Source organism: Mixophyes fleayi, chromosome 8, assembly GCF_038048845.1.
Source record: "Mixophyes fleayi isolate aMixFle1 chromosome 8, aMixFle1.hap1, whole genome shotgun sequence".
Taxonomy (NCBI): Eukaryota; Metazoa; Chordata; class Amphibia; order Anura; family Limnodynastidae; genus Mixophyes; species Mixophyes fleayi.
The window spans coordinates 39645722-39789900 of record NC_134409.1 but is presented as its reverse complement, the minus strand read 5'-3'; the positions used below and the strand labels follow the sequence as shown (position 1 = coordinate 39789900).

General features: G+C 40.3%; 2 protein-coding genes across 2 annotated transcripts; both read left to right on the top strand.

Moving 5' to 3' along the window:
- The first annotated feature begins 28630 nt into the window (after positions 1–28630).
- Positions 28631–77922, top strand: LRRC8D (leucine rich repeat containing 8 VRAC subunit D). The gene is made up of 2 exons (XM_075182403.1): positions 28631–28921; positions 71650–77922. The coding sequence occupies exon 2, from the start codon at positions 71652–71654 to the stop codon at positions 74220–74222; it is 2571 nt and encodes an 856-aa protein (XP_075038504.1). The 5' UTR covers positions 28631–28921; positions 71650–71651; the 3' UTR covers positions 74223–77922.
- Positions 77923–93626: 15704 nt separating this feature from the next.
- Positions 93627–103143, top strand: ZNF326 (zinc finger protein 326). The gene is made up of 11 exons (XM_075182402.1): positions 93627–93795; positions 94493–94561; positions 95085–95160; positions 96788–97193; positions 98451–98637; positions 98941–99040; positions 99601–99748; positions 100265–100361; positions 100578–100708; positions 101028–101123; positions 102497–103143. The coding sequence occupies exons 2-11, from the start codon at positions 94519–94521 to the stop codon at positions 102680–102682; spliced, it is 1470 nt and encodes a 489-aa protein (XP_075038503.1). The 5' UTR covers positions 93627–93795; positions 94493–94518; the 3' UTR covers positions 102683–103143.
- Positions 103144–144179: the final 41036 nt, after the last annotated feature.

The window sequence follows — 144179 nt, the reverse complement described above, 5'->3', positions numbered from 1 at the left end:
TTTTCTTTTTTCTTAGCACTTTCTGTCCTTGTTTCATGCATTATGTCAATGAGTGCCATTTGTTGCAAAATAATGTGCAAACCAACATGTATACAACTCACTGATAAAATCACTAGTGCTCAGTGATAAATTATTCTAGTCACTTAATTAAGCAACTTAAGGAGACACTGTCATCAAAATTGTATAAATTCAACACAAAACTTAATAGGGTATAGTTGATATTTTTGACAAGAAAGGCCTCTAAGCCGAACACAATTAAACACAATGGGCCTGATTCATCAAGGCATGTATTTTGAGTGCAACCCGCTTTTCACAGCCTCCACAGCCAGCCTCTTCCCTCACTATTTGGGCATTGGCCATGAGTTTCACTCAGATGGCAGGTGAGTTGCCCGCCCGCTATCTCAACCGGCGCAGTTGTGTGCACGTTTAGCCGTCAGTCTCGCTCCATGGAGCCAACAGTTGTACTGTTTAGCTCTCTGGGCTGAGTAAGGGCTCCACACAACATACGAGCAAAAGAGGGATCCCCATTGCCTCACACCGCTTGTGCTTCCTCTTCCTCCTTCCGATCAATGGCACACACAGTGAACCCCTTGCATATGCCCCACAGCACCTACTCACAGCCTCTTGGCACTCACCCCCACTGCAAGTAAGCCCCCAGGCAGGGTGGACATCACCCCCTCCCACAGCCTTCTAACCACAGGTCAACAGTTTCCCAGTCCCTCGTGGGAGTGACTCCCACCCCCAAGTCTCTTCTTATCATCAGCCCAAATGTCTCTTTAAATTCTTCTTTTAATTGTTTAAATTTGCGTACATGTCCAGCAATTAAATCAGTGCAGGCAGGGCCTACTATATGATGTAAACCCCCTTGTGCTGCTGTTAGGTCGTTTAATACAAAATTATGCTGCTTTCACAATTTAGTTTTATGTGACACTCCGCAATTTCATGCTAGAGATGTTAGGGCTCGTTTTTTCAAAAACCGAGCCCATCCAAACATTGAAGATCTGAGTACTGAGCCGAGCCAGCTCGGTACTTCCGCTCGCATATTTTAGCAATTTTTCTAAAAAATAAAGATCCAAAACTAAAAGACGTGAGGGCGGTTTTGCCAAAATCAAAACATGAACTTAATACAGATCCAAAACTCAAACACCCGGGTCAGTAAACATCTCTACTTAAAACCTGTGAGATGTTCAACATCTTATCAGTAACATTATCAAATAATTAGGCAATAGCTTCTAAATGATGCATATTTTTTATGAAACCCCCAACTTCATACCTCCCAAATGTCCTGATTTCAGTGGACTGTCCCGCTGCCCCGCCCGACTTACAGTTTGAGTGAGGAGAGGGGTTTTTTGTGTTCATCCATTACAGAGCTGAGGGATTGCTGTGTACCCGGATTGCATCTGCCCAGGTCGGGTGTGTACAGGGAAGATCCGGTCCTGATCATTAGTCTGGGACTGATCGCAGGTGTGTTGGGTAGGGAGGAGGCAATGACAGGCAGGGAAAGGAGTAGACTACTGCATGGGCACAATAGGGAATAGAGCGCAGCCAGGAGGATCAGGGGTATAATACAGAGGGGGGGGGGGGGGGGATCGGTGGATAGATCAGTGGGCAATAAAAACCATAAATATAAAAATAGTGCACAGCGTTGCTAAACTTTTTATATTTTTTCCTGTAAACAGGTGGAGTGGGGTGCCCAGGGGGGATATGTGTAATCCACCTCTACAGGAGAGAGAATTTATTATATTAGTGCACCATTATAGCATACTTCCCAATGGATTTTAGAGGAACATTCCGATTTGCAAGCCACAAAAGGGGCGGGACTTAATAGGATAGTGGGTGGCATTTTTAAATTGCTCATTTGTGGGTGGAGATTGGAATGAACGAGGGTGTGGCTTATTTTGTCCTGCTTTAGGGATATATAGGGGCGTATTCAATTGTTAGCGTTAACGCTAACAAACGAGCGCTCGAAAAATCTTAGCGTTAATACGGTAATTACTCGCGGAATTTCAGCTCGCAGCTAACTGCGAGCTGAAATTCCGCGAGTAAACTACCGTATTAACGCTTTTCGCGCGCAATATTACCGTATAAACGGTAATATTTTTTGAGCGCTCGTTTTTCAGCGTTAACGCTCACAATTGAATACGTAAATGTTGGAAAGTATGCAACTTGCCATACCGAGGCTGAGTGTGTTGTCTGTTAATTGCTCTTCTATGCATCATATGGCGCGGCACAGCTCTTAAATCGATGGAGTCCTGTAACCAAGTAGCAGTGGACAGTTGAGCTAAAGTACAAGTGTATGTACCTCCTATAGGTGAACATTTGTATGGCTGATAACCACACTCATAATAAAACCCTTTAGGTAGTTTATGTTGTCCACCACATTCTATATCGTGTGCATATGATAATAACCTTGAGACATTCCTGGCTGGACACCAATTGTACACTGAAGCTTTTGCTTTTTATACATTATGACCACACCAGATGCCATTACAACAGTAATTATTTCTTTAACCAATTGCTGCCAGTATGATTGTGTAGTATTATATGTTAAATCCCACACTAAATCATTACAAGTACATTGATATGAAGTACAGTTAACAGATTCCCATATTGTACCCAAATCCTTATCCATAACATTTGCTCTTATGCACTTAGTGACTGAAGATGCTGTACTGCATATCTGTACTGCTAGTCTTTCATTACCACCCTTTTTGCTTTCCACCACATGGGAGCTGTCCAGCCAACTACATATAAAGACGCTATGGCAGGGTTTCCCAAACCCAGTCCTCAGGGCTCCCCAACAGTGCAGGTTTTCTGGATCACATGTGACATAATTAGGACCACCTGTGGATCTGTTACAATGTGTCAGTCAGTAATGAATACACCTGTGCTCCAGCAAGGAGATATGGAAAACCTGCACTGTTGGGGAGCACTGAGGACTGGGTTTGGGAAACCCTGCACTATGGTATTATTAAAGTAATTTGATATCAAATTCATTGGAAATGTCCAATTCTCATATTCAGGCAATTACAATTCATCCGAAGTTACAGGTGTAGCTATGTAAGGTAAAGTTCCTGCAAATATTGGTGAATTGTTATTGCATTTTTATTTATAAAGCACCAACACATTATGCAGCGCTGTACATTGTGGGATCATAACACAAATTACATACAATAACATGATACAGAAGTAAAGATGGCCCTGTCCAAATGAGCTTACATTATTGGAGGTTGTGTGGAGAACATGATACAGAAGGTAGTGGAATAACAAATGGCTAGGTTGGTGTCTTCCATCAGCCGATGATGCATGCGGATAAATGGATTATCCCACTTTAGATCTAATGGACTCAGTTTTCTTGTTCCTCTTATCAAAGTATAATTCTTGGTATTAATCATGGAAGTATCTGAAGTCAGTTAAATAATGAAAAATATTAAAGCAATTAGGACAGGAAAGAGCCCATAGCTTCTCGTCAGGTTTGGGCCTGAACAAGACACTGTGAAGATTCATCTTCTGCATTCTATCATTCTCTGGGATGCAACTTAGAGGCAGGAAGATATACAGGGTAATTTCACCATCACTCAAAACATAATTGTCAACAGCAATGTCCTTAGAGAATACTTTGTACAGATCTTTTTTTCATGATTAGTGTGCATTGGAAAAAGGAGATAAGGTGGGAACAGTGGTTATCACACCACATACTACATAAATAATCACACAACAGGATTATGAGATACGAGGTGCAAAAGTTTAGACATTACTGTTGACAAGGTTTTTTAGGTGTTGACAAGGTTCGCAGTTTTGGACAATGTCTTTGGCCATGATCTGGGTCAATGGGATCCATTTGGCTTTGGCGCAATGATAGGTTCCATCCTCTCCTCTATACCCTGATTGGGCATGGCGCACTCTCTAAGATTTTATAATTCAGTCTCATCCACTGGGGATAGTTCTACAGTTTTCACTTGCATCAGATCGTTTGCGATATCATTGTGCTCAAGATCTGTATGATCATTTACATGTATGCTGACTGATCGTTTATCTCATTGATTTCATATATTAGTACATAAATCAGTCCCTCCTGATTGGCTTGCCATTGACTCTACAGTCATCTGGCTTCCAGGTAGGCATCCATGTACTTAGTCCCTTGAACACTGCCCAATTGTAGGTGTAGATGACAATAGAACGAGTTGTTTCTTCAAGGCACATGTTGACTGCTTTCAGTTCTGCATACTGACTGTATCCAGCTTCTCCACTCTCATGTAGTATCTGTAGTATCATTTGTTGTATAGGTTAATATGCTGCAACTGTCCAACTTCAACCATTTTTTGTCAAGATCGTTGAACCCTCAGAAAACCATACTAAATGCCTCTGTTCTTCAATCAAAGAAGAGTATGGCTCGGCTACTGTTACAGGTCCACCTCCAATCTGCAAAGGTGGTAACTCCTGCTCTGTAGCTTCAAATGTAATCATGCAAATCAGGTGTGTTCTGATTGTAGTGGGCTCTTATGAGGATACTCCACCTGTTTCTGCTTAACACACTTTAGCACAGCAGATTCTGTTGGGACAGGAAGAATTTCAGGTGACCAGCAGAGCTTGACAGTGGACCAAGTGGCAACACTTTTTAACACGACGTACAGGAGCTGGGGGAACCTCTGGAAGTGGGATTGATGGGATATACCTCCGGTGAGTATGGCGCACTCACTGCATATTCTTAAAACAACGCAAGTTATGCCATAATTAGCACTAGTGAAAACTCTTCAGACTCTGATTAGGATCCTCAAAAACTCATGAAGATATTACACACTCATCTGTTAGGTGGGAAAATGGCAAATCAAGCACGCAGCTGGACGACGATACCAGCAAATGTGCCAACACCCTTTTTGTAGCTCAAGCTCAATTCGCAACCATCGAGCAGTCCATAGACTATGACAAAATGGAGGGTACTTCCTCTTGCTTGCCAATTCTAGTTACTGAAAGAAATACATCAGTAGGTTGTTGCCTTTTGCCTTTAGATAAAGTCAAGAAGCCGAGGGCATTAATTTTAACTTTGAGACAGGCAACTAAAGTATCCCTTAGGCAAGTTCAGTCCCTAATGGGTTCACTGAATTTTGCGTACCATATCATCCCTATGGGCAAGTTTTTTTGCCGGAAACTCCAGAGAGCTACGGCATGTATCACTCAGACATACGTTCATCTGGTCTTATCTCAAGAAATTAAGGACAACATAGCAATCTGGTTGAAATTCCTGGAGGAATTCAACGGGGACCGCATTTGGCCAAGTCTGACAGTATCCAACTCTCAGCTACAGCTATAAACCAATGCAGCAGGATCCAAAGGTTTTGGTGCCTATCTCAACAGAGAATGGTTCACTGCACCTTGGCCAGAGGTATGTCACCAATGCGGATTGGTTTCCAACTTGCTAGTCTTAAAACTCTTTCCCACCATACTAGCAATCGAGTTGTGGGCTAACTATTTGAGGGGCAGGGATATCTTATTTTGGAGCGATAACTTGGGGGTGGTGCAGTCCATCAACAAGCAGAGTGCATCATCCTTGCCAGCCATTAATCTAATTAGGCATCTAGTCCTGCACTTCCTGAAATAAAATATTAATTTCGGAGCTAAACACGTTTCAGGTATTGATATTGGGTTATCTGACGCGCTTTCTTACTTGAACTGCTGGCAGAAATTCAGGTAACTAGCACCCTATGCTAACCTCATAGGCACCCCCTGTTCTTCTCATGTTTGGCATTTTATCAAGCCGGCATAGAAGGAGGGCAGACCATGCAGCTTGGCACCAGTGTGTCTCATTCTTGGGGTCTAATGGTTATCAGACTATAGGTCAGATACAGGATATGCTAGAATTCATCCGGTCCAGGTATAAGACAGGAACGTACAAAACGGCTATGTCTGCCGTCTTGGTGAGCATTTGCTATATTAAAAGGTGAGGCAGACATGACTAAAAGTTTTCTCATTACAAAAATCCTGAGAGGATGGTCAAAAGGACAGCCAATTGGGGAGGATATTAGGAGGCCCATCGACCTCTGTATTTTTGACAGTAAGTAGACACCCTCAAGATAATCACTAATCACAATTTTGAGGCATTATTATTTAGCACTGCGTTCTCACTGACCTTTTTCACAGCCTATACAGTAAGCAAACTTGTAGCACAGTCTAAGCATGCAGTAAGGTCTGGGTTGCTCGCAAAACACAAGTTAATTGGCAACACACACACATTACATGTATAATGGAGAGGTCCAAAACTGACCAATGAGGTAAAGGATATTGGACCTCCATTACTTCACAGGCAGACCAGGCCATATGTCTGGTCACCTTAGGAAAAAGATATGTAGGCTGTCTGCCGAGGTGACTGGACCTGATATAGTGGAGCTCCATCCATTACTGCCTATTCAGGCACGACCACCTCTCATTTTGTACTGAAGGAGGATTTGTCCCCCTACCACCTGGGGACTCAGGGACTTGTTTCCTCTCAGCCTCCCCTGTTTGTTACAGGGACCTTGCCGGCGATCAAGCCCCAACCCGGGCGCCATTTTGGCCGGCACCAAGCTGTAAGTGGGCCTCTCCTGCTGCTTCCTAGACGTTGGGACTAGACCTTGCAGTGGCCGCTTCTCCATTTATTGCTATCTGGGTCCGTTTGCTCCCATCAGAGCCACCCACTGCCCTACCTGGTGTGGCTGTGTAATTGTATACTTGCCTGGATGCTGGACTTGCCCCCGCAGTTGTGGGGCCCATCCCACCCAGCTGTGCACCCAGCTGCTCCTTGGAGCGTGTGCTCCAATCTCCTGCCCTGTGGCATGCTAGTGAATTTGTTGCCTGGCCCCCACAGAGGAGGCTTCCGATATTCATTATTCCTACCTCAGCTGTCCTCAGGTCCCCGTTGGAGCTGTGCAGGATCCTCTGCTTAGCAGCCATCTTGGCCCTTTAGACCCCTGGCTCTGTCCCGTGGTGAGCCTGTGAAAACCCGGACTATGGTGGAGGTGAGCAGTCTGCTGGCTGTTTCTTTGATTTATTTTTCCCGCCATAGTTGTAACTGCAGACTCCTTAAATTCTGCTTGATGTACCTATTTCTATGCAAAACTATACTTGAGGCTCACTGTACCAGTAAATCATTTCTTCTACTCTGCTACCATCTAGTGGCCATTTTCCAATTATTGCAAACCCAACTTATCTTTGTGCTACTAAAGGTTTTACACACCATCTGACTGGCATGTGATTTTACCTTACATTTTGAGGCTCATCAACTTTAACCATTGGTTGTTATTATGACACACTGAGACTCACTCCGTCCCCCTAACTAATCATCTCATGTCTTCACTGCTTTAACTCTCAAGCTGCATCATTTAATGTTTAGCGAGAAAATACCTTTATGACATTTACAATGCCCAGACTTAAGAAATTTGAGGACTCTCAGGATATTTCAAATTGCTTCTCAAAAGTGAGAAAAAGTCCAGCCTTACGGACGACGTTGCAGCTCCCTCCTCACCAGCTAGATTGGACTCAGAATTCGAGGAGAACTCTACAGAACACTCTAGCAAAAGCGCCATTGCCCGAATTCTCCATGAGATGAGGGCGATGAAACATTTTCTGCAGTCTGATCTCTAGCGAGCAGTTGCAGATCTGCGCTCTGAGATAGCTGACATTGGTTAGAGGACTGATATTTTGGAGACTAAGTTTGACAACATGGCTGATGTCCAGCAGGAGCTGGGGGACTCTGTGCAAACTCTCCACTCCAAGGTCCACTTTCTCAAAGAGCGGCAGGAAGACCTGGACAACAAGGCTTGCAGAAACAACTTGCGCATAAAAATATCCTTAATTCTGTTGACTTCAAAGCTTGAACCATTCCTGCTCCACTTCTTCCACCATTTAGCTCCTGAGGCCTAATCTGAACAGCTCCATCTAGATTGGGCTCATAGAAGCCTGAGACCGAACCCTCAACCCTCTGCTCAGCCTCGGGATGTAGTCTTGAGGATGCAGTGCTATAAATTCAGGAAACTGATCCTTTCTGCTTCAAGACGCCTTTTTGAAGACCAACAACTTGTGTCTTTTCGGGACAGCTCCTACTACTCTTTGGAAACTCCATGAACTGAGAGACTTCACTAACATTTTGCGAGATCAGGACATTAAATACCATTGGGGTTTCCCCTTTAATCTTATGGTCTTCCATAATAGTAAATTTCTTTCAGCTAAATCTCTAGAGGACATGCTGGACATTTTTGGCAATTTGAATATTACCCCTCCACTCCAAGGTTTTCTTCCTCACTCTCCGTCTCCTCACCATGCTACGTCTGCAGAACCTTTGTCCCAGCGGGCTCCTAGATGGATCTGGTTGGTGGCATTTGAAAATATGCACCGAGGTTGCTTCCTCCACCTCTTTCTCCTTGAAATTGTCTACTGGGTTCCTTTCTGTTGAAGTTTTATGTTTGACACACATTCTCATGCATTTGTCGTTTTGGAGCCCTGGTAGGTTATGTTGGTCTACGGACCCATCCTGCTTTTACTCATATGTGTTTATGTGCCGTCGTCTCTGGTTCCTGTTGACGACATAAATATGCATATTTCTCTCATTGTTTCTTTGTACTTTTGTCACTTCTGTCTTCTTCTCATTTGTGCCCTCTTTTATATCTGTGGTTAAATAGGTTTATTCCATTTTCCTTTTTGTTTTAATATGTTGATCTGTTGTTTCACTTTACTTTAGTTAGGTTGTAACTTCTTGAAACCTACTCAGTCCCTTGGAGCACAGGCCCTGACCCCCCCATTGTGCGCTTGCGTGACTTCCGCATTCACTTGGAGTAACCCTAGCCTTTCCTATTTCTTTTTGCTTGGCAGTTAGGGTTTATGACTTGGCTTCCAAGACTGGATCCATTACAGATGAAGACAACAGATGATATATTTGGGGTTTTATTATTTTTAATAAAATTATGTGGTTTCAATGAGGTGTGTGATTTATTTACATTTTTGTTTAGTTTTTTTTTTTTATTATTTTTATAAAATTAATGTGCTTTCAAAGAGTGTGTGGTTTATTTAAATTGTACTTTGTGGTACTACACGGCTCAGTGGATCCTGAGTGTCAGGGCACTGTGGCACTAGTGGATCTCCAAGTACCAGCAGGCCCTGGCTGTGATGGGTATGTTGGTGCTTGTAATTCTACCAGCATGCCCAGACTGTTAATTGCAGCCTGGGCTGTCTGTTTCACAAGTCAAAATAACAATACATACAGATAAATTAAACAACATTTAAGAAATTTACTAGCACCAGTAAATAAATGAGACTTTATTAAAAATATGTATTTGTGGCCACGTCACAATGGAGGATTGGCCATGCAGCCCTGTGCTCCTAACATTACCACCTGCGGGAAAACCATGTCCCTGGGTGGGAAGAGCCCTAAAATCGTGACTGTCAGGCTGAAATCGTGACATTTGGGCTGTATGCTGAAGTGTTCTTAAAATGTTATCAAATCTCAAAGAAAGGCTAGAAAGAAGAATTATATAATAAAAGATCAATAGAAGATAGGACAAGAGCTAACCATTTACCTCACAACAGATTTGAGGGCAATGTAAGTGCACTGCATACAAAGGAGCACAGCAAGTCCAGGAAATCTGCTGGTAAATTGCAGCTAGGTGTCTGAACAAAGGCAACTGCAGCACATCCATTAAGGTGGCTAATTAAGTTGTTAGATGAAGTCATTCGCTGTTAAAATAGTTTTTCCTCCTCTTATCAGACATATACAAGTATTATTTATTTTCATCCAAATCAACCAGTTATTAAAAATTTAAGTTGACCTGACACATCTTTAATACATGCTCTTTAATAAAAACTATCACTGAAGACTCGTTTGAATCTGTGTATAGTACATAACCCTTGCAAGTGCAAATTTTAATGGGAAATATACCCTTTTAATAAGCATAATTCCACTTATTATGCACGAAAAACTTTATGTCTGCACATATTTCTATATATTAATAAGAAAGGTAAATTCCATATGACTTTTTCTATGGAGTTGCCAAATAATATTAAAAATATTGTAATGCTTACACTAGTTGGTTTGTGAGAGATGGATTTGAGACAACTGTAACTACTGTACTGATAATCATTGGAATACACTCAGGGCTATTTTATGGAATTTATTGCTCCCTTACTGCCACCAGAATAGGTTATTTCCACTCATTGACTGTTATTACCGGTATATAACAATGTACCTATATTAACAAGTTCTTGATATAATGATGTGACTAGCTGCAAAAAAAGGACAATATTTACTAGAAATTACAGTTCATGACAACAAAGCGTCTCACACACATTGCAATACAGTTATTTTACTTAAAGGGCTAAAAAAATAATAAATCCTGTTCTCTATGATACTGAATGTCCTCTATGAAACTGAGTCCTTAAAACCTTCCCCATCCCAATCACCTACATCCTAACCAGTGATTGGGATTTATTGCAAGGGGAATATAGCTGGGCTGGGCCGTTAATCTTTTCCCTCCTCCTTGACAAAACTCCAAGGGGTATATTAACTTAACTGCGGGTTTGAAAAAGTGGAGATGTTGCCTATAGCAACCAATCTAGTTATCGTTTTTTTAGTACATTCTACAAAATGACAGCTAGAATCTGATTGGTTGCTATAGGCAACATCTCCACTTTTTCAAACCTGCAGTTTTTTAAATATACCCGCAAATCTCTTGCCACTACTTTGACCTCGTCTATGTGCTCACTGACAGCCTAAGCACTCCCGGTGGGTCACAAACTTGATACCGGCTTATTGGCTGAGTACAGCTGTGTATTCTCTCCTCCCCTGAACTCTGGCAACAGACACTTAGTGCAGAACAGGAAACGAAACCATATCTTCAGTTTTAAAATACAATAAAACAAGACGATTCTTTGTCACTTGTTCAGTATGTAGATTATAGGATATTTTCCTATCAATTATCCTGTAGCATAATAAGATCTATGTTTTTAAACCTTCTACAATATTATGAATATTTAATGTGATTATTTCATGCTTTAGTATCATATGTACAACTAGAGTGAGTATTCTTGTCACTAAAGGGTACATTTTCTGTATTTAATCACTGGAAATATTACCACTTTGTCTATCTGTGAATAGCCAGTCCTGTTTTGTTACTGTGTTAGTCCTCAATTGTAAAGTGCTACAGAGTATGAAGGCGCTATATGAATAAAGGTTAATATTATTATTAATATTAATAATGATAATAATAATATTTTGCGAATCAATGTCTTATTTTAATGTAACACCCCCTTCGGTATTATGCCTTGTGAGGGTGTATATACATTGAGTGATGTAGGTGCTTCTCACCTCTGTACATGGTTTTCAGTGCCTCCCACCGAACCACTGCTTTCTTCTTCTGGGGGTGTTCTTGAAACACACCAGGGGGAGAATGGGGAAACCCCCTGCCCAGTACTAACACACTGTGACACACTGTGTGCTGCAGAAGCCAATTCGGCGCATTTACTGAACTGGAACCACTAAATGCAGCTTTTGTGATTTTATAGAAATATAGACTTTGGTAGAATTTTGAATAATAGTGTGAACAATACAATAGAATACAGTGTGGATGAAAGTAGAGCACCGACTCATATTATAAACAGCAGGTTAACACAATAACTCTCAGTAAATCAATAATATCAATAGTACAAGGCATAAACATTAATACACCGGACCAATATATCATATGTTAACCTTACATGCTCCTGATACTGGAATTGTCTCAAAGGGTGAATGTGTAATATAATATATATATATATATATATATATATATATATATATATATATATATATATATATATATATATATATTAGGGATGTGCACCGGCGACTTTTGAGGTCTCGTGTTTTGTGTTTTGGATCCGGATTTTCGTTATTTTTGGGGTTCGGATTTGTCTCGCAAAACACTTGACGAAAGGTCTCGGTTCGGATTTAAGGTTTTGGATTCGGATTTTTTTTGAAAAAAACATAAAAAGTTTAAAAATCAAGTTTTTGGGCTTATTTTCACTCCTAGGCTATTATTAACCTCAATAACATTCAATAACAAGCATTTCCACTAATTTACAGTGTATTCTGAACACCTCATAATATAGTTATTAGTCCAAAACGTTGCAACAAGGTATCTTTCTGGACTGCGTAGAGGAGTGGGTCACCACAATATATATTAAAAACCCTGAACTTTTATGATTCGCACCAATAAATGTACCTGGACTGCGTAGAGGAGTGGGTCACCACAATATATATTAAAAACCCTGAACTTTTATGAATCGCACCAATAAATGTACCTGGACTGCGTAGAGGAGTGGGTCACCACAATATATATTAAAAACCCTGAACTTTTATGATTCGCACCAATAAATGTACCTGGACTGCGTAGAGGAGTGGGTCACCACAATATATATAATAAGAAAACCATCAACTTGTTTGATTCGCACCAATAAATGTACCTGGACTGCGTAGAGGAGTGGGTCACCACAATATATTAAAAACCCTGAACTTTTGTGAATCGCACCAATAAATGTACCTGGACTGCGTAGAGGAGTGGGTCACCACAATATATATTAAAAACCCTGAACTTTTATGATTCGCACCAATAAATGTACCTGGACTGCGTAGAGGAGTGGGTCACCACAATATATATAATAAGAAAACCATCAACTTGTTTGATTCGCACCAATAAATGTACCTGGACTGCGTAGAGGAGTGGGTCACCACAATATATTAAAAACCCTGAACTTTTATGAATCGCACCAATAAATGTACCTGGACTGCGTAGAGGAGTGGGTCACCACAATATATTAAAAACCCTGAACTTTTATGAATCGCACCAATAAATGTACCTGGACTGCGTAGAGGAGTGGGTCACCACAATATATATAATAAGAAAACCATCAACTTGTTTGATTCGCACCAATAAATGTACCTGGACTGCGTAGAGGAGTGGGTCACCACAATATATTAAAAACCCTGAACTTTTATGAATCGCACCAATAAATGTACCTGGACTGCGTAGAGGAGTGGGTCACCACAATATATATAATAAGAAAACCATCAACTTGTTTGATTCACACCAATAAATGTACCTGGACTGCGTAGAGGAGTGGGTCACCACAATATATTAAAAATCCTGAACTTTTATGAATCGCACCAATAAATGTACCTGGACTGCGTAGAGGAGTGGGTCACCACAATATATATAATAAGAAAACCATCAACTTGTTTGATTCGCACCAATAAATGTACCTGGACTGCGTAGAGGAGTGGGTCACCACGATATATTAAAAACCCTGAACTTTTATGAATCGCACCAATAAATGTACCTGGACTGCCTAGAGGAGTGGGCACTGGGCACCACAATAAAATATATAAAAAACCTTCAACAGGTCTGCATTACACTACACATACGGCTGCTCCTCCATCCTCTCCATCATATACATGTTGGAGTTTTAGCGTGTGACAACCTCTTGTTTTTGATAATGTCAGTGCATTTTGAATATTTTTCAATTTGCCCCACACCACTGAATGTACTTTATCTATGATACGCATCTATCTATCTTGACTGCGTAGTGTGGTGGCCCCGGTACACAATTTGGTACCGAGGCCACAATATAATTAAAAAACCCTCCACGTGTCAGAATTCCACCAAACAAGTATCTGGACTGCGTAGTGGGGTGGCCCCGGTACCCAATTTGATACCGGGGCCACAATACCTCCTCCAAACATGGTACAGACAATTCGTCATTGAGATCCCATCAAGTATGTTAAAGACAGACAGGGTCCAAGTGTTATTGGTTGACTTTGTAAACCAAAAAACTGTCCCTGTTGCACATAGTCGTGCAATGAAGACTGACTTTTTCATTTAAAGGCACCATCTTTCAAGTGTAGTGTTTGTAAGTCTAAGTCATATTATACTTTTGGTAAAATTGGTTTATTTTGTTCCTCTTTATGGTAACTACTAATAGAATTAAAGTATTAAATAGAAGCGGCAGTTCCTCTTTATGGTAATTAGTAATAGAATTAAAGTATTAAATAGAATTAAAGTATGAAATTGAATTAAAGTATTAAATAGAATTAAAGTATGAAATAGAATTAAAGTAATAAATAGAATTAAAGTATGAAATAGAGTGGTATAGAGTTGTAGTGTGGTATAGATAGAGTGGTCCCCACAATATAATAATAAAACCCTCAACTGGTCTGAATTCCACCAAACAAGTATCTGGACTGCGTAGTGTGGTGGCCCCGGTACACAATTTGGTACCGAGGCCACAATATAATTAAAAAATTGGGCATCAACTGTCACCGTTGTTTAATATCTGATACACCTAAATATGGACTGCACAGTGGAGTGGCCCCGGTAGTAAATTTGGTGCCGGGGCCACAATACCTCCTCCAACTTCCAAGTGTAGTGTTTATAAAGACAGACAGCGTCGAAGTGTTATTAGTTGACTTTCTTAACCCTAAAATTGTCCCTGTTGCAAATATTCGTGCAATGGACAGTTACTTTTTTATTGAAAGACTCAAGCTTTCAAGTGTAGTGTTTATAAAATATAAACAACAATACAGTAGTTTTAGAGCACGTCAATACCTCTTGTTTTAAATTATGACACGGCATTTTACTTTTGGTTTAATTTCTTGATTTTTTTAAAATTTGGTTTTACTTTTTGAACATGGCAAACGACTGTTGATTGGTCATATAATGCAAAAAAAAAAGTTCCAAGATGGAATTGTCCTTGGGCCCTCACACCCACCCTTATGTTGTTGAAATAGGACATGCACACTTTAACAAACCAATCATTTCAGCGACAGGGCCTACCAAACAACTTTGGCTGAAATGATTGGTTTGTTTGGGCCCCCACACCAAAAAAGCTATTCATCTCTCCCTGTACAGACTAAACAGGCTCTACTGAGGCAAGATGTCGTCCTCATCCTCAACCTCTGATTCCTCTCCCCCTACAGTGTGTACTTCCTCCTCATCACACATTATCAATTCGTCCCCGCTGGACTCCACAACCACAGGTCCCTCTGTAGTATCTGGAGGGCAGTGCTGTACTTCATTGAGGAATTGATTATTCATTTTTATAAACATCATTTTTTCAACGTTGTGAGGAAGCAACCTCCTTCGCCGCTCACTGACCAGGTTCCCCGCTGCACTAAAAACTCTTTCCGAGTACACACTGGAGGGGGGACAACTCAGGTAAAATAGAGCCAGTTTGTACAGGGGCTTCCAAACTGCCTTTTTTTCCTGCCAGTAACAATATGGACTGTCTGACATGTCTACTTGGATGGTGTCAGCAAAGTAATCATCCACAATTTTTTCTATTGTGACAGCATCCAATGCAGCGAGAGTAGACATGTCTGCAATGGTTGGCAGGTCCTTCAATCCGAACCAGATGTTATCAGCATCCCCGCCAGTGCCTCTTTTGGGAAAACTGAGCTTTTTCCTCGCAGCCATAGATGTGGAAGAAAATGAGGGTGGAGCTGTTGGCATGTCACGGTCCTCTTCAGAGGACAATCTCCTGACCAGCAGGTCTTTGCACCGCTGTAGACTTGTGTCCGCCGGAAACAGAGACACAACATACGCTTTAAACCGAGGATCGAGCACGGTGGCCAGAATGTATTCCTCTGACTTTAAAAGAGTGACCACCCTCGGATCCTGGCAAAGCGTACGAAGGGCTACATCCACAAGAGCTACATGCTTGGTGTAATCGCAATGGCTTACCAGCTCCTCCCTCACTTTCTCCAGCTGCTTCTGCAACAGCCTGATCAGGGGAATGACCTGACTCAAGCTGGCAGTGTCGGAACTGACTTCTCGTGTGGCAAGTTCAAATGGCTGCAGAAAATTGCACAACACGGAAATCAGTCTCCACTGCGCTTGACTGAGGCGCATCCCCACTCCTTTGCCTATGTCGTAGGTGGCTGTGTAGGCCTGAATGGCCTTTTGCTGCTCCTCCATCCTCTGCAGCATATAGAGGGTGGAGTTCCAGCGCGTCACAACCTCTTGTTTGAGGTGATGGCAGGGCAGGTTCATGCTTTTTTGATGTGCCTCTAGTCTGCGGTAGGCACTGGCTGAATGCCGAAAGTGTCCAGCAATTTTGCGCGCCACCGCAAGCATCTCCTGCACACCCCCGTCACTCTTGAGGTAATGCTGCACCACCAAATTAATGGTGTGGGCAAAACATGGGACGTGCTGGAAATTGCCCATATTTAATGCCCGCACAATGTTACTGGCATTGTCTGACACCACAAATCCCCATGAGAGTCTAAGTGGGGTAAGCCACTGGGAGATAATTTCCCTCATTTTCTCTAATATGTTGTCAGCGTTGTGCCTCTTATTAAAGCCTGTAATACACAATGTTGCCTGCCTTTGCATGAGCAGCCATTTTGTAGATGCTGCTACTGATGCAGCTGTTGCTGTTGCTGCGGAAGGGGATGCATCTACCCAGTGGGCTGTGACAGTCATATAGTCCTTCGTTTGCCCAGAACCACTTGTCCACATGTCCGTGGTTAAGTGGACAGTGGGTACAACCGCATTTTTAAGAGCACTGAGGACACTTGATCGTACTTCTCTGTACATTTTTGGTATCGCCTGCCTAGTGAAGTGGAATCTCGAGGGGATTTGGTACCGGGGACACAATACCTCCATCAACCCTCTAAATCCCACTCCACTGATGGCGGACACCGGGCGCACGTCTAACACCAACATTGCAGTTACAGCCGCAGTTATACGCTTTGCAATAGGGTGACTACTATCGTATTTTGTGGTCATGGCAAACGACTGTTGGACGGTCAATTGTTTTGTGAAAGACTTAGCGGTCTTACGACTTCCCCTCTGGGAAGATGACCGACTAACAGCAGCAACAGCAGCAGTGGCAGTAGTAGGCGTACCGCTGCAGGATTCCTCGGATGAATCCCGTATTGAGGAGGACTCAGTCTGGCTGCTGACTTGGGCTGCAGGACTGAATCTGATGGAGATTGTGGAGGAAGTTGACGAGGAGGGTGTTGCTGGTGTGTATCCAACTGCACCACGGGATTTAGGTGTCCCTGTACCGATGAGGGTCCTAGCCCCAGTTCCTGAACTAACCACTGAACTATGAAGGTTATTCAGGTGACGTATAAGGGAGGATGTTCCTAGGTGGGCAAGATCCTTACCCCTGCTTATTTGAGCTTTACATAAGCTACATATGGCCATACATTGGTTGTCTGGATTTGGATAAAAATAACTCCAGACCGAAGAGGTGCATTTTTTGGTCTTCTGACCAGGCATGACGATGGGCTTTTTCATCCCATGGACATCAGCTGTTTCCCCCCCTGGTGCCTCATTTACAATAACCACATCACCATCCTCATCATCAAGTTCCTCCACAGCGCCAGCTACATCATCAATAGCCTCCTCCCGAGCCACCTCTTCCCGTACAGTGATGGGAAGGTCAGGCTTGACAACCACCAACATCCTTGGACTCGCCTTGTGGATTTGTGATAATTTCTCTTTAGAAGGCAGAGTTGTTTGCTGTTTTGTTGCTGACAGCATAACTCTCTTCAATTTTTTGTAGGGGGGGGGGAGGAGGAGGAGGGCTAAGATCCGTGGGTGAAGCTGAACCACTAGTCATGAACACGGGCCAGGGCCTAAGCCGTTCCTTGCCACTCTGTGTCGTAAATGGCATATTGGCAACTTTACGTTTCTCCTCAGATGATTTTAAGTTTCTCTTTTTGCTACTTTTTCTTAACTTGGGCTTTTTGGATTTTACATGCCCGGTACTACGAGATTGGGCATCGGGCTTGGAAGACGACGTTGATGGCATTTCATCGTCTATGTCATGACTAGTGGCAGCAGCTTCAGCATTAGGAGGAAGTGGGTCTTGATCTTTCCCTACTTTATCCTCCAAATTTTTGGTCTCCATTATATGTAGCACAAGATACTGCAGAATGTGTGAACTTGGTAATATTGCAGTACCAATGGACTTATACTGCTGTATTGGTTTTGCAAATTTGGTTATAATTATTATATTTTTTTTTTTTTTTTAATTTTTTATTTTTTTTTACTTTTTTTTTATTTTTAAAAAACTTGGGAATAGTGGGGAAATAACTATGCCCTTAGAAGCACAGAGCACAGGACACAGCACCACTGGACTGAACAGGACACGGCACAGGACCCAGCAGCACTACGGAACTCAGCAGGACAGAGCACAGGACACAGCACCACTGGACTGATACTGCAGAATGTGTGAACTTTGTAATATTGCAGTACCAATGGACTTATACTGCTGGATTGGTTTTGCAAATTTGGTTATAATTATTATATATTTTTATTTTTTTTTTTACTTTTTTTTATTTTTTAAAAACTTGGGAATAATGGGGAAATAACTATGCCCTTAGAAGCACAGAGCACAGGACACAGCACCACTGGACTGAACAGGACACGGCACAGGACCCAGCAGCACTACGGAACTCAGCAGGACAGAGCACAGGACACAGCACCACTGGACTGATACTGCAGAATGTGTGAACTTTGTAATATTGCAGTACCAATGGACTTATACTGCTGGATTGGTTTTGCAAATTTGGTTATAATTCTTATAATTTATTTTTTTTTTTTTTATTTTTTTTTTTTTTTTACTTTTTTTTTTTTTTTTAAAAACTTGGGAATAACGGGGAAATAACTATGCCCTTAGAAGCACAGAGCACAGGACACAGCACCACTGGACTGAACAGGACACGGCACAGGACCCAGCAGCACTACGGACCTCAGCAGGACAGAGCACAGGACACAGCACCACTGGACTGATACTGCAGAATGTGTGAACTTTGTAATATTGCAGTACCAATGGACTTATACTGCTGGATTGGTTTTGCAAATTTGGTTATAATTCTTATATTTTTTTATTTTTTTTTTAATTTTTTATTTTTTTTTACTTTTTTTTTTTTTTTTAAAAACTTGGGAATAATGGGGAAATAACTATGCCCTTAGAAGCACAGAGCACAGGACACAGCACCACTGGACTGAACAGGACACGGCACAGGACCCAGCAGCACTACGGAACTCAGCAGGACAGAGCACAGGACACAGCACCACTGGACTGATACTGCAGAATGTGTAAACTTTGTAATATTGCAGTACCACTGGACTTTTACTGCTGAATGTGTGAACTTGGTAATATTGCAGTACCAATGGGCTTATACTGCAGGATTGGTTGTGCAAATTTTGTGGTAATTAAAAAAAATTAAAGTAGTTTTTGGTATTTTTTTAAAAAACTTTTTTTTATTTTTTTAAACACAGGGGAATATTGGGGAAATAACTATGCCCTTAGAAGCACAGAGCACAGGACACAGCACCACTGGACTGAACAGGACACAGCACAGGACCCAGCAGCACCACTGACCTCAGAAGGACAGAGCACAGCACACAGCACCACTGGACTGATACTGCAGAACACAGCACAGCACAGCACAGCACAGCACAGCACAGAACTAAACAGCACAGCACAGAACTAAACAGCACAGCACGAGATCTACCAGGACAGAGGACCACCTAACACACCCTCCCTCTACCCTGATCAATGCCCGAGTGAAGATGGCGGCGACTAGCGGGGAATTTATAGGATCCGAGTATCGCGAGATCCGACAACGGGATTATGAGTCAGAGCCTCAGTTTCACATTTGAATTTGGCGCCAATACCCGGATCTGTCTCGGATCCGACTCGGATCCGCAACGTTCGGGTGGGCTCGGATTTCATAAATCCGAGTGCGCTCATCCCTAATATATATACACACACACACAGCACTCAAACGCACCACACAGATGGAGCAGTGCAGTGAAAGTTGGGGCTTTTCTGTATGGATGCCAGCATGGCATGGATGCAGCATGGGTCCAGTTTGCAGCTTTTAGGGGTCTTTAAATCCCTTACAGTAAGATCCAACAGTCACAGTATACCATACTTGCCAACTCTACCAGAATGTCCGGGAGACTCCCGAAATACGGGTCGTCCTCACGGACTCCCGGGAGAGCTGGTAAGTCTCCCACATCCGGGGATTACCTTCCCGAAACAACGCGATTTGAGGTAAATCGCGTCATTTTTGCCCCCCCCCCCGCGACAAAGCAGCATTTCCCATTGCGGGGGGTGGGGCCAAAATGAAGCGTTTGCCGTGCCCCGCACCCTCCCGTCCTTCAGTCACGCCCATCTCCTGGAAAACACTTGCCAAAAGTTGGTAAGTATGCAGTGTACACACCTTCCTATAGCAACATCTGTAAATCCTCCATGTAGGTCTTGTTCCGACAACCTTTAATATGATTTCATCACACATTAACTCCTTCACTGCCAAAGCTCTTTTCACTCCTGTACCGAGACGTTTTTGACACTTTTGCGCTGCTCACTTTTCTATATCAATGTTAGTAATTTCTCTGTGCAGAACACACATAAATCAGGGCAGGCAGTGACACTTAAGAAAAGGGGAAATGTTCCTCCCATTGTGACATGACAGATTTCATAGCACATTGTATTAGTTTATCCACTATAATATGTTATATATCACCAAACCTATTAAATACATTACCGGATAGGCGGGTAGCAGACAGTTCTGCATAGTCTATATAATGATCAATGCTGGAAATGGCAGCTGAGTAAACAAAGTTAGACAGTGTTTATTGTAGGAGGGGAGTCATTGATCATTGAAAAACCCTGTTAACAAAATATGTCCAGCATGCTGTATAGCATAGTTGCCTACTCTCCCGAAATGTCCGGGAACTCCCGAATTTCTGGCAGTCCTCCTGGACTCCCAGGAGAGCAGTGTAACCTTCTGGGTTCCTCGCCAGTTCATTAAGTTAACTAGTGGGGGTGGGGCTAAGTGACGCGATTCACGTGTCATCATGGCCCCGACCCGCTCTGTAGTAGGGTAAAATGGGTCAGACAGCTTAGGGGCGGAGCCACATGACACGTCCCGCTTGGCCACACCCCCCAAAAATCACCAGTGAAATCTCCCTTCCGGAAAGGGGAGATCTCAAAAGTTGGCCTGTATGCTGTATAGGTTACTTCTAATGGCACCCTTCTAAACCATTAGTCTGACAAACACGTTTATATAGGAGTTGTCTGCACTTTAAATAACAAACATTGTAAACTAGATTGTCAGATCTACAAGTAATTAATTGAGACTTCAGCATTTTTTAAATTAGATTCCCATACCGTCCAACTATCTGATTTCAGCAGGACAGTCCCGATCTTAGGGCTCTGTCCTGTCTGGAGACATGTTTCAACCCAGCTGGGAATGTTGCAAGGAGGGGAGATATCTAATGGCAGCCTAGCGCTGCAGTCCTCTGGGGCTATGGCCATACCCTCATTGTGACGCAGTCACGCTCCTCCTGCCTCTCTGTCCTGGACTGACACGTTGGGAATTATGGATTCCTTATTTTCCAAAATGTGCTGCCTAAGGCAGTACAATGATAAGCTGCGGATTGCAGATCAACATCAAGAGACCAAAGGAATCCCAAAAAAGGGATCATTATAGACAGATAGGTTGGGAATTTATCCAGAAAGACACAATGATGGGGAAGAACCTGTCACAGCATGCTCTGGTGCCAATAGCAGTCACCTTTACCTATGGACTGTCTTCAGGTACATGGATGCCCCCAGGACTTGATATCACACAAGGAATTCCAGGACCATGCTGGACATAAGGACAAAACACAAAATGAAACAACTAGGTCCGGTGTTAGAGCAGTCCTCATATAGTATCAGAGATTGCTGAGCATTCATTGCTGCTGGGTGTAATGAATTGTGCAGCTTACTTGTGCAGTTAGTATGTTTGGTAATGGACCCCAGTGACTGGTGGCCACACAAAGGTAAAGACGGGTCTTAAATAAGTCCAACTTTATACAGTATATAGGAATATTCCCAATATTTGGTCTACAGGGTTCTGGAAGATATAAGTAATTGTAGCCCACACTTTATATAATGAGGTCAGAAGACAAAATCGGGATCACATGTTCAGAATCTGGTGATCACTAGAAACTGGCAAGGAGCTATAGTTGGCACAGGTGTCCAGGGATTACTAGTAGCCATGGTCAGAGGCGAAGTCATAGGTCTGGTACACAGAACAGCACAAGAATTGTTAACAGGGATAGTAAGAGTCAAAGCCAGTGATCCGGTACACATGAGCAGCCAACATATGTTAATCGGTACAGCAGGGGTTATCACCCAGTATTCGGTACATGTAGACACTAACAGGCAATGAAAATTATGGTCAGGGACTAGCCAAAGTTTTTATACACAGTAGGACATCAGAAGCGACACAATTATCTGTGATCGCCAATGATGACGCAATACCTGAGTCAATGAAAGTTCCTTTTTTATTATACACACCTCAGCTGTAACACAGCCTGTGAGAACAGCTGCTAGTTTCCAAGGTAACTGTACTGAGCTGCACAAGCTGGTGGATTCATACAGAATAGTCTGCCTGTTACAAGATAACTGATGTGATCTGCTTTGCAGTTTAATCTTTATGTCCAAGATCAGATCTATAGTAAATATAGCAGTAGCCTTTGTTTAAATCCCCTAATGTAGTTGCTGGTTCTCTTGAACACACGACTTCTTCCTATGCCGTTCACACTAAATCAGATTCCTTCTTTGTCTTAGGCCACACACCACAAGACCACAGATAACATTTTATATGCTCATCTGAGCTATTGTATTGTACTTTGATTATAACACTGTTTCTGGAGGTTCCGTCCCCTTCTTCAGGTGCAGAACATTTAGGGATTATTCTATGGTCTTGTGGTGTGTGGCCTTGTACAAGGAAGGAATAAGATCAGATGCACTCAGGGCAGTATCCCAAATATTTGAAATATAGGTGTATATTTATCAATCAGTGGTTCTGATAAACTGCTGATTCTCAGTAGTTTGCAGTCATTTTGTAAAACGACAAAACCCGATGGACTTTGTGTTTAATAAAATTGCAGGTTTAAAAAGTGATGGCAAACCCCTGAGAATAAGCAGTATTCAGAACCAGGGCCATCTCTTCCATAGGGCACGATGGGCAGGTGCCCGGGGGCCCTGCAGCCCAAGGGGCCCCTCAGAGGCAGCTAAAAAAAAAAAGTTCCTGAAAAAAAGAAGAAGAAAATACTTACCTTGCGGTCAGCTGGTGATCCGGCTCCCTCCCTGGTCTCCTCCTCCGTACGGTGCTTGCAGTGCATGTCGGGCGTGACGTCATCACACCCGCCCGACATCTATTGCGGAGCGCAGCACGGAGGAGGAGACCAGGGAGGGAGCCGGATCACCAGCTGAGAGCAAGGTAAGTATTTTCTTCTTATTAATTTTAGGAACTTTTTTCTCTCGCTGCCTCTGATGGGCCCCCTGGGCTGCAGGGCCCATATATATAATAATTTTTTTATTTTTTTTTATATATATAGGGGCCCCGGTGCACTGCTTTGCCGGGGGGCCCCAAATGTTGTTAAGAGGGCCCTGTTCAGAACCACCGTTTAATAGTGGTTTAATAGTGTTTTGGACACTGTGAGATCTCAATGCTCAAGCAGCGTCCAAAAGCACTATAAAAATGCCCTAAATTGCATTGAAATGCATATGTGTGTAATTGTTTTATGGCACATTAGGTTTCAGCATTGAGAATGCTTTTTACATGATCCTACACATATAGTAAAATTGTAAAACGTGTGCAAAATGTGCACAATCACTACCAGATTTTTATTTTCTATGTATTCTTATGGGAAGATTGTTAGGTTTTGAAATACAGTCCTCTGCAGTGAGAATCATCAGCGAGCTTAATTCTAGGTTCAATATCTGTATTATTGCAACTAGTTGCAATCCAGGAACAATTGCTTTTAGTATTTCCAGACAATTTTGCTTGGTGAACACCGGAGTCTGAAGGGTTTGGTTAGTTTATGCTAAAGAATGCTCTTCAGAAGCAGCTCAAACCCCAGCGGTATAGAATGCCTGGGGGACAGATTATTCTGTAACAAACTGAAGCACTGAGATATAGACCCTGGTGTCTGGTCGCCTTTACTACAGCATACAGAACTAGCAAGACGATGCCACTCACTAGTGGTAGTGATACAATATTAAAAAAAATGTAAAAGCAGACTTGTACAAAAGGACTGATTCTACAATAGAGTGGTCTGCAGCAGCGGAGATCATACAGGTAACACAGTGCTGTACAGAGAACTCACTTACATCAGTCCCTGCCCCATTGGAGCTTACAGTCTAAATTCCCTGGAAAAGCACCATCACTTTTTAATCCGCAGATGAATAACAAAAACGGAAATATTTTTAAAACATCACCCGTGAAATCATAGATTTAAAACTGATCATTTATGATACAATTTCCTTGGTTTAAGGATAAAATTGATATTTACTATATTATAGTGTTTGCACGATGAATTCACAGTTTTATTATGGCGAATGATGACAATTGTGAGCGAAACAAAACTGCTGGACAAAATGGAGTTGTACTACATTCCCCCTAAGTTTTCTCATAACAATAATCTTGCTCTTCTATGTGGCAGTTTAGTCTGTATATGAGTATGTGTAAATAGAGCCATATTCTGACATGATAACTTTTTGATAGCTCCATAATAAATACATTGCTGTTGTACTTTGCTCTATATAGAATAGAAGGAAAAAATATATATAATTAATATAACATCTAAAGATGTATTTCCACGACATATGGATATAGCCTAAGCTAAATTATTTCACTAAACATTAAAATAACTTTAAATACAGTATATAACAGATAGCATTATATTTATGTCTTGTATGAAGTAGTACAAATGTGCACCTGCCTTCTATCTTGATGTGTATATTAGTAAAAATTCAAATTATCCCTATGATATATATATATATATATATATATATATATATATATAAAAACAAAAACAGACATAGGTCCTCTGCACTTATCATGTACAGACTGGGGTGCAAGAGGGGGTTGCCCACATTGTATAGACAAGAAAACAGGGATACTCTGCACTCTCCAAACACATAATTAATGCTATATCAAGTACTGTTCTATATTAAAAACAGGGAATGTTAGTTCCACATATTGCAATATATGTTTAAGCTGACCAACTGCTGCCAAAGTCTTCCCATTTTGGTCATTTTTTAATATAGAACAGTACTTGATATAGCATTAATTATGTGTTTGGAGAGTGCAGAGTATCCCTGTTTTCTTATATATATATATATATATATATATATATATATATATATATATATATATATATTTATATATTTATACACACACACACACTCATGGTCTTTTCAATCTTTAATGCTTTTCAATGGTCCCTTGTCCCTAATTCTACTGTATCCCTCATTATTTAACTCCTCAGAAATAACCCAGATGTTTTTTATTGTCGTATTGCTGCACTGTAAGTTTTTTCCTGTTCAGTAAGGTAAAACATATTTTAGTAATGCAGCTGTTACACACTAGTGTACATGCCATCTACAAGACTGGATGTGTTTGCTTAGATAAGTGATTTTTTTTCATATGTTAACATCATAATTTGCTGTGCAGATGTCCACAATGTGTATATATTTTACTTTCTGGAGAAAACAATAATAAAACAATGTGGTAATATCAAATCTGGCACAAGTTTTTCCTGGTCCCTTGAAAAAATTAAAAAGGGAGGTTGTCCTTATTGCAAACAAGTATTGTTTAAACATTATTTAATATTTGTCTAGTCTGAACTGAGTAGTATTGTGGTTTACCATTCCATCATTCCATTCATTTAAAAACTAAGGGGGGTATTCAATTGTTAGCGAGATCCCCGGAAAAACGAGCGCTCAAAATATATTAGCGTTAATACGGTAATATGCGCGTAAATACCGTTAATACGGTAGTTTACTCGCTGAATAGCGAGTAATTACCGTATTAACGCTAATATTAACGCTCGTTTTCCGGGGATCTCGCTAACAATTGAATACCCCTAAGGGGTCTATTTAACAAATGGTGAAGAGCCAAAATGCCAGTGTAAATGTTCTTTCACCACTTTCTTTCTTATTTAGCAAAGGGTTAAACAATGGAGAAATCATAGATTTCTCCGCCATAAATCTACTTACCGGCACTTACCGTTGTCCCTATAGATCTCTATGGGGACAGCAGCATTAGTTAATGTATTTAAGCAAAGCCTCTGGATGGCATTACTGGTCTATTGCAAAGGGATGCAGCTGAAGCCTCTCCGCTCTCCCCTCACCCACTTGGGGGAAACCGCTATGCGCATTCACCGGCAGCATCAGCATTATAATGATATAGTTATCAGAAGTATTGTGATTTAGCCGCTACTGGAAAGTTTAAAGTATAATACACACTAGGGACCACTGCTGGCATAGTGTATTGGGGGACACAGCTGGCATGATATCTAGGAGGCATCTATTGGTGTTGGTATAACTGATTTAATATCCTGGAGATCGATACTGGTGTAATCTATAGGATCACTGCTGGCTACACTGTGTTGGTGCACTAATGGCTTGAATGTGTTAGGTATTGGTGGGTATGGGTGAAAACCGGAATTGCCGGAATGCCAGAACCCTGGAATGATTTGGCTCCCTGCTACACCCTCTGATGCTTGGTGTCTTGAGTGAAGATATATATATATATATATATATGTATATATGCACACACAAACACACACACATAAAATATTTATATATATTTATATGTATCATAGCTGTATATTGTAGATATCCATTCTACCTTCCTGAATGTATGTCGAAATGGAGCGCTGTGTGCATTACCCATCCATTCCGGCTCCTGGAATGGAGCTCCGAGGATCTTAACCATCCATTCCGGCTGCCGGAATAGAGCTCCGAGGACTTTAGCCACACATTCCGGCTGCCGGAATGGAGCTCCAAGGTCCTTAGCCATCCATTCCGGCTGCCGGAATGGGGCTCTCAGTATCTTAGACAATTATTCCAGGTGCTGGAATGGGGCTCTGAGTACCTTAGCCATCCATTCCGGCTATGTCTTGATAGCTTAGCCATTCGTTCCAGATGCCGGTGTGGATGTCTCAATATCTCAGCCATTCATTCCGGGTGTCGGAATGGATGTCTCGATACCTTAGCCATTCATTTTAGGTGCCGGAATGGATGTCTCGATATCCTAGCCATTCATTCCGGGTGCCGGAATGGATGTCTCAATATTTTAGCCATCCATTCCGGGTGCCGGAATGGATGTCTGAGTACTTTAACCATTCATTCCAGGTGCCAGAATGGATGCCTGAGTACCTTAATCATGCATCCCGGCTACCAGAATTGGGCTCTAAGTATCTTAGACAACTATTCCAAGTGCTGGAATGGGGCTCAGAGTACCTTAACCATCCATTCTGGGTGCGGAATAGATGTCTTAGTATCTTAGTGATCCATTTTGGGTGTCGTAAAAAGGTTTTGTTTATATTAATCATCCAGGGTTCTCTTACCTCTCTGTCTGTATGTATTACCCAGTATTTTTTTATTAATGTTTGTTCTCAATTGTAAAGCGATACGGAATTTGCTGGAGCTATATAAATAAATGTTGATGATGATGATCCATTCCGGCAGCCAGAATGGATGGGTAATGTACTGGCAGACCCATTTCGGCACCTGGACTAGATCGTTTTGGAACACTGAGACCCATTCCAACACCCAGAATAGATATCTGTGGTACTGGCAGACCCATTCTGGCACCCGGAATGGATGGCTAAGGTCCTCAGAACTCCATTCCGACAGTCAGAATGGATGATTAATGTACTCAGAGCAGCATTCCGGCACCCAAAATGGATGGCTAAGGTACTGGGAGATCCATTCTGGCAGCTGGAATGGATGGCTAAGGTGATCAGAACCCCATTCCAGCAGCGGGAATGGATGGTTAAGGTCCTCGGAGCTTAATTCCGACACCCGGAATGAATGGCTGAGATATTGAGACATCCATTCCGGAATGGATAGCTGAGGTACTCAGAGCCCCATTCCGGCACCTGGAATAAATGTCTAAGATACTGAGAGCCTCATTCCGGCAGCCGGAATGGATGGTTAAGGTCCTCGGAGCTCCATTCTGGCAGCCAAAATGGATGGATATGGCACAAAGCGTTCCTTCCATTCCGACATACATTCAGGAAGGTAGAATGGATATCTAGAATATACAGCTATGATACCCAGAAATATATATAAATATATTACGTGTATGTATGTGTGCTTGTATGTGTGTATATATATATATATATATATATATATATATATATATATACACACAATGTATATGCAATACAATATGTGTAACAGTTGTTCCACATATTACAGAGAACATGTTGGGTATAGGTTAACTCGGGCGAGTAATGTTTTTATTGTTGGGTGATTTAATTGTATGTTCTGTGGTAAATATTTGGCACTTTGCAAGCTGAGCCTCAGTTTACTTGTTTATAGTGGTGTACTATAAAGATGTTGGGGGTGGGGGTACTGTACACCATTTATTCTGCCAGCTCATTAATCATTTGCTGCATGTCAGTATTAATACTATGGATTATTTAGATACACATGGCAGTAAATAGATCTATTTCTAAGAGGTGTGCACACAATACAGCTACCACAGTAAGACAGGTCAGCATAAAGGATGTGGTCCAGTCAACCAGGCTGCTGACAAACACCTGACAGGGTTGGAAGGTTACAGGGCGGAAGGCCTCCGAGATGCAGATGACAAATGGCAAGGAGGCTGTTATGCAATCTCTCTCCGCCTCCTCCCGTCCTGTGCATGCAGCCCTGGCCGGGAGCTCATCTCACTCAGTCTCCAGGAAGCAGCACGCAGCCGGCCGTGTCTATGTCTGAGCAGCTCTCCTGCTTCTGCACACAGCGTCCGGGTGATGCCTCCCTGTGCTCTGGGGCTGTGACGGAGAGGAGACACCTGCCCAGTGCGGGGGAAGAAGGCTCTGCTCAGGTGAGGCGTGTGCAGGGACTTGTGGTGCAGATGACTGATATATACTGCTGTCTTCACTGAGAGGCCAAATTGTTTCTTCTACAGTGTACATGGTTGCAGCATTTGTTTTATGTTCTGCAGGACGTACAATGTGGCTGGGTGACTGTACAACATCTATTCTTTCTGTACAAGTAGACAGACATGCCACCATGTGGCACAATACATACCAGTACAATGTTACTAGGGATTAAGGAACACTCTTAATTGCAGTGCAACACTGACAGCATATGGTAACGCTTAAATAATGATCTCTGCTTGCATACAGGTCGTGGTGTGCTGGTAAAGACTGGATTTATATATCTAATTTAGGGCTGACTGCCAAGGGTGTCTGTTTAAAAAAACAAACCCCCAGCAACTATAGATTAACATGCATTGTTATGTAGTGAGTTGTGGGTTTTGAGCAGGTATATATTTTGCTGTGCATGAGTGATGTATTAAATTATATGATTACTACCAGATTAGATGTTCATATAATCTATTTAGGAGTTGAATTATTGATGGTTTACCTTTATTATGGTGGCACAAGTTAGTTGCATAGTTTGCACTCTAACTGTTCTGAAATGTATATACCGATCAGCCACAACATTAAAACCATCTGCCTAATGTTGTGTAGGTCCTTCTCGTGTCGACAAAATGGCTCTGACACATCGAGGCATAGACTACACAAGACCTCTGAAGCTGTCCTGTGGTATCTGGCACCTAGACGTTAGCAGTACATCCTTTAAGTCCTGTAAGTTGGGAGGTGGTGCCTCCATGGCTTGGACTCTGTTTCCCAGAACATTCCACAGATGCTTGATTGGACTGAGATCTGGGGAATTTGGAGGCCAAGTCAACACCTTGAACTCTTTGTCATGTTCCTTAAACAATTCCTGAAAGAGTTTTGCAGTGTGGCAGGGCGCATTATCTTTCTGAAAGAGGCCACTGCAACAGGGAATATAGTTTCCATGAAGGGGTGTACTTGGTCTGGAACAATGTTTAGGTGGTATGTGTCAAAGTATCATCCACATGAATGTCAGGACCCAAGGTTTACCAGTAGAACATTGCCCAGAACATCTCACTGCCTCCATCGGCTTGTATTCTTCCCATAGTACATCCTGGTGCCATCTCTTCCCCAGGTGAATGACACACACACGCACCCGACCATCCACATAATGAAAACGTGATTCATCAGACCAGGCCACCTTCTTCCATTGCAAGCTGCAATGCGCTGTGTGTTTTGACACCTTTCTGTCATAATCGGCATTAACTTTTTCAGCAATTTGTGCTATAGCGGCTCTTCTGTGGGATTGGATCAGGTGGGCTTTGCTCCCCATGCGCATCAATGAGTCTTGGGTGCAAATGACCCTGTCACCGGTTCACTGGTTGTCCTTCCTTGGACCACTTTTGGTAGGTACTAACCACTGCATACTGGGAATGCCCCACAAGACCTGTCACTTTGGAGATGCTCTGACCCAGTTGTTTAGCCTTTGTCAAAGTCCTTCAGATCCTTACGCTTGCCTATGTTTCCTGCTCATCATATTCAAGAACTGTCTGTTCACTTGCTGCCTAATATACCCCACCCCTTGACAGGTGTAATTGTAACGAGATAATCAATGTTATTCACTTCACTTCCCAGTGGTTTTAATGTTGTGGCTGATTGGTGTGTGTGTGTGTGTGTATGTATATATATATATATATATATATATATATATATATATATATATATATATATATATATATATGCATGTGTGTGTCTAGCATTTAGACTAGAATCTTGTTTACCGAGAGGGAAAAATGGCAGTAAATGTTTGCCTTTTTACTTTTTTTGTGTACTTTTGACTTGAATTATCTTAGTAGACATTTGCATGTCTGTTGTTCATGATCATATTGCACATGCACCTGTCTTTCTAGGCTGCCAAAGATTAAACCTTAAAGATTAAAGCATAGAAATCAATTTTTTGCTTTTGAGAAAACACTGCTGCAACTATGCAAATAATATGTTCCAAAAAATGTAACTGAGTATGAACCAGTTGCTTTGCCTTTAATCACTTTGCAGTCAGGTGGATCTGTGGTGAGTTTCCTGACACTTATGGGCTTTCTTGTGTCTATTCATTTTTGTCTCTTACAAAAACCTCCATAAAAGAATAGTTATATGTATGTTTCATTAAATACATATTTTTGTAAGGCTGGCCTATATAGCACGTGGTCTTTCTGGCAATGATTTTTACATTGCATTATCATTCTTCAATAGTTATAAATACTATGGAACACTATCAATGAAATAAACAGACCGTTTGTAGAAAAACACGATCATGTGAAAATAAGGTGTTAGTCCCGAGTCATATTTGCCTTCTACACACTGGTGTTTGATTTGCATTTAAACACGCAAGTGAAACTGCATGCTACATGCAAATGTAGTCATTACCTAGTACTTTTATTGCAATCGGAAGGTCATTAGAAGACATTGAAAGGCAACCAAACAAATGCTCTGTAATGTGTCTGAACAAAAGTAAAAATACAACTGGGTATGCTGACATTGTTAACAGTTGGTTCTATAAGACCCTTTTACATGTGGTGTACTAGCATTCACAAACTCTAGTAAATGCATGCATTTTAATTCCAGCAAGTATAAACCAATGCCTCATACCAACAGTATATAGTACATATTGCAGGTTATTTTTAGAAGTAAATTATTAAATTCAAGTTAACTGCTCTATGCCATACTTGCCAACTCTCCCGGAAAGTCCGGGAGACTCCTGAAATTCGGGTCAGTCTCCCGGGCTCCAGTGAGAGCTGGCATTTCTCCTGCATCCCGGAATTCCCTTGTTAAAATGATGCAATTCACTGAGAATGGCGTCATTTTGGCCCCGCCCCCCGCGACAAAACAGCATTTTACTCATGGCAAATGGGTGCCTCGAATAGCGTCATTTTGACCCCGCCCCTCTCCCGACATCGCCTACTGAAAGTAGGCAAGTATGCTCAACGCCATTTATATTTGTCTGATTTATAAAAAAAGCCATACAATAATTTCGTTTGTTTCGGTTAGGAATATTCCCCTTTTCAATACATTTCATACCTAATTAGTTTATTACAAAAAACTGTGAGTTCTTGCTAATCCACTTATCTGTTAGACATCTACACAGAATCCCACGATTTAGATCTTATAGGTCATCTATGATATGAAAAGACTGGAATTTTACATAAAAATAAAAACATTATAGCTTGAGTTCTGTTGTCATCATGGGCTGTATTCCCAAAAATGGATTATATACTTACCATAATACTTCCTACTAGGAACAGCACTATGTGAAACTCCAGCCAACATTATTGGCAAATATGCCATTGAGTATGATATTCCACAGCTTTATATTTCTTTATACATTAATCAGTGGTGAGCAACAGGTGGCTCGGCAATAATTCACCTGTGGCCTCAAGCTCTGTACCCTGATCTGACTTATTATCTGATTAGATGCAAAGGATAAGACTTGGAAGGGTCACCCGGATTCTTAGTCACATGACCTCTTCTACACACTGTATGGAGGTAATGCAGCATATTCCTTCGGAGGAGGGAGTGTAGTTCATCCTGCTCCGGGCTCAACATTGGTGTTTTTACTAGTGTACACTAGATTAGCTAGTGAGTGGGAGGTCTAGGTGGCATGTGGGGGGCTTGTGTGGAAATCTGAGTAATGTGTGGTAGTCTGAGGGGCCATTAGGACTGTGGGGGGATGTAGAGAGGTCTGAGTCATATGTGGGAGAGTTTTAGAGTACATGTGGGATCTGAGGGCTTCCCCGGGGGCATTTTATGGCACGTGTAGGTCTGAGTGCGGTGGAATTTTGGAGCAAGTGAGGAACCTGTTAGATACATATTAGGAAGAGTGATTTGGGGGTGCTCAGGTCATTTTGGGGCCCTTGAAGTATGTCAGGTTTCCCATCATGATTATGAGAAATGTATAAACATTTTCACCAATATCCTTGAATGCAGATTTTTTTGTTTACATTAAAGAACAATTTTTTTTTTTGGCACACAGTGCAATCAACCTTGGTGATTGGCTGGTTACTGGGTGGGTGATTGGCTGGTTAGTGGGTGAGAAATCCCAATTAACTCATGTACCCTGATGTGTTGGGTGTACCTTCCAATGGAACTTGGACTTTATAATCGCTATGTAGAAAGCTTACAAGAGTAGTCTCTCTTCTCAAGAGTGCTACAGAGGACAATTAACCAGGTCACATCTGGGCTTCCTGTTACCAAGGGGATTTTTATTTAGAGGAGTGATTTCCAGATGTTTGATTTTAGAGCAAAACAAAAAAGATACCCTACCCCTATAATATTGCAAACAACACTTTTTGTTTTTAATAGTCAAATTGTTTTACGTAAGTAACAAATACTGTTAAGTCATAAAGTGCTGCTTACACATACACAACTTGGTAACAGTACATTTGTTCCTGTTTACTTTAGGCCTGAGTCACCTCTCTAATAGAGCACTTTATAAGTAATCTCTTTGTTCCCCAGCTCTCTCTCTCCTTTTTTTTTTTTTTTACTGTTTTTACAAACTAGCATTAATAGCATGAGGTAGCGGAGGACTCAGCTGAAGACATGACAACAAGGCCGAGCAAGGAGACGGACATGGGGACTCCCCCTGCCTGCGAGAGTTTACAATCTCTTTTCTCTCCTACCTCATTTTTCTCACAGATCTTCTATTTTAACCTTCCCCCCGCTTCTTCTTTTCTTTATAGTGCTCTTTTTATTTTTTATTTTTTTTACCACCATTTACTGGTCTTCCTGCATCATTCTTATTATTAATTAACCATAGTTGCCCACTCTCCCGGAATGTACGGGAGACGCCTGAATTTCTGGGAGAGCGGGAGAGCAGAGCAACCTCCCGGATCCCAGCCAGTTTAGTAAGTTAAATGGAGGGGCCAGGGCTTAATGACATGATTCTTCTGTCCCTCCGGAATCCCGAAAAATAAATTGCCATGGTTGGCAAGTATGTAATTAACCCATCTTTCTTTTGGCTGTCTTTTCCCATCCTGGTGCTGTCCTCAGATAGGCATGGGCAGTAGTTCCTGACTGACTTGGGTGCACTGGCCATGGCTGCCATAGGCAGTAGAAGCTCCCCAAAAAATGTGGCACCGCAGTAGATCTGCCTTTGGCCGTTGGATAATGTGATTTGAGTACATGGGGGTATTCTGGAAATGGGGTTTCACACAACTATCCTTGTTATACTTGTGTAAAAAAAAAAAATAGTTGTAAAAATTAAATAAATCCTGTTAACTTGTGACTCTACTTGTGAAATAGTTATGCAAGGGATTTGTGGTCACATGACCATTGGGATTTTCTAAATATGTATCTCAAGTTGCTAAATGATGAATGCTAATAACCTCATCTGGTAATAGAGCAGTAGCCTGTTGAAAAGAGTTTCTGAAATCAATAAGTACAGCTGACTGCCTTAATACTGATATTCACATAAAAAAAAATTATGTTTAGTAAATGATTACACAAGAACAAAACATTATATTCAATGCATTTTTTTGTTTTGACCTTCTTACATTGTGTGGCATTTAGAATGTGATAAACCACAATATTTTTGGTCACATTTTATATTGAAAACTGATTTATAAATGTCACTAGTAACGTACAAGAAACTGCAACAAAGCAATTATTAATCCATAACAGCAGCTTGTCCTAGTATTTGTTATGTCTTTTTCAGCTGATTTGTACAGCCGTCTATGTGAAGATTCAGGGACGGAGCTTTGAATTATGTGCAGTTAAAATATGTGACCTTTCTGCATGGTTAAAAGTGAAAAGGTTTTATCTTCTGTCCCCTTTTCCCTGTACACTGGTTCACTGATTAAGCCGTATTCAGCTTTTTATAACTAAGCTCACTGTTTTTCTTTTAATGGCTTAGTATGGGGTTTAGTTAAGTGTTAATGATTACTTGGCTACACACTGCATTCCTTAAAATTACATTTTAGTGTAAGAAAATGAATATTTTAAATTTCCTCATTTATGTTCTATTTTTTTTTTGTCTCTGTCTAGTGAGTTTTGTTGACAGATTTATCAAAGTGCGATTTGCTATATAAGGCATTTGTTTGCATTGACCTATACGACAAAGACTTTGCATGAATATAACTGTTCTGTTATTGCCATCGCAGGATGGTGATAACTGATGACAAAATATACTTTTTTCTTTGAATGGAGCATTTTTTTTAAAATGTTTTAGTGGAATGGAAAACCTAAGTTGGTGCTTTCAGTTCTCCTTCCTATACACATAACTGCACACAGACTAGCTCGGCAGAGCAGTAAGTTAACCCCTGTCATTCTGGGTCAGTATCGCCAGCTGCCAGTGATATTGTTACCTGTTGTTTTTATATGATATGCTAGAAGAACAATAATATTACAATATAATATTAGAGCATGTGTCTTATAATGAGCCAATATGTAGAAGCCCAATTATATGCTGAAAGTGAGTAAATAATCCTTTTCTGTACACATGATTGATCTATCTTGGTTCAGTCATTCACTTCAGGTAACAGGATGTGTGTCCATATATTTTGTGGTTGGATGGCTGTCCTTATGTTTAAAATGGTTGTTTACTGGATTATTGAAACGGTATGTACAATCTGCATTGAGGCACACAGTTCATGGGTGTAGTGCAGCTATCTGACGCAGTAGCACTGTAGTCCTTGAAGAGCTCACATGAAGCCCTTACGGCTAAAGTCACTTTCCATCTCATTACTAGGAACTCGGTTGCACATAACACACAGTACACTCACTGTGTAGCATGTTAGTCTATGATTGGATGGTGATGTCCTCCTACCAACTAGACTAGCCAGTCATATGTTATCTTGCTGTTCTGATCTCACAATATGATGTGATGCTTCTCCACTTAGTAATATGCCTCCCACTGGGGGTCCAAGGGCCATAAGTAAGGGCCCACTACCAGGCTGGCAAATCTTAGCCCGGGGGGCGCACAGGCAGCCGCATTACATGAAACGCGATGCGGCCGCGTCATTGATGACGCGGCCGCATTGCCTGTCATGAGATGGTGCTCTGACGCGGCCGCATCGCATGTTTTGTGATGCGGCCGCAGGTGGTAATAAGGTAAATGTGCATCCATGGGGGGGGGGGGGGGGGCGGCCCGAACAGGGGTCAGCCTGAGCAGCCCGGGGGACCGATGCCCCCCGGCCCAGCCTGCCCCTGCCCACTACTACGAGTAAGCACCTTTGATTGTGTAGACCAGTGTTTCTCAACTCCAGTCCTCAGGACCCCCTAGCAGTACATGTTTTCCATATCTCCTTGCTGGGGCACAGGTGTATTCATTACTGACTGACACAGTGTAGCAGGTGGTATAGTTATTTCACTGGTCACCTGGCAATCCTGTACTGTTAGTGGGTCCTGAGGACTGGAGTTGAGAAACACTGGTGTAGACAATCTATTACATGGAAGTTGAGCATTTCCATAGAATAAATAGAATGTGGAGTAATCATGTTTTACTAAAGCTTACCCCAGATAGTGTCTCAATCTTCAAAATACTCTACGTAAGTTCCCCGTCCATTGTATAAAAAAGTTATAAGAATGGCCCAGCTCCACCTCTGCTATCAGCTGATGTACAGTGTCTTACTGATTTACTGCCAGCTAACCACTTACTTATTTTGCCTGACGTGGCATTTAAGTGGAGTCCGTTGGCAGGAAAGAGCATTTTATTTCTTTGTGACTGTTACTTTGACCGTGACCACTAAGGCTGTTGGTTTCAGAAATAAGTTGTTTATGCCCTGATCACTCGGTCTAATGCATTCCATGGCTTAATTTGCAGGATCTAGTGTTGCCTCCAAAGAATTCACAGCTTATGATGCCCTCCCCATTGTAATGGTGCACTTCAGGCTGTATTTCCCTTATTGTAAGGGAATTGATTATTGAATAATTTATCATTTAGCTGTATTGTATTTCTATCAGAAGTTGTGCTGCCTGCAATCTCCATAGCAGTCAGTGCTTGTGTTGTTGTTCAGTGTTTTTCCTTTTAAATAGCTTTCAAGGACATTGATCCAGAATTATTTCTAAAGTACCCGAGGCTTCGATGTTGCAAAAGTAAACATGGGTCACAGTTTTGCAATGCAAGTTGGCCAGCACTGAAAAGAATTGTTGCAATACACTAGTGTTTAAGGATGGAACAATATACCTTAAATAAGCCATTAACATGCATGTTACGTTTTTTTTTGTCCTGGCTGGTTTGCCTACCAAATATCTTACTAATGATCCCCATTCATTTGTCAGTTCTGTCCTAGTTGTTGCTTTAGTAAAAGACCATGCATTGAAAACCATTTACAAGAACATATTTTTTTTGCATAACTCTTGGTTAAAAGGATTGTGCCATCCTGCTGTCTATACATACAGATGTTTCCCATTAATATTGCACAGTTAAATGTATATTGTGGTTTGTAGTATTCATATTGGAAATGCCCCATAGCTCCTTCCACCTGTTCTTCCCTCTGTTCTCTATACTTTTAATAGATTAAATTGTCCATAGGGTTGTGATTTCTTTGTTTTCTCTGGCCGAGTACCTGGCTTCCTATTGCTGTTCAGTCTCTTCGTATTAATAACATCCGCACGAGTTCCATTTGATGTTTATTTTTGTGTCAGTGTAGATCATTGTATCAGTGGCTCTCATAGTGCTGCTGCTGCTGTGCTGTATACACTTATACCCTGCTGTGTTGCTACTGAAAGTGCTATTTTATGTAAATTCATTTATGGAACTGTATTGCACTTATATCTACATTTAAAAGACAAACAACTTATGACAACCTCACATACTGCAAGATGTGTTTGTTGGGCTTTAAATATATATGTATGCCAAAATATCTTTGGTCTACCGCAACTGTAGGGGAGATCTCACCATAAATGGTAAAAGAGCCAACAACCTGTCACCCCCTAAAGCAGAGAGCAAAGCACTCATATTGTATTGATGAGTTGCAGCATGAAATTGTGCTGTATTTTGTTGTAACACAAATGGAGGACGTGGACATTCTAATTTTTACAAACTGTTCTTCAGGTAACTGTAGATGAGAGAGTGTTGCCCGTAGAAGCCAATCAGTCGTTTGATTCCATTCTCTAAACTGTACAAGAAAAAGTTAGAATTTATTTGTCATGGACAACAGCACCTGTGCTACACTTTTCATAAATATACCACACTGAGTTATATGTTTGTGATCTGGGGGTCTTTTTCACAACTGAAACTATATGGCTTCAGTACTAAAGTTGGCTAAGCTGTAGATCATAATGAAAAAGGTATACACTGCCTATAATGGGGCAATGATGCTGCTGACCTTAATGGAAAACTGATCTCTAAACAGAGCATGCTGGACAGGTTAAGTTAGATACCTTAGTTATTTCATGTATAATATCTATCGAATTAGCAAAAATCTATGTTAATGTAACAAAAATCCACATTTCATAGTAGAGCATGTTGTTTTGAAGGTATTGTCCACCTTCAGATTACTTTAATTGTTTAACTTCAACGTGCCGTACTGCAAGTTTTACTAAATAAATTGCTTTATCATTGTGGGCTCCTTTAACCATGCATTTATATGATCAGGCAGAAACGGTCTCTCGTGCAACACATTCATCTGTGCTCTCTACATGGATATAGTTGTGTACAGAAAGCAGATTTGTGTTACAGCTAAGGACACTGAAGATAAACACCATCTGATAAAGGATGCAAAACACAGAAAAAGTTAGAAAGCTGAAGACTTGTATTTACTAATTGTTGCAGGAAAGTAGGAAGTAGTTTGAAGACTGAGGAAACCTTATAAGTTTAGCTGCCCTTTCAAACATTACACCAAATTGTCAATGATTGTATTCAATCCTGGGTGTGTGTGTTTTCCATTTATGACATGTTTATTTTCCATTTATGGTTTCACATATTAACTGTTTCTATTATTGATCTAGCTGTAGAACTGTGTGTTTACACATTACTTCAATGTGGTCAAATTTACTTTGCTCTCCAATAGCAGATATTTAAACGTCGCTTTACAATTGAATTACTTCACAAAGTCAATGTTGTATATTTACTATGATTATATAATAATCATTCGCCTATAATATGCTGTTATTTTATCCCCTTTTCAAAATAAGCCTGTGAGACTTAAAAGTCCCCCAACAAATATTTACTTAACCCCCAGTTTGATGTTTTTGTGGATGGGGACATTATTGTTTTGTTAATAGGCTATGATGTACAAGCATAGTGTGTTCCAAAATATGCCCTTTTAATAAGAAAAATTTGTCCTTAACATAAGCTAATCAGCACAGATGACCTTAATGCTATCGCGTATGTCTGACTATCCTTTATTTACTCTATAAACATGACTATAGGACATTCAATTCTAGAGAAAGTATTTGTAATGTAATCATATTGTAGGGTGTTCTTAACCCCTTATTGCAATGTTTTCTAACCTGCTATGGGTATGTTACTGTAGTATCAGAAACAATGCTCTCTAGATTTAAATTTGACCACAAAGGTTTGGAATGCAATATACAAGGTGATTATAACCATAAACAATAGAGCCACAAAACCTTGCTGTCTTTAATTTCCCCATTGCAGCTGCTTAATTGATATAAGAAGTGATTTTGTAGTCTTCATTTTTTTCAGGTCTTCATTTTACTTTTTTAGAATTTAAGGGGTCTCTATAACAACTTAGGGGTATATTTACTAAACTGCGGGTTTGATAAAGTGGAGATGTTGCCTATAGCAACCAATCAGATTTTAGCTGTCATTTTGTAGAAATGATAACTATAATCTGATTGGTTGCTATAGGCAACATCTCCACTTTTTTAAACCCGCAGTTTGGTAAACATACCCCTTAGTCTGCCCTGCACTGATGAGGCCAATGAGGGCTGAAACAGTTTTGCAGAGGCGGCCTGTGTCCGCAGAAGCCTTTTGTCATGCTCTAAAAACCCAGTGGGTTGCCAGTTAAATGGTATTTTCCAGAACTAACTTTTGGAGAGGTTTATTGAACTGTTTGAAAGTAAATATCACACTAAGTAAAGGGTTAATTCTTAATTGTTACTACAGTGAAGAACCAAGGAAGTAGAGAAAAATATCATTTGTAATGAGCTGGGTGAGCAAGATCTGAACCTTTGCATGTCTACAATTGGCTGCTGGCGTATCAGAAAGCACGCACAGACTAAATGGAACTGAGCTGTGCCAAAAAGTCAAACATTGCCCATAATATTGTCTATTTTAGAAAACTGTTAATTGGAGTATCAAACAGAGAACCATCAGAGTGATGATATGTTGATCTGCTGATAAATTATGGTCAACCAGCCATCATGGTTGTTTAAGCCCCTTTAGGATGTATATATTTCTGGCACAAGCCCTAAGTCTTGTTTTCTCATACCTAAAATACTATGAATCCTTATTATCTAGTACAATGTTGCCATATTAATTTAGATGGTTTTATTCAATAACTGGTTTATATCATTGCTGTGCTCTGCGAGAGATGAGGAGCACTGCTTTTTGTAAACAAACATTACTTATTTTTTGCTTTGAGCCTTGTTGTAAAGTCTTCCTTTCTGTACCGTCGAAATGGAGTGGGTAGTGTTTTGTTATAATGCAGATCATTCAGTAAATGATGTTGTACTGTCTACACCAGCAGAGATTAATTGTATTATAAGCATTAGTAATGTATTGAAGCAGACACAGATTCTTCTACATATATTATGTGTTCATAAGATGTGAGAACGTTGACTGGACTCTTCAGTTGTTATCTTTATGAAAGTTTTGTTTTTTAGTGTTCACAGAATGTGGGCAAGCAATCCTGTATCTCCTCCCTGTATCTTTAAAGCCTTTTTTTTATTTTCATGATTTTTTTCTAAGATACTGTTACAAACTTAATTTAACCCTGCAAATATACACTCCATTTATTCTGCGATGTCCAACGTTATCGGTGATACCAAGTGTGTGTGTTTTTTATGGAAACGCGCTGTGATGCTAAGCTTGATGTGGCAGAGATGTCCTGGGTCTTACAGGAATTACTGTTCTGTTAATGTTACTGGTGTGTTCTACCAATCACTGTGGATCCCTGATGCGATTGCTTTTTCCATCTAACTAATAATCAAGCATACTGGAGTTTTGATCTGCAGTCAGTGGCTGTAGGAAGTTTGCCAGGTTCAGTACATTGGCTCCATGTGATCATGAGATTTGTGCTATAGGACTGTTAGCCCACTGGACAGCACATACCGGCATCTAATCTGAATACCTACAGCAGGGGTGGCCAACCAGTCAGAGCCTAAGAGACAAAAAATATCCATAGATACGGCAAAAAGCCAACTTTACCTTTTATATATGTGAGCACGGTGGCTAAGTGGTTAGCACTTCTGCCTCACAGCGCTGGGGTCATGAGTTCAATTCCCAACCATGGCCTTATCTGTGTGGAGTTTGTATGTTCTTCTCGTATTTGTGTGTGTTTCCTCCGGGTTCTCCGGTTTCCTCCCACACTCCAAAAACATACTAGTAGGTTGAGTGGCTGCTATCAAAATTCCCCCTAGGCTCTCTGTGTGTGTGTGTGTGTGTGTTAAGGAATTTAGACTGTAAGCTCCAATGGGGCAGGGACTGATGTGAATGAGTTCTCTGTACAGTGCTGTGGAATCAGTGGCGCTATATAAACAAATGGTGATAATGATATACATAGTATAAACAAGCGCATACATTGAAAATAAAACATAATTTACTAATATCTTGCTGAGTGAAAAAGAAGATATCCAACATTGCCAAAATGTTCAGAATAATAATCAACTTGGCTCTTACCTTGCTGCTGCCTCCAGTGGAGGAGGGTTTAAAGGGTACTTGCAGTCTCTCCACAGTAGCTCACAGTAATTATCAATCCACAATTGCTGTGGAGGGAACTGTTGAAGTGGGGATTAAAAAAAAGTAATAAATAGCCAACATGCCCCTCAGACCTCTTTATACTTCCACCAGACCTCACCACGTGCCCCTTAGATACACATCAGCCTCTCCACATGCCATGAGATCTACACACATTCACCATACAGGCCAATCAGAATCCCCACATGTCCCAAACAGGCTAATCAAGCCCCCTCACATGCCCTATACAGACCAATCGGACTACACACTCTCTCTCCTTCCCTGATAACGGTGATAATGTGACCTCCCTGCGTTATGCAGAAAAGGTCACATGACGCAAGCTGCTGTCCGATGCGCTGAGGCTCCTGGCCGCCTGGGTGATTCTCTGTGGCTGTCAGCAGTGCTCCGGGTGCCGACAACCACAGAGAATCACCCAGTCAGCCAGGAGCCCCAATTCAAAGTCGAAGAACCGCATGCGGCTCAAGAGCTGCGGGTTGACCACCCCTGACCTACAGCTTCACAGCCGGAAGAAGAAAGTCTAGTGAGGGAGGTGTACGGACTTTCTAAAGAATGGTGTGTCCATTAATAACTAAGCAGCGGGACCAATATGCAGCAATGCTGTCCAGAAGTTATTTTCACTTTTTGCTCCTCTTCCTAGTACAGAGAATTCCATCGTAATTCACTAACACAGTCAATCTGTGTAGTAGCCTTGGGTGTGACTGGATGTTTTCTCACCAGCTTGACTAGTTAGCCCTAGGTCAAGAATTCGCTTTAATGATCTGATCTCAGAAATTCCCATGGTCTGAAGCTATAATAATATAAAACTTGCACTTTTCAAAGTATGGTGGTTTATGAGCCTAAACATTCCACATAGGATTGCTATTTTGTATACAGCTATAAATGCATCTGCATGTTATGTGGGTCGTTCTGTTGGTAATGTGAGTTGAACTTTATACATTTTCCCAGGAGTTTTGTTTGAGGTTTTGGTGATTAATTGAACTATACATTTCTAAATTTTTAAATGATCAACTTTTGTATAGTCTACAGCCATCAGAGAGGATGGAAAGTCTTGCAGGTATTCAGCAGTTGATATATCGACTGTTTTCAGACCTAGATCTATGTCTCCATTCAACATTTGAAACTTTAATTCAGCCAGTTCCAAAGCTCATCAGGGGAAACTCAATAGGAGACCCCCAATACTAGCTGGGATTAATCCTGGACACCTGACATGCAACTTACCATACCCACTATTTACTTTATCTGATCTTTACTAAATAGGTAAAAGACATTGAAGAGCGCAAGAGACATGTTTATTTATAAAAAAGGGCATATTCTTCAGATCTTTGTAGAAACTTTTTTTTTTTCATTAAAAAGCAATGAAAAAAATAAAATATTAATATTAGACAGGCGGTAAAAACAAGAAGAAGTTGCATTTAAATGCTGACATGTTCGGTTCATTCCTGCAGTGTTCCATCTGCTGTGTGGGTGGTTCCCATAAACACTCACAGGTTTTACCCAATGCCAGCTATCCAGAGGATCTAGACGCTTATCAAGATGTGCATGCATATGGGGAGTGTATTGTGTGGAATCACTAGTGACCCACGGAGATCTCTGTTGCCTCAGATCACAGGCAGACACAATTCTCTCTGGGTGGTTTTATAGCATAATCTGCACATCTGATGTGAAGAGAAAGAATTGTCTTCATTTGATTGGACACTAGTTTAAAGAAATATCCACCTACATCATCCTGTTTCCTGCAGTGACAGTGACAAGTCTCCAGAGCACACTGCAGCTTGTATTTCCTGTAGTCATTTTATCTGGGGCTGTTTTGTTTAAACTATTTTGCTGTTAGATTTGGCATGTATTTATTGTTTTCACAGCTACTCCCATATTTCATTTTCTAGTTTTGCCACTGACAACGGTGCAGAATATGTATAATATTTGACAGCATATCATCATCATCATCATCATTTATTTATATAGCGCCACTAATTCCGCAGCGCTGTACAGAGAACTCATTCACATCAGTCCCTGCCCCATTGGAGCTTACAGTCTAAATTTCCTACTATAGACACACACTCACACACATACAGACAGAGAGGGAGAGACTAGGGTCAATTTTTTGATTGCAGCCAATTAACCTACCAGTATATTTTTTGGAGTGTGGGAGAAAACCGGAGCACCCGGAGGAAACCCTCGCAAACACAGGGAGAACATACAAACTCCACACAGATAAGGCCATGGTCGGGAATCGAACTCATGACCCCAGTGCTGTGAGGCAGACGTGCTAACCACTACGCCACTGTGCTGCCCATATGACTGTATTTGTGGCAGATTGTGACCTGACCGTGGTGTCATTATTATACAATCTACTCATGTTGCATGAAAAGCATACTTGCCAACTCTCCCGGAATGTCCGGGAGACTCCCGCATTTTGCGTGAGTCTCACGGACTCCGGGGAGAGTGTGGCAATCTCCCGGATCTGCCCACTTCCTACTGAAGTGGGCAGAATTGGGTCCAAAACGCAGCGATTCACGCGAATAGCAGTGCTTGGCCCTGCCCCCGCTGTAAATTGACGCGTTTTGCGTCATTACATCACTGGGCGGGGCCAAAATGATGCGCTTTATGGAGCCCCGCCCCCTGCACGCCCACCTTCCCCGGCAGGCTCCCGGATCATACTTGCCATAAGTTGGCAAGTATGATGAAAAGTATAGTAAATTGTGAGTGTGTGAAGGGTGCCCCTGATGGCCTAAGATGAATACAAAGGCAGTTCTTGTTGCAGGGTACAGGCAAATTGTGCCAGTGGACTACATCGCCCTCCCTAAACACAAGGGTGTTTAACACAGTCATGATGTTAAGTTCAAAAGAAATGTACAGTGACTTATCTGAGGTGCTGATAGTCCTCCTATTTGGTGGAGACTGGGTTACTGGATCGCTACAGCACCCGTGAGCTAAACTTTAGACTTTTATTATAACTTGAACTCAAATTTGTGTTATTTAATGCCACTTTGCCACCAATGCATTAGCCCAGGTAAGATGGGGATGTGTAAACAGACCTGTATGAGCCATGCACAGTGGAACTGAAAGCACACCCTTGAAAACATTGTATAAAACAGACTAAAAATATAAAGAAATAGAAATATATATTTAAAACTATTGCCAAATGAAAAAATGCTTTGCTCAACAAGATAAAGCACTTTTTCATTAACTTTCTCCTGTTATCGCCATCCTGAGATGATGATAAAAGAAGGATTTCAGCAGTACCTGCGCCATTGCTAATCCTTGGCAGTGACTCTTACTGTCGGTGATAGCACTGCTAGCTCACCAGCCATGACTCCTTAATGTTATAGGTCTTTTCTCCTTTTAATAAATAGACCCCTTAGTGTGGAATACATTTAGTGCTAAAGAATGGAACTTCTCTAAAACTGCTGTTCAGAATGTACAGCACAAAGTGGTTTCCATTTCCTTTACATTATTTTTAAACTCTGGCTATACGGCAGGAAGTCCTGGCTCGTGTAAAGCTGACTGTTGCATTTTTAATTAAAAGAAAAGCTTGCTGTTTTTATTTGAACTTGCACCATTGGGAGAAAGCATTATAAATTCAATAAACACTCTTCCATCTGGCGTATTTTTCTTCTTTGTATAGTTAGTCATACATCAGGTTGTAAGAATAATCTATTCTTTAATAAATCACATTGAGTTTTTTTGTTCTTAACTTATTCCTAATGCACAGTAAAACTTATGCAAGTGGAGAGATACCAAGTTTGCCTGTCATCAAAATATTAATATTCTGTGTATAAATATACTAAGCTCTGGAAAAACCTACAAATGTCACAGCCTTGCAAAGAGGAGTATGTTTTGGGGGTATGAGACAGCATGAGTCTCAGTATTTCAATGTATATCTTCTGTACAGGGAGGGATCTGTGGCACCTATATGGTTATAATATATATATATATATATATATATATATATATATATATAGGGGGGAAATCAAATTTCCCCTGAATTATCGTCGCATAAAAACTATTACCGTTATTACAGTAATATTAACCCGGCTCAGGCAGCTGCGAGCAAAAAAACGGTGTTAAAACTACCGTATTTACGTTAGCCAGCGTTACTTGAAAAAAATAACGCGGGCCAATTGAATCCCCCCCCCCCCATAAAATATAACACCTATTTACTTATTTTTTTAAAAACATTTTTTTTTTTTTATGGCTAATTTAATAAAGGGTTGACAAAATAAAGTAGCATCCAGGAGGAAGTTGATGAAATCTCACAGCTAGCTGGATTTTTATCAAAGAGTCAGGGAAGATGTGCGTTCATTGACATTAATGTACATGACCCCAACAGTTACATGCGTTGGCCTCCGTGCTTCTGGGTGTTGTCCTGCTGCACTTAATCTCCTTGAAATGACCCAGAGCTCGGTATAGATTTTTAAATCTGCACCCAACTGTATACAGATATACACATCTTACACTCATGTTGTCATGGCAATGCTGATGGGAGCAGGGTGAGCACCTAACAACCATAACTAATAAATGCTTGCTCAATTTGTTAAAATAGAGGTGTGGAGGTTTTGTGCTGAACAACACTCATAGGCCTCTATTCGCCTTCATTATCTGAACCCACCTAAACTATTTCAGACATATCCATGGATCACTACCTTGCATCATTTTACTAAATAAGCCCCATTATATGCAGAATTTGAAAAAATGTACTGACAGAATCCATTTTGGATGTAGGGTAAGGTGTGAAAGGTGTGCACCTCTCTGAATGTACTTCACTGCATTGGTGGCGGTATTTCAAATGTCCAAAATGGATAAATTCAGCGTTAGATTGCTCTGCCCTCTGCTTTATGTTGCAGTCAGGTAACTTTTCCAGGGCTGTGGTAGAGAATCCCCCTCTACCAGGGTTTGGGAGGAGCCGTCACAGATCGGAGAGGAACATACTGGGGAATGTTTCGGGACAGGTATGGGAGGCAGGTCTTGTAACTTAAAGTTATTACACACCTATCTTGCTGTATAGGCATGGTGGCAACATCCTCAGCAGGGAGGGGAGGGCTACATAAAAGGCAATAAACATATATTTGAGTATATTCGCTATTTATACATATGAAATGAATGAATCCAATGCAGTTAAGAGGTAAATCGGGGGTTTGATTTTAGAATAGAAGAAAGATCCACTTTAGCAATGAAGTCAGCCTGAATTGCTGTGTTCTCTATCATGACTGTGATTAATGAATGGCACATTTACATAACTTTGTATGGGAAAGTGCTGGCAATGACATACTGCCTGTGGGCATGACTTCTTTACTGAGTACATATGGGGAGACAAGCAGATCAGAGAACCATAAGTGATGGGTGTTTTGTCTTTCATGAGAAGCACAAAATAAGGTAATCATTTTATAGAATACCCTGACCCCCCCCCCCCCCTCCTGTATATTCTACAGACATCTGTCCAGCACAGGAGAACACTCCCCGCTTACATTAGTCTCACTTACATTGGACTGGACGGATGGAGCTGTTATGTTACAGCGGATTCTTCCACATAACCTCTGCAGTCTGGCTCCTAGATAACAGGATAGGGATGAACCTCCACCCATCAGCGACATGGTTGGGACAGGACAAAAGTGCAACGTTGCCAAATGTGTACAACACCCTCATTTAAATATTTCTGCCTCTAAACCTATTTTATAGTGTCCTAGTTTATGAAGCCAGATCAGATGTGGTTAATACAATTACTCAACGATAATTGTATTTGGCTTGGACATTTTAAGTGCATATAAAAGTACTATAAAATTATTTCAGTTTTATTACACCTTATTTCATACTGAAAGTGCCAAGCCTGTGATTGCTTGTACAGTTTTGAATCCATGTAATTGCAAAGAGCAATTCATTTTTTTGTAATGGCTGTGAGAAATAATAAATCAATCTTTTCCCAACTAAAAAAACTATTTGTAGAATTTGTAAACATTGTAAAGCAATTACTTATTCAAAGAATTGTTTTTATCTATTATTAAATGATTTGCCCTGTGGCGGAAATGTTATAAGAAATGTTTTTATGCTCCGTCCAAGGGACCCTTGTGCTTCTCATTTACAGTAATTACTTTTTAATTGCAGTACAAGTACTCTGGTTATTACATGGCATTGGTCACATATTTCAAGACTAATACTGACTATTAATGTCTACGTCTTTATCCCCCTTACCCTACAGTTTATTTTGACTTCCTGCTGTGCTTGTGATCCTACCCCCCAGCTGATTCCCTTCATGGTTGCATTATCAAGACCTCACAAATATTGATTCTGTCAATGGAATTGAAAAGCATGGCCAGTTGGAGACAAAACGGTCAAATTGCTTCAAATTTCTCAGTATTTCTGAACATTGTAATTTGTATATATTAAAGTGTGCATTCTATTTTGTGGTGTTGATGGTCTACAGCAGAGGTGCCCAAACTCAGTCCTCAAGAGCTACCAACAGTTCATGTTTTTAGGATTTCTTTAATCATTTAACTCCCACTCCCACTTAACTCCTTACCAGATCTTCTGCCTCTTCCCCTTCACTCCCCTTCCCTTATCCTCCTTCTCTCCCTCCCTCGTGTCTCTCTGTCTGTCTACCCCACCCCGTAGATTGTACGCTCCTTTGAGCAGGGTCATCTCTCCTCCTGTCTTCACCACTTTTAACTCTGCTCTCCAGCTACCTTGCCCTCCTCCCCGTTCCCTCTTGCTCCCTCCTCTCCACTCTGGGGGTTTCCCTGCCTTCCGTGCCCTCTTGGGCTCCGCCGTATACGGGACCTTCCCCTCTCCCCTCCCCCGCCCCTCTAGCTGTGCTTTGAGATCTTGGAGTTACTGTGCATTTTGTTTACTGTATCGTGCTCTCTCACCTTTGTATTGTAACTTTGTTTGTCCCTGTACGGCGCTACGGATACCTAGTGGCGCCCTATAAATAAAAATTAATAATAATAATAATAATAATAATCATGCACAGGTGAGTTAATCTATGTACCGGGGACAGTACATATTCCACCTGTTTCTACAAACAAAAATCCTGAAAACATGACCTGCTGGTAGCTGTTGAGGACTAAGTTTACACACCTCTGGTCTAAAGCCTCCCTATATAACTACTGGTGAAACATCCAGTGAGTGAGGAGTGTGATTAATGATTGGCACAGATGAATGTTGGTAGTCCCCCTTCCCCCCCCCCCCCCCTCCTTGTTTTATTCTCAGTTTGTGCTCCCGCAGGAGGTATATCTTCTTGGTACTAATTCCTCCAATCCTCTATAGATGCCCGTAAACTATCTACCCAACTTCAATGGGAGTCTCATCTCCAGCTGTCTTTGTCGGATGATGATTCAGTTTTCAAAATGTTTTTAAACTGTCTAAATGCATCAATCACTCTGAAATGTTGGTTGGACTTATCCACAGAATGTATTTGACACCTGAGAGGTTGCATAGATTCATACCTACTGTTTTGAAATTTTGCTGGAGGGACTGTGGTGAGGTCGGGAGCCCTCTTCACATTTTCTGGTGTTTCCCACAGATTCAGCCTTTGTGGTGCGAGATTTTTGTATTGATAAATTGGGTTGTAAATACTGTATTAACTCCCTCACATGAGGTAGTTTTTTTACATCATTACCCCCACAAATCCAGTCATAACCGTTATGTAGTGGTTCATATTGTTGCTGCTACTAGAGCTGCATTTGTCCAACACTGGAAATATCCCTTCCCCGCCCTATTTATTTCAGCCTTCCCCTCGTCTCCCCTAATCCAATGGCATTACTACACTGAGCACTTGGCCTCGCCACCTTCCTCCGCCTCTCTGTGATTGGAACTGTTGTACTATTGTATAACCAATGCATATTTTCTCCATTTTTCTGATGTGCCTCTACAGAAACGTGTTACTCATTCCTCTCTGCTGTTCTCTTCCCTCCCCCCCCCCCCCTACCTGTTTGATTTTTGCTTTCGTTTTTACCCTTTAAAAACTTTTTTTTTTCAAATGACTGCATAGAAACTAAGGTCATTTTGCAGTGTTCTCCCAGAAACTTTACCAGCCGGGTGGCATTAAGAAGCAGCCGGGCGGGAGCAGTCGTAATACTTTGCAATACTATTGAAAAATGTGGGAGGTTATTGCCCACACCTGCCAGGACTGGTGGTCAGTGGTCTAACACACACTGCTGGCTGTAGTGCTCACACTGTGCCTGTTCTAATGGGAGAAACAATGGTTTATTCTATTATAATAGGACTCTGCTGGACGTCAAGAGCCGGGGGCCAAGTAAGATCAGCCGGGTGGAGCACCCCGGAAATAGGTGTTGGGGAGAACACTGATTTTAGATAGATGAGCCACTGAGACATACAAGCATGCAAATAACTTTGGTTATCTAGGGCAGAATGAATAAAAGATATTTTCTGGGGGGTTTGGTAATACTTTTTCAAGGGGAAAACACAAATATAAAAGTACTGCTTTTGAAGTAGTGCTGCCCTAAAAACATGCATTGTAATTGTTTGTGTTCCATTACCCTAATTGTGAGGGAATATACTTTAAGTTTGGAATGTTTTTAGTCTGAAAATAGGCAGTTTCATTACTTTGTACACTGGGATGTGCCAAGTTATTCTGCTGTTTGATGTGACAGCTGATATGGTACCTCTCTCATCCTATCATCATACTACTATAAATACTTTTATGAGCAGTGTACACTATAATGGCCCCCCTTAGATATTACTGCCCCCACACAAAAGAGTTTCTCTTGTTCTAGGAACACTCCTGCTTCTGTATTTGATACATTTCATAACTGGTATATTTGATATATCCATACATATGTGTCTATCCACTTATTTTAAATATTAGGACATCACATGGGTCATGTGGTTTTCAGCTGTGGTTTGAAAGAAAAAGAAGGTAAACCCAAGGGTACACTGATATGTTATAGTAAATGGGGATGCATCCCATATCTTTCACTTGAATGAGGAGGAGAGATGCAGACACAATAGGGCTCTTTGATCCTTATAAGAAAAGCACACTACCACAACTGGTGCTTAATAAGAACACACTGCCAATTATCAGTACAGAAAATCAGCACCCAAATGAGGGGAGCTGGGCCCCAGGATATCAACAAAAATAAATATAAGGAGAGCTAGACCAGCTACTGATTATAGATTAAAATGATTTATTACAACAGAAAAAGTAGTAATATTCTCAATTAAACAATGAAATCATCATTAACACTGGTCAATACCTGTTGTAATGCTGATATGTGCTCATCTCCCGTAGATATCATTTCTTTCGTAAGCCTAGAGTCACAGTACATGAATGTCCATAGGATATATTAGTAGTTTCCCAATCAGGGTAAAATAAAGGCCAAGGCAGTGGTAGTAACCGTGTAGAAACATCCCTTTCTCAGTTACCTTGTATGGGTATATAGTCTCCAATTAACATGACATGTATCTCCCTTATTTTTACCTCCCAATTCCTCAATAGCTGGCCGACTTAAAACTATGAAGTCCGCAGGGAGGAACTAAATATGCAATGATGTTAATTCTGCAGTTTTTAGAATAATATAAGGAATATCCTGATTGACACAAGTATCCACCAAGGACCTGACCATCTGATTAACAAAACAACAGCTTGTTTCACAGCTAAATTAATAGCAGCTTGCATATTCAAATACCTTTATAGCTCTGTGCGGTGCTACAGCAAAGGCATCTCGCTGTGCAGTCGCTTGTGAATATTCCTTAAGAGCAAGTGTAATCACCAGGGTTTACCGGATAAGCAGCAACACATTCAGCTCTTTTACATAAGAGTACATATGAATTTCTATCAATCACTGCCTCCTTGTGTAACATTAATGTGCTCAATAGCCATAATTGTGAGGGGGTGATGGATATACTTGCCAACTTTTAAAACCTGTCCAGGTCATATCACAAGTGTAGGAGGGGGGGGGGGGTGGTCACACAGTCGCATCACTATAGCCCCCCCCCTTTCATAAAAACCCCTGAAATGCACGGCATTGAATGGGGTGGGAGGGCAGGACTTAAGCCTCGCCTCCACAAGTGTCCGGGAGTTTACCTACTCTTCCAGGAGTCCCGGAAGACTCACTGAAATTCGGGAGCCTCCTGGAAATATACGGGAGAGTAAGCAAGTATGATATAACCTTTTATGTACAGTTGGGTATGAAAGCTTCAAGTTGTCAAATCACATCAATGGTGGTGAAAAAAAATTGTACAAGATCCGTACTCTATAAGGCAGTAATTAATAGCTGAATAACCCAGAGCTGGTGAGCTAAATGTCAATTTTGTTATGACAGTATGTTTATGACACTACACACCATACATTATGTTTTGTAATTATAGGATATACAAATTGGAAACAACTTAATAGTAAAAGAATAGAATACAATAGACATATAGGCCTGTTCTTAGAGCATTTTATCCAGCGTATGGCAAGCCTGCTATAACCAAATTCCTGAACACATCATTATTATTATTATTATCATTTATTTATATAGCGCCACTAATTCCGCAGCGCTGTACAGAGAACTCATTCACATCAGTCCCTGCCCCATTGGGGCTTACAGTCTAAATCCCCTAACACACAGACAAAGACAGACACACACACAGACTAGGGTTAATTTGTTAGCAGCCAATTAACCTTGCAGTATGTTTTTGGAGTTGGGGTTGGTAGTTTAGTTGCAGTGTCTGTAGTTCTATACTGTACTCTGTTTACTAAGTTTGTTAGGAGCAATGGTTTGCTATGCATTGCAGTTGAATATGCTGTATTAAGGCTCTACATGGCAGTGTCTGGACAGCATCCAAGAACAAGAAGCTCTGACTAAGTAGCAAAGTTTTAAAAGGTTGAAGAGTCCTCTTCCCACAAGAGATTTATCCAGCAGACTGTCTCAGCGGGCTATTGTATTTTATGCAGGGTTCCAACTCTCTTCTTCCTCTACGAAATCGAAACAGAAGAAAACAGAGGCTATTCCTTTAGTTTGTTTATCTCCTGAACACCTTTAAGTCTTGCAGGTCTTAAATTTTGTCTTTTACTATGTCATATTTTTAAACAATAGTGTCAATTTTCCAGTATTGATGCAGGTGTCCATTAATTATTTAAGAGGAAATTCCTATTTTAAAAAATAATAATAAAAAAATAATAATATATAAATACATATATGTTATGTAGTTGTGTGTGTGGTTGTGTGTATATATGTGTGTGTATGTATATATATATATATATATATATATATATATATATATATATATATATATATATATATATATATATATATATATATATATATATATATATATATATATATATATAGGCAGCACGGTGGCGTAGTGGTTAGCACATCTGCCTTACAGCACTGGGTTCATGAGTTCAATTCCCGACCATGGCCTTATCTGTGAGGAGTTTGTATGTTCTCCCTGTGTTTGCGTGGGTTTCTGCCGGGTGCTCCGGTTTCCTCCCACACTCCAAAAACATACTGGTAGGTTAATTGGCTGCTAACAAATTGACCCTAGTCTGTGTGTCTGTCTATGTCTGTCTGTGTGTGGGAATTTAGACTGTAAGCCCCAATGGGGCAGGGACTGATGTGAATGAGTTCTCTGTACAGCGCTGCGGAATTAGTGGCGCTATATAAATAAATGATGATGATGTGCCTCTGTGGGGGGTGGAGGGGGTAACAATAATAATGACTGAGGTGGGACTTTTGGACAGGAGGCTGCTTAGTGTGGTTAGCAAGTTAAAAAAATACAATAAATAATATGGTTCGCAAGACTCTGTTGTGAGGAACAATGATTGTAACATGTATGAGTACAATGTGCTTTCTGGAGATTTAACAAGAAAGATTTAGAAGCAACACTAACAACTAGATTTATTCTTTTATATTTAAAACTTATTTTCTGCAACATCACTTTTTGGTGATTATTGCAAGTACACTTCATATTGTTGATATTCCTTTCTTCAGTGATAGTGAAATGTATTACATTGTCCTAACAGCTGAAAGAAGAGGTTCTCTGTCAGAATTGTGGCAAAGTTTTACCACGTGGAGTGATTTTAGCAATTTCGCATATAGAGGACATTTCCCTTCCAGAAGTCTGTGAAGCCAATAAACGCTTTGTTTCCGTAATGAAAAGCAGAATTGTCATTCCGCATTATGCAAGAGGAACAATAGAATAATGGTCAGGTCATCTTCACAAGAGAGACATCCCTGCTGCAGCTGTGGATCATAGTGGAGCCAGTGAATTACTGAGTTTACAACTGTGTGTTTATTTTACTGTTCATCTGAGCATCTAATATTTTTACTCATATTTGCCTACTCTCCCCCCCCCTTTCTTCCAGGAGATCGGGAGGTAAGTTAGGATATGATTAGGTAGGAGAGGCTTAATGGAGTTTGTGGTGACACATGGGTGGGGCATTGACAATATCACCCCAGTACACATAGTTTATATATTTTTTGGGATGGGTGGAGCTTGATGAAACTGTTCACATCACTGCCCCACCCACCTTGTGGAAGGTGAACACTACTGGGAGAGTTTCTGAAGTCTGGGAGAATTCCCCCTAATATGGGAAATTACTGGAGAGTAAGCATCTATGTTTTTTTACTTTTGATGGTGACTGGTAAACAAGGTATTTTAAAATACACATCTGAATTCACGGCTAATGCTGGTCATACACAGTATTATCAGTGGCGATATATTACAAACTGGCCCAATACTATGAATACTATCATGTGTGCCTGCAAAACAATTGGCAGGTCTGTAAATAAACAATAAATATCAGATCTAAATTGATCAAGTCACTTTTCTGTGCCTAAGCACCTGATTGGCAAATAACCGCTAGTCACCTCTGCATGTGATTATGTGAGAGCCGAACAGCTCAATTTCTTTAATTCTGTCACCTATGTATGTGGTGAAATTGAAAATTGATCCCGTCAATCTGTGCTCAGGCTGAGTGACTGGGTCGGCCTGTGTGTCTCGAGTTTACTCATCTAATGGTTCTAAATGAATAGGCTCTGTTGTCATTAGCTTGTTTTAGTAGCATGCAGGCAATACACATGGATGAAAATCAAAGGATTGTGAGTATCTGCGCTTCACCCAGACCAAGGGGTAAATGTATCAAGCTGAGAGTTTTTCAGCAGGTTTGAAAAACCAATGAGATTCTAGCTATCATTTATTTAGTACATTCTACAAAATGACAGCTAGAATCTGATTGGTTGCTATAGGCAACATCTCCACTTTTTAAACCCGCAGGAAAACTCTCAGCTTGATACATTTACCCCCAAGTGTGTAGTGGCTGCCAAAAAGTGTAGGGAAAGTGACAGGAGGGGGTTCCCAACCCTCCAAATAGAAACCACAAAGTAAATATAGCTCGGGGTAAAAAACCCCAGCTTCCCAAGGCACCTTTGTGTTTGATGTAATATAGACAAAAACACCAGTAGGGGTTATTGTGAAATCATTTTGTTGTAAAAAGCAATAAACAACATCAAACATAGTTCTCAGTGCACTGAGATAAGTCACTTATACAGCAAATAAATCACAGTATATATGCGTGTCATTCGCTCAATAATTATGCATAGGAAAAATTGCCCAAGGCAATAATGGGATATGGAATACATATTCATGTGACTAGTCCTCTAGGTGAATGGGGCTAGCAAAGAAAACATACGCCAGGAGCCAAATTCCAGTGTAAAAGTCACTAATATACAGGCACTAAAAGGTCAAAATGTGCATTCCGATTAAGAAAGTGCCTCTGTACCGTCCATTAAATCAATAGTTCCACATTAGGAGCAGAAATAAAGAAACTGATAGGTGAATCAAATAGGAATAAAAAAACAAAAAAAACAAAACAAAAGCAGAGTGCAAGTCCGATAGGTATGCCGACATCAATTGACAGTCAGACTGTCAATTTTTCCTATGCATAATTATTGAGCTAATGACACGCATGTATACTGTGATTTATTTGCTGTATAAGTGACTTATCTCAGTGAACTGAGAACTTTGTTTGATGTTGTTGTTCATTGCTATTTACAACAAAATATTTCACAATAACTCCTACTGGTGTTTTTGTCTATATTACATCCAACACACAGGTGCCTTGGGGAGCTGTTTTTTTTTTTTTTACCCCGGGCTATATTTACTTTCTAATACACATGGATGAGTCCCTTATATAATTATAATATATTATGTATGACTCTTGTGTATAAGAAAATATCAGGAGCACGAAAAGATCCAAGTCCAAGTAATGGAAAACCATCAGGTTATAAATACCCTGACTTTTAGGGCAGTAGATTAAATATTGTGATGGAGAATGAAATTCTATATTTCTGCAAGATTTGTCTATATATTTTTTGGAAGTATTTTGCCCATGGGAAAATATTCTACTAGCTCATAAACATAATTTGTTAACTTTTATTTGAAAGCTGAAGTTACTATTTTATTACAATCATTAGTGAGTGGTACTTTTATTCAGTTATGGCAACATGAATGGTCGGTGATAGACTCCACTGGAATGCTCCATCTAGAGATCAAACTACGGATGAAATAGTAGATTGTTTTAGTTTTATTTAAAAAAAAAAAAATGTCTCTTAAGCAAAGCACCTCCAACATGGGATAGCCACACTATCTGTAAGTCATGTCTTATTTTCAGGAGACATGAGCGCCCCTACCCCCGATGAGCGCCCCCCCTCCCCCCCCCCATGAGCAACAGCACAACACATACTTACCTGGGGGCCCGCTGTCTTGCAGTCTGCTGGTCTCTGCTACTCTGTCTTCAGCCTGGCTGTCACCGTGACAGCCAGGCACCAGGATGCGATCGCAGGGGTGGAGGAATCATTCCCCCTGCGGTCATGTGATCTGGCTGTCACAGGCAGGGCCCCCAGGTAAGTATGTGTTGTGCTGTTGCACCGGGCCCCCTGGTGAGCCCGGGGCCGGTACAACAGTACCCCCCGTACCCCCCTGATGGCGGCCCTGACCACGGTTCTCCTCTTTGAACTTATCTACATCCATTAAGGTTGTCCATATTGCTTGTTAGTTACTTGTAGTGTCCCTACAAATTTCTTTTAAGGTATTTTAAGAGATTCCACCTACAATATTGTGTTTTGTCCACTGATGTCAAAGTCTAGCAATAATATAATGTTCATAAAGGTCTTAAAATTGCAATAGCAATTTCTATATAAAAAGAGTAATCTGGAAATGAACACATTAAAAAATCATATTACCATCCTGTGGAGGTGAATTAAGAATCTGTGTGCAGTGCAGCCCTCTACAGTGGATTCCAATGGATTCAATTTAACGTTATGATTTTCAGATCACCCTAACTTAGAGGAAACGATGTTACAGCACTTGTTTAATTGATGGTTTTATTAATGTTACCTGAAAACTCTGCCACCTAATATGTGAACTGGTCAGTAGATGTTCTAGTAGGCAATCTGGAAAACCTGTCAATACATTCTTAATATAGTTTAGCTATCCTGGAATATAGAGAATATATCTGCTGAGAAAGTATTAAACTACATATTTTTGCACGTTATTTAATTTGTTCCATAATAATTTGACTAGTGAAAAAATATTATTTTTAATGGATGTCTAACTTCACCTTAAACAATCAAGAACAGTAGCTTAAATTCTTATTAATAAAACCAATTATTTAGTGAAGTAAGGTTTTTGCACAAAGTAATAATTGTATACATATTTGCTCCACATTGAGGATGTATTTCCTCCATAAAGTGATGTTCATTTCTGCTGTGTTATATTCATCCCTTTTTCTTACACAAACACCCAAGTATACCCTGCGTTTATAGTGTGATTGGGAGGGATGTCGGGAGGGTGGCAGGATGCTCTTTTATGATTTGGAGGGTCTCTATTCAAAGTTGTGAGTTCTTACATGATTGAAATACCTAAAAATTATACTATAAACCTATAACTGGAATAGCTTCCAGTTGGGCTTATGGTATGATTTTAGAATAGATTTCATTTGAGAGTCTATGGTATGACTGGGGGGGCTACAGGTAGAGGGGTTTCTGTTAGGACTCGGAGGGGTACAGGTGGAGGGGTTTCTGGTAGGATTGGGAGGTGTTTAGGTCGAGGGGTTTCTGGTAGGACTGGGAGGTGTATAGGTAGAGGGGTTTCTGGTAGGACTGGGAGGAAGGGGTACAGGTGGAGGGGTTTCTGGTAGGACTAGGAGGGGTACAGGTGGAGGGGTTTCTGGTAGGATTGGGAGGTGTATAGGTGGAGGGGTTTCTGGTAGGACTGGGAGGTGTATAGGTAGAGGGGTTTCTGGTAGGACTGGGAGGAAGGGGTACAGGTGGAGGGGTTTCTGGTAGGACTGGGAGGAGTTCAGGTAGAGGGGTTTCTGTTAGGACTTGGAGGTGTTTAGGTCGAGGGGTTTCTAGTAGGACTAGGAGGGGTACAGGTGGAGGGGCTTCTGGTAGGATTGGGAGGGATGGGTACAGGTGGAGGGGTTTCTGGTAGGATTGGGAGGGACGGGTACAGGTGGAGGGTTTTTTGGGAGGGGTACCAGGTGGAGGGGTTTCCGGTAGGACTAGGAGGAGTACAGGTAGAGGGGTTTCTGGTAGGACTGAAAGGGAGGGGTACAGGTTGAGGGGTTTGCATATAACGGAGGGGTACACGTAGAGTAGTTTATGGTATTACTGGAATGGGTATATGCTGAGGGTATATGGTATGACTGGGATGATTACAGCCTAAAGATTTATGTTTTATGTATTACTGGGAATTGTACTGAACCAAAAAATGTCACCATGCATTGATAATATACAAGGACTAGCAAGCGAACGTGGTGAAAATTGCCAGAATGTTACTTGTCATTGGCAAGCACTTCCAGTACAACCATCAGCCAGATTAAAAATAATCTTTGCGCACATGCACTCTACATAGATTTCCACAGCCATGCCTGATCCTTGCTTGGAGGTGTAAGAGGCAATGCACCAATACATGAACGAGTCATACAGTAGGAAAACACTGTTCATTGTAGCCTCTTGTTTAGCTTGTTGCATTGCATCTGAGATATAGGGGATCTGGTCTAAGTGCATTCTGAGTGAAGACTGGTTATTAAGACTTTCCTTCTACCAAAATGCTGCTTGCTCACTGGTTTCTTTAAAGGAGAACTTTTACCAAAAACACAAGTCCTTTCTCTTCTCTGGTGGTCCATTACCATGGACAGTGGCACACATTGTATCCCCCTGACAACCACTGTAATCCTAAGGAACGGTCACATTCCTCACCTTTTGGTAGCTTAAATCTGTCTGGGCAGCCAACTAGCATGAATTTGAAAGGCAGGAGGAGCTTATTTTTACAGGTACTGGGGTGGTTGATGTGGGATATAGATAAGTGAGCAGACCTCATGGCTGTAACATGATAAAGAGAAAATCACTCCAGTGATTGATTGGTAATGGGCAAATATGATGCATAGCAAATGCTGTCAGCAGAACTATGAATCAGTTGCAGTTTTCTTTCCTCATCCCGGGCACTTTACATTACTGGGTCCCATAGCAGACACATGAGCTGTTTATGTCTACAGCCATTCCAATAATTCGCCAGATTCTGGGTAGGGGTTATGGGGTGATTAAGGTGGATTCTAGTTAAGGGGTTTATGACATGATTGGCAGATTTCATTTGATACTGTGAATATTATGTGCATGTTTTTTTTGATAATGTTAAATAGCTTCTGTTTGAGCTCTTTGAGATTAGTAGTAATTATTCTCAAAGGTTCCAGCCCCCATTGTGAAATGGTTTCTTGACTTTCAGATGAGATTAATTAAAAAGTAGTCTGTGTCTGTCATATTGAGATTGTGCCATGTTTGACTGACCAGAATTTACGTCCTGAAAGAACGGAATCAATTTAAATGATGTTTGCACACTTTCTATTTTATAATTGATTCGGCACTAGGGTGTACCATCATTCCTCAATAGCAGATATACTAGGAAGCCAGTAAAGTGGATAAGATACAGATATTTCAGCAGGACTGAAATACTCTGGTGTAGGGACAGGAAATATTGTAATGTAAACGTTTGGTGGGAATATACAGAAAATAATATCCGATGTATGGATGCACGGGGTCCTGATTTGAATGGGTGATTGAGCTGTAAATTCTACATTGTATTTGTTACGAGCCGCGGCGGCCACAGGCACCGCCGTGACTCGCCTTCCCTTGTGCCTAGCGTCCCGGACGTCTCCATGACGACTGGGATGTCATTTCCGTTTGGCCATTGCTAGGACAACGGCTGGATGCCGATCGGTCAGATTATCACGCCCCGGCAACACAGGGTAGCTGGGCGCGCAAGCCGGCACTTCTACTAAGCCTGCGGGCTATTAGCATTGATTACATTTATTAAACCACACCTGGGGGGCTTATTATGCCATTTCATTGCCTGTCCCTGATTGGCTGTCTTGAGTATTTAAGGCAGGGAGGGCTTTGCCTCCCTGCCGGTTATAGCGTGGATTCTGTGTGTTGCTGACCTGCTCCTGTTCTGTTCCTGTGGATACCCTGTTCCTCTATTATTGGACCTCCTGTTGTGACCCTTTGCTTCGTTTCTGGATTCTTCTTTTGTGCCGGTGACCCTGACCTTTTAGCATGTTATTTGACTACTCTGTTTGCTTCGGACCCCTGACCTCGGCTTACGTTTGACCATCCATTACCATCTGCTCTGCCTCCTCCAGCCTGCCGCTGCGGTGTTGTTAATAAACTTACACTACATTAAGAGTTAAGTCCTGGGGGCATCCGAGTACCTGTGAGCACATCAAGCTCTATGGGAAAGACGGCTGCTATAGGCGAAGACCTCTACCGCTAGTTCTGTAAGTTTATTACGAGACCGGCATTCTAACAGTAATTAAACTATTTGTCAGACTAGACCCTAGGTTCATTATAGCTCTTGCTCCTGGTGCAGTCATGGTTAGTACAAATTGGAAAAATGGACTGTTCACAAACATGACCTCCATTACATGAGCAATTGGGCGTTCTAACCAGAGTTAGAAGCCGTAGCACAGGTCATAGTCGCCCATTTGGTGTATGTATTGAGCCATAATAAAAAATGGTTGCTTTGTCTTTTTTTGGGGGGTTTTATTTTACATGTTTTATCGAAGTCTATGAGGAAACAAAGAGCACCTTGTCTGAAATTATCTGGGTTACAATAGACCCACATAATCTTTCATGTAGGAAACATCATGCTCCCGGCATGGTACAGGGCACCATGAGACACAAGACACTTGGGGATGGCGATCACTGTGGACAGTGATCTTTATTGTACATGTGAGCTAAGTGCTTTCCAGGCTCACTTAACGTGATGAGTAGTTCTGTAAATCCTTTGAATGGGTTAATGATGCAGAGTCGCATAAGTAACATTTTGAAAAGTATATAGTTACTAGAGCCTCTGTAAATGGAGTTTGATTGCATCACTTTGCATTATAATCAGTGGTCAAAATGAGCCGGTACCATACCGCCACCTCTCCTACTGCTTTCACTGGAAAGTTATAAAATTCTATTCACTTAAATTTTCCAAACCACCACTTCTAAATTTCCCCTTCGACCACAGATTATAACCTTATTATATTGATGGCTATCTGGATTAAGGACAACATTTGACATTATATGATAGGTGAAAAATTAAGGTGGAGTTACACTTTTTCTCAAACTCTCTACAATGTGTAAACCTGGAGGGTTATCTTAGCCAATAGAAGGCCCTTCATTTTGTGTTTTTTTTGCGTTTGTGGTGGGGTTTTTTTGTTTTTGTTTTTACTTTCTAAGCTACTGTGATGATTTCAAGCTAGGTGGTGCTAGTTTGCTATCTGTTCATATCCTGGATTTTGGGATCTTCGTAGCATGAACAAGGTCGGGCTACTAATAATGAAGGTTAAGACCACTTAACATTCCCTTACACAAATATGTATATTTGTAGACTTCTGAATTTAAACTTATTGCACTGTTCTTAAGTGTAACCATGTTGGTTTACCGGGCACATTGGGGTACACAGCAGACTGGTTTGACGTAGGTTACTAGCACCAACGGCTAGCACTCCACCTTGCAGGAATTTATGCACTAGTGGGCAGCCACACCAATCTGTTTTGGAACATGATTTTGCACAGAAGACTGTAAAGGGTTAAGCCAGGAGGTTTCTACATATTCCCCTATATCAGAGTGATCTTCTTTGTATAGACAAGTGGGACTGGACCCTATTGTGTATCACAGAGCTCAACCATGACACCATTCAGTGTGTTTAGCTTAACATCTGTGCTAAAATGTGTTTGAGAGATTCACATTCGTAGCTGAATGCATCCTCTTCAATATCAGTGAATGGTCTCTGCATTGTTAGTGAGGCATTCACATCCTCCAGAAACCTTTATTTTAGACCCATGATTTTACCTTTTGTTTTGCCTGGTGGGCACATCTCAAATTACATATTTTTTCTCTAGTTCTCTTGTATACTTAAAAATAACACCAGCATGCATACTAAAATCAACAGTTCTTTTTAATACTGCACACAAATGCAAAGCATTTTGCAAAACAACTTTAAGCAAGTTTCAACCTGTAAAGTAAAAGACTCAAAATCTAATTTCGTCTCTCTTAGATTTTTGTAACATTGTGTCATGTAATTTGCAGATTCACTGGCAATACAAACAATGTTAAACCATTTTTTACAATGCTGCAATAGAAACAAGATTACATATTTCTACTACTTCCCTCAGTAATAACAGTCCGCCACACCCAGCTATTTGCTTTGTCTGTGAAAGTCAAAAGAACAGCCATAACAAGACATCCCAATGTATTTAAGGGGTATAATAAATAGTGATAGCTAGTAGCAGAGATACAGCTAATGCATTAATGTGTAGGGCCACAGTTTGGTTTTGACCTTGTCGCGTTTAACTTTGTGCACCTTCATTCTTTCTAAATCTGCTAGATGTTTTTTCCCCTTTTTTTTTTTATCAAAATTGTAACGCTACAAAGTACAGTTGTCTCTTAGCACTTATTTAAGTTTATTGAAGGGTTCACATAGCAATACAATGACCTATAATTAACTTGAGTTGCACTAGAATAGAAGTACATTTTTATAAATGGGTAACAGATTTAGCAGAGACATTTAATGGAAATGACTGGGCAAAGGTTTGGAAAATTGTGGCTAGGACAATCCATACAAACTCCTATATCGCTGGTTTTCTCTTCCAACCAGACTACACAAAGTATTTCCCATCTCTGATAGATGTTAGGGAGGTTGTTGTTTTTTATATTATATAATTGTCTTTTGACAGGTTCATCATCTAGTAAATGTAGTGTTTGTATTCTGATTGGTGGCAGTAGGACTGCAACTTGTATAAAACCCTTTAAGGGCTTCTGCACATTTGTATCTTCACACTTTTTTTATATGTAGGTGAATAGAGAGAAAACAGGTATGCTTCTAAAAATCACTGTCCTTAGTGGAGAAATGCAGGTTCAGTGCACATTACCAAAATCAATGCAGAAGCAGGGACCGAAAATTTGTCCATGTAGCAATGAACCTAAATCCCATATTATTATTTTTTACAAAGGGCTATTATGCATTGGTACCTATTTTTATCTCAGCAATCCACTTCTGTTGGAGGAACATCTTAACAATTTTTATTTTAAACATTTATTTATTTGACTTTGCAAATTAAGCTTTGGATTAGTATATTTGGCTGCAAATATTTTTTGTTGGTTATTATTCAAACTAATGTGAATGTTTTCATTTAGAAGTGATAATGTTCCTGTACTGCCATAGCATGTTTCTGGGTGAATTTCATGCATTTATACTTTGGTGTCTGCGTGCTACTTTCCCTGGAGGGGGTGTACACAGCCATTACCAGTTTCTTTTTTTGTTCTCTAATTTTAATGCATTACACTAATACCTTCTTACAGAAAGAAGATTACAGCGTTTGTACTTATTTCAAGGAGTTCTCTTGTATTTAGTACTTGACCTGTGGTTGTCTGCTAATTTAAGCCCATTAGAAGTGGGATTAATATCTGGTTAATGTACTGTCAGTAGTACAACTACTGATCAGTATTGCTGTGAAATGGGTTTATAATACATTTTTGTATAGAGAAAGTGAAAAGTCGTAGCTAGTTTAGGACCCCATGTTGGAGTCCTGTGAATCTACTCACAGCTCATGTAGGGAGAGTGAGAACTATACAGATTACATGCTAATTATAATGATTAATTCCCAAACAGTAATGTGAAAATGTAATGTGGGTCTTTCAGGTATACTGAGAGCCACAAAATTGAGTTATTTTTTCTACTTGCATAAATGGCAATGCTCCGTTACATCTCATTATATGTAACATTTACAAATGTATTTCCCCCCCAGTGTTTCTTTATAATATCTGCAAAACTCTTTCATTGTTCATTTTGCAAGTCGCACTATAGTGAGAAATTAATTACCTTCTCATAACCGGCGTTCTTGTTTTCCGTACAATGTTTGTTGATATGTGATGTGTGGAGATTGCATTAGCTACTACACAGATGCTTATTTTGCTCTCGTGGTACACTCGGTTAAGTTGCGATCAATGTTTTTAAGTTGGAGATAATTGTTCTTTATAGTAATCTAGATGTTCCTTCACACTAAATTTCCTGAATACTTGATGGACCTTGAACGCAACTACATTATTAGTGTGTATTGATATCCATTCGCTGTAAAGATTATTGATTTCCACAAAGACCATACTTTGGAAAAACATGCGCCTGTGTGTATCTACCCTAATGACTTGTTCACATAATGTTGATAAAGTACAGGGGTGTGTGGTGTGAGGACAGCACTGACAGAAGATACAGCATACTGCTAATAGTGGAGATGTACCTTCACTGCTGACTCTATCAGCGCTCTAGTTGGGATCATCACCTACCTCAATTCTATGCACACCCCTCTGCTCTGCTCTCTCACTACCACATTAATTACCTCCTCGCACTCCGTTCTCCAAGTCTTCTCGTGTGCTGCACCCCACTGGTGGGAGGACATTTCTACCCCCAATTACACTATCCTCTAGTCTCTAAAGCTTCAGATGTGCCCTAAAAACATCTCTTCATTCAAGCCTACCAGCCCATCTCCAACTCCTCTGTCTACACCACCACTTCTACTCCCCACTCAGTGCCACCCCACTTGTGTCTACCCCTTTCCCTCTAGGATGTAAGCACTCGCCAACAGGGACCTCTTTCCTCATGTTTTCCTTTCTACCGTTGCACCATCTGCCTGATCCTCCTCACCTCTAGGCCTGTTTCACCAGCACTGTTTCTCGAGCCCATGCTCCTGAGCACGGGCATACTTCATGCAGGTGCAATTATGCTGTATTCATGGCTGTTTGTGCATTGTGTAATATTGTAATTGTGTACTCTTCACCTCCTGTGCATAGTGCTGTGCACCATTTACATTATAAGTGAAAGATTATTCTAATAATAATACTGTTCATGCGGTCACTGTGATTAAATCCACACAGCCTGCACAGAGCAGTTCAGCACGTGAATGAACTGTAAGGAGCTTGGTCATATCTCTCTCCATTGCTGTGTGTTGTGCGTATGTAGTACCTTGTTGACCAGTATGCTGTGCATGTTGCTCATTGGCCAACGTCCTATTAACACAACACACACCAGCATATTACTGTGGAACCTAGAAACTCTGAGAGGGTTCCAGTAAGGGTAGCATGTGTCTTCTAACTAGCTAAAGACTGTTTTACTTGTTCTGTCTCACTCTGACAACAACTACTATTATATTGGACGCGGCAGCTTCTGATGAAACCGTGAAACTTGCTCCCACAATGTTGGCTACAAAGCATGAAAGCGTCAAAGTTATAAATCTATAAAATTGCGTATGTGTGTGTGGGGGGGGGGGGGGGACTGTCCCTTTGACTCAGCCCTGGTCCTGTTTTTAAAGTAAAAATAAGAAATAAAAGAAAGTAAAAGGTTTATGCCTTTAATGGCGACCCATTCGGTGGAGGAGAGTATTTGTAGGCTCAGTAGCCACCCTTAATAAAACCCTCTTCATATACTCAGCGTGTAAAAATCATTTACAGAATATTCATTGGATCTCCCAGTAGACAGACTGGGCTGATATCCTCTAATAGGGAGAAAATGAGCATTGGTTCCCCTCTCAACAGTAAAAATCAGCACTGTGTTGAAAAGGGCCGTTTACTATATAGATCAGTTATCTTCAATTTTACAATGATTATCACAGCTTGAGCATGCCATGGGAACAAAATGAGCAGGATGAACCAATGTAGTCTCCTGCAGGAGGTGGCTGTGGGCAAGGGGGATTGAGTGTTATCCAGTGGTCCCAGCAAGAGGGACAGGTGTCCCTAGGATTCCAATTTTAAAATAACGTTTTTAATTGAATAAAATCTCAAGAATATTCTTTCAACACATTATTTAATTAAAAAAAAAATCATAGAGCCGGGAGGTGTAAGAATTCGGAGGTGGAGAGCGTGCAGCTGACTCAGAGGTAAGGGATTATAGTGTATGAGGGAGCTATATTCACCACACATGGTCGTCGTGGGAGGGCTAAAGGCCTGAGGGGAGCGAGCGTTCCACAAATTGCGACAGGGTCCAAATTTGGTTAAAAATATGACCCCTATCTTGGAGGTAATATGTGTCCTGTTCCATGGCTTGGACGTGCCAAATTTGCTCTTTAAGGGCTAGAGATAAGGGGGCGGGGGGGGGGGGGGGGGAATAAGTGTTTTTCCAGTTTAAGGATTTATCAGCGGTCAGTATGTGCGCAGTAATTCTGTCTTCCTTTTTATTGTATTGATTTGTTAATTTATTCAGAATTTTCACGTAAAAGTTACAGCAATCCTGACCTACTAAGGCACACACACCTTCCTGACTGGCTAACAAGAAACCTTAGACCATTGTATTTTGAAAGGCAACAGTGCTAGTGACTCTCTAGTTAATTTGCCTTGAGGTGGTTACATTAACTACTTTATCTAAAATCTTTGACATGTTATTCGCACCCATCATAGATTGTGGAAGCCGATTATAAGCATTTTTCACATTACAGTATCGGGCCAGGGAGAATTCTGAAAATATTATATCTTATAGAGTAATGTTTACTTTAGATCTATCTAAACAGTTGCTAAATAGCTCCGGCATATGTGAGTTCCTGAATTTGCCAGTTATTATAAAGCCATACTTACATTCACTAATCATGATCTCTTAAAACAAATGTGTCCTGTAAAGAGGACCAGAAGACAAATATGATTTCTACTACTCCATATTTTACTGCAGTTGGTAAGAGCAGTCCTACTCAGAAGGATTACATACACAGTAACATTGTTCATTTCAGGGATGTAAAGAATTGCTACTAAGGGTAATCCTTCCACAGAATTACAGGGAAATCGGCACAGATCCAGCAATTAGTCAAATTAGTTAGACTTGAGTGCTCCTTGACCATCATGTTTATCTGTGCATATCGCATGTTCTGTAAACTCAGGACAGGTGCAAAAGAAGAAATGAAGAAAGGTGGGACACATCTTCACGCTTCTAGACTATTAACGCCATAGTGACTTAAGAGGAGGAAAGATACTGTAGGATCTGCTTTTGCACATGGATAGGCTTCAGTACATCCTGAATATTTTAAAAAAATTCTAGTACATGCTCAAAGTTACAGCATTTCCTCAGTTGTAAAAATCAAATTGCAGATTCACAAATGGAACCCAATGAGGGGAGCTGTATGAATTTGTGTGTCTTCTTAGGCTTACCATCATCATGTTTTGGCATATATTACAAATTTGGCAATACTGTTCTGTAACAAAAGAAAATTCTGGCACAAACCAGACCTGGATCACAGCAGAATTCATTATCTTCAGAAGTGTTAGTCCATGGTGCACAAGAGCAAGATCTAGGAGTGAAACTCATTGAGCCACTAGATACTCATCTGTCATCATCCAGAGGCTATCCGATTGCAGAGTACAGGCAAAAGACTTACTTATGACCTTTGTGGACTTCATTTGTGTCAGGAACCTTGGTTTGCAGAGTACAATTTGACTGTATTGCATGTTTTTGTTTTATGGAGAGATCCCAGAAAAAAACAATGCTTGGCAACATTGTCCCCAATGCATTTCCTTTTGAAACATCAACATCAGGGAATTGCATGCTGGACTTTTGATGATGGCTATGTCAGAGGGTAACATTATGTATTTGATCTACCTAAAATTCATTTTTAATCTGGCAGAAAATCACACATCTTTCATAACAGTATCTTCATCATGAGTGTTTAAATTCTAAGCACTTTGTAGCAAACTATAAATGCTGTGCAGCCTCTTGTAATGCTGATATCTACTGTCCTGGTGATCTTGTATGATATACATTCTCAATACCATGTTTCACTTGAGACAGATAAGTATCAGGAAAGAAGTGCCCAAAACTCAAGGGGAGGAGTGGCTACTCCTCCCCTTACACTCTATACTTCCAGCTAGAGGGTAAGGAGCTTTAGGTTCAGTTGCAAAGTAAAATGTACATCCCTTTTAGGAATGCCTCATCCTCTTTAGGTATTTGCAAATTGCATCGCTCTTTTTTTCAAACATTTTTAATCTGCACACCTGTTCATATGGGGTAGCCAATTTTGTTTGTCATTGTCAGTAATCATGAACCACACCAAAGGCATACTTGGTGTAGGTAAAAACATTCACAGACTTTTTTTTGCAAGCGCACATGCATGTGTCAGAGCTATAATCTCTGTTACCTGTGCTGAGTAGACAGAGGGTAGGTAACAATTCCCAACTAATTTTGTTTCTGGATTACTGTCGATTCCCAGCACAAAGTACCTGCTTGAATTTTTTTTCTCTTTAAACAAGGACCATCAACATACAAAATAATGGTGCGGTTTTCAGAGGTATGTCTTTTGAAGTATTCATAAATGAGATGAGAAGTGACTTGATTATAACCATGTTCCACTTGTTCACCTGGAGATGGCAGCAGAGAACCAGGGTTAAATGCAGAATATTCAGTAATAGAACCATGAGATTAAGATTACAGTAAAATCTCATGTTTCTTCAGCCTATCAAGTTAGGCTTACTGTTACTTGTACTGTGCTGTTTAACCTTGTACTGTGCCATTGTTTGTCCTTGTACGGCGCTACGGATACTTTGTGGCGCCCTATAAATAAAAATTAATAATAATAATAATAATAATATCAAGGGATAGTTTTTTTTTTTTTTGTTTTAATTAGCAGTTCAGAGATTGCATGTAGTACTGCAACAGAGCAGCTGCTACAGCTTTCCATGGGGAAAAAGCCTGTTTACTATATCAAGTAATGCACTGTAATAAACTATAGGTTGGGTGGTGTTTAGCCCCATGCTTCTGTGTTAATACTCCTAATGCAAAATGATCTAATTTATGTCAGACATGTGTAAAGGATTTAGAATAATCAGATGGTCTCAATGCTGGATAGTTTCTATTTATGGTTGAAAAGTTTTCATCAGTATCCTTGTCTTTAGAAAGGTATCTGTCAATGTGTAATGTTGTGACCTAGGTAGAGGACTTTAGGCAAACATAAATGCAGTTTGTCTTTTAGAATCTTTATAACCCTTTTTGAAACAAGATAAGCTTTATGACTCCCTTTAAAGTTAGGCATGTGAGTAAGAATTGAGTTTTGCATGCTTCAAGATCAGAAGCAGGAGGCAAAAAGAGGGCTGGACTTTCCATATACTCAGGGCCGGTGCTACCATGTCTGTCACCCCCCTGCAAAAAATACATTTGCGCCCTCCTCTTTTACAAATTATTTGTTCATTCACTAATGCTTTTCTTCTTTTAATACAAATCATATTATAAACTTTCATAAAGAGAGTAATACAAATAAGTCCACTAAACAGCGTACATTTATTGTTATATGAATAATCTAAATGAAGAATGTGTATTCTTTGCAATAAAATTGTACATTTTTAGCAAATTAATTTGTGGAGAAAAATGTCCCCTTCATCACACTGGGACCTCCTTTGTCACACTGCGCCCACTCCTTCATTACTCAACTGTGCCCCCCTGCATTATCACACTGCCCCCCCCCCTGCATTTTCATTCTGTTTCCCACACCCCTGCATTTTCATTCTGTTTCCCACACCTCTGCATTTTCATGCTCATCCCCAGAATTTGCGTCAATATGAAAACAACCCCCCCCCCCCAACAACTCTAAACAAAGATGGTTATTTTGACCGGATTGTTTGCCCTAGTTCATTTGCATGTTGGGACCATAAGGTAGGAGGTACTTGTGTTATGATTTATTCTCCAGATCTTTGTTCTGTACTTTATAATGGGCTGTCTGTCTGTCTTGTGGTGTAACAAGAACCTTATAATCATTCCCCCGATCAGTACCAACCACCAGCAACCACAGTATGAACTTGATACTGTTCTATTACTAACATCACTCAGTGCATCAAAGCAGATTGAAGTATTGGGCTAAGTTAGGAGTTCGGAGGTCTGGCTTGCATATAAGTGGGGGAATGCCTAAACAGATCCTTTTGTTGACTCTTTTGGTTCATTGCTGTTTACATTCAGTGGGTCACACTGCTTATGTGTACATTTCTTTGCTGAGTCTTTTATATGGAAAAAAAAATGTATGTCCTGAATGAAGACATAGATCTATGAGTGGGGATGAATGATTAACCACGGCGGAGAAGAATATATATTTTCAATCCATCCATTTACTCAGTGACAACATTGAGGGACATTCTTGAGCTCTTCACTTATAGGGGTATATTCAATTAGCGATGAACATCGCGGCTACGCATTATTTTAAGTTAATATGGTAACGCAACATCGCAGATTTCCCTTTGCAACCCTATGGGGGACAATGGGAAATCCACAATGTTGCGGTAACATGGAATGTCTTTGGGTCCATTCTGGAGGCACTTTGTGCTTCATTGAATATTCCCCATAATGCTTCTGCCCTGAACAGGTGAGTGGTTGGCATAAATCAACGGAAAAAAACTCTCCTGCCCTAAACATTTACCCTCAACATGTGCCTTCCTACATGTTATATACAGCCCAGGCCTTGTCGCCAAGATACCTATAAAAGAGTAGTGGGATTATTACGTAAGATATACAAAAATGGATCAAATATGTCCTTGCTTCATCCACTGGAAAGCTTTGAATTACTTTAAACATCAGAAATCATAACTTGTCATTTGTTGTGGAAACCACTGATGTTCATTCATATTTAAATTCAAGCCAACAAGGGCTCCGGTCACACCTCTCATTGAACTTAGCAGAACAGTAAGTCTTTTATTGGTGCTTACACACTGTGTTTTGTTCTTTCAGAGGTCAAAATACATTACCATGTATACATTAACATTTTAAATCTGCTGAACATAACAAACTGAATACTAACCATCTGCCCACATGTGGAAAATCTTATATTTCAAGCAATTAAAATGTTTAGTGCCTTTATTGACTATTTGCTATAAAATTAACGCCTTTGTGCCCATCCCAGAAAACAGAACCAAAATATAGTCTTTCCCTTTATGCAAATTATACTTTTGTACTTACTAAACATTACTTGTACTTCAAATTAATACGTCTGTCACTCTACTGAACCTCCTTGTTTATCCCATATATATATATTACTATAGCTTTTCAGTGTACAAGGGTGGATTAATATAAGCTTATACTTGTTTTATTTTAGTATGAGTTTTTGTGTTTTTAGTTTTAGTAAGGATTGCTTTGTTTGTATTAAAACTGGATTATCCATATATTGCATTGTGTTAATTAAGCATGTTACACTATAGGTAAACTTATCTTAAAATCTCAAGATGAGAGTTCTAGGAATGGCATGTATAGTTCTATGATTGGAAAGTATTTGTAATATTACCCGTTAGTCATTTGCTAACTATTTTTGTGTTTTGTTTTTTTCTTGTCTTAAAGGAATGTTCACCCTTTCAGAAGTTACATCACTTAATGACATACAGCCAACATATCGGATTCTGAAGCCATGGTGGGATGTTTTCATGGACTACCTGGCAGCGGTTATGCTGATGGTAGCCATCTTCGCTGGCACTATGCAACTGACCAAAGATCAAGTTGTCTGCTTACCAAAGTTAGAATCCGCTGTATGTTTACCAACTCCAGCTAGCAGAGCAGTACAGAACAATCCACAAGTTCCTTCAAAATTTGAAGAGGCTACTACTACAGAGGATAGTAACAAATGGCACAATACTTTGTCTGATGTTGAACCAGAGACTCCATTCATATCACGGACAGATTATTTAGCAATTCCAACTCCTCCTCCTGTTCAAAATTTCAACAAAGAAGCAAAAGACCCTGGGGGGAGAAAAACAAATCTGGATTACCAACAGTATATATTCATTAACCAAATGTGCTATCATGTGGCGCTCCCATGGTACTCAAAATATTTCCCCTACCTTGCTCTCATACATACAATCATTTTAATGGTCAGTAGCAACTTCTGGTTTAAATATCCAAAGACTTGCTCAAAAATTGAGCATTTTGTCTCCATACTCGGCAAGTGCTTTGAATCCCCATGGACGACAAAAGCTCTGTCTGAGACAGCATGTGAGGACTCTGAGGAAAATAAACAGAGGCTAACTGGTGCCCAGTCCCTCCGCAAGCACCTCTCCAACAGCAGTGAGGAGGGAAGTCCGAGCCCTAGTACTCCAATGATCAGCAAATCTGGGCTAAAGTTTTCAGCAGACAAGCCAGTAGTTGAGGTGCCTGGAATGACCATTTTGGACAAAAAGGACGGGGAACAAGCTAAAGCCCTTTTCGAAAAGGTTCGTAAATTTCGTACTCATGTTGAAGACAGTGCTTTAATTTATAAACTCTATGTTGTTCAAACTGTTGTCAAGACAGTAAAGTTCATTTTCATACTTTGTTACACATTAACATTTGTAACTGCAATAAGTTTCAAACATGTCTGCACCCCTGATGTGGAGCACCTTACAGGATATAAGGAGTTTGAATGCACACATAACATGGCATTTATGCTAAAGAAGCTTCTCATCAGCTATATTGCTCTTATTTGTGTTTACGGCCTTGTTTGTATATACACTTTATTTTGGCTCTTTAGAAGACCTCTGAAGGAATATTCATTTGAAAAGGTGAGAGAGGAAAGCAGCTTCAGTGACATTCCTGATGTCAAAAACGATTTTGCTTTTCTTCTACACATGGTGGACCAGTATGACCAGTTATACTCCAAGCGTTTTGGGGTCTTCTTGTCGGAGGTTAGTGAAAACAAATTGCGTGAGATTAGTTTGAACCATGAGTGGACCTTTGAAAAGCTCAGACAGCACCTGTCTCGCAACGTGCAAGACAAACAGGAGTTGCATCTCTTCATGCTTTCTGGAGTCCCAGATGCTGTCTTTGAGGTCACGGATCTCGAAGTTCTAAGACTTGAACTTATTCCCGAGGCTAAAATTCCTGCTAAAATCTCTCAAATGACTGCTCTTCAAGAGCTTCATCTCTACCACTGCCCAGCTAAGGTCGAACAAACTGCATTTAGCTTTCTAAGAGACAACTTGAAGTGCCTTCACGTGAAATTTACTGATGTTGCTGAAATTCCTGCCTGGGTCTATCTGCTGAAAAATCTACGGGAACTGTACTTGATGGGTAATTTAAACTCTGAGAACAATAAGATGATTGGACTTGAATCTTTGAGAGAATTAAGACATCTAAAGATTCTCTACGTTAAGAGCAATTTGACCAAAATTCCATCTAATATCACAGATGTAGCTCCACATCTAACAAAACTAGTTATTCATAATGATGGTACCAAGCTTGTTGTGCTAAACAGCCTTAAAAAGATGATGAATGTGGCAGAGTTGGAACTCCACAATTGTGAATTAGAGAGAATTCCTCATGCTATATTCAGTCTCGGCAATTTACAAGAGCTGGATCTTAAGTTGAATAGCATCCGTACTATAGAAGAGGTGATCAGTTTTCAGCACTTGAAAAGACTGACTTGTTTAAAATTGTGGCACAATAAAATAGTCAGCATTCCTCAATCCATTTCACAAGTGAAAAACTTGGAATCTCTTTATTTATCAAACAACAAACTTGAGTCACTCCCTGCGGCTCTTTTCCACTTGCAGAAACTCCGGCACCTGGATGTTGGCTACAATTGTATTACAGCGGTTCCTCTTGAAATTGGGATGCTTCAAAATCTTCAACATTTGTATGTTACTGGGAATAAAGTGGACATCTTGCCAAAGACTCTGTTTAAATGTCTAAAATTAAGAACTTTATGCTTGGGTCAAAACTGTATAACTTCAATACCAGAAAAAATAGGACATCTTGTACAGCTTACACATCTGGAACTGAAAGGAAATTGTTTAGACCGCTTGCCTTCGCAAATCATGCAGTGTCGTCTTCTCAAGAAAAATGGGCTGGTTATTGAAGACCACCTTTTTGATGCTTTACCATCAGAAGTTAAGGAGGTATTAAACCAAGATACAAACCCTTCTTTTGCTAATGGAATATAAATAGACACTTGCTATTTACAGAACAAAGATTTGGACTATTGACTATTTCAGTGTCCAGGACTTGTGATTTATTTTTTTCTGTTGATGTAGGCCAAAAATACATTCAAATCGCAAGCAATGGTCTGTTTACTGACAGTTTTCATTGTTAAGCAGGTGAGCATATAATTGTCTTAATTTCTGCAGGTTTTTTCACATATTTAAACAAATTTGTACAAATTGCAGCTATTGGGGATAAAATACGGCAATATTTTTTTTTTATTATGTGAATCGAAGGAAATCCTCTCTAGATGTTTACAAATTGCCTGTTTGCTCACATGTTTATAGACCACATGCATATTAAACTTTTGGTACTATGGTTTTTGTTTTCTTTAGAAAAGCAGATTTTGCACTAAAGGACCAATGGATCAAATTTCTGCCACTTCATAACAAAGTAGGGAAACTAGTTTTTCACAGCGTTCTTGGTACCCTCTGATTCTGACTAGTTAATGGATTAATTGAAGGTAAACTACAGCTACAAAATTGCAAAATGAGTATATTAAATGTTAAAAAATATGAATTCTATTCCATGTGTTGAAACTACCAATTTTTGAAGGTTAACATTTGCTGGTTTTACTTTCTACTGTTCTCCCCTGATGTTAAGGCAGGAAGTGAATGATACAAAGGAAAATGGCTTAGTCATGTATAACTGCAATCCTACTTAAAAAAAAACAACCCCTCCCCCTAATCTTAAAGGTTAATTATCAGTAGTATTTAGTTTTATTGTAAACACCCTAAGATCATTATTTTGTAAGTTGGACATTACTGCCACCATTCTGTAGATACCGCCTTTTAAATTGTTTCCCCTGTTTGCCAAGACTGTACTTGAAATCGCGCCCATGATAGACTGTTTAATCCTTCCAACAAGTTTATATCTCCTTTATTTTTATTCTGCTTGTTTCAACCAGGTGGATATAACAGAAAAGCACCAGTGTTACCGATCATCCATACTCATTCTGGTACTATGCAGGTCTAAACCTAGCCTCTTCCTTAGGATGTAGGGTCCTAATTTTGGGACTAAGCTTCTGAAAGAGGGTGCTTAGTAATAATTTGATGCAACAGTGGTGATTTTAATCACAAGTAACCCAATTCCCTTGCTCATGAAAGCTGGTTTTACTTTTGTATTTGAAAGAGGAAAGCACTATTTTTTGTTCTCTTTATGATCATCCTCTTAGTTGTGTTAACATATGTAAAAACTGTTATATGATTTGAGAAGCTTTGTATTTGGTCATAATTTTCTTTTGTATAAAAAAAAAAGTCTAAAATGACATTTTCCTAAACTCACATTGCTTATTATCATGTATCAAACAAGTGTCGGCTTAATGTAAACCATAACTTTCTTCAATAGAAGCATCTATTCTGTTTCAACCCCATATAATTCGCACTTATCTTTTGGAATAATGCTGAGCACTTTTCACTAAATTTAGCCAGTTATACAAAATCTTTTAAAAGTCAATATTTTTTATTATCATCAATAAGGTAAAGTTAGGATAGAATATCATCATCAGCTATTTATATAGCGCCAATAATTCTGTACAGAGAACTCGCGCACATCAGTCCCTGCCCCATTGGAGCTTACAATCTAAATTTCCTAACATATATACACACACACACACACACACACACACACACACACACACACACACACACACACACACACACACACACACACAAAGACTAAGGTCAATTTAATAGCAGCCAATTAACTTGCTAGTATATTTTTGGAATGTGGGAGGAAACCAGAGCCCCCAGAGGAAACCCACGCAAACATGGGGAGAACATACAAACTCCACACAGCTCTTTAAACAACGAATAAATGCAAGTTGTCAGAGAAGTCACACCATAGGGGGAAATTTCTCTTACAGTTTGTGAAGCCTTTTAGTCTGATATTCGGGCCTCCAGGCAAATCAAAGAAAAAAAATAATTAAACTTTCTCATTTAAAATTTTGCACATCTCAAGCACTGGCTAGTATGTGAAATACACATGTCCAGATTTCAACATAGTGTTCATCATCATCCTCTTCATCAGCTATTTATATAGCACCACTAATTCTGTAGCGCTGTACAGAGAACTCACAATCAGCCCTAACACACTCACACACAGACAGAGAGAGAAAGAGAGAGAGACTAGGGTCAACTTGATAGCAGCCAATTAACCTTCTAGTATGTTTTTGGGAATGTGGGAGGAAACCTGAGCACCCAGAGGAAACCCACGCAAACATGGGGAGAACATACAAACTCCACACAGAAAAGGCCATGGTTGGGAATCGGAACTCATGACCCCAGTGCTGTGAGGCAGAAGTGCTAACCACTAAGCCACCAGGCAATAAATAGGCCCTGTCCATTTACTGTAAGTGATAATTTGGGTGAACTCCCATGACATTGTCTGTATGCAATTAAAATCTGCACCCTTCTTGTGGTGGTGGGAGCAAATTGTGGGTGGAACTATGTGCAATTTTCTCATTTGTGAATCCTGCATTTTGAAATGGATGTTACTATTAAATGTTTTGAATGAACATCAGAAACTGTCTATGCATCGTTCTGCCATTTTTCAAACACTGCGGGCCTGATTCATTAAAGATCTTAAATGAAGAGGATCCTTCTTTCAGTCTTCTGGACAAAACCATGTTACAATGCAAGGGGTGCAAATGAGTGTTCTGTTTTGCACATAAGTTAAATACTGACCGTTTTTCATGTAGCACACACATATCAACTTTAAATTTCAGTGTACAAATAAGCTATCAAGTATTTATGTGCTACATGAAAAAACAGTCAGTATTTAACTTATGTGCAAAACAGAACACTCCTTTGCACCCCTTGCATTGTAACATGGTTTTGTCCAGGAGACTGAAATAAGGATCCTCTTCATTCAAGATCCTTAATGAATCAAACCCTACATCACTACTGCCAGTGACACTCAGATATTCCTGTAGTTCCAAGGGTCAAAAAAAATGTATGGAAAAACAAATCACTTTTTAATTTTGTGTATAATTTTGTGGATTCAGATACACACCATGTTGCATTTGTACTTTAAGGATAATTTTAATATATTGACTTTTAAAAGAGAATGAAGCATACCGTAGTTGTCATTGTAGACTGTTATACGACCTTGAGTAACTAATTAAAATGTACTACTTTAGTTGATCTATTTTAGATTGCTTTTGTCAGGCTTGGTAGCCTTTGGTTTGTTTTTATTAATCATTGTAGCAACCATGATAAAAATCAGCTTGGTGTGCGCCTTGAATCCGTGCATTTCAGTGTGTAATCTCACACCACTTGTTTCTGAACATGTAATTGTATTATGTACCTTGCATTTCAACATAAGAGGTGCTTCAGGCTGCTTAAAACAGAGCCTCCCTTGCAGCTACTTTGTGCTGCTATGCAGAGGCTGTGTCTCATACGTATCAGCTGAAAACAAATCGCATGGCACTTGGCAGTGTTAATGCAGCTCAGACAGTAATACGTTCTTAACTCTCTGCTTTTTACATTTTTACATCATTATAAACTGCATCAATGGGCACCTTATCTTCTTACTAAATTATTAGCAGATACTTTTTAAGAGAAAACTTAACAGTTAGAGAATGCTTTATTGACAAACTTACATCCGACTTCTGGCAATAGTATTCATAGTAAACCAGTAACTAATAAAGTATATTGATCCTTGTTTGTAGCCTCTTTTATGCTATTTTTGTTAACAGGAATATTTTTAATGTTGGACTTTGGGGTTAGACATTTGTGGCTAACATGAATGCTGCTTTCTACTGCTTTAGTTAAAGGGGGAGTCAATTAACTGGTCAATTAACATTATTTTATCTGCAATTCATACATGTTGTAATAGTCCCAGCGCTCACACTACCCTTATAAACCAGGGGTTCAAAGGATCCAGCTATAGCAACCTCAAGTAGGGTTGCCATTATCCAAATCAGGATTAACGCACCATTTGTGGTAAAACCAGACCTGCTTCCCGGGGCTTGAGTCCCCCAGGTCAAAAGAAGTAATGGACTATGCCCTTAATCTATTTAAATTGGGAAGCAGGGAATTGGATTGGGATGCCCAATACATGTACATCATTTTAGAAATATACGATTGTGAATATATTTACTACTGACCATGATACAGACAGGGGCAAGGTTGGTGTGTGTGTGTATGTGTGTATATGTATATGTGTGTGTGTATATATATATATATATTCACACAGTCAAGTCCATAAATATTGGTACATCGACACAATTCTCATATTTTGGGCTCTATACACCACCATAATAGATTTGAAATGAAACAAACAAGATGTGCTTTAACTGCAGACTTTCAGCTTTAATTTGAGGGTGAACAATCAGGTGAACAGTGTAGGAATTACAACGGTTTCTATATGTGACTGAATCTGCTTACAGTGAGATATATATATATTTCACTGTATGCAGATTCAGTAGCCAAAGTCAAATTCATGAACGCCAGAGATACCGAAGCTCCATACGTACCTGAAGTCAGGCAAGCAGGCAATGAATACACAGCACCAACGACCGGTATTCGTTTACCAGGTATACTTACACAGCGGTCAGAGTTCAAAACCCATATCAAACATAACAAATAGTTGAAGCTCAGTCTGTATATGACATATAAATTAGGGATGTGCACCGGCCACTTTTGGTGTCTCGTGTTTTGGGTTCGGATTTGTTTCGCAAAACACCTGACGAAAGGTTTTGGTTCGGATTTAAGGTTTTGGATTCGGATTTATTTTGAAAAAAACATAAAAAGTGTTAAAATCAAGTTTTTTTTGGTTTATTTTCACTCCTACGGTATTATTAACCTCAATCACATTCAATAACAATCATTTCCACTAATTCCCAGTCTATTCTGCAGAATCAGTGAACTTTGTAATATTGCAGTACCAATGGACTTATACTGCAGGATTGTTTTTGGATATTTTTTTTTTAATTTATTTTTTTTATAATTATTATTTTTTTTTTTATAACTTTTTTTTAAAATTTTTTATAATTTGGGAATAATGGGGAAATAAAATAACAATGCCCTTAGAAGGACAGAGCACAGGACACAGCACCACTGGATTGAGCAGAACACAGCACAGCACGAGATATAGCAGGACAGAGGACCACCTAACACACCCTCCCTCTACCCTGATCAATGCCCGATTGAAGATGGCGGCGACTAGCGGGGAATTTATAGGATCCGAGTATCGCGAGATCCGACAGCGGGATTATGACTCAGAGCCTCGCTTTCAGTTTTGCAATTGGCGGGAATACCCAGATCTGTCTCGGATCCGGCTCGGATCGGCAAGGTTCGGGTGGGCTCGGATTTCAGATATCCGAGCCCGCTCATCTCTAATATAAATGATGTGCAGTCTGCTATCAATGGTTTGATTCACAGGTAACAGGATAGCAGTGGTCAGAGTGCAATGCCGAAGTCTGATATACGGGATACAATACCCCATAGTCTGTTTCATAGCCAAGGTCTGATATACAATTGCAGAGAAACTTCGTCCTAGACACTAATCCAAGGGACACCATAATATGGCAACTCATGATTGCTGATGGCGGATACCTATGGACACAGGTGAATGTCCAGCGCCTGGGATGATATCACTCTTCATTAAGGCACTGTTAACCTTCCCCATCCTGGAAACTGATGTAGCAAAAGTATGTGCTTTATATCTCCTTGACAACTTTCTATATAGATTAACAGCATAAGTAGCCCTATGCTTTTGAACACACACTGGGGCTACTACTGTCATGGTGTGTTATATATGGCAGCCCCCTGTCATAAAAACTTAACATTTTATTCCATAAAGAGGAGCTATACCTTCAATCAACTTTATCTACCAGGCAGATTTAAGCCTAGGGCTGTGAATTGTATACCTACTATATCTATGCAGCAGATGGGCAAGACAAAATCTGTCTGAAAGACAATTTTGGTTGAAAGTAAAATGCTCCTTTAATTGATGTCAGATAATTTTTTTTCATATGGTATAAATAGTTGCCTCTTGATTTTTTGTGATTTAAATCATCGGTTTGGCAAATATGGTGTGCCCACTACTCTCTACTAAGTATTCTTAGAATTAGCTGTTAAGTGTACAACAGCAAGGGCAGCTCTCCTTTACCAACAAAATATTAACAACTTAATATTGTGTTTGAATTTTGCAATAAAGGTGCAGTATTCTTTTATGACTTGATGCCAGGTTTAGTGCACCGGGACTCTACTGTCAACTAATTTGAAGACTGATGTTCTTGGATCATCTGAGCGTGTAAGTGTTTTACTCTGGTGCCTTTACCATGATCTGTATCCGGATATGGACTACAGCTTCCAGGTTGTATAAATAGGGGTGAACAGACTACCGATGGGTTAGCTAGTCATTCATTACTTAAATGACTGAGGATAGATGGATAAAGCCATAGTGCAATAAAAACCTATAACTACCCTGAAAGCTCCATACAGCTCCAGCATGAGTGGCACTGATATTGGTTGATGTTCCTCATACATGTTCTACTTATGTTCATTGTTGTTTTGTAAAGTTTTCTAAAGATAAAAGGCAGAATACCATAGACTACCAGACCCCTTTTATCCAAATTATTACTCAAATTGTATCATTAAACATAATAAAAAATATAATATTCCTTGGTGATGCCAAGTTACATGGAGATGGCTTTGGGGCCATAATTTCACTTTGAAGACGGGCATTCTTTATCTAGGGTGCTATTTACTTTAGAAACAAAAGTAAAGAACATGATCTTGTGTAGAGAATTAACATCTTCTGCAAAATGACATCACACTATACTTCTATATGATGTCATTTATACAATGCCCACACATTCACCAGTGCTGTACATTGAGGGGATCATAACGCAAACGACATACGAAGACGTGAAACAGAAGGTAAATCTGGCTCTACCCAAAATGAGCTAACAATGTACGAGGTGTGGGGTATACTTGACACATAGGTAGTGGAATAACAATTGGTGGGGAAAGCCTGTGCTGCCACTGCTAGGCTATAGCACCTACAGCCTCCAAAAATAGAGTAACCAATGGTGACTGTCATATCACTGCAGCCACCGATGGTGTTTGATGGTTGGAGCAAGGAGAGAGAGTGGGAAGTGGAGACATGAACCATTCACCACAGAAATCCCCCTAACTGTTCTCTCAGGATTTGTCCCATCTGAGCGTCCTACATCTGCTCTTGTGGTGATCTGTCAGTTTGGAGTAACTGGACATAGCCTGTTGTTTTTCTTTAGTGTCATTCTCGTTCCTGGAAAAAGAACCAGGACAGTTGCATCCTAAATTCAGTGCCAGTGGCTGTCACCAAGGCGGCAGTGGAGATCACCAAAGGAGAAATAGAGATGGCAACAGCAATGACTGTTAAACTCCCTGGGTCCAGCAGGTGAGCTTAGAACTGAGATGATATGCAGTAGAGCAGACCTGTCCAACCTGCGGCCCTCCAGATGTTGTGAAACTACAAGTCCCAGCATGCCCTTCCAGCTATCAACAGGTTGTCTACTGGCAAAGCATGCTGGGACTTGTAGTTTCACAACACCTGGAGGGCCGCAGGTTGGACAGGCCTGCAGTAGAGGATATCGAGAAGATCTCATAAACAACCTTGTCCTTGGTGTGATGAGACTCCTTAGCACCACCATGTATTTTCCCACTGTCTTCACAAATGACTAAATGTTTTATATTTGTGGGAAGATGATTATGTTGGAGGATAAGCACAGAGCTAGTCTAAAGTGCAGCCCTCTCTGACTGCCGTTGTTGATGTCCCCAAAAAATAAAATGACACCTCTTTTTGTGATTGAGTGGCCAGGGCTGCATGTGCTGGGACATGGACAATGTCATGATATGAGGAGAAAAACAAAACAAAAACAAGAGCAAATAGATCCTATCTAATAAATAAAAACGTAGATTTAAAATATATAATGAAACTTATTTGTACAACCATTAAAATATATAATATATATATATAAACAAAAAAATGAAAAAGAAAATATCAAAACATACTCCACCAAACTATTAATCCGAACTAATTTTGCTCTTAAATTTTGTTGAAATCACCTATAGTGCACATATAGGGAAAAAAAGAAGAAAAAGTCTCAAACAGTAATTCATTGCATAATCCAGAATTTTTGATAATAAGAGATCACAGGATTAACCCACAGTACAAGACACAATTGTATCTATTAAATTCTGCACATTTGTTGTATGATATACACCACACTATTATGTGGATCACAATTCCTTTTTCAGTCATGATCATTCATATGATACAGCCGTCGGTATAACAACCTGGAGATACAGATCATACTCGGTACATCTAACTCATGAAGTCCTGCAAACAGCTTTTAGCCCCGTCTGCTAGAGCTACATACCGAATCACTCTTCTGCAATTTAAACTTGTTTTCTCTCCATTATAATGATCTTAATCCACTCCAGGCTTTGTAAAAAGGGGGGATGTGCAATATTGATGGTGGAATCCAATTGAGACTGTGATCTCTCCTTAAGTCAGTCGATCCGATCAGTAGAGTTATAATTAAGTCCTGTGATCACGGTTCAAAGGAGTTCCACTGACGCGTTTCTCCACTATTGATGTGTGGTTTCCTCAGAGATGGCTATTTGTTTGGTTAGCCTTCTTTTCAACTTACTTCTCCAATTTTGATATGTGGTTTCCCTATAGGTACACTGTAGGTGATTTCAACAAAATTTAGACCAAAATTAGTCCGGATTACTGGTTTGGTGGAGTATGTTTTGATCTTCTCTTTTTAATTTTTTGTTATATATATGTATTAGTGGTTGTCCAAATAAATTTTATTATATATTTAACTATATAGTGGTATTTATTAGATAGGATCTATTTGTGCTTGTTTTTGTTTTCTTCCATTATAATTGAAGTTGATGCACAACAACTTCTATAATTAAGCATCAATTTTTTCCTATCTAAGTATATTAATTGTTATTGGAATAGGTTTTGTATCTGTACTATACAAGGTATAGACTGCTATAGTCAGCGCTAGATGTTTCTGCCCATTTGGGTTTAGAATTGTAGAAATACTTATAAAACAGGACTGCGCAATAATTATTTTGGACTAGGGGTGCCTTAAAAAAAATTCTGGAGACCCTAAGGATGCCTTGAACTGAGAAAGTTTGGAAACTACTGCTGTAGTCATAATATTTAGCATGCAACACTGATTATTAGTATTGGACTGAAGTCATTGTAAGACCAAGCTTCATGTATTATCCTATTCCTGTAATCCTATCATACATTTTTTATGATCCAGGGGAACTGAAGTATGCAGCACGCTATTTAAAATAAGACTATATTGCCAGAAGTAATAAGAACATAAAGCTGGAGTTTTCTAGCTGCCAAGAAACTATTCAACATGTGGACTATCATCATCATCTATTTATTTATTTATTTAGCGCCACTAATTCCGCAGCGCTGTACAGAGAACTCATTCACATCAGTCCCTGCCCCATTGGAGCTTACAATCTAAATCCCCTAACTTAAACACACACAGATCGAGAGAGACTAAAGGCAATTTAATAGCAGTCAATTAACCTACCAGTATGTTTTTGGAGTGTGGATGGAACCCCACACAAACACAGGGAGAACATACAAATTCCACCCTGAAAAAGCATGTGCTGTGAGGTAGAAGTGCTAACCACTAAGCCACCGTGCTGCTCCACTATGCGCCTCAGTTAGAGTTCGGAGAAAATCCAGCTAAAGGGTGAAGCTGGGGTACATTATCATAATTGAAAGATTTCAGTGCTGTCAGCTCTGCTCCGAAGAGCAGAGCTGGACAGCGCATGTGTGGAGGGATCACATGATCCCTCCCTGTCACTCACCACTCGCTCTGTGCAACTATAGTTGCAGAGACAGAGCGGAGATGTCTGTGCGCATGCCTGAGGGTTTCATTCAGTGCATGTGCACTGGAGTAAGAAGAGGAGACCCATTGATTGCATACTGCTTCGGGAACGAAGCAGCAGTGGTAAGTATGTTTTCCACTTCACAGGAACAGCAGTTTTTCAGAACTGCAGTTCCTGTGTTGCTTTTTTAATAAATATGAGAAATAGTTCAAACCTTATCAATGCGATAAGGATTGAAAACTATTTTTCATATTTTGCGAGTGTTGATAAATGTGCCCCTAAGTGAGGTGTGAAGGCGAGCCCTGATTGTATGGCAGATACTGTCCAGGAGATTCCTGCATGCATATGGATTGGCAACCTTATTCAGCAGAGATTTATGGAATTTTATCATAGACAATTATAATAGGCAATCAAAATACTCATATGTAAAACTTCAAAAATGCTGCATTTATGTGAAAAACTTGGGACACACAGATAAGCAGGAGATTGAGTGGGTGGAGTTAGATTTCATAAAGGGGCTTTTATTTATTGGATTTCCCCCTAAGTCTATAGTCTCTTGTGTAGTGAGTTCCATCCTTTAAAATATCTTCACTACATGAACATATTTAATATTTTCTAACTACATTAGAGCCGATTCAATTAGCAGTTCCGTAGTAGTTTCACACGTTAATTTTATGTGCCCAAAAACGGTGATTCCGAGAATGATTGCAACATTGCTCATTTAGCAAATATCATTACCTAAACATCACACGGAAACATCACCCGTAATTCTACTGCGGAACTTTGCAGCTAATTGAATCCACTCCATTGTGTTATCTTTTCTGGCTCTCTTCTGTGCTTTTCAATAATATATTTATATTATCAGGAAACTCTGTGGTCCTGGGATACGGCAAAGCTCCTCTGGCTAAAATTGCATCCATTTCACAGAAAGCAGAGAACAACTTTGGCCCACATTCCAGGACAAGTACAGAAGGTAGATGAACAAGATACTTAGCAGAAGATGCAGCAGGGCATGTGCTATAACCCGTTAAAAAATGTTGTAACTGGAAAAATGAGAACTATATATAGCAGTTTTACACTGTAGTTTTGCCCAAAATGTTCACTGCAATCAATGTATTAAATATCCTCCTAGAGGTCCAAAATAACAAAACAAAAGGCTGTACTAATGAGTCTTATTGGTAGTCATTTGTATCTATTTATCTATATGTTGCAGAATTTTACCTACAATGTGATTTTCGTTATGTTTGACAAATTATGTAAATATATATTTCTTGATGATACAAGCAATGTCACAGCTTCAAATAAACAATATTCTTTGATATATTTGAATGGACAACTCCATAGTATGAGACATAGGGGGTGATTCAAATTAGCGCAAGGTGCAATCGTGGTATTTCCGCCATTTACGGTAAGAAATCTCTGCTTATTTCCCTGCAACCTCTATGGGACGCGATGGAAAATGAGCGTCGATTTTCAGAACATCGAGGCGATTTGTCTTTGCGGACTTGAGACACATCGAGCTGAATTGAATCTCCCCTGTAATATTAATAAAGGATCCTGTATGCTGATCCGCACCAATACATGCTGTGTTCTGAACAATATAGAGAATAATTAGAACAGATTTTCACGTTTTTTTTCACATCTTTTATCGGCCTCAGCGGAGGGAGGACAGACACAGCTCGAAGGCAGCGTCTGTTAACAGACTACTGAACCTATTTCAGTAAATCCTTCATGGTTAGTGGCAGAGTGCCACAACATCCATTTGCCTGATAACATGTGGTGAGGACATTCAATTATCCAGTCCACAAATGGATGCAGCAGTTTCATTAGCTAGCTAAACTGTTACTTTTCAACTTTAAAATTCTAGATGTCCCTTTTATACTTTTGTTAAATAAAATGCATTTAAAGGTGTCGATGAGGACATGTATTGTTCTGCTAATACGTTTACTGTTTAAACAATAAGATGGCTTTGATAATATTGTAGATAATGGTCTGCATACAACAGGGCTAAGTTAATTACATGACACAAAGACCAATCATGTCCTGTAACATATAGCAGCCAATCGGTAGTTTCAATAATCTGACTACACTAGAGCAGTAAAGATTAGTATGTGACTGTTGCGATGGGTCAGTACACACCATTGCTCTTTAAACTATATAATTAAATAAGTTCCAATATTTGTTATGGATAATGTAAGTATAATCCCATTACCTGGAAATATTTTGATCATTGGTTAAGGGTCTTATTTTGGGGTAATTGTCCCAGAAATGCCACTAGAGTAACACTGTCAACAGAGATAATACCTCCTAGAATGAAAATTAATTTAAGGATGCCTTTAAAACATTTTTGACCTTCACAAGGAATATATTGATCAGCTAAAATTAGCTGGAAAATGTTGATAATCAAAACAAACATGGTTAAAAAAAACCTGTTAAAGTTTCATGTTTTAATTTAATCTACAATTCTTCCTACAGTGATCTATCATGCCAACAGCGCCACCTAGTGGTATACTTAGATTTCGCTGAACTAATGTAGGATGAACTACTGGGATGTGTTTTGTTTTTTTTATTTTATTGTATTGTATTCTGATTCCCCAATTTGCACTGATTTGCTGTGGCCTACATAAATAAATGTATTTACACATAACAATGTCTTGCCTTCTTCTGGTGCAAATTACTGAAGATTTAACCAAACTGAGAATGTGATTTTGGGGTTTTTAAGGAAAACAGAATATGTGATATGTGAAACATTGTGTAACACAATAATGCAAATATATATATATATATAATTATATATATATATATATATATATATATATATATATATATATATATATATATATATATACAAAACATTATGACAAACATTCACATTTCTGATCTCTTGGATAACCGTGCATAATTTAGCTTGCATTTATTCACTCCGCATACATTTAGCATTCATGAGAGCTAAATGGTAATAAGTAAAAATGGTTGCCTATGTGGGCACCTTAATACTAGTACTGTACTGTGCACTCAGTATCTTCCAATTAGACCTGGGGGTAAATGTATCAAGCTGAGAGTTTTACGCTGGGTTTGAAAAACCAATCAGATTCTAGCTGTCATTTATTTAGTACATTCTACAAAATGAGAGCTAGAATGTTATTAGATGCTATAGGCAACATCTCCACTTTTCAAACCTGCTGGAAAACTCTCAGCTTGATACATTTACCCCCTGAAGTCTTGTGCAACCGTGTCAGGGGTGCGTTGTCTGAACAGACCTAGATGTGTCTGTCTGTCAGAGTTGATCCACAATCTGTGTCCTATTGTTATGCAGAGGCTGATTCAATGGAGTGACTTCACGTTACAAACCATTTTCTGTAACACTTAATAAGACAAATACTGGACTAGAGATCCCATCACAGATATGGATCCACCCTTAAAATTAAATAATTACAACTCTTTAACACATAGTAGAAGCATCTGACACTCTTCGTACTACTATTAAGCATCTGCCATGATTCTGACAATCCTAATATTTGACCTTTTAATCTTGAATTTAGACAAAGAGCATATACAATGGCACTAAGGGGGATGTAACCAAAAAATGCAGATTAAAAATATTCATTTAATTCCAATCTAAAATCAGGGTGCAGCTGGAGGGCTGAGGCACAACAAAGGTCGAACAAACAACAATATAAAGATCCTATAGCCCTGCCCCCTGTATCAGAGATATCAAATCTAATACCACCTTTTATTCTTGCATGTGGAAAATATTGGTTCCTTTTTTTTTCATTAATATTTTAAAACGTCCTTTAACTCATGCACAAGTGTCATTTTATTTGCATTGTGAAGGATCAAAAAGTGTGCAAACAGATAAAACATGCTTTAATTGACCCTTCTGACCAACTGAGGTGACTGATGTCATTTAGCTTCGCAATTCCAACAGCAGTAGTTCTCATTTATTATGGCTTTTTTCCACATGGATTATCTTGTAAGAAGATTTATTTTGAATTACATCTAGAAAGAAAGTTTTGGTGTATAGTAAAGTAGTAAAAGAGGGGATACAAAGTGTATAGTAAAGTGGTAAAAGATGGGATACAAAGTGTATAGTAAAGTGGTAAAAGATGGGATACAAAGTGTATAGCAAAGTGGTAAAAGAGGGGATACAAAGTGTATAGCAAAGTGGTAAAAGAGGGGATACAAAGTGTATAGTAAAGTGGTAAAAGAGGGGATACAAAGTGTATAGTAAAGTGGTAAAAGAGAGGATACAAAGCGTATAGTAAAGTGGTAAAAGAGGGGATACAAAGTGTATAGCAAAGTGGTAAAAGAGGGGATACAAAGTGTATAGCAAAGTGGTAAAAGGGGGATACAAAGTGTATAGCAAAGTGGTAAAAGAGGGGATACAAAGTGTATAGTAAAATGGTAAAAGAGGGGATACAAAGTGTATAGTAAAGTGGTAAAAGGATACAAAGTCTTTATTTGTTACTATTAAAGCTTTGGTGGAACTATAGCAGGCACTGCCAGCACTGGATATGCTGTGCTTATACTTCCAAACATGCACTAGCAATCAATGGCTGCTATGTGCTTGCTGGAACATTTAGTTCCACAATTGCAATTTATTTTTGTAACTGTTTCTATTACCCTGGCAACCACCCTTATAGTCCCTTTTATGAACGGACAAGAGATGGATCACATTATGATAGGGTGACACCCAGGGCCGGATTAAGGGAATGGAGGCCCCTGGGCTAAGGGGCCCTCCATTCCCCGCGAGGCCCCCAATGTGAGCTGTCCGCCGCCCCCCACCCCCCGCGAGGACCCCCCCAAGCACTTACCTGTCAGTGCAGTCCTCCGTCCCGGCGCGCTGTAAAGCTCCTTACTGAGGAGATCTCGCGAGAGTTAATGAACTCTCGCGAGATCTCCTCAGTAAGCAGACTACAGCGCGCCGGGACGGAGGACTGCACTGACAGTACTCAGCAGCATCGATCGGGCCGGGGGCGCCCCCGCCCCCGACCGATCAATAATGCTGCTGAGGAGTTTGAAGGGCCCCCTGGATGCCCGAGGCCCCTGGGCTATAGCCCAGTTAGACCTCGGGTTAATCCGGCCCTGGTGACACCTCACTGCGGGTCTGTTATATTTGTACCAGCCTAATCTGGCATACTCTGGTTCTCTTTATCACTTTATTAGGGGGACCCCATACTCATTGTATATCTGCCTTAGTGGGAGCCAGCCCAGGCAACATAGTGCTGGTTCTTGATTTGGGAGTGGGGGTCATGCTGTTTTTAATTATTTCTTTTACACTGCAAAGATACATGTTGTCATCATTATTAACAGGGATATTTACACCAGGTTCATGGATGGGCAAAAGATACACTTCCTGAGAGTCATATCTAAAGTTGTGTCTAACTCTAATTAGGCTTAATCTCTAGGGGATGTGCTTCCATCACGTGGGCATGCCCTTACTGTACTGAACTTGCCTGTGAATACCCCATAATTGCCCCTACAGATACAAGCGTTTGCAACTTCAAATTACAAATCTAAATTTGGGTGTGTTTTGGTGCGTTAACAGTGTATCAGGACACATTTTTACTTTCAGCAAATGGACTTACATCTAACTCTAAATGAGGCCCTTTGTGGTTTCTATTTGTATGTTTACAAATGGATTCCTCCAAATGGGTGGACAGAGCGAATTTAAACAGATGTACAGTATGGAAATAGCACTGCAAATTGAAATATAAATAAATATTTTAGCATCCCAAAGCTTACAGTTCCTCTAATTCTCTCCAGAAAGTTCATGATTGTAGAAAGGATCAAATAGTTAATTAATAGTTAATTCTCTCCTATGCCGTTAACATGAGAAGGTTTCAAATATATCCACTTCCTCTTGGGTTTCACACCAATAGTTAATTTGCAGATCATTGCTAGTAAACATGCCTTTCTATTTCTGTAACTGTGGAGTACAATGTAACACAGAAATCACCATATTTCACATTATTCAGTTCCTTGTATGCATTTTCTCCAAACACAAATCTTTTCAGATGCAAGACAGCAAATATATCAGACTGTGGTGGAGGACCCCACCCAGCAACACAATAGTGCCAGACATTTTGCAACTTTATAACTGAAACCACCATCTTATGACTCCCACATTTTAAGTTTCAGACCTTTGACTTCTCCTCCAAGACAGAGACAAGTTTAAATGCATTATTTATGCCACTCAGGCCCGGCGCTCACATTAGGCAAGGTTAGGCACTTGCCTAGGGTGCCGGGCTCTGGAGGGCGCCACAGAATTCTAAAATACTTTAAAACTGTGCGGCGACCGCTGACCATACCTGTCACGGCCGCCGCACAGCATTCAGATGGACGGGGAGGGGGGGAAGAGGCTATTGCTCACCACTGCCGCCTCTCTGCTCCGTCTCCTCACCTCCACTTACTAGTGTCAGTGAGTGGAGGGGAGGAGACGGAGCAGAGAGGCGGCGGTGGTGAGACAAGGTAAGGAGAGGAGGGCGGCGATTTTTGCGCGGGGGGGGCGCCACTTTTTTAAAAATGCCAAAGGCGCCGTGGACCCTAGCACCGGCCCTGATGCCACTCTATATACCACTGTGTATGGATTGCTGTAGACTGCATGGCTGGAGCAGGAGAGCAATCTGTACTAAGGGGTATACAGTATGTATCAAAGTGCAATGAGCCATTTAAATAGAGAAAACAGCACTTTTCTCTGTAAAATGGCCATCGCAAAATGTATGAAGGGCTTCAATCTTTGATTTCTCCTGCCATAACCTATTTAAAGTTTCTTATTTCATTCCCCATAGATTAATACAGGGACTGCAAAATTCTGCAATGTATAAAGCTTTGAAAAGTTTAGCTTTCGCAGCAAGGTAACTCCAGCTCAAAATGGCATTCCCTGTCATTTTATATGGGATTCTGCCGAAGCCTCTCTGGCTTTGCAGAATCTCTTACCGTGGGAGTGCTGTGCACATAGCATTTCCTTCTGTCACTGGCAGCTCTAGGCTGCCGGTAACTAGTAAAAGCATTTCGCACTAGAGCGGGGACATTTAAGTTGTGCGTAAATATGAATCACTGCAATTTACAGCGATGCATAATTACTGACACTGCATATTTTTAATACATAGACTCCAAAGAGTTATTTTTTTGTATAAATAAATGTAAATATCCTTTTGGAGATGTTTGTCTGGTACTGTATGATGGAATAAATGCTTGTCCAACAAGGAAGTTTCTGCTATGAGATGAGTTGAGAACTTTGTCAGAGGTGGCACTATTAGTCTATTGGTGGCAGATATAAGGTTCTTGTTTCACTTGATGTCCCATCTGCTCCTGCGTTTCTATTTATGAATGGACGCATATACCCACCATTAAATATTATGCCTTACCGTAATCATAAGGGATGATAATTCGCGGGCATTTGTTAACGAATCCTGCAGGGACAGCGTCTCCGGCTGGAGGCTGTCCCAGCGATGACTTCACTAAACAACTCTGGGAGGCACATGTGCAGAGCCAATTTGCAGAAGTTAACAGAGGGGAGAGCAGCAAGTCTGTGAAGAGGGATCCACCGATCCCTCTCCTGCAATGCTCTGCCCATAGGGTAGAAGGATGGTGTTAGCCATCAGGTTCAAGCTCTGAAAAGTTAGGGTTTTTAGGGATTGCTAAACTGGCCCAGACCGCAGTCCCCATTAGAAATTATGGGGACTGTGATTTAATGTGTAATTCAGTTTAATGCAGGAGATATCTCTCCTGTGTTAGGCTTTTGTTAGTTAGAGGTGTTACTAAAAATTGCCAAAACCATGCAGAAAAAGCCATTACTGCATGGTTTATGGCTTAATAAATAGGCCCCTAACAAACTAGTCACAAACAATCTCATATTAGATTTTTTCTATATATGCATTTTTGTGGAGTGTATTTGACACCAGTGGGTATATTTACTAAACTGTGGGTCATTTATTTAGTACATTCTGCAAAATGACAGCTAGAATCTTATACCTCCAGATGTGCTCCTAAAACGGCTCTCCATTCGATTGAATGGGCTTCTAAAATGAAAAAAAAAACACTCAAATACCTACTTTTTTTGTTACTGTACCATTTTCCACTAACCTGGATATGGCAACATGAAAATATAGAGCATTTTTCAAAATAAGAACAACTACCTGTCACAACTTAAACAAATGTAAAGAGATAGTCAGCTACCTTAGCGTGGATACAGATTCATTACACACATATCTAAGGTGATCCTGCCAATGTCATTTTATCTCAGTACAATTTGCTTTCTACCTTTTATTTTATAAGTTGCTATTTCTTATATTTAACAGTGATGTTCTGAAAACACTGCATACATTAAATTCATTTTTATTATAAACATTTCAGCTTTTTTTTTTTTTACATTTTGATATTTAAGTTACTGAATATTCCCAAAAAACTATAAGGGTGTGATATAGTGTTATAATCATGTTGGTGTGCTAGATTTACACCTGAATGGCTTTGGGTCTCTCAATTTAATGCAGCCAATTAAAATGAATGCAAAACTTGTTTGGTTATGCTTAAGTGGGTTTAATGTAAAATAAACAATTTTTATTTAGTTTCTCAAGTGGTAAACAAAGTCCCTTTAATAACAGCAGAATTGTTTTCTATCCCACTATGATTAATGTGCAGTGTTTTAATGTCTTAACGTAAAACATTATTGGTTCTAACAGGCAGAGACGTAACTTAAAATTTTAGCGCCTGGGGCGAGAAACAAAAATGCCGCCCCCCTAGCCCTCAATTTTAACAAAATGAACCTAAAATATTCATAAACTGCGCTCCCCTTCAGCGTTGCACTCTGGGCGGTCACCCCCCTATCGCACAGCCCTAGTTACGGCCCTGCTGACAGGGTTTAGGGACCTTTTAATGAATGGCTGCATTCCCCTTTTAATGATCTTCCCTTATTAAAACGATAAGAGATGACATTATGTGGCTATTTATTAAAAAATGATCCCAGGACAGCGCATCCGATAAGATGTGGTCCTGGCAATGAACCTAATTGTCCCAGACCGCAGTGCCTACTGAGAATTATGGGGACTGCTGTTTAATGCAAGACATAGCATAATGCTGGATATATGTCCTGCTGTAGGCATTTATTAAATAGCTAGGACACTTAAAATTGTCTAGACATGTAGTGGTGGGGAGGGGACATTTCTGCATAATTTAAGGTTTAATAAATGGACCCCATGACCTTTAAAAACTACAGCTATATATCTAGGTTAGTAAAACAGCTCTTGAGCCCACTTTTATATACAATAACCCATTTTCATCTGCACAGTGAAATCGGTGCTCGAACTGGATTTTTATTAGTGAATAATTATAATAATGTCTCCTATTTCGCACGAAGTAAAACTAGGCGGCTACACATTGGCTGCCACTGGCCAGCACCCAGCAGCAATCTGCCTTCAACCACAAAGAGAAACCGAGCGGGATCCTGAGCGCGTCACGTGATATCACCATTTCAATGCGGCCAATAACATGGAGGGCGGGGCCACGGTGACGTCACTCCCAGCGGCGGCCATTTCTTGTGCCCGCAGAAGGAAGCGACTCCTCCATTTATATCAATCACAGCACAGGCGGTAGCAGAGGAAGAAGGACGTGTCTGCTCTCCGCTCATCCTCTCACAACGCCTCATCGTCCCGCTCGGCGTCTACTCCAGGTGAGGAAGGGCTCCTTGTTGTTCTGTGTACCTCGAGCGGTCAGTTGGCTCATCTAACATGGCGGCCGCGCTTTTGTTCCCTTCGCGCTTTGTCCTTGACTTCTTAGCAGACGTCCCCCTGTTATTTATCCACACTGAGGCGGTTTGTAGTACGCCGCAATCCTTACCAGACCCCGCAGCTAAGCGGTTAGTGCCTAGTACGTCCGTCGTTGTAACATTACCGATCTGTTGTATATCCGCACTGACCCCGCTGCCGTTACTACCGAGCGGCCTGTAAAGGTCGGTGCACGTATCCCCGGCTACACGCTGTGCGCGCTGCTGCTGTGTCTGTGCTCTGATAAGATGGCGGCCTGGCCTGTATTGTACATTGCGCAATGTCGGCGGTTTGTTTCGGTTTCGGAGGCCGCATGTAATCTGTAACTACACCTATTGCATTGTGTATACATCCCGTCTGTATATACTGCTCTTCCTGCCACCGCTACAGCGCTCCCGGCCTTTCTCCGAGGACAATGGGGATATACCATTATGTGGCTGGAAAGATATATATGTGGGAATGTAAGCGCTGTAATTGTCTCCCCTCCCCCCACATTCATGTTTATCATCTGTAAGCTCCAAAACATTGTTTTCTTTTCTTGATGATACTGTGTCTTATTTGTTTCCATTTCTGTTTCCTTTTCAAATTGGATCATTCTCGCAGCTTAACGAAATCAATTCATCGTAAGGATGGACAGTGGCCCAGGTAGAAAGGTCTGGTCCTTGAGTTCAGGTAACGAATTGTATTTGTCTGAGCTCCTTTTTGTAGCATTTTTTGTATTTCATGAGCACTCTGTTGAAATCTGGACATGTGTATTTCACATACTAGCCAGTGCTTGAGATGAGCAAATTTTTAAATGAGAATGTTTTTTTTTTTTTGTGAAACCTCTTAGTTTAACACTCAGGGCCTCTAGACAAATCAGACAGTAAAATAAATTGCCCCTATGGTGTGACTTCTGTCAATTTCCATTTATTCTTTGTTTAAACACCTTTCTGAGGCTGCCATATGGCATTGTCTCTATGTTCCTCACCCCCACCCCCAAATGTTGCTATGGAGACAATTGCAACTTCAATTATAACTTCTGCCTTTATTGTATTTTTGGGTGCAACAGCTTTGATGCATTTCCCCCTTGGCCTCTTGCCTTAGCCCACGCTTGTATTATGAATACTCCTACCTTGCTATTAAATTGACTATTTCATAGGAATATTTTATAGGCTACCTACTGAGAACGGTTTGTCAATTATCAATTTTTCAGGCATGGACCGTGATTATGGGCATGGGTCTTATGGTCGCAGTATGGACAGCTTTGCAATGGACAGCGCCGTTGACAGGTAAATGTTCTACACTTACAGTTATAGGGAAAATGTTTAGTCCATTTCATTAAAGCTTGGCACTGACCCCCACCCACCCCTAAATGAGTAGATGTATTTATACAACAAGACCAAAGACCTATCTCTTGTACATGAGGTGATTTTTAAAGAGTATGCTCCCCCCCCCCACAGCAGTACAAATAAAAAATGCTATATTAGCTTGCCTTGGTGGCAAAGAGCAACTTTTGTTAGTTACCCCTTCTGTGGACACATCATGCACTGACTTCGCTTGGCATGCATATTCTATTGTTTTTAATTTGGTACCATTGCTATTTTTACTCATTTAAATAGTGTTCGTAGGCTGTATCATTTGGCAAGTGATCTTGTATTTCCATCCTCCATAATATATGTATGATGAGCTTGGGTGCATTTCATAAGACACTTAAAAAAAAACCAGCTTTAGGATGTGCAGCTACATTTAACTGGACATGTTATAGGTGTTGCTACAGTTTGCTCTAGAAACATCAATAGCCATATAATCCTCTTGAATTTTAGTTCTGATTAAATGAAAACTTTAGAATATAAGGTTAGTGTTTATAAAATCCAGAAACTTAGACGGTGATATACCTCTGTCTGGCATAATTACTACCTGTTAAATATGTTATAAGCGCAACAATTACTGGTACATATTCTGCCACCCACGCTTGGATTACCAGACCAAACTAAATGTGTAATTTGCCAATACTATATGTACTAGGCTATTTACTGCTTACTTTGTTTTGTTGGCCGAACAAGCAGTGTAGCTCTCATAAAACAAATTGTCCATATCCTTACACTGCCAATTTATAGAAAGTTTTCTTGTAATCCAAATTACAACAGTTTTTTGGAGATTCTCCATAGGCTAGTGTCTAATGGGGGGGGGGGGGGACGACAAAACACCAGTGGTTCGATTTTACTTTGTCTACTAAAATAAGAGTAAATTTAGTTATACTTCATATGTGTATCCTCTTGTTTGCTGCATCTGTCTTACAATTGTATTTGTCTATCTATTCACATTTATGTTTGATACTTGACCCTTTTAATTTACTACATAAAATTAATATGCATTTAGGTACAGGTGTTAATTTCATATTTGTTAATACATACACCTACAAATTGTCTTCATTTTCTTCTAGATGAGGCAACTAGCGTTTTTGTTGCTTTGCTTAATGTAACTTGATCAGAATGCAAACTAAACTAATGTGATTATAGATCACTGGGGCATTGAGTTGTAAAATTTATTTTAGCATAAACACTCCCCAAATCTGGACGTGCTAACGTTTACCTCAGCAATTTAACTGCCCGGTCTGGAGGTATCTTATGCCTGTGTACAAACTCGGCAGTGTGACAAAATATTTTTTCACCTGTGTTGATGTATCAATTTTCTGATGCATCTGATCAGTGTTCAGTTCATTCCTATTGACAAACTTTCCAGATTTTGGGAGGTTCTCTTAATTAATATGAACTGCCTTAAGATGTAATTTTAGGTAATGCACTTAATGTCTGAGATTTAATGTAAAGTTGATAAATGTCAACTGATGCTTTGTGTTCTGCTTGTTTAACACTGGTAAGCTTACTTCTATTTTTCTCCTCACGTCAATTTTTCCAGGTTTGGACCTTATGAGTCTTTTGACTCCAGGTCTTCTGTGGGTGGGCGAGATCTGTACAGATCTGGCTATGGTTATAATGAATCCGATCAAGGCTACGGAGATAGTTATGATGGTCGATATGAGAACCCATACCGGAATAGCGTTGACTCTTATGAAGGTAGAAACCAGGGCGGGTCTAGCTGGGATCCGTCTTTCACACGAGCAAAAGTGAGGACTGGGTTTATGGAGGACAGAGGAAGAGACACTTACTCTTCCTACGGCGGTTTTTCTTCACCCTATATGAAGCCTGCAGCAGTAGGCTCTCGGGGAAGAGGAATGCCTGCTTACCCCGACGGTGCATTTGGCGGCAGAAGCAATGATGCTTTTGGAGGACCAGCAGCAGGCAGAGGCCGTGGCAGAGGAGGAGTAAGTACAGAATCTTCTCAGATTCTTTTTGATAGTCACTTTGAATTATTTCCAGACCAGAACTTTAAAATGGCATGTTGTCCATAATATTCTATTGCAAATGTGCTTAGAGACTTGTATGTACTCCCAGTCTGAAAGTTGACTTTTAAAGAAGTAATACTTTAAAGGTTAAATTGGGAGATTTGCCAGTTTGGTAAATTCTTTCCCTGTGAAAGAAAAAATTAAAGTACAATATAATGAAATATTATGTTCTATACATTTACAAGGAAAAGTCTTCCTTATTTTAGAGCATAACTAAGTAAAAAAATAAAGAACACAAATTGCAAAAGGTTACATGAAGACCTTTTTGAAGTTCTGAGTAGGTTAAAGGTGCAATGTATTATGACTTCTCTATCATTCAGAAAACATCTGTAGTACAGTATGTTGAATTTAAATGTAATTTACCTTTTCTTTGAGTATTTCATTTGAGATGTGTGCATTTTTTTTCACCCAGGGTTAGAAACAGTTCCACATCTTTTAAACTTGAAAAACTAAGGCTTGTGTATTCCCAGTTCCTATAAGAATGGGGAGTAACAGGAGGCTGTAGGGCGATGGCTGCACACTGGGTTTTCTGTGGCTTGTTTTCCCCTCCAAATTTTTTGGAAAGTGCAACTGTACAGCACTCTAGTGATATAAACTACAAGTACAAATAAAACACTAATGTTTCTAGTTTCACACAGCTATTGGATACCCCAGCATATCTGGCCAATGTGTGTATTTCTCTCCTTGAGCTCAAACCAAAAATGCGTTGTGAATTGCGTTATCTTTTAGCTATGGTTAGTCCTCTTGCATACCTTGATTTAGGATTTTCTTTTTTTAGATTGAGGTACACATTCACCAAAGTACAATAAGTATTTTTGTTCCATGGTAGTCTTTCAAGCCCTACACTATGATCCCTTGTTGATGGCTTGTTTAACTATTTGGTTATGTAAAATGCATTGCACCTTTAATAAGAGTTTGCATAACTTGTAATGTGACTAAGTTCTTGGTTTCTTATTTCCTTATTTTGGGAGCATGTTTTGGGTGGGTTTATAGCTTCTATACTTCCTGTTCCCTCCCCCTCTGGGTTTTTATTTCCTTAGATTATTGGTCTTTTCTATAACCCTTTACTGAAAAGTGTTTATCCACACTTCCCTTGCCCCCCAAGTTACTTTTATGGGTTGATGTAGAGAAACTGGGTTTTATCACCTGTGTAACATTATTTCACCCTATTTTCAGCAAATTGGTCGTGGTATGCGCAGGCCTGGAATGGTTGACTATAAACACCAGTCTATACCTGGTGGAATTACAAGAGGAATAAAGAGGAAGATGACACAACCTTTTAAGCCTCCTGTAGGCTTTAGCAAAAAACCAAAGCTGTCGAAAACTGGAGCAAACCAGAATACTAAAAATACCCCTGCCCCTGGTAAGTGTCTTATCTAAAATCTGTAACGTTCAGACTACTTTACAGTGCTGTAAACTTGTTAGGCATTGTAGATGGTTCTTGTGTGTTAAGCCAGCCTTGCTATCTACAGGTATGACTAGGCAATAATGTGTTATGCAAATAAGTATATTGGGTTAAGATTGTCAGCATGGGGCGAGTGGTCTTTGAATGAATTCCTGAATTAATACATTGCTTACAACTGTTCTAGTTAATAACTTCTAAGTAGTTACTGGCAAAATCGCACTGCGTTTGTGAAATGTGTACTAAATATATTTGTTTCTCCAGAGCCAGTTGATCCAGAGGAGGAAGAGAAGCGCAGAACAGAAGCAAGAAGGGAGAAACAAAGGCGTCGCAGAGAGAAAAACAGTGAAAAATATGGAGATGGGTACATGTCTACTTTTACTACTTCACTATTGGTGTTTAATATAAAGGGAATTTCTTGTTTAAATATCTATTGGAAAGCCAAATGCTAGTACAAGTTCTTCACTAAACCTGAAAATATGAAGTTCAGAAATAATTAAATTTTCCAATTTAGCAGTCCTTTTAATAAATTACTAGGAGGTAAGAACTGTGCAAAAGTTTCTGGCATTTACTGCCGTATTTGGTCAGTTTTAATATCTGTACAGCCGGGCTGTTCAAGCTGCCCTAGAACACTGGTGTTGCTGTCTGGTAAAAGTTGTATTGAAAATTGAATAGCCTATACATGAAGGCTAAGTAATCCTTGTTTGTGTAATGTAAACTATAAATGAATTGCACTGGCATAATTTATGGAAGTATACCATGTATATCTTGATGGACTCTGATCTTTGACAGGTTCACATTTAAGACTAGCCTTATTTGTATGCAACATACTTGGTTGTGAAGTTTCTGTCTGCATGTGATTTAGGCTTGTAAGTTGTCTAAAATCATTTTATTTATCAATATATCTTTATTGATCTTCCCCAGAATGGCCTTCACATGTTCATTCTGCAAGTTTAGATCTTTTGATGAGAAGGGCATTGAAGAACACTTGGAGAGTCCAGCTCACCAGGAGATGCTGGATCATATTCAAAAACAAACAAAGTTTGACAAACCTGTTATGGAGTTTTTGCACGTAAGTGATACTAGGTTTCATTTTCAGTGCTCAGAAGTTTCCTTTGGTGTACAATAGTAAATATGAATACCCTACATGTAATATATATCAGAACGTAATTTTTAATTACACCAAAGTCAGTATGGGTCTTGTACAACTGCACAGTCAGGTACCATGGATACCTATCATGAGTACTTCATGGCTCAAGGGAGTGCATGTGATTGTTAGTGTGGGTAGATTTCGTTTTGAAGCTGATATCTGTTTACAAAAAAATTCCTTTGCTTAAATGTTGTACAATCGGAAAATCAAGTGTTTTTGTTTTTTACCTCCCATGTTGTCGTTTAATGCCTGTTTATTTCAGGGGTTACTGGTTACCATAGAGATCAAGTCTCTCGATGGTGACAGCCTGTGCACTGAATGCTGATGTAAAAGCTCATTTTATAGTGTACATAGCCTTAAAACACTTCAGGAATTTTACTAATACATGTTCCAATTCATTGATGACATCTATGTAATTGAGCTTGTGCTTTATTCTAGGAATGCATAGTAAACAAGTTCAAGAAGACTGCAGCACGTAAAGCACAGTCCACTCAAAACGAGGCTGCAAAAGCTCCAGAGAAGGATATTATGGAAGGTAATGCTGCTTCAATGAGCGCTCATCAATTTGGTGGGGGTGGTAGAATACATGGATTACAGTAAAAGTTTCTTCACTCTTAAATCATCTAATTTAAGAAAGACGCAACTCACCATGTGTAATTTTCTATTTAACATTTGAATTGCTAAATGCTAGTTCATGTTAACTGGTGTATTAAAGAGTGTCAACTTATGACATTTTGTGCCTTCCTTTTAGGAGTTACTCCAGATGATCACATGATGAAAGTGGAGACGGTACACTGCAGTGCTTGCAGCGTGTATGTTCCTGCATTGCATAGTTCTGTGCAGCTGCATCTCAAGTCTGCTGATCATTCCAAGAGCCGACTGGTAAGAATCCTTTAGTCACTGCAGACACACAAACTCTTAATTGTATTAACTCAGTGTAAGGTATTGGGCATCTTATGCATATGTGCTTTGCTTTGCCCACCTAGTGAGCACAGGGCTAAAGCATAATTGTAATCGCTAGCCTGGTTTTAAAGATTATGTAGTTCTTTAAATGATAGCTTGTTCATATGGATGGAATTAACCTGTGATTTCAGGCAGTGAATATACTGTAATTCTTGGAGAATACCGACCTTTAATGTAGACTCTGCTACTGTAAGTCTATGGGGAGTTGAGTAATATTTCTGTAACTTTCTTTTCTCAGGCCTATAAAGATCAAATAAAAAGAGAGAGCATTTTGACTGCTACAAGCATATTAAACAATCCACTTGTAAAAGCACGATATGAACTTTATTTGAAGGTAAGCTAACCTACTTGTGTGACTTCCAGAATAGTCCATTGTAAGTTTGTTTCCATATACTAACATCTAGTTTACTTCACTTGTGGAGCCTGTGTATATTTAATTTGTTGGCACCAGAATCTCATCATTGGTTGAATTTGCCAATTAAATACTGTGGCACTTGGGGCTTGGTGTGGCAAGAAATACCTCTGCAGTAGATACGAGGGAAATTGTCAAAACCGCTGCAAAATATATGCCCCATTTAGCGGCATAACTTCATCATTTGGCACGGTCATAGGATGCTGCCTTTCCAATAAGTCCATCAAATATCTGCCCTGCTACAGTTTCTGCAGTCATCTGTAAGTGTTTGAAGTTGAAACTTCTAGGAGCCACAAAAGCTCAGATGTGACGTGGTAGGATACACATGCTCAGTGTGTAAAAATAAATGTCTTTTGCAACACGGAGTTCCAATCTGCCTCTGAAAGCAACAACTGCACAATAGCTGTTTGTCTGGAGCTTTGTGGATTGGGTTTCCATGGCTGATCGGCTGCATGCAAGCCTCCCATCACCATACAGCAAGTTTACTGGAGTTGTGTAAAACACAATCACTTCGGGGCAGTGGAAACACTTCGCCATCTGGCATACAGACAAATCTTGGTTTAGCTAATACCAAGAGAACCCTTCCTATCTGTATGCATACTGCCAACTCTATTGTTTGGTATAGAAGAGATAACAGTCTGTGGCTGTTTTTCATAGTTTGGCCTGGGCCACTTAGTTCCAGGGAATGGAAGTCTTAAAGCTACAGCATAGTGACATTGTAGAGAATTGTGCTCTACAATGTCTGTTTGTGGCAACAGTTTGGGAAAGGCCCTTTCCTGTTTTAGCATCAGTGCCCTCGTGCACAGAAGCCCATCGAAAAATGGTTCTCTGAATTTAGTGTGGAAGAATCTGACTTTTCTGCACAGAGCCCAGACTTCAGCCCTATCTGAAACATTTGAGAGGAAATAGAACATTGATTTGCTAACCAAGAATTCTCTTCCAACATGGGTAATTGGTCGTACTAATGCTCTTGTGCCTAAATGGACCCAAAACCCTGCAGCCATGGTCCAAAAGTGGAGGGCATCCACATAGATAAATATGGATCTGATGTTCAGGTGTCCACATGCTTTGGCCATGTAATGTGTTTATGATCTGTAGATATACATATATAATCATTGATTTCCTTTAGCGGATGAGGATTTTTGACTTGTTTAGATGTGCCTTGAGCTTTTGAACAAAAACAATTGCAGCTGTTTCCCATGAAACCAGTCTTAAATAAATTAATTAATCTATAAATATCAGCTTGTTTTACTCAGATTTGGTGTACACTCTAAGTTTACCACTTTTTATTCTAGGGGGAAAATCCATTTGAGATTCAAGCTGAAGAGTCTGCACAAGCGGAATCTGCTGCTGAGGAAGCTGCAGATGATACTCCTGAAGATGTTCCAGTTGATGCTGATGCTGTGACTGGCACAACTGATGTTGCTGAAGAGAATGAAGACTTTACTGCTGACCCACTGACGGCTACTGATGAAAACTAGTTATTTGATGTTTGAAAGCAGAAAGATCCCTCCTTTTTAAACTATCGTGCCATCCTATTTTAAATCTGGGCTTCTGGGCAATGAGTTTAAAGTTTTGTATTTGCAAAGAAAATACTTACCCTTGTTTTTTTGTTTAAATTTTTGCATATTCATACAGAATTTAATTTCTCTTGCAACTTTTTAAGCTGTTAATCTTATGTTTATTGATCAGGGCCAACCCTGATAAATTGTCAATTTTATTTTCAGTTTCCCATGCTAGGTCCTAGTATTTTAACCTGAAAATGCTGTGAAGTTTTGGAATGTATTTGTACAATGTTGGACAGAATTAGTGTTTATCTTGTAGCTTGTGACACCAAAGTAAAGTGGCAGTGTAAACTTTCTTTTTTTACTTTTTTCTATTTTTGTTTGCTACTTAGATCATTTGTGTCTGAGAACAAAATAAATTTCAATCCTAAACCTAACTTTTTCATGAAACGTTCTTTAATTGCAGGGGTCCAAAGAGTTAATCATTGAATCTTGTAACTTTTTTCTACAAACCCATGGAGAACTGAGCTAATGTGCAATAATCTAAATATCTGGCTGAATTTTATGCTCAAATTTCTTAATTTTTTTTTGTGCTTATTTGGGTTACTGGAAAATTACTTTCTAGTCCCTTTTTGAAATGTCAAATGTTGATGCTGTAAAGATCTAACGAAATGTTAACCATACCTGACCCTGTAAAGATCAAACATGGAGAAGTATAATCTGGCCACATAACTCATTCAAATTGCAACATTCAACACTTATGCCCTCTTTAAAATTCCAGAGCTTTAAAAAAAAAAAAAAAAAAAAAGGGGGCATCACTCCAGATTGACACTTGTATAAGACTTGGATCACCACTCTTGACATCCTTGTTTTGCCTTTGAGTAATCCATGTTCTACACAGATGTACATAGTATGTAATATGTTTGTATCTCCATTTCATTAGCCATGAAACTGAACATTTCTTCTAAGCAATCTTCTAGAATTACAAGAAGATTGAGCATGAATGATATTAAATGTGCATTAGCCTGCATGGCTATGCTTGACCTGACCAGCGTTGCATTTGGTGGAAGACATTGTTTAAAAATATACATCTATTAAACTTCATCTATAATATATGTTGAAGGTTTTCTCTTTGGAGTTGTGGGAGAATTACATCTTGCACAAACAGAATTTATATTTTATTTTTTTGGAATACGGCTGTAATGGTTTATGCCCAGAAGTCAATTACGTGTAAATGGATATCCATTGATCCACCCACTCATGAATGAAAATGATAAATCTTTCATTGCCCTATTGCCATCAATTAGTGGAAACTGCCCTAAAACATTTTGCTAAAATTGGGCCTTATTGGTGGGCTTCCAGGAGCCCTTCCTTTCTAGGAGGTGGAAACATTTATTTTTATTTCTTTACCTATAAAGGACTCTTAAGGCAGATTCAATAGGCTGTGATCTGGGGAACGCTAATTTTTACGTTTTAAAAATGAGCGCTCATTTTTGCTTGCACCAGTAAGGGGTGCAAGCAAATATGAGTGAGCATTGTGCAAAAACAAAATATGTGCACAAGGTGTCACACGGCCATTACGGAGACATCTTGGGCATATTTTTTTTTCCTCACTTGATTCTGCCCCAATATGTCAACCTCTGCCATGGTTGTTTTGAATGTATGTTTTAATGTTCTTAATTTTTGTATTGAATTTTCTGAAAATTGTAGAATGAGTTAAAATGTTACTGCAAGTCCAACATATTTCATGTCATCTTGGCAAACATCAATATAGGTGCATTTGCACAAAAGTAGATGCATTACATTGAATTGCTGTTTTACACTACTGTAAAGGAGTTACTGTTTTCTCTAAACTGAGTAATGTGGAAAGGACAGTCGACCTTAATGAGCATTCCACCTTTAAAGGGCTGTCTGGAAAATCTGTTACATTGTGCAGGTTTGCAATGATTTCAATACCATCGTTCCACATCACTAAGCTTAAATGGAACAGTGACTGAACTGGTAACTTTCGATTTTTCCAAAATATCTAATTTAAGGAGACTTCTTACAAATTCACTTATAGATGGAGCAGACTTTGACTGTTTCGGCTCTCCAGGTTTTTTTTTTTCCTATTTAAATGGAACCTCCCAACACACCACCTCTCCTGTTTCTCCTGCAGTACTAATTTTAAGGCTCCAGTGAGCTTCTCCTTTGCTCTCGTGCTCTTCTGTCAGCTCCTCTACACTTAGTGTCTCGGCATCATTAGTTGATTTCCGCAAAATGACAATGTTGAGAGCTGGATGCCTCCTCCACTTTGTCGATAAATTGAAATGTTGGCGGGTATGGGCCCAGACCTTGCACAGTGGAGAACGGTACAGGTACTGCCAGCAAGGGCATATCTTGTGCCACCAAGTGGTGCATCTACTGCCCACCCCATGATTATCACTTATTTTCTTCCACATCATCACGAAATCCTGCAATAACCCATTGCTGAGTAGGCCCTGCGAAAATTAGTGTTTTTTGTTTTATTATTTTGTGCCAATGAGATTTACATTTTGTGCATTAAGTAAACCACACTTGTATACAGCAGAATCTCTCCCTGGTCTGCTATTTATAGATCAAGGCTGTCCATGTACCATCACAGTGTCTCTAACTGCAGACAAAATAAACAGTTTCCCTTAGTTTTTTCATTAGACCTACGTAATCTGTCACTTTCACACAGTGGGTCACTTGGTAATAAATCATTACATGGAGAATGCAGTACCCCTACCTTCCTTTAGAGCAGTGATGGGCAAACTTTTTCAGGAGCGGGCCAAATAAAAAAGAAACTTTAAGAGGGCCAATATAACTTATTAAACTCAAATATTGAAATATATAATACAAATTTTTTTGAATGGGACGGGAGGGTGTTCTATAGCAGTGTTACCTCTATAAGTGCAGCAATCGTACAAACAGCACTTATTTCAGCAGGTTGTTGCAGATCCGTCTTTCTGGTGAGCCACTAACTGACAACACAGCAGCCAATCGAAATCCGCCTTCGTATATGGCCCAGCCCATCTCTTCTCACATGACTTGCAGCCATTAGGGTGCGGGCAGGTGTTTGAGTGATTGACATACGAACTGTCCTTTTAGGAAGGAGGATGAAGTGTAATGGGGAAATAGCTGGGAAGGCATAAAAATGAAGGTTCTGACACACAGGGTCGGCCCTAATAATTTTATGCACATTTTTTTATGAAATTTTTCAAAATATTGGCGGGCCGGATAGAACCTCTAAGTGGGCTGGATGTGGCCCGCGGGCCGTAGTTAGCTCATCACTGCTTTAGTGCATGGATTGTTGGTAGAAGGCTGTACCAGCCAATCTCTCTTTCCTGTTTTCATGGTGTAAGGAGGGCAGCTGCCTGTGATGCTCTTCTGCTCCTATGCTGAGCTCAATTCACAGTTCTCTGAAGCAGGTCGCATCGCTTAGTGAGATCTGCCTGTTTAAGCTGTATGCAGCAATGCCTGTAAGAGACTCTAAGGGGCATATTTAATTGTCCGCGGGATTTCCGAAAAGCCCACGGTCCGCGCACGATTACCGATATTACGGTAATCATGCACGGAAAAACATGCAATATGGTAATTTACTCGCTGGATTTCAGCTCGCGGCTCCCTGAGCCGCGAGCTGAAATCCAGCTACAAATTGCCATATTTCATGTATTAGTTTTTCCGCGGCGGGCTTTTCGGCTATCCCGCCGACAATTGAATATGGCCGCGGCATTAAAACTATTACTGTTATTACGATAATAGTAAGCCGGATTTCAGCTTGCAGCTCCCTGAGCCGCGAGCTGAAATCCAGCGAGAAAACTACCATAATAACTATTTACGCGCACGTACCGTAATGACGGTAATAGTGCGCACGCCATGAGAAGTTTGGCTATAACGACAACAATTGAATATGCCCCTAAGTGTCACTAATCCTGAGGCTGTAATTTAAGACTTGTAGGCATTTCTGCAGTAGTTACTGGAAATGTGAAGTGAAGGTCACAGTGCCAGATCCCTATCTAGTGCAGGAGACCCTGAAACAAGATAGTATGGAATTTGGATTGAAATTGTAAGAGTGTTCTGATAACCATCTGAGTTGAATGAGAGAAAGAGAAGCATGAAGCAAAGTTATGAACAAATTGGCTAAGTTATGATTGTGATGATCAAATACACTGACTAAATAAAAAGCATAAAAGTTTTTATATGGTGAGATTTTACAGATGCTATTTACCCAATAGCTAATTCTCTAAAGTGTTGGGAACTGTCGTTTTATTCAATATTAACAATAAAATATAGATTTATTAACAGGAATGAATATATGTATACATTGGACTGCTGTTAAACAAAAGAAAGCAGTGTCTTTGCAGTTTTGGATCAAGGCAAAATAAAAAAAAAATTGATCAGGTACTGCTAATGTCACAGGTCTGAGAGAAGTTTCAATCCAAGGTAATACGTTTCCAGATCAGACTATATGCATAATGAGACCCAAAGTGAGACTTTAAGTCTACCATCTGTATTCTAGGGGGCTTCTCGAAGCAAAGCACACACTTAAGGTGGCATTGAGCAAGATAGCCTATTACAGAGGATCACATGCCTATGTTAGAAAATAGATCCCTAATTGCTTCACAAATGCAGTATTTCAGGAGGGGATGGGGGGGGGGGGGGAGGGGTTACAAGTGATAAGGCACTCTCCGACTCCTTCCCATCCACTTGAAATAAACTGGCAGTTCTGCATGCACTGTTAGGTGCATCCAGCTCCCCCTTCACGAGCAGAGCAGTGTATACCTATACACCCAACTATCCTTGTAATTCCTGACTGAGCAGGACAGTCGCCCATATCGGAACTGCCCCACCAGAGTCAGCATGTTGGTGTCAGTAGCTGAGAGGGGGTACTGGCACTGAATTGCTGTTTGGAGGCTTCTGGGGTACCTCTTTGGTAAGTTGGCTCTCTATTTAAAAATACATATGTATGGCCCAAATATATGGGACTCTCATTGTTTTGAGTAGGACCATCCTATTAGCAAAAGCGCCTTGGCTTGGCGGATGGCTTAAACATACATTTGCAAATGTGTGCAACTAAGACTTTTGCATTTTTATCTACAGTAGAAATGGCAGATCTGTTGCTGGCTATAGCAGTGTGCTGGGGGAAAAAATGTTGTGTGTATGTTCCTTGCAGGATAACCCCACCCTTTCAAGCACCTGTTATGGCCTATAAATTGATTTGAGCAGCTTCCACTTCTGTATTTGTCTGAGAGGCATGTTGGTGTCAGTAGCTGAGAGGGGGTACTGGCACTGAATTGCTGTTTGGAGGCTTCTGGGGTACCTCTTTGGTAAGTTGGCTCTCAATTTAAAAATACATATGTATGGCCCAAATATATGGGACTCTCATTGTTTAGAGTAGGACCATCCTATTAGCAAAAGCGCCTTGGCGTGGCGGATGGCTTAAACATACATTTACAAATGTGTGCAACAAAGACTTTTGCATTTTTATCTACAGTAGAAATGGCAGATCTGTTGCTGGCTATAGCAGTGTGCTGGGGGAAAAAATGTTGTGTGTATGTTCCTTGCAGGATAACCCCACCCTTTCAAGCACCTGTTATGGCCTATAAATTGATTTGAGCAGCTTCCACTTCTGTATCAGTTGGTGGACTTGCCTGCTCTTTCCTACCTGCTCTTGCAGCTTTCACTACCTGTTGCTCATCGTGTCTTAAGCTCAATTGCTACTTGTCTGTATAATGGAATTGTGACAAACCTGAGGTTAATTTGACATCATTGCTGTGCTTTGTGTGAATTGTGATCCTATACTTTTTAGCCCTTTTGTTTTCCACGATCCCCAGTTATGTGTTAACATAACTGCATTTATTATGTACAGTATGTTTTAACCATGGTTTATGTTAAAAAATGTATTACCCTATGTGTGCTATATGTTAAATTACACTGTTCTCAATTGCTACCGGGTGGGTTCCACAGGTATAAATTTATCCCTATTATTGGTATTAAAGTAATTTTATCGCTTACCAATAAAACATTGTCCAATGCGATTGTTGTGGCTCCAAAGCACAAAGATATTTAATTGCAAAATATAGCAGGATTTACAGCATGCCATTATTATGCGTAAAAGATATTACAATAAAGCAGGAAAGTATAAAATTCCGAAAACATTACATTTTCTCTAATGCTTCACCCAGTTCCAGGATAATATGGAGTCATGCTGTCTGTGTATTCAGGATCAGCGAGAGTCAGAACAATGGGGCAGGATGCTGATATGCAGCTTCAGTATTGAAAAAAATACTGATGATGTCACTATGTACACAAGCATCACGTCTAGGGGACTTCATTGGCTCAGGGTTAATGATCCAGTTCCATGATTCAATGTTCCAGTTGCCTGCTGGTCATAGGTTAATTCAAAGGATTCTTCTGATAAGGTGTCATCACCTCACCCCCAACTGCACATGTGCTTAGGGAACTGCTTTAAACCACTTTCCAAACAATGTAATTTTGATCATTAATCTTTTATCTTCCATAACTATTGATTGCTGGAAGTGATCGCAAAGTTGAAAGTAGCGGATTAGAGATGGTAATGTGCATATCAAAAATACACTAAACATGATATATATCCTATATCTTGAGCCTTAGATATCTTTAATATATTTTTGTTAATGAATAAATGTGGATTGGAACCGTAATAAATGTGTATTACAAGTGTAAGTGCGAATATAAATGTGTGTTATGAATCCGTGCAATTGCGTCATAGCACGTGGCATATTAATCGCAATTGCACGGTAAAACAATTTAATCAATTTGGTTTACTGCATCCAATTATTTGACTTCCACAGTTCCACCCTTTGATAGTGCACACAACTATAACCTTAAAAATTTTATTGCAGGATATCAGTAGTATGTTTCATTCTCTGTAATGTATGTCCCCCTTTACGTATGACCACACTGTCTGTGGATATCAGTCAGGTTACCATAAAAGAGAGTCAAATTCTAGATACCATTTTCTTTTCCCATGGAACATATAGCTTTGGAGCTCGGAGTTAACCTTTTGTATGCCCTTCACCCACATATGTAATACATTATCTAGAAGGATACAAGGTACGATAAAATATGTAACATCAATATAGAATATTTTACTAAAGTTCTTCATGCTTAACATGTTCATCTCTCCGAAGCATGTCTTAGCTTAGATGACATTTAAATAATACATTTTTGCCAATGACATCATCCTATGTCAGTTAATCTCATTTATGATCTCCTTCAACCTTTGTTAGTAAATACACTGTAATAATATCAACAGGGTTTTCATCAACATTTGTGGGGCAAGCTATTGTCTGTTCATTTTACCCAGTCTCCCAATACTCAGGTTTCTTTGTACGTGAAACGGTGATCGGCCTGCTGAATATTGGGAGACTTCAAACTAAGAGACCTACCTGTATTACGTTTCCCTTATTGGCCTCCCACCCAATAATTTGGGTACCTCAGAAATATTTAGTGGAAAGAGAATTAGTCATACTTAATATAATCTCTGAGGCACGTGAGAGCACACCCAGCACTCAGTTTGGTCTTAAACCTTACCCACCCAAGAATGAAAATCATTCTCAAGGATGCCCGCTGAAGTCCGAATTATTACTGGACTGGCATCGCTGGATGCACCTCTCTTCAACTATGGGATCAAAGTACCTACAGACACAATACTCCTTAGGCAATAGGCCCTCACACTGTCTCCGAGCTCCAAGGTTAACAAATTTTCCTTTTACCCCTGAAGTGAATAGAGTAATTGGCTGGACCGATTGTGCTAACAACTTCTCCTTCATTAACACCTCCTCAATATCACTACCTAAACCAGCCTCTGTTACCTGTTCACCATTCAAATAATTGACTGTCCTGAAAAGAGAATGAGATGAGAGAAACACTGGACAGGGAAAAACAGGAAAACCGCTGCTCCATGCTAGATAACAGTCTTTGCAAAGTCCTTGGCTCAGGTGTTGTTAACTGCGATCTTGGGTCTCCCAGCACAGATTCACGAGCGTTCTCAGCTGTAATTTGAACCTTCTCCGGGTGTTGACTCCTCTGCAGTGGGTGCAATGGGTACAAGTGTCTCTGCTACTCCTAGTGATGTGATGCTGGTCGTCAATACTTGGTACCTGTCTGTCAAACAACTTGAGCGAAGGAAATTACAGTCCATAACCTACTCTCCCAGTCCAATATCATAACAGTTAGTGTACATCACATCAGGAGACAGTGTTTAGTACGTGCTTTGTTGCTGTCTCACTATTTGTTTTACTTTACAAGATCTTGAACAGTCTCTCCATTATAACCTCATCTCAGGGAAAGTCAAAGGTATTTTAAAAAGGGTAACAGGTTTAAGAAGCGGCTTAGGAGAGATTCTGATAGTGGGGAGGACTAGTGGCCAAAGCTACCAGCCACTCCAATCTAGTTTCAAACATCACTCTACTCAAGTTGTTCTAGATAGTACTGTTTACTCTATTTTCCCGCTGGCTTGTGGCTGATCAAAAGTATGTAATAAACTATTACTGCTCATACATTGTACTCATTATCTAAAAGTTATTACCAGTAAGAATGAATACCCCTATCATTTTCTATAGAACTCTAGGGATACCATATCTGCTAACAAAAATCTTGAATATGACACAGCAATATTAGAAACATTTGAATAAACCTTTACCCAGGTATATATTTCATCAGTACACCATACACTTGAGAATCCTGCAAGGTGGCAATTGGATGAAGTTGATTTGTTTTACCTGGAGAAAGTCCATCTGTAGGAGCGGTACGGGATGGCTCTATTAGTGTTGTCTTCTTGACATTTTCTCTCAATCAAGTAAGACAGGACATTGCCTTCCTACTAGCTTGAGAAGAAACATCTGATGCATACCATTATGCTCTTACCAGCTTGCACATACCATCTTTACGCAGTTGAGTTAGAACATGTGCTGCTTCAGCTAGGCCTGGAAGATACACTCTGGGAGCCCCCAGGCCTACCTTGTCCATATCTCCAGGGTCCAGAAGACTCCTGACCATATCCCTTCACCTTCCAGACTGCTTTTTCCTGCAGGTAACACAAATCTTATATTTTAACTAATTCATGTGTGTTTACAATTTTTAAAAAAAACATTGATTTGTCGGTGTCATATTTAAATCTACTGCCCACTTGACAGCCCCTACCAACAGTTATCTACAATCTTTTGTATTGTTGTAAGACTATATAGCCTCATTGCAGCCAGGGTCAATTAACTAAGACCATGTGTCTTGACACAATGGATATCTCTCACCTACTAATAATAAATAAAGGCTTCTACAGACTGTTTGAAAAACAGGTCTCACAATTTTTAATTACTGCCTTCTGGTTTTTTTTTTTCAAACAAAAAAAACAAACACAAAAGAAAATATACATTTAAGTTACTCATCTTTTTTAAAAAAAAAACAAGAAAAAAAACCTGAACAGTTATATACTTAATACACTTAATTATCTGTTACATTTGCTATTTTTATAAGTTTTTTTTAATTATTATTCAGTTTATACTTTCCTGCTTGTGCTCGCTTGCTACTTTTCGCTATGCACGCTATCCTCCTTCCTGCTCCCGTACAGTTGCCACAGTTTTAAACAGTCAGCTTAATTCTCAGTTTTCACAAATATGTTTTTAATACTAACCTTACTCAGTACCTCTTGACAACTATTACCAACCATGGAAAAGGGGTTTCACACATTTATCGGCCATCTTGACCCACTGATCACAGTATACCATTTTATACTTACCTTTACTGTATGCCAATACATACATAACTTTACTGTATACTACGGTATACTTACCTTACAATCTCTACTCACAAACACAAACCCTGTCGGGCCTACTTATTGACCATTTCTAACGCTTTTTTAGCACCCATGTGGAAACGGAATTTTTCAACATTTCGCAGTGCAAAACTCCCGTTAAAGATTTTTATTGACCGTGGACGAATTACACAAGCTGCATCCACTCACTTCTTCTCCACTGTGTACCACTAAACAATACACGCGATTGTCAGCATACTCATCGAGGTCCCTAACATAGAAACTGGGAGAACAGAAATATCAACTGAACCTTTGTCCCTGTCTCTTTCAACAGTAAATCAACGTTATCTTCACAATCACACAATTCACATACATATACACCTTTGTTCTCTGCGCAGAAAAATACTTTCCCAAATGATTGTAATAACTTATCAGAGGTTTTAACTTTAATTCATTTCACTATAAAATACAACAGGACTATCTATCAACAAAACAATCTATTCACAAAATTGTTTAAACATCCGGCAATACAGGGAAACATATGCGTATACTAAGCAACCAAACCACGTTTAAATCGCAAAATGGCATGAAAAAGAATCAGGTTTTTTCTTTCTTGTCCCTAAGTTCTCACTAGCACCCCATAGATTACACAAAGCGGATATTCGGTTTAGAAACACTGGATGATATAAGGGCATAGAAATATTTGCGTTCTCACCTGTATGTGATGTCCAACCCTTTGTTGGTAAACCGAAATCCGTAGGTTTTGTGAATCCTTAAACAATGTAGTGTCTTTTAGAGCCCCCAAATTATTAAAGTAATTTTATCGCTTACCAATAAAACATTGCCCAATACGATTGTTGTGGTTCCAAAGCACAAAGATATTTAATTGCAAAACAGTGTGCCTGGTATGTTATTGTACATGCTGTAAATGTATTTTAGGTACTGGTATTTTTTAGAGAGTGTACACATTAAATCATACGCATATTAGGTTTTGTCTCAACTTGACAGGGGGGTGGTGTTATCTTGACCACAAATTCCTGGTTCCAATACACACTAGGGGGTCCCTATGTGTTTGTCTAAATATAGTGTGGGAATGTGCCAATAGTACAAATTTTTTTTAAATTAGATGACTGAATATTTGTTATATTGTATTACACAGAAACATAGAATTTGACGGCAGATAAGAACCGCTTGGCACATCTAGTGTGCCCAGTGTTTTATTAACCTATGGTAACCTCAAACCCTATTTGATCCTTTATTCTTTAAAAGGATATCCTTATACCCAAGCATGTTTAAACTGCTCTTCTGTATAAGCTTCCGCCACTTCTGATGGGAGGCTATTAAACTTATCCACTACCCTTTCTGTGAAATACTTTTTTCTCAAGTTTCCTCTGAACCTACTTCCCTCCAGTTTCAGTGCATGTCCTCGTATTCTAGTATTGTTAAATATTAAGATAGTTTAGATAACTTATTGCTCTCTAACTTTAATATGTAATCCTCTGTGTTGATCTAGGATATGCTGTTTGTAAGAAAACAAATTCTGTTCCCTTGCAAAGCCAGGGAAAGAAAAAACTGAGCATGCTCCTAAAGGCATTGTCCATTGACCCAGTCAAACCTATTGCAAGATAGGCAAGTTTTATTCCTTCATGAGGGTCTCTGCGGGTCTCGTGGATCTGTGTGTCTTCTGGAAGTAGAGTAGCAGGACCTCTGCCTTGTCAGCAGCACCAGGGGAGGTGCCACCACAGCATTGTTGCAAGCCCGCATTGTGTACCCAGGGGTGGGTACATGAAAAATAGAAAGTCTAGCAATGAGTGATCCCTAGAGAGGTAAATTTCAAGAGGAGTAGGAATGGTGACGATAGTATGTAGAGCGAGAGAATGGAGTTTTTTTTCGGATGGGACGGGGTAGCAAATAGAAATAATAGGGCAGGAAGAGGCAAGTGCAACATGAGGAGTGAATTGTCTTAGGATGTGGAAGGATAGGTAATCGTAAAAAAGTGAGTTTTGAGGGAGTGTTTGAAAGATATGAGGTTGGGGCCTATCTATTCAGGCAGGGCATGGAGTTCCAATTGTGGGGTAGTGGGGGGGGGGGGGGGGCGAACAAAGTCCTTAAGGTAGGAATAGCGTCAATATAAATATATAGAAAGTGGTATGCAGATGAAGTCAAGTAACCAAGTCCCAATAGACCTTAGTTCATGCTCTTATTCTGTTATCACCATAACCCTCTTGTGTATGTACTTACTAGAAGTATATAATACTTTAAGATAACTTGTATCTTCACTTTCCTTCAATATGGTAGAAGTCTCTTATATAATAGAAGTATCCCAATAAATAAATCCTTATATAAAACTTTATCTGTGTATATTCCCCCACAAACGCTTTTCAGCATAGGAAAGTCTTTGTGTGTTTAATAGCATTGCACAGACTGAAGTTTATGTTTTAATGTGCTTCTATGTGACTGTTTACCAAACTCATCTTTTTTGCCACTACATTACTCATATCCACACACCTTATGACCCACCTTCACTCCTATAACATATGTGCCATATTTGCTCCCACCCCCCTTTTTTCTGCGTCTACTGGTCGTGTTTGATGAGTCAAGCAGAGCTTCTCTGTGGTTGACCAATGGTGGCATGAAGCTATCACCAGGAGTGTGGCCACACACCCATCACTCTGTAAAGAGTGCAGTACATGTGAATTTATACAAGTCATACAAGGTCACTTCTAATATCTATATTCTATATCTTATATCTAGTATTTCTATTTTACAGTACGGGAGGCTTATTATTCTTAAAGTATGCAAATTTCAATTTGAAAAAAAAATACCCAAGTTGTTCATATATTGTTATCCTAATATCCAGGTGTATTTTGCATGCCCCACAACATTTATTAAAAAACAAAATTTGGAGAAATAATCCCTGTCCCTTATCCTCCCAAAAGCAATGCCTCAATAAACCCAATTATTCCCATTCATATCCTTATCCAGATGAAGCTATGCCCACTCTTCATAGGGTCTGAGAATGGGGAAAATCTAACTAAAATCAGGGCTATTGGGGCATTAGTTTGCCCTCGCTGACAGCCATGCTTTCCATTTCAAAGCATTTGCAAAACATGTCATATTATATTAGTGACACCCTGGTAGACAAAAAGGTGCATAGGGATCACTGGTCTCCAATATAATGCTATATGTTACTGGTGTGACTTCACTACTCCCTAGAAGGATATATTACACATGCGTTTATCATATATTTATGTCACTTTTGTATTATACAATTATAATACGAGTAATTAGAATGACACTAGGGTTCCTTGAAGACGTTGATAAGGAAATTGAAGATAGGCTGTCTGGGATATGAATGCATTGTACTCCATCTTTCAGTTTCTAATTTTATACTGGTGCAGGAGCTGCAAAGAAGGGTAGGAGGGAAAGAAAACTGCCTTGAAACAGTGTGGGAACTGCTTGTGTCCACAGGTTAATTAATTTCACCATCGGGGATTTGAATTGTCAGTTGTAAGGTTACTGTCCCTGTTAAATGACAGATGTCTTCACGAAAATTCTTTACATCTTTACTTGTGATGTGGAGTTCAGTGCTACAATAACAGGGTACGTTTCTTTAATAACTGTTACATTTATCCTTTAGAGATTTCTCCAAGATGTCCTATTGCCTTTATAGCGTTCCCTTGACATTATTGTCTGCATTTTCCTGCTGTATTATGCGTGCAGATTTAAAGTCAACAGAGTCCCAGTTGTACCGATGCTGGGAATGTTCTTCTCTGCCTTCCAATTGTCGTAAATTTCTCTCTCTCTCCCAGCTTCATGAAACATCTGGGATATGACAATGAGGTCCCTGATCTACAATAGCAAACATTCCCTAACATTGAACATATGGTCTAGGCATACGCCCGGAAACCGTGATAAATTTGAGCAGTTTGTAGAAGCAAAGTGTCGGCTTTCCATTTCTTCAGCAATCACTCTAAAAGTAGTTTGATACCTTTTATTTAAGAATGTAAAACAAAAAAACAAACCTCTCTGTTCAGCATGTTGTTTGGATGAAAGAACCACTACAAGCTGATTTATACAGTAGAGTTAATTATAACATTTACAAATATATAGACAATATATAACAATTTTTATCACTAAAGATACTGAAATAAAATGAGGTGATCTTTTTCCCTATGGGCATTAGACTTACTGAGATTAAGTCTATTGAATAATGCAAATAGTTGGCTTTTTTCCGTCTGAAATTGTTTAACATAGGCAAAATGTAAAATATATTAAGTTCTGTCAAGGTATAGCAAGTATTACATATTGTAGAGTATAGTACATAAAATAATTTATTTAAGGCATTTTATTTAGCTGTTTAATTTTCTTTTAACCTCTTGCTGTAATATGATATTTATATATGCCATATCTGACTGTGCCACTGTGCATGTGGGTGTTTAAAACTGGAGTGGCATTTACTGTGTTGGAAAGTCCCAATATCACCACCATGTGACGTCACAAGGGTATTAGTCCTAGAGGGCAAGTTTGGGTCCCAGTCTGGGCCATTGACCATTCAGCTATGACAGTAACAGATCCATGCTAACATAGATTGAATAGTAACTGCTACATCATCCACTAGATTCAGTTGGCATTGGATCAATTAGTAATGACATTTAGGGAGACTTTTGAGACTGTTCTCTGGTTAAAAACAAGAAAGGAAAAAAAAGACAAATTGAATTAACTATAAAAGGTAATCACTACATGATCGGAGGGTTCATGAGAGAGGGATAGAGCTTATGGTGGTAGCATAATGGATTAATTATGTATTTTTTTAATCATCCAGGTCTCTTGTGTATGGCAATGCCAAATATGTTTAGTTTTGTATTTGAAATACTGATAGGGTTCTGCTTTTGTTCATTGTTTAACTTTTTTCAGTTTTTTGTTTTTTCAAATTATTTTTACAGTTAACTTGGCTGAGACCTGGGAATGTCTGATGGGTCTGTCCTTTTGCCAGCCCTAAATGATTCAGTGTAAACTACATCTAATAGAAGTGTTTCTTTTAGGTCAATTGTACATGGACTAATGGGGCTAGCAGGCAAGAGAGATATTTTACAGATCTTTACTGTACTGCCCTCGGATTGTTTTTTTTCTAGGACAAGTCCTTGTTACATGACAGGATTCCATGGTCAGACCAGGAAATAGCTTACAGTGTTCACTTTGAAAACTATGTGCTGCAGTTGGGGTGACATGAGCCAAATGAAGCTGACACCTTTTCCAGATTCGCAAAGCCTAGGCTAGCTCTATGGGTGTGGGCATAGATGACCAGGGTGGTCCTGCATATCTGGATCTTATAGAAAACTCTCTTGTATGACTGAAACTTTATTTACACTCTTTTGCCTCCTCTTCAGCACAACTTAACTGCAGGGGCTACACAGCAAATATACACAGTTCTCCTCACTGTGACACAGTCCTTAGGTTACGAACAAAACGGTCACATGCACATGGAGTAGTCTTCTTACAATAAAAGGGTCCTATAATATAAGAGACTAAGCCCATCTCCTCTCCTCCTGCAAATTATCTTGGTGGACAGTCCAGTTGCAGATAAATTAAACATTTGAAATACTGCTATGTACACATCCTATGCCAGGTTCTCCTGGGTGCAGTAGTTTCACAAACAGACTAACAGACTCTTTATGTTTCCAGGTATTTCAGAGCTCTCAGCCTCTTGAGTCAAGTGGTTCCTTAAACATCTTGCAGCCAAAGTCTCTCCATGCTCTCTTGCATCAGGTCTCCTTCAGGCTGATTCAAGCAGGCTCTCTGTGTGACTCTCAGCCCAATTTCACCCCTCTCTCCCAACATGCATAGGGTCCAAAGGGGGGAGGATACCACTTTACTCTGGCACCTCTTTGGGTGGCAATCCCTCTGACTCCCTGTGTCCGCTTGCAGACCTCTCTCAGGATGTCTCTCTTTGGGGTCTCTAGGGTTGCAGAGTCGGTATGAAGCCATGTGTTTATGTACTGTGGCCCTCCCTCTCTAGTAACCCAAGCTGACATTTACTCTGAACCCAAAGCTCATTCTCTTTCCTCAAATGTGGGAACCCAAAGTTCCTTTGTGGAGTCCCCATGTGGGGGCTGGAGAAATGCACCAGGCGCTTTCATGCTTGGTCACACAACCACAGTTACTTTAAAATTAACAAATTAGCTCAATAAGGAAACCAAGTTTAATAGGTTTTATTATATTTATTCCTTTATTATTATAAACCCATTGGAGACCCATAATAAGGCAGTGTACCAGATCAAGTGTGTACTGCATATTTTGAAGTCAGTTGAAGAACAACTTAAATTAATTGTCCAGTGTGGCAGTGACAGGAAAAAGTGTGTGACCTATATGAGTACTCTGGTGAAATGTGAGTGCGATTACTCCCTAGCAGTTGGACACAAGTAATGTGTGCTGCAGGGGTGCACCTTGGTTTAACCGCTTGGCTGCTTATAGCGAGTGGGACTCGCCTTCTATATGCAACTCAAAACTGCAAAAGGAAAGTCACACTTGTCCTGCAGTTAAAGGGGCTACAAGAAAACCAACCAATCACTGCCCACTGTGACTGTGTTTTCTTATACTGATGTAATGGATGACCCAGCATAATGGAGACATGCACACCGTGACATGATGTACGTTCATACTCCATGAGCAGTGGAAATGGCAGGGATAGGGCAAGGCTTGTTCATAGCTTTGATTTTCCTATACCTGGTTCAGAAAATCTTAGAGACACTCTCTTTTGTAAGGGAAAATTCCTCTTTTTCACGTGACGGTGCTCTTTTTTAATAATTCACTGTTTATTGTGTTTGAACAACAGGCAATGAATAACCTTGGAATAGATAGGAGAAGGAGGGAGCGTTCAGATCTCCTGTTCCAAAATAAATGGAGGAGCACTCATTTTGAAGAGGAGAGTCCTCTCTTTCAGATTATGGTGCCCCCTTTTCTGTTTTAATAAATATATTTTTTAAAAAAAATAAATAAAAGTTTTAACTAGGATGGGGGCTATTTAAAGTCCCGCTCTCAACAGTACTTAAAAAATAGAGACAACCTTGTTTCAAAGAGGTGTGTCCTCTTTCAAATTTTTTATGTCCTGTCTGGTGAAACCCACAATATTTATGTAAGCAACAGTGGGGTGGATCTTTTAGACACCAAATTTCTGCTGCTCCATTTGCAAAATATGCAAAGGTAACTTTCGAAAGATGGGAACCCTCTCTTTCAAACATCAGAGATCACCCTCAATGCACTTAATTCTGTGTACCCTGACCTCCTCCAACCCTCTTATCTATCTTTCTATACCTCACCCCCTTCTACTTACTGCTGTGCTTCATTCCCCTCAGTGTTCTCATCCCTCACTCCATCTTGTCACTCTGTGTCTCATGTCAGTCTCCCCATCACCTTCAGTTTGTAAGCTCCCTTGAGCAGGGCCCTCTTTCCTTGTGTCCTCCTCCTCCCGTTTACCTTGCCTTTAGCCATCCGCCTCTTCTCTCCATTTCGTCACCTGACTCCTGCCTCCATCTTTTCCCTTCTCCGGTGCCTCCGCTTCTATGGTGCCCACTCTACTGGGCACAGGGCACAGGCGCTGCCCCTTATTCACTCCCCACCTCTCTCCTTCCCTTCCCTTTCTATCTGTACACTGGAATTCAGTTTTACTTCTTTGCCCTGTGCACCTTTCCCTGCTAAACTGGTAATTGTTTATACTTATTGCTCTTTGTTTACACTTATCACACTTTGTTTATACTTATTACACTTTGCTTTTTCTGCACTTTGTTTTTGTACTACCAAAAACAAAGTCCATACTTTTGTATGCCATGTATTGTTACCCTGTACTGTTATCCCATGTTCTATGTACGGCGCTGCGGACCCTTTGTGGCACCTAATAAATGAAAAAAAAGATAAAAACAAATAATACATATGTTAACAAGCTTAGTGAAAACTAGTATTGCCTTCGGTGTTATTTGGTGCCCCAATGCAGTCAATTTCCCCCAAAAAAACCCTTCCTTTTTCCCTTACCAGGTCTAGCTGTCGGTTCCCCAGCCTACTGCCACTGGACTGACCATCTCTTAAAGATATTTACGGCTTACCTAAGTGCTCTCATTTTGAAAGAAGCTCACAGGATTTTCTTTACCCAAACATATGTCTCTTTGGCGGGACCAACTAGTTTCCTAATACTACAGTTCTGGACTGGTCTTTGGGAAACATTCTCAATCTACATTACACTAATTACCAATAAGACCCATCATAACATGTCAAGTGCTCGTTTACAAGAAACTTGGACATAAATGTAGCTGAAGAAAAAAAAATTACCTATAGACATGGTAGATGTGGACATGTCCTTGTAGATGCCTACCTCAGGTATGGTAGACTTGGACATGTCCTTGTAGGTGTCTACCTCAGGTATGGTAGACTTGAACATGTCCTTGTAGGTGTCTACCTCAGGTATGGTAGACTTGGACATGTCCTTGTAGGTGCCTACCTCAGGTATGGTAGACTTGGACATGTCCTTGTAGGTGCCTACCTCAGGTATGGTAGACTTGGACATGTCATTGTAGGTGCCTACCTCAGGTATGGTAGACTTGGACATGTCATTGTAGGTGCCTATCGCAGGTCCATTCGGATGACCATGCAAGAAAACAAGAAAGAAAATATTAACCTGCACTGCGTGTGACCTACTCTGACAACTTCCATGTACTACTGTATACCACTTTGAAATCAGCCCGTTATTAACTCGCACTAGCCTTATTCCATCACAGTAGAAACAGCTGTCCCCAGACATGGCACAAAAATGTAAATGCCTTCAGAGACATATGTGCTGGTGAGTTTTGTTGCCTTTAGTCATAAATCTATGTGAAACCAAATAAACTCTTCAATAATTTGTAATGCCTCTTCTCTACCACTATCTCTCTACTTTATGCTAACCCACCTCTTCCCACATAATCCTTCACAGCTCAATATATTGTCAAACACTTGAAAGCCAAGGTTGATGATCTCAAACACCCCACCTGTACCTTTAACCCTGCTACAGTCTTTATTTACCTTGTTCTCCATTGTAACCAGAACCAATTCCTCTCACTTTAACCCCTCTATTTATTCTTTCTTAATCTTTATATTAGCACGTTTTCTTAAAACATGAACAAATAAACTTGACCCACTAGTCTAAGTAACTCCTAACTTGAAGTCATCAATATTGCTCATATCATGGGAAAATTGTCCTGATCCAGTTGTAGGTGGCACCAAAATAATCACAATGCCTGATTGAATTATCCAAATTGATCAGACCATTATCAGGCTAGTCTGAGTAAGCAGCCATCTACCAACCTTACCAGCCACACTACTAATGTGAACTACACTATGTACTAGTTATGTCACTCCCTGAAACAATTCAAGTGGTTTTCAGATAGATAGAGAGATTGCCAAGTTCAGTGTATCATTATTGTTGGATTTTTAAAATGGGTAAATAACTTCTCTTTAAAAACAAACAAAACACATTTGATTTTTGTACATACACACAATTGTGTTGCCATGTTCAAAATTTTATTTAACTAAGTTTTGTGATGGATTTAAGCAGTAACAAGTAATGTTTATAAAACTTGTTTTGTTTCTGTGTGTCTCATCTTCTTAAAGCCTGTAGATGTCACTATTGTTATACCTGTTCATAATACAAGGCTAAATTATCAAGCAATTCAGTCATATGTTTTTTTTAAATTGTATACTGATGATAGTTATACTATATAGACCTTGGATGTAGACAGCGCTATATGTGCCCTGTAAATGGAATATGGTCGGACTTTGAAGTATCCCAGTTTCTGAAAAACACAATAGCAATTGACTTTATTTTTAAGAGTTAAATTTATAAGGTCTTATTTAAGGTCTACATGGGCGTGATGATGTCCTTCAACATGGCTAGTATTTTATGATGAATGCTGCAGACCTTAAGATTATATACTCTCAGGACACCCTCTTCTTTTTATACTAGTCTCCAGCTAAACACTCAGGGCCTAGGTAGAGTCGGACACAATTTACACTTAACTTGTAAGTGTAAACGACATCCCATAATTTACACAGTTTTCTAAGTCAAACGGATCTTTAGATTCGTGCAACTCGGAATACTTTGCAAATTGCACAAACACAATTCTTTATCTGCCTTATAAACCGGTGTGCATGATACACTTAAGTGTATCAGTCACAGCAGCCCTGTAAAGCAGATTACTGAATAAATAAATTAATGTAAAAAATAAATAAATAAATAAAGATGTGCCTTTCCCCCCCTAACAGCACTATGGTTGGTCAAGCTGTTTGGGAGCGGGTGCACACTTTTTTTTTTTGTAAATTTAATCATTTTTAAAATTCTTTATTGAATACTGCAAGGTCTGACCATGGCCTTATCTGTGTGGAGTTTGTATGTTCTCCCCGTGTTTGCGTGGGTTTCCTCCGGGTACTCCGTTTTCCTCCCACACTCCAAAAACATACTGGTAGGTTAATTAGCGAATATTAAATTGACCTTAATTTGTGTGTGTGTGTGTGTGTGTGTGTGTGAGTGTTAGAGAATATAGACTGTAAGCTCTATTGGGGGCAGGAACTGATGTGCGGCTGCTGCTGCTGATGATGATGATACTGGTTATACATTGTTTTATCTCTGTCAACTTCAAAACTGAAAGCAGCACCTCTGTAAATTTAAGGTACTTTTGCTGGAAAGAAAATGTCAATGTCATATCAATGAAGATCCAATAGTGCCAACTTCTATTATATTTGTTTTTATACTCATGTGATTATGTTAGTAAAGACATTGCTGCATATGACAGGGACAGTGTTAGTATTTGAAGAGGGTAATAGGGGAAAGTAGGAAGCCACAGACTGAGCATTAGACAGTGGAAGGAGCAGGATATCCCAACAGCAGAACTGGGATGTCAGGCTCCTGATGAGGGAACATTTTAGTATCAAATGCACCTAGGCTTCCCATAATTTAGAAATGAAAGAGTGGAAAACTCATGATCATGTGACCTGACATTTTCTAAGGCCATAACATCCAAACTGTGTATAATGGTTTGATATAGAATATTAAAAGCATAACCAAAAAAGACCAGCAGAGGGCAGCAACAACCCATGCTTACCTTATCATCTTCTAACATTCATCTGTATGAATAATCCACATATATATGATTATTAAAATCTGTTTGGGATTCAATGGCTTGGGACAAGAATTAAACCAAAACCAGAATCGCTCATCATATATACCGGTAATTCAAGATTTTATGAGGAGCCAGATAGTTGTGGTGCTAAAAAGTTCCTTTGACAATCAACACTCAAGGTAATTTCTATAAATACACTCTAAATACTGGATTTATCATCTGGCTTTTGAATTCTTTGTTATTTTGTCAACCCATAATGCAAAAGTGACATTAATTAATAGATGTGTAAACTCCTGTGACAAATTGTGTATAGTGTAGTGCAATGGTTCATTAGAGAACTTATATTTTATAAGGAATAATATACTAAATTCGATATAGTATAATGACATATACTATTAGCATGGATTTCTGCAACCTGTCTGTGAAGCTTTAAGAAACTTTACACATGTGGGTTGGTTGTGAAATGATCATTGTGTATTTGCACCTGTCCTCTAGGATGTGCAAAGGATGCGTGTACTAACAGACATGTATGCATGTTTCTGCAGGTAAGCATGAGCCTCATTTTCATGAGCACGTCCTCACTGGTGCCAGATGTGCGCTAGTCTGCTATTGCACATATGTGTCCGTTCTCCTTATGGGCATGCACACTGCGAATTTGCACAATATATGCTGCACAAACTGGTGTAAGTTCAACTCTGCATCAGCCCCTAGGTGTGTAAATATACTACATAGACAAAGTGAATATAATTAGCATTTGTTGTTGATTAGCTGGTTAATGTCAAAATGAACCATTGGTTGTCATCTTTCCAGTTTTGACCCAGACGGTCCGTATTTTGTGGCTCCTGCCTAATTTTGACGTTTGCAGTTAAATCCCCAAACCCAGACAATAAAGGTAATTTATGAAAGTGCAAAACATGCAGGAACATATAGGGATCGCATCATTTTTTAATGAAAACTCAGATAACACAGTGACCTGAAGTTTCCTGAGCCCCAAAAATCCAGCAACATACTTTTGTTTAAGGTCCCAAATAAGATAAATTGTTATAAGAACACACTTATATTCATTTGGATGCACCAGGAATCTGTATGGTCCTGATTCATTAAGGAAAGTAAAGCAAAAAAATTTGTAAATTTGATCTTAGGCAAAACCATGTTGCAATGCAAGGGGTGCAAAGGAGATTATTATTTTGCATATAAGGAAAATACTGGCTGTTTTTTCATGTAGGATGCAAATACTTGATAGCTTTATTTTTACACTGACATTAAAGGTTGATCTAGGATATGCCCTATCCCAAATATAAATCTGTCCTCACATTTAAAATTTACTCCCCCTCCAATGCAACATGGTTTTGCCAAGGTTTAAAGGTACTCATTTTTTTGCTTTACTTTTCTTAATGAATCAGGCTGTCACTCACCGGACTGTGAGTGCTTCTTCCCGGACATTTAGGAACCGTGGCCGTCCTCCATCCTGAGGGACTGCGCATGCGCAGCCCTTTCCATACCTCCAGTGTATGTTCCTTTAACTAAATTGGCAGATCAGGCAACCTCCCTATATTAAGCACCTGTGGTCAACACCACGTTGCCTGATCTTGGAGTCTCATTCCCCATGAGTCTCTGAAGGTGTTCCTGTGTTTCCTCGTTTATTCAGCCCAGCTGATTCCTGTGGTTTCCAAACCACTTCTACCTCTGTGGTTTCCAAACCACTGCTACTACTGTGGTTCCCATACCACTTCTACCATCTACTGTATCATCGTGACTGTGAGCTGATTCCTATCCGCTGCCTCCGTGCACTACAGTCTTCTAATCACTTCAACTCTACCATGTATCATTGGGACTGTTAGCTGATGCCTATCCGCTGCCTCCGTGCACTACAGTCTTTCATTCACATCCACTCACCTGTTCATGATTGTGACTGCCAGCTGATTCCTATCCGCTGCCTCCGTGCACTACAGGCTTCAACCTGCAACTCGTCTGTGTTTCATCATCGTGACTGTTTGGCTGATTCCTATCCGCTGCCTCCGTGCACTACAGTCTTCAACCTGCAACTCGTCTGTGTTTCATCATCGTGACTGTTTGGCTGAGTCCTATCCGCTGCCTCCGTGCACTACAGTCTTCAACCTGCAACTCGTCTGTGTTTCATCATCGTGACTGCTAGCTGATTCCTATCCGCTGCCTCCGTGCACTACAGTCTTCAACCTGCAACCCGTCTGTGTTTCATCGTGACTGTTTAGCTGATTCCTATCCGCTGCCTCTGGGCGCTTCAGTCTTCAGCCCTTGTCAACTCTCCCGTGTTTCCTTGAGTCTGCTGCCACTATTGCTACCCGCTACTCTCCGTGACCAACTGTTCCAGTTCAACTCTGCTCCGGTGTCCCATCGTTACTGCACCTGCTGGTTGCTATTGGCTACCTCCGTGTTCCCGCAGAGACCCGCTGCTGTTACTTCTCAGCGCTACTGATCCATCTACTGCTGATCCGCTCTCCACGCCTTCCTGTGTTCCCTGCTGGTCTACCTACCTGTGCGCTGCACCTGCTAGACCACCGCTTCACCCATCCAGGGACTTTGGATCCTGCCGGCCTCCTGCCCTTCAGGTATCTCTGCACTCCTGTCTGACTGCCTTCTCCTGAACCACGGTATGCATACTTCCCATTGACTGTGCTGTGTATTGCATACCTTGCTGGACTGTGTTGGTTCTCCTCTGGAGTGTACTATCTGCTGACTCTATTGCCATCATTGACTGTGTTATCTCATGCTGGATTACTTCAAGAGACTTTCTATTGGCAGTGTTGTTCAGTCATTTATACATTTATATTGTGCATATTACTGTGGATCAAAGTCAAGGTGCCCGTGTATATATTGTGTTGCAGTCTCTCCCCGTGCACCTCCTCACATATATATTCAGTGGTACAACTTGCTAGTGGCAGACCACTGACTCCTGTTTACAGTTTCACCTGTTCCAGTATCCTCTCACATAGCAGTGGTACAACTTGCTAACGCAGACCACTGACTCCCCGGATACCTCCACTTGGATTCCATTCCTTCACTCAGACAGCGGTACAACTTGCTATCCGCAGACCGCTGACTCTCATCACCTCCTCGTTTCTGTTGGACATTCCTCCTCACTATAGCAGTGGTACAACTTGCTACCGCAGACCACTGACTACCTTCACGTGTCCTTTGTCCATACAGTTCCTCGTGTATTACTACTTCCATATTGCCAGTGCTGCTAGTCATAGACTTTCCTGAGCATCTCATCATCTGCTATTTCCTGTTCCGTGATCACCCTGCTACCAGAGTACCATATTACCACCTATACTGCTCTGGTAAGCCTATCACCTGGTGATCCCTGGGTAAAGACTCCTAGTGCCCGTGACAGTAAGATCAGGCCATGACAGACCCAGATACGGAACCTACCGCTAAAGAGATGCTGCAGCATCTGGTCAGCCGTGTGGAGCAACAGGATGCTCGCCAACAGCTGTTACTTCAATGTTACCAATCTTTAACCTCCCAAGGAACATCTGGACAGACTGTTACAGCTAATGTTGAAGCTCCTGTGCTTTCCTCCGTTTCCCCAGTGCCATCCCAGGTGTCTACAGTTCCTACGCTTCACCTGCCTACTCCGTCAAAATATGACGGGGACCCCAAAACTTGTAGAGGTTTCCTTAACCAATGTTCAGTCCATTTTGAACTTCAACCTCAAAATTTTTCTACCCATCGTTCCAGAGTGGCCTATCTTATCTCATTGTTTTCTGGACAAGCCCTGGCTTGGGCCTCCCCTCTGTGGGAGAGAAACGATCCAATTCTACAAGATAGTGCCAAATTCATTTCCACGTTCCGAAGTGTGTTCGATGAACCAGGTCGTGTGACCTCCGCTGCTTCCAGCATTCTTCGTTTGCGACAAGGCTCCCATACAGTAGGACAGTATGTCATTCAATTTAGGATCTTAGCCTCTGAACTTCAGTGGAACTCTGAAGCATTAGTTGCCGCCTTCTGGCAGGGGCTCTCCGATAAAATTAAGGAAGCACTGACTACCCAAGAACTTCCTTCGTCACTAGAAGATTTGATCTCTCTTTGCCATCGTGTAGATATGAGATTTCGTGAAAGAGAGTCTGAGAAAACAACGGCTGTCAAAGCACCTCTTCGTTCTAACCCTCAATTTCGTCCAGCTCCATCCTCTGCGATTCCCATGGAGATAGGACGTTCCAAATTATCTTCAGAGGAGAGGAAACGAAGAGTAAAGAATAGACTCTGTATCTATTGTGCTGATTCCACGCATATGCTCAGCTCTTGCCCTAAGAGATCGGGAAATGCCAGGCCCTAACTAGTTCTGGAGAGGTGAAGTTAGGGTCCCTGGAGTCCTCTCCATTGTCTATGAAATCTAAAGTCTGCGCTTTCGATGTTACGATTTCCTTTGCTACCAAATCCTTTGAGTCACAGGCATTGATTGATTCCGGAGCAGCAGGAAATTTCATTTCTAAATCACTAGTGAATCAATGGTCCCTACCAGTGATCACTTTAAAAACACCCATTACTGTGACGGCTATAGATGGATCACGCCTCATCAATGGTTTCATCACCCAGAGTACGTCTCCAGTAACCCTTCAGATTGGTGTACTACACCATGAAGAAATTTCGTTTTTAATTCTTCCAGTTACGACAAGTCCGATTGTCTTAGGCCTTCCATGGCTTCAGTGTCACTCTCCCCAGATTGACTGGCGCACCCCTCAAGTTACGTCTTGGGGGTCTGAATGTCACCATCGTTGCCTCTCTCAAGTTATTCCTCTTAAAGTACAGCAATCTTCCATCTCATCTTCCTCCCCGGGACCCCCTCCTCAGTATGCTTCATATGCCGATGTGTTTGATAAAGCTCAGTCTGAACGTCTTCCTCCTCATCGTTCTTGGGATTGTCCGATCGACCTTCTACCTGGCAAGACTCCTCCCAGGGGTCGGGTCTATCCTCTCTCATTACCTGAAACTCAAGCCACATCTGAGTACATACAGGAGAATCTCCAGCGTGGGTTCATTCGACCTTCCACCTCTCCCGCTGGAGCTGGGTTCTTCTTCGTCAAAAAGAAGGATGGATCATTACGCCCTTGTATAGATTTTCGTGGACTCAACGCCATTACTATCAAGAATCGGTATCCCATTCCGCTGATCACTGAGCTATTTGATCGCATCAAGGGAGCTCGGATATTTACTAAGTTGGATCTTCGTGGTGCCTACAATTTAATTAGAATCCGTTCCGGTGACGAATGGAAGACCGCGTTTAACACCAGAGATGGGCATTACGAATATTTAGTAATGCCCTTCGGGCTGTGTAATGCCCCCGCGGTTTTCCAGGGTTTCATCAATGAGATCTTTCGGGACTTATTATATGTATGTGTCGTTGTCTACCTGGACGACATATTGATCTTCTCACAGGACCTGCCTTCTCATCACCAACATGTGGCAGAGGTCCTCTCCAGACTACGGAAAAACTCGTTGTTCTGTAAATTGGAGAAATGTTCATTCGAGTTACCCCAGATTCCATTCTTGGGGTATATAGTTTCCGGAGTTGGCCTGAAGATGGATCCAGACAAAGTAAATGCTGTACTACATTGGCCTCAGCCAACTACTCTTCATGCCATCCAGCGTTTTTTAGGTTTTGCCAATTACTATAGACGCTTCATTCAAGACTTTTCATCCATTGCATCTCCCATTGTGGCCCTAACTCGGAAAGGGGCTAATACTAAGCAATGGTCATCTGAGGCTCTCCAAGCCTTTCAAATCCTCAAAGAGTCCTTCTCGTCTGCTCCCATTCTGCGACAGCCTGATGTGACACTCCCCTTCTTCCTAGAAGTAGATGCCTCTAATGTGGGCTTAGGAGCTATTCTCTCCCAACGCTCGGAGCAACAAAAATTACACCCTTGTGCCTTCTACTCTCGGGGTCTTCTGCCCGCAGAGAAAAATTATACTATCGGGGACAAGGAGTTGCTGGCCATCAAAGCTGCATTAGAGGAATGGAGATACTTGTTGGAAGGAGCTCGCCATCCGGTGACGATCTTCACGGATCATAAGAACTTGTCATATTTGCAATCTGCTCAATGCTTGAACCCTCGTCAAGCAAGATGGTCTCTTTTCTTTTCCCGTTTTGAATTAATTATAACCTTCAAACCAGCCGCTAAGAACAAGAAAGCTGACGCTCTATCTCGAGCTTTTGTGACGTCCTCTGATGTAGAAGAGGTTCCCAACCATGCTATTCTAGACCCCAAATGTATTTCTCTGGCTGCTTCATCCACCAAAATGCTACCATTTGGGAAGACCCTTGTGCCTCCTACTCTGAGGAGGAAAATCCTTTCGTGGTTCCATGCCTCTCGGTTTTCTGGACACGCCGGTGAACACAAGACCTTTGAGATTCTCTCTCGTAGTTACTGGTGGCCTTCAATGAGAAGAGACGTCAAAGAGTTTGTTGCTTCCTGTGATTTATGTTCTCAGTTCAAATCCTCCCGCAGAACTCCAGCAGGGTTGCTGCGACCACTACCCATTCCGTCCAAGCCTTGGACCCATATTAGTATGGATTTCGTTACTGATTTGCCACCAAGTAAGAATCACAATACTATTTGGGTAGTGGTAGACAGATTTTCGAAGATGGCCCATTTCGTCCCTCTGTCCGGTTTACCTTCCTCGTCTACTCTGGCTGAACATTTCATTAAAGAAATCTTCCGCATCCATGGATGTCCGTCTGAGATTGTGTCGGATAGAGGAGTACAATTCGTTTCCAGATTCTGGCGGGCCCTTTGTAAAACCTTGGGCATACGATTAGCACTCTCATCTTCTTACCATCCGCAATCTAACGGACAAACGGAACGAGTCAATCAAGATCTTGAGACCTTTATTAGGATGTTCTCTTCAGCCAACCAAGACAACTGGGTAGAATTGCTCCCTTGGGCTGAATTCGCCCATAACAACATGTACCATGAGTCATCATCCAAAACTCCATTCTTTGTGGTCTACGGTCACCATCCGTCTTTTCCGGAATTTCCTGCCCTCCCGCCCACCCAAGTTCCTGCTGTGGAGACTGCTTGTCAGACCTTCAAAAATATCTGGTCTCAGGTCAAAACCTGTTTAAAGAAGACATCTAACAAATATAAGTCTTTCGCAGATAAGAAGAGGCGGGCTATTCCACCACTAAAAATTGGAGATCGTGTCTGGTTATCTACCAAAAATATTCGTTTGAAGGTTCCATCTATGAAATTCGCCCCTCGTTTTATTGGTCCATATAGGATCATTCAAGTTATCAATCCAGTATGTGTTAAACTTCTTCTTCCTAAGAATCTTCGGATCTCCAATGCCTTCCATGTGTCCTTGCTCAAACCTCTCATCATCAACCGTTTCTCGACTCCTCCCTCAGCACCGCAGCCAGTTCAAGTTCATCAGGAGGAGGATTTCGAGATTACTGAGGTATTGGATGCAAAAATTTCGCGAGGAGTCCTCCGTTTCCTCGTTCATTGGAAGGGCTTTGGTCCTGAAGAGCGTTCATGGATCAAAGCTGAAGATCTTAATGCTCCTGCCCTTCTGAAGAAGTTTTATTCCAAAAATCCGGACAAGCCCGGTTCCAGGCGTTCTGTGCCCACCTTTAAAAGGGGGGGTACTGTCACTCACCGGACTGTGAGTGCTTCTTCCCGGACATTTAGGAACCGTGGCCGTCCTCCATCCTGAGGGACTGCGCATGCGCAGCCCTTTCCATACCTCCAGTGTATGTTCCTTTAACTAAATTGGCAGATCAGGCAACCTCCCTATATTAAGCACCTGTGGTCAACACCACGTTGCCTGATCTTGGAGTCTCATTCCCCATGAGTCTCTGAAGGTGTTCCTGTGTTTCCTCGTTTATTCAGCCCAGCTGATTCCTGTGGTTTCCAAACCACTTCTACCTCTGTGGTTTCCAAACCACTGCTACTACTGTGGTTCCCATACCACTTCTACCATCTACTGTATCATCGTGACTGTGAGCTGATTCCTATCCGCTGCCTCCGTGCACTACAGTCTTCTAATCACTTCAACTCTACCATGTATCATTGGGACTGTTAGCTGATGCCTATCCGCTGCCTCCGTGCACTACAGTCTTTCATTCACATCCACTCACCTGTTCATGATTGTGACTGCCAGCTGATTCCTATCCGCTGCCTCCGTGCACTACAGGCTTCAACCTGCAACTCGTCTGTGTTTCATCATCGTGACTGTTTGGCTGATTCCTATCCGCTGCCTCCGTGCACTACAGTCTTCAACCTGCAACTCGTCTGTGTTTCATCATCGTGACTGTTTGGCTGAGTCCTATCCGCTGCCTCCGTGCACTACAGTCTTCAACCTGCAACTCGTCTGTGTTTCATCATCGTGACTGCTAGCTGATTCCTATCCGCTGCCTCCGTGCACTACAGTCTTCAACCTGCAACCCGTCTGTGTTTCATCGTGACTGTTTAGCTGATTCCTATCCGCTGCCTCTGGGCGCTTCAGTCTTCAGCCCTTGTCAACTCTCCCGTGTTTCCTTGAGTCTGCTGCCACTATTGCTACCCGCTACTCTCCGTGACCAACTGTTCCAGTTCAACTCTGCTCCGGTGTCCCATCGTTACTGCACCTGCTGGTTGCTATTGGCTACCTCCGTGTTCCCGCAGAGACCCGCTGCTGTTACTTCTCAGCGCTACTCATCCATCTACTGCTGATCCGCTCTCCACGCCTTCCTGTGTTCCCTGCTGGTCTACCTACCTGTGCGCTGCACCTGCTAGACCACCGCTTCACCCATCCAGGGACTTTGGATCCTGCCGGCCTCCTGCCCTTCAGGTATCTCTGCACTCCTGTCTGACTGCCTTCTCCTGAACCACGGTATGCATACTTCCCATTGACTGTGCTGTGTATTGCATACCTTGCTGGACTGTGTTGGTTCTCCTCTGGAGTGTACTATCTGCTGACTCTATTGCCATCATTGACTGTGTTATCTCATGCTGGATTACTTCAAGAGACTTTCTATTGGCAGTGTTGTTCAGTCATTTATACATTTATATTGTGCATATTACTGTGGATCAAAGTCAAGGTGCCCGTGTATATATTGTGTTGCAGTCCCTCCCCGTGCACCTCCTCACATATATATTCAGTGGTACAACTTGCTAGTGGCAGACCACTGACTCCTGTTTACAGTTTCACCTGTTCCAGTATCCTCTCACATAGCAGTGGTACAACTTGCTAACGCAGACCACTGACTCACCGGATACCTCCACTTGGATTCCATTCCTTCACTCAGACAGCGGTACAACTTGCTATCCGCAGACCGCTGACTCTCATCACCTCCTCGTTTCTGTTGGACATTCCTCCTCACTATAGCAGTGGTACAACTTGCTACCGCAGACCACTGACTACCTTCACGTGTCCTTTGTCCATACAGTTCCTCGTGTATTACTACTTCCATATTGCCAGTGCTGCTAGTCATAGACTTTCCTGAGCATCTCATCATCTGCTATTTCCTGTTCCGTGATCACCCTGCTACCAGAGTACCATATTACCACCTATACTGCTCTGGTAAGCCTATCACCTGGTGATCCCTGGGTAAAGACTCCTAGTGCCCGTGACACAGGCCCTAAGCGTCAGGTGGACAGAACTATTTGTCCCTGGTTTTGAAACAACTCCTGAAAAATCAGTCTACACGTAGACTGATTGTCGTCTGACTGGAAATAAACATTGCGGAAAGAGCGTACCGAAACCCAACCTGCTACCACTTTGTGATAACCCCCTTCATTAACTAAAATACTGCTCAGTTTTGTCTCATCCCATACCTCTCAACTGTTCCGCTTTAGGCAGTCCTCTGGGAGACTATCCCGCTGTCCTGACTGGCTGGGAATGCTGGAAGGTACATCAAGTTCAATATCCCTCTGCATAGGTGCTCTCAGCAATGTAGAGGTGTGTCCATGGGAGGTGAGGGGTATTGGGGGCGGCCTAACACTGCAGAAGCGCTAGACAAAACCTGAGAGCATTGTCACTCCCACTAACGTGACGCCACCCCACACCCTTTTCGGAGGGGGCGTGGTTTTGTTCCGATCTAGAAAACTCAAATATTGGAGAGGTATGTTACTTATGTTTTAATTAAGTAATGAGAGTAAGGGGACATGTGTCTTTATTACATTTGTCACTTTGGGATATTTGAATATCCCTGTATAAAGTGTAAATCTTCCCATTGAAATTGTAAGCCGACACCTGCATTCTGACTCTCTGAGGATGGGCACTCAGCAAGGTACACCTCCAATTCATTCAGCTGCTCCCATCATGCAAAAAAGTGCACCCTTGTAGACACCATCATCTTGGCCCACAAATCCATGTATTTCCATGTAAAACGGGTGCATTCATGAAAGTGAAAGAGTGAATGCCATATGCACTGTGAAAGGTCCACATTTTAATCTTCATGCTGGGGTCTGCTGTCTACTTACAGCTAAACTGCCTCTTGTGTGATCACATGTTAGTGAAGGCTGAAAGCTGGGAGTCAGTATAATGCAGACTGGGCGATTGAGGGCCGACTCAAGAAGGACTGTTCATGTTTTAAATCATCCTTATGCAGGGGGCTGCTTGCGATATCTTTCTTTTTGAAAACAAAAAGAAAGGTATTTATTCTACTGATGGCACTTGTCATCAATATATTCAAGGTTTGACTCTTCCTCCCTCATAACCAGGGTCACCATCATGGAGGTATAGGGAATACAGCAGTTTGGGCTCTGACAACAGCATGGGACCCAACCAGCCCTGGTCCAAATAGATTTATTAGGAGAGTGTGGCCTCCGCAGGACTCCTTTTCCAGACAAGAGCTACTCCAGAGATGTGGGGGTGGGAGACTTCCACTTGTAAGCAGTGTGTCTACCTCCTCTCCCAAGATTTTGGGGGTGTTACGCCTGTTACCATTTGCTCCAGTCCACGTCCCCCAAGTGCATCATCCCCAGAGAGAGGAGGGTCATGGACAGAGAGCTGCGGCAAAGCAGAGATGCTCCTTGCAGTGTCGCTGATGTTTCACAACTAACAACGCCTAATGACGTCACCATACTGTCATGGAGAAGAGCCGGAAGGAGCCAGCAAATAGAAGCAGAGAAGAAAAGAAACAAAGAGGTAGGTAAACTACTGCTAAGTTTTGACCTGTTGGTAATTCTTCACAGATATATCTCAGAGGAATAACACCCCCCTCAATAAACCAGTCATAATCTCCCGCGCGTTTAAATACCAAATATGATGAGATTACAACAATATCCAATCTCATCCTGAAATACATGTGATTATGGCTGTTCCCTGTGTAGTTGGTATCTATGTTTTAAAACCCTTGTGTGGTTTTTGCCCCTCAGTACGGAGTGCCTTCCAGATTTCCCCAAAATATGAACTATGACAACATTTTCCTTTGAAGGTCATATTTCTATATACCTGCATAGAGACCAAGCAGATTTTTATACCAGAGTCTCCAAGATTTGCACCTAGGTGTCTGGATCTCCAATTTACACCCAGGAGTTAGCTTGTGTTTACACTACCTATTGAAAGGAAGTCAATTAGCTAGGGAAATACAGGATCAAATACAATGGATGTCTGTGATCTGCATATCTTAACCTGGTCTCTGCACAAAGGGTTTACCTAATTCAATGACCTGCTCCTGGGCTCATTTGGTCACACCTTTATCTGAATTGAAGATCAGGTTAATTTAGGTATTTTGGGTCCTGACATCCAATATTCTATTTCAGCATATCAGATTTATGCTCTCATCCTGAAACTAGGTATAAAATTCAATGAAGAAAGTTGTTGGATACCCTATCACACAAGACCTTCATAGAGTTTCGGCTGCTAAAATGCTGCATGCACACTTGGCAGGGAAACCGCATTACTATTGAATTGAATGATTTGCTGCTTTTTTTCTAGCTGTTAAACAGTGGTAAACTCCTGTGTAACATTAATGTTGTGCTAGTGAGACACAGGTGCTTTGAGAGTCCACGTATATTATCCACAAGAATCCGCGTAATCTCCATTTGTGTGCACATAGAAGCCTTCATAGAGTGTATCAGCTCAAGCAGGCAAGGGTCAGTGTCTAAGTTTCTATATATAGGCAAGTAGAGTGTATGTACGAAACCAATATTAAAGGACAGCGCAAATCATCTAGTTTGTCCGTATTAAGCCCTAAGATCTGCTACAGGGTGGAAACATCCCAAATCTCCATAATGTCAATAATAGATGATAAACCCATTTTGCTCAAATTCAGGGAAAAAGCATCAAATGATCTAACCTGTGATTATTGTATATGATTGTTTCAATCCTGTAATGCATGCACTATAGGAATAGTCTGTATCAATGACATACAATATCAACAATAATGATCATGTCCTTTTAGTCCTCATTTTGATTGTATATATCTATACCTAAGATGTAATATATTCAAATCAAGTCTCTGAGTTCATATAACTGTATCATGCTCTGTTCCTGTTAATCATGAATCTGCACCTGGGTCATCTAAATGTATAAAACGATGTTTAAAAAACCCGCTGCAGATGATACATCTTCATTAAAAAAGACTCAATCGCGGTTGCTGACATCAACCTCATAACGTCTAAAATTGTAATCTCTATAAAATAGTGACTGAATATATTTTGGATCAGAATGTTCACTCAGCGCGTTTCATTCTTTATAGAAGTTTTTCAAGAGCAGTGTATCCCGGATTATCTCTGTTCTCTTAAATATGTACATATGTCCGTGCAATAATCAATCTGTTCTGCAATTGGTTAAACCAGATGTCATTCACAATCCTGCCCTCTCCCACTCCATGAATGAATATTCAAAATAACCTCTTTTCCCATTTTATACAGAGTTCTCAGAATATATCTGCTTAAATCACTGTAACCTTCTACTTCTTCATGAGTTCCTCTTTAATTTGCGTGTCAGTTTTCAGTGATCGGTACATTAATAAGTCTGACATATGTAATTTATTCCATGAATTAGTTGTCATATTTTTGTATTATCTTATTTCACTAATTATATTTGTTGTCTCCATCTATTACTTAGTGAACATGTTATTTTTTTAAACTCATAACAGTATACTCACATATTATCATTCGAACATAAGTTACATGGCTCTAACTTACATATTAAATTGTAAGCACCCCAAAGTTGAGTCATATCGTACGTTGTTGACTCTGATAATTACATAATATGATTATATAAAATTAATATTGTGGATATTTATTGAGTATAATATTGGTATATATAGAATATGTGACTATAAAAAGAGACTTTGATAATAAAGATAAATATTAAAAAGAAACAATTAAAAATAAATATATAAATAAATATATGTATAGAGTATATTAGTTCTAACTGTTGTTTTATCTTAAATACTCTTTTCCCTCTTAATAGTCATAAATAAACCAACCTCTGGAGTTCATATTTCTGACTGCGTAACTCTTATTTGGACGTTAAAAACTTAGCCATTAATCCACATGGCAGCTCCTACTTCTATTTATGCCAAATTAAGATCTTATATTCAAAATCAATATTCATACCTTTTGGTGTGAGTGTATTTAACTGGTATATCCATCTAATCTCCTCATTGTTGATTTTCTTAAGGAAATCTCCACCTCTCCAAACCTTTAACCTTTTATTATTTGTGCTATGGCTGTGAATTTCAAGCCTTTAGGATCACTATTGTGATATTGTAGAAAATGTTGTGATACACTGTGTAAGGTAAAACCTGTTTTAATGTTTCTAATGTGCACACTGATTCGCACTTTCAGTTTGCTAATAGTTCGTCCCACGAATTGTACGTGGCGCGGACATTCCAAAAGGTAGATTAGAAGTAGACATTCTGAGTATTGCATGTAAGCCATTCTCTAATTGTGTATGTTTCTAAAGTCTGGTTAGACTTGAAAGAACAATTGGGTCTATTTGAATGATAACCAAGAGTTTTGCAAATGCTGCATGTTCCACTGTAGTAGAATACATCTTTGGGAGCTAATCTTGATAACCATGTTTTAGATTCCTTACTGATTGGTATATGGTTTTTGGCGATCTTTGAACTTAAATTTGGTGCTTTGTGAAAAACTAATTTTGGTTTTGATGGTAAAATACAGTATGTCACGGAGCCTGAGTTTGGAGTAGAACTCGAAGCCCCGCTCTAAATAGACTTATCTCCAGAGAGGTGCTGAGTCTAACGGTAGAGAGGTATTCACCAGGAATCCCAGCAAGGGGATATGGACTTAGCTGCTCTCTAGCTGCAGGTCATGGTCCTCTAAGGGGGATTAGAGCAGGGTGAGATGGAACCGTGGACTGGATCAGGACTGCTGAACGATAAATGCAGAGGTTCAGGTGAACGGCAGTGAACCGATTCGCTCAGGTCTTTAGAAAGCAAATAGCTGAGAACAGGACTGATTATGAGGCACGAGGTTCATGCAACAATACTGCAGGTCTTGATCGTGGAATAGGTAGCACAGGATACCAACTGAGAGGTGGTGAACTGCAGAGAACTGATGCACTGAGTTCCCTGGAAAGCGAGTAGCTTGAGGATGGACCGATGATGAGGCACGAGGTTCTTGCAATAATACCACAGGTCTTACTTGTGGAACAGGTAACACAGGATACCGATGTGCAGACAGGAGCCAGAGAGAACAGCGTAAGGAGACCTGAAGTTCTGGCACCTTAGTAGAGAAGCAGGTGCTTTAGATAGAAAGGGCTGACAGGCAATAAGCCAATGAAGAGAATGCAGGAAGTTTTGAAAAGACCAGGTGTGCACATGCTCAGTTTAGACCAGCAATTGAATGCAGGGATTGAGAACCAAGGGAAACAGGTAAGAACAGTGACCAGAATGGTGCAATGTGTGACAAAATAGCTTGTAAGACCTCATCCTTATGTAATTAATTCCAATGATGGTTTAATATCTTGTTTAATTGTAGTGCTGATTCTGAGTACCCTGTAATAAATAATATGTCCTGACCCCACTTCTTATGCTGTTCATCTTTCCTTGATTTGTATGGAAGAAATTCTTCATATATGTATTTTTAATTTCCTCAAACGCTTGCTCTACCAATATTTGGTCATAAAGTTTCTCTCTAAATTTCTCTTTTAGTTGCTCCCCCTGTGTGTTATATACCTCTACGTCGTACAATTCCTGCAAATTCTCCTAAATTATTCTTGTGGGATATTTGTTAACAAATTATGGTGGTGATGACTCGTTGCCAAGATATAACCATTTGCGTCATCAGGTTTCATATATGTTTTGTCTTAATAGCATTGTTTTTCTGTATAGATCTCTAGATCTAAATATTCAATTTTGTTTTTGCTAAAATTTAATGTGAATTTAAGATTATTCTGGTTGGTATTGAAATATTGTAGGAATTCTTCCAATCAAACAAACAATCAAGACGTCATCTATGTAACGTCTCCAGAGCACTAGGTTTGCCCCATAAGGGTGGGAGGACCAGATATTATCTTCCTCCCACTCGCTCATGAATAAATTTACATAGTTTGTGGCAAACTAAGTGCCCATAGCTGTACCCTGAACTTGTAATTAATATGTATCGGCATACCAAAGATATTTATGTTTTAGTATGAAACTTATACTCTCCAAAATGAAATCTATTTGTCCTCTATGTAGTGTGTTAGTGTTTTCTAAGAAATACCAAAACCAAACAATGCAATAGACTCAGGTCCTCAGAAAAACTAGTACTGCAGTGTGGATATAAAAATATTTATTAAAAACATATAATATAAAATATAAAATGCACTCATTAAGCATATATAGACAGACCACCTTCTAGATGGGAATATCAATAATAAATCTATAGGTGCACCTACAGAAGATTATATAAATTGATTACGGTTACAGATGATCCCTCTCGAGGTGGTTTTCTAAGAAATGCCTCATACTGTCTAAGCCTTGTTCATGGTTGATGATAGTGTAGATGGAAGCTACATCGCAGGAAACTTGCCAATAATCCTGTTGCCACACTAACTCCCTCAACACATTAATCACCTGTGTCTTATCTTGAATGTAAAACTTTTGGATATTGATGTGTTCCTGAATGAAAAAGTCAATATAATGTAACAGATTTGATGTCAATGATCCAATGCCAGACACAATTGGTGTTCCCGAGAGTCTGTTAACATCTTTATTTATTTTTGGTACCTAATACCGAACAGGAATTATGGGGTGTGGAGTTTTGATATATTTATATTCATTTTGGGTTAATATTCCATTCTCTAGACCAATTTTAAGATGTTTTGATAATAGCTCATTGTACGGCTTTGTGGGTTCTTGAGGCAATTTACAATAGGTGGATGGTGATGGTGAATGACATATGGTTTCTATAAAGAAAGAAACGCATTGAGTGAACATTCTACTGCAAAATAGATTCAGCCACTATTTTATAGAGATTAGACGTTACAAGGTTGATGTCAGCACCCACGAGTGAGTCCTTTTTAATGAAGGTGTTTCATCTGCAGCGGGTTTTCTACACATTGTTTTATACTTTTATATAAGTTATGATATATGTTCAATTTAATAAATATCATACTGTTTTTAACACAATGCAATTTTTAATTATATGATCCAACATATTGGAAGGCTAATCCTTGACCCGATCCGGCTAGCGACTTATAGACACGTGCAGCTGGCATTCATAGCCTGAATAAATGAAACAAGCCTGTCCTGCTGCTCTAGAGGAGACGAGAAATTCATCTTAGTCCACATACATCTAAGTGGCTACTATTATTTATTTTGGTGGCCGTACCATTAAGTGATTTGATTTTTATTATCATTCTATGTGGAATCTTTTGGTGAACATCGGGGATTGATACCTAGATGGCCCAGGTGCAGATTAATGATTATCAGAAATGGAACACGATACAGCTATATGAACTGAGAGACTCAGTTTGAATATATTACAGCTTGGGTATAGATATATACAATCAAACTGGAGATCTTAAAGCACATGATCATTACTGTTGATATTGTATGTCATTGATAAGGACTGTTCCTATTGTTCATGCTTTACAGGATTGATACAGATAATATACAGTGATCACAGGTTAGATTATTTGATGCTTTTTCCCTGAAGAGAGCACTGTATGTTTATCAACTAGATAGAGTGTATGGGTTAGATTTCAAGTGGAAGAGTCATCTGCACCTAAAGCACCTGTGTATCACTGGCATTAGGGTTTGTAAAGTCTGGTAGATTTTTGCTTATTTTTGTATAACTTTTTATTAAAAATACTGCACACCTGAATTAGAAACAATGTAACTAATCAGATATAAATATAAATTTAGGACCATTTATCTATATAAAATTATAATAATAATAATAGTAATAATAATAATAAATTATATATATATATATATATATATACACATACACACACACACACACACACACACACACACAAACAGAGAGAGAGAGAGAGAGAGAGAGAATGGTATATATACATATACATATATAATCTATATATCTCCCTCTATCTTTCTATTTAACAGATGACGTATTGTTACTATGTATACTACCACATATACTACCACATACTGTGTACTACCACCATGTGCATGTGGCCACATATGGGGAGCCATTGTAACTTGACATAAAATATCTGTGTTCCTCGCAAGTAATGTATTCAAATGGCAGGCAGAAGACTGTGTCTGTCACCGTAGTTCAGTGCTGTAAAGCATGCTTTATTGTCTGAAGCCATGCACAGGACTGTGTCCAACATCTCATCATATTGCAGGGGAGGGCTGGCAATTTTTAGCCCAGGGGGCAAGACTCGACTCAGCAGCCTATTTTAAAGGAAACAATATGCAGGTGGCCCAGTGAACCAGCCCAAGGTAGCCCAGTATGGGACCGGCCCGGGGGTCTGATGCCTCCTAGCCCAGCCAGCCTCTGTTATATTGCCATGTCAACCACAGTGTAATGAAACTCTGCCTGACTTAAGATGTTGCTGCCTGTGTAGCTGATAGCAAACCAAACTCCCTGTTAAATATCAACAGTCTTAAAACCCACTTGTGTAGTTAACTTTATTTTGTTTATTATTACCAGTTCCTACTACATATAAATGAACCACTGCATGTTTTGGGTTTGTTTCCAAAACCATTGTTGTGTTCTGTCATTGAATTTGGCTTTAACAAAACATAGCACTTTATGTAAATGTGCTAATATAGGAGCACTAGCTGGATTTTAGGATGGCAGTTAGATTAAAAGATAAAAGTGGATAAAGCCCTGTATTTCTTAGTTATTGTACAAGAAAAGAACATCACCCCAGCTACATAGCAGGATGACATTTTTACAAAAATATAGGTGGCAAAGACCAGCATTTTTAATAATACAAGAAGATTCATCTGATGCCACTGAACTAGATGGAAAGAGCAGTTCCCACCTAATAAAAGATTTATGGATTTTGAACTACTAATCAAATTTCAGGTCACCATCGTATCCTTATCAGTTTCAGCACTCATCTGAAGAAGTAGCGTCCTGTGATGATGACGTACAATATTGCAGGCTGGCAGGGCCGGACTGGGACTACAAATCAGCCCTGGCATTTAAAGCACACGGGCCCACCTCTATTCCAGATAATAATATTACAATACTTTTTGCAAAGGTTACTGTTATACAGTGTCCCGTGAGATACATATGTATTACGTGCAGCTTGACTCTCTATTTGTAGCATAGAGCTTACCAGTATCAGCTAATGGTATGTACAGGACCAGCAAGAGAAATTTGGGAACTTTTGGTGCCGAAATCCATAGATGAGTAGCAAATAAACTGTGTGCCGCCACTGGGCGGTGGCGCCAAAAAGGGAGGGACCGCATTGTGCTGGGGTGTGGTCAACTTGGCGTATTGATACATATATTGTAATAAAATATTACATTTATCATGCCTTCCAAGCCACATTATGACACCCTCAGCCCACTGTACTTATCTTTGCTTCTGCTGCTGCTGCTCAAGGTGGGAACTTCCTGTAGAGTGAGCAGGGAAACTCTTTGCCTCACGAGATTACCAAATCTTGTGATACTTAGAGCTCCTCGGCTTGCTCTGCAGGCTGTGTCCCTTCCCCTAACCAGAGCTGGATTAAAGCTTGGTGGACCAAGGGTATTTAAGACAACAGGGCCCCTATTACATAACATGGTTATCAGTTTAGATAAATACACAGGCAATACTGTGTGCACTACTGTTAGATGCACACAGCTCTGCCTTCACATGCAGTACGTTGTGAAGCAGGACATACCTCCAAACTGTCCTTGCAGTCGTACCAAATCCCGAGACAGCCACCCAAATTCAGGGCTGTCCCATCAGATTCAGGACAGTTAGCAGAATGTCCTGCTCTCTCCTACCTGTCTTGTTTCTTTCACCACTTGTAGCAGCTGGTTTCTTTAGCCCAGTTCCTGCTTGTCTTGATCCTGGAATATTGGAGGCCCTATTTTGAAAATAATGGGTACATGAGATTTAGAATACTACAACCAGCCCCGGTGTTAAATCAGTAGCACTCACGTTTTATAATTAGGCCTCCCTCCATTTCCAACAATAATAATGTTCACATTTAATAAGTAGACCTATTTCCCTCCAATCAGTCCCAACATTAAATTAACAGTATACCCATTTACTCAAAACATATTTCCCTCCCTACAAACAGTCCCATTTATAAATTAAATAGCATTAAAGTTTAATTAATATAGCCATTTTCCACAACCATTCCCGGAGATAAATAATTCATATACACATTTAATAAATAGCCCTCCTCCCCAAAATCAGACCCATATTCAATTGATAGCTCTAAACCACCCCAGCATTAAATTAAAGGTTCCTTCACCTCACCTTAAATAATTAGCCCTACCTACACTCCACCATTAAATAGCCTACCTCCCACACTATATTAAGATCTTTCCCTCACACGCCATATTAATATACTGCGGCCACACACACACGCCTAATTTAAAAACTGCGGCCACACACACACTATATTAACATATCACACACACACACACTATATTGACATATCACACACACATGCTTTATTGACATAACACACACACTCTATTGACATAGCGCACACACATACACACTCTATTGACATAGCGCACACACATACACACTCTATTGACATAGCGCACACACACACTCTATTGACATAGCGCACACACACACTCTATTGACATAGCGCACACACACACTCTATTGACATAGCGCACACACACACTCTATTGACATAGCGCACACACACACTCTATTGACATAGCGCACACACACACTCTATTTACATAGCGCACACACACACTCTATTTACATAGCGCACACACACACCCTGCAGCCATGTTCTCTCTTCCCCCACCTGCAGCCATGTTCTCTCTCCCCCCCCTGCAGCCATCCCTGCAGCCATGTTCTCTCTTCCCCCCCTGCAGCCATGCTCTCTCTTCCCCCCCCTGCAGCCATGCTCTCTCTTCCCCCCCCTGCAGCCATGCTCTCTCTTCCCCCCCTGCAGCCATCCCTGCAGCCATGTTCTCTCTTCCCCCCCTGCAGCCATGCTC

Bases quoted from the DNA above. Each gene is read 5' to 3' on its own strand.
- LRRC8D (XM_075182403.1), top strand. From the start codon at position 71,652: ATGTTCACCCTTTCAGAAGTTACATCACTTAATGACATACAGCCAACA.
- ZNF326 (XM_075182402.1), top strand. From the start codon at position 94,519: ATGGACAGTGGCCCAGGTAGAAAGGTCTGGTCCTTGAGTTCAG. The intron at 94,562-95,084 runs GTAACGAATTGT...TCAATTTTTCAG, and splicing joins GGTCTGGTCCTTGAGTTCAG to GCATGGACCGTGATTATGGG. The intron at 100,362-100,577 runs GTAATGCTGCTT...CCTTCCTTTTAG, and splicing joins AGAGAAGGATATTATGGAAG to GAGTTACTCCAGATGATCAC.